Source organism: Scyliorhinus torazame, chromosome 5 (assembly GCF_047496885.1).
Source record: "Scyliorhinus torazame isolate Kashiwa2021f chromosome 5, sScyTor2.1, whole genome shotgun sequence".
NCBI classification, from domain to species: domain Eukaryota; kingdom Metazoa; phylum Chordata; class Chondrichthyes; order Carcharhiniformes; family Scyliorhinidae; genus Scyliorhinus; species Scyliorhinus torazame.
This window is the reverse complement of record NC_092711.1, coordinates 116,267,225-116,411,403: the sequence shown is the minus strand read 5'-3', so window position 1 is coordinate 116,411,403 and position 144,179 is coordinate 116,267,225. Positions and strand designations below refer to the sequence as shown.

General features: G+C 47.1%; 3 protein-coding genes, 3 non-coding genes and 1 pseudogene across 6 annotated transcripts; 5 read left to right on the top strand and 2 right to left on the bottom strand.

Moving 5' to 3' along the window:
- Positions 1-14,735: 14,735 nt before the first annotated feature.
- On the bottom strand, positions 14,736-17,332 carry LOC140417884 (probable G-protein coupled receptor 139). Its single transcript, XM_072501316.1, has 2 exons — positions 17,263-17,332; positions 14,736-15,649 (listed from the first exon to the last, which is right to left on the bottom strand). Exons 1-2 carry the CDS (start codon positions 17,330-17,332, stop codon positions 14,736-14,738), a joined length of 984 nt encoding a protein of 327 aa, XP_072357417.1.
- Positions 17,333-67,323: 49,991 nt separating this feature from the next.
- On the bottom strand, positions 67,324-80,622 carry LOC140417883 (uncharacterized; annotated as a pseudogene).
- An 865-nt stretch (positions 80,623-81,487) lies between these two features.
- On the top strand, positions 81,488-99,462 carry LOC140417882 (uncharacterized). Its single transcript, XM_072501314.1, has 4 exons — positions 81,488-81,503; positions 82,697-82,991; positions 83,750-83,829; positions 99,149-99,462. Exons 1-4 carry the CDS (start codon positions 81,488-81,490, stop codon positions 99,460-99,462), a joined length of 705 nt encoding a protein of 234 aa, XP_072357415.1.
- A 6,891-nt stretch (positions 99,463-106,353) lies between these two features.
- LOC140417881 (probable G-protein coupled receptor 139) lies at positions 106,354-107,331 on the top strand. The gene has a single exon (XM_072501313.1). The coding sequence runs from the start codon at positions 106,354-106,356 to the stop codon at positions 107,329-107,331; it is 978 nt and encodes a 325-aa protein (XP_072357414.1).
- Positions 107,332-111,729: 4,398 nt separating this feature from the next.
- Positions 111,730-111,802, top strand: trnav-aac (transfer RNA valine (anticodon AAC)). The gene has a single exon. It is a non-coding gene; the product is annotated as a tRNA-Val (tRNA).
- A 2,866-nt stretch (positions 111,803-114,668) lies between these two features.
- Positions 114,669-114,741, top strand: trnav-uac (transfer RNA valine (anticodon UAC)). The gene has a single exon. It is a non-coding gene; the product is annotated as a tRNA-Val (tRNA).
- Positions 114,742-114,826: 85 nt separating this feature from the next.
- trnar-acg (transfer RNA arginine (anticodon ACG)) lies at positions 114,827-114,899 on the top strand. The gene has a single exon. It is a non-coding gene; the product is annotated as a tRNA-Arg (tRNA).
- Positions 114,900-144,179: the final 29,280 nt, after the last annotated feature.

The window sequence follows — 144,179 nt, the reverse complement described above, 5'->3', positions numbered from 1 at the left end:
GAATTCCCCATTTTATTGACATTTATTGTACATTTTGTGCAGATCCCAATCCGCGGGAACCGTCCGTCTCTGTCCTCCTGCCCTCGGCTGAAGACGTCTCCGCTCAGAGATTCGTCTCCCTCAGCTGCTTAGTGAGAGGTTTCTCCCCCCGAGAGATCTTCGTCAAGTGGACCGTCAATGACAAGCCGGTGAATCCCGGGAACTACAAGAACACCGAGGTGATGGCGGAGAACGGCAATAGCTCCTTCTTCATGTACAGCCTGTTATCCATTGCAGCGGAGGAGTGGGCCAGCGGCGCTTCTTACTCCTGTGTGGTGGGCCATGAAGCCATCCCCTTGAAGATCATCAACAGGACGGTTGATAAATCCAGCGGTAAACCTGGTTTTGTGAACATTTCCCTCGATCCGATGGATACCGTTCATTCATGTCAATGACCATCTATTACTAACATTTCAATCTGCAAGAAAAATAATAACGTTTTTTTTCTCCAAATGTGATTTAAATACACAACCGCTTAATTAATGGAGCTTCCACTTTGCTCGATTAGGCCTATTTAATAAGACACGGAGTTGGACAGGTCTTGGACCAAGAATTGTAAAACCAGTGCTCGCAGCTCTGAAAAACCTTGGTGTGTGGCAGAATGAGACACATTAACTGCAGGATTCAGCAAAATATCTTCATTGACTTTCCTCCCACTGAGTAGCAATCGGACAATTCCCCATTTCAGACAATCAAGACGTCACATGTGGATCTCGGTGTTCCTGCTTCGCTCATTGTCCATCCCTTTAAAATTGATGTCAGCTTTAAATTGCTGCACCACCCCCACTGGGAACTGAATTCAGGGTCAAAGATGGGGAAAGACACATTGTTAACCCACTGTACCCTCACTACACCAAAAAGAGAGGAGGAGGGCCACTAACTAATCCTACTTACCTCCCAAACAAAGAGCGTGAGCGGAATTAGTGAACCCACACTACCGAAATTACTCGAAGAAAGAGAGAGGAGCGTTAAAGAATATACTGTCCCCCACTTCCTTAAAAAAAGAGGGTGAGTGGCCTGAGTGAACACAGTGTACCCCGGCCTTTCTCCCTGTGTCTGCGTGTGTTTCCTCCGGGTGCTCCGGTTTCCTCCCACAAGTCCTGAAAAACGTGCTTGTTCGGTGAATTGGACATAGTGAATTCTCCCTCTATGTACCCAAACAGGTGCCGGAGTGTGATAATAAAGATTATTATTATTACTTTAACCCCATTGCACAACGAAAGGGGAGGGGGGGGGGCATGAGTTAATGCAATGTCCCCCACTACCCCATGAAAGAGAGGGAGCGGAGCATTAATGAACCCACTGTACCTAATTTCCCAAACAAAGAGAGGGTCAGCGGAATTAGTGAATCTACTGCACCCTCACTTTCACAGCAAAGAGAGATGGCGGGGCATTACTTAATGCACTGTACCCCACTTCCCCAGCAAAGGGAGGGAGAGGGCATTACTTAATCCATTGTACCCCCACTTCCCAACACAGAGAGGGGACGTTGCGTTTGTGAATCCACTGTACCCGCACTTCCCAAAAATCGAGAGGGTGAGGGGCACTAGTGAACCCAACTCTGCCACCACTTTCCAAGCAAAGAGAGGAAGGGGGAAATAGTTAATCCAAATGCACTCCCACTTGCAAACAAAAAGAGAAAAAGAGAGCGTGGGGCATGAGTGAATCCCACTTTCCCAGCAAAGAGAGAGGGAGGAGCATTAGGTAAACCACTGTATCCGAATTCCCCAACTGAGAGAGGGGGGATTATTTAATCCACTGTACCCGCCCTATCCCAACAAAGATAGGGGAAGGGCATTATTTAATCAAAAGATAGAGGTAGGGGCATTAGCTCATCCACTGTGCCCCCACTTCCCCAACAAAGAGAGGGCGAGGGGCATAAGTGAATCAACTGTATCCCCACTTCCCAAACAAATAGAGGGAGGGGCATGGGTGAACCCAATGTACATCCCCAGCAAAGAGAGTGGGGGCGTGAGTTGATCCACTGTACCCCCACTTTCCCAGCAAAGGGGAGGGAGGGGCGTTAGCTAATCCACTGTACCCCCTTTTTCCCAGCGAAGAGAAAGGAGAGAGCATTAATTCATGCACTATACTCACTTTCCCAGCAAAGAGAGGAATGGGGGCATTAGTTAATCTACTGTACCCCCACTTCCAAACAGAAAGAGGCTGAGTGGCATGAGTGAACCCACGGCACCCCAACGTTCCCAACAAAGAAAGAGGGAGGAGCATTACTTAAACCACTGAGGAGAAAGAGGACATGCTGGAAATCTCAGCAGGTCTGGCAGCATCTTAAGGGAGGGAAAGAGCTCACATTCCGAGTCCAATGACTGTTTGTCACTTAAACCACTGTACTAGTTTTCCCCAACTAAGAGAGGGGGAGGGATATTTGTTCATCAACTGTACTCCAACTGTCCCAACAAAGATAGGGGAAGGGCATTATTTAATCCAAATTATACCCACTTCCCCAACAAAGAGAGGGAGTGGGGCACTAGTTGATCCATTTTATGTCCACTCCCCAGTAAAGAGAAGGGGTTATTAGTTAACCCACTATACCCCTATACTACCCAAAAAAGTGAGCGTTGGAGCAATAGATAATCTACTGCACTTCCACTTCACAAACAAAGGGGGATTATTAGTTAGCCCACTGTGCCGCCCACAACCCCAGGAAAGATAAAGGAGTGGAATTGGTTAATCCATTGTTCCCCCACTGCTCAATCAAAGAGAGGGAAGGCGCATTAGTTAATCCACCGAACCCCCACTTCCCGAACAAAGATGTGGAGGGCATTACTTAATCTACTTTAATCCCACTTACTCAACAACGAGAGGGAAGGGGAATCAGTTAATCCATTGTATCCCCACTGCCCCGACAAAGAGAGGGAGGGGCATTAGATAATCCAAAATCCCCCACTTCCCTAACAGAGAGAGTGGGAGGAGCATTAGCTAACCCGTTGTATCCCCATTAACCCAGGAAAGAGAGGGAGGGAATTAATTCATCCAACGTACCCCCATTACCACGCCAAAGTTAGACCAGGGGCAATAGTTCATCCACTGTACTCCCACCTCACCAAAAAAGATAGTGGGCAATTAGTTAATCCACTATACCCCCACTACCCCAACAGAGAGGGGGGATCATTAGTTAATCCAGCCCCCCCCCCACATCCCCTGAAAAGAGAGAGGGAGTAGCATTCGCTAATCTACTGCACCCCCCACTCCCCAAAAATGAGAGAGGGTGGTGCATTAGGTAATCCACTGCACAGCCACTTTCCCAACAGAGAAAGTGGAAATGAAATGAAATGAAAATCGCTTATTGTCACAAATAGGCTTCAAATGAAGTCACTGTGAAAAGCCCCGAGTCGCCACATTCCGGCGCCTGTTCGGGGAGGCTGGTACGGGAAGTAGTTACGCGCGATTTTATCTCTACTTTTCCAATAAAATCAAGAGGAAGGCCATTAATGAACTTTCTGCATCTCCACCTCCTCAGCAGGTAGACCCCACCGGGAATTTGCTAAGCTGACCAGAGAAATGAGACGATTAGCCCACTATCCTCCCAGTGTCTAAGCAGGGTTTTGGGCAGCGGACGGGTCTCTACTCTAAGGACTCAGTTACTGACATTACAAGACTGATTATAGCTTACTGGCCGAAGATTTGACCAGACCATCATGTGAAAAATGTTCTCAAAATACCTACTTATGCAAATGAATGTTAATGTTTTTGGCACTCTTTTTCCTCTTATCCGTATGTTAAGACTATTTCCCCGTAATACAAATCCAGACTGGTGATTGGATTCTCCCTGGGTTTTCACTGTTCTCTCCTGAGGCTCCTCCTTGTATTTTTGCAAACGGTCACATGATATCACCTTGAATCTGACAGAAAACACATTTAATGAAAAAAGTAATGAAAATCGCTTATTGTCACAAGTAGGCTTCAAATGAAGTTACTGTGAAAAGCCCCTAGTCGCCATATTCCGGCGTCTATTCGGGGATACTGGTACGGGAATAGAACCGTGCTGCTGGCCTGCATTGGGCTGCTTTAAAAGCCAGCTCTTTAGCCCTGTGCTAAACCATGCAAAATGTTTGCACCGTCAGGATCAGACTCGGTTATTTACACCCGGTGAAATAGCAAAAATATTTCAAATGACAAAGCTATAGATAGCAGATATAAATGCCCTGGCACACACAGATAAACAGGCACAAACACTACACATACACACTCACGTACACCCACCCACAAGCAAACACATGGACAGAGATACAAATACACACGCACATGGAAGCACACACATGAACATACACCCAGGCAGATCGAAACACAGATATTGAAACAAAAACACGCTCAACAATGTACCAACAGACGCACAAACACAAAAAACACACGCACATACATGCCCAAATGCACACAGGCACACAAGTGTGCACAAATATGTACACACAGATACACAAAGATGGAAACGCAAACATATAAAACCAGTCAAGATTGACACAATGACATAATACACAAGTGTAACCAACAATATCCACATCAGCGCAACTTCACAATTACAGAAATTAGGCAGTAAGACAAACACAATCATCCATATCAGGACAATTACGGGCAAACATATTAGCATATATGAACACACAAGCGCGTGCATATACGAACAGTAACACTTTCAATGATGCACAAGTAGACATGAACATTATCACACGTATACACAGGCTAACACAAACACACATTAGCACACATGGAGACATCAATACACATCAATAAATAGTTATAATCAACCATCAATGCGTAAATACACACATTAACAAACACATAGAAACGCACTGATGCAGACACAAAGATTACGACACTGACATGTATGTAGCAGCTTGTGACTAGTGGTGTGCATCAGGGGTCTGTGCTGGGACCACAACTTTTCACAATATACATTAATGATCTGGAAAAGGGAACTGTAGTCACTGTTGCTAAGTTTGCAGATGATACAGAGATCTGCAGAGGGACGGGTAGTATTGAGGAAGTACGAGGGCTGCAGAAGGATTTGGACAAGCTAGGAGAGTGGGCAATGAAGTAGCAAATGAAATACAATGTGGAAAAGAGCGAGGTTATGCACTTTGGAAGGAACAATGGAGGCATAGACTATTTTGAAAATGGGGAAATGCTTAGGAAATATGAAGCACAAAGGGGCTTGGGAATCATTGTTCACGATTCTCTTAAGGTTAACATGTAGGTTCAGTTGGCGGTTTGGAAGGCAAATGCAATGTTAGCATTCATGTCGAGAGGGCTAGAATACAAGACCAGTTATTTACTTCCGAGGCTGTATAAGGCTCTGGTCAGACCCCATTTGGAGTATAGTGAGCATTTCTGGGCCCCATATCGAAGGAAGGATGTGCTGGCCTTGGAAAGGGTCCAGAGGAGGTCCACAAGAATGATCCTTGGAATGAAGAACGGTTGAGTACTCTGGGTCTGTACTCGTTGGAGATTAGAAGGATGAAGTGGCATCTTCTTGAAACTCACAGGATACTGCGAGACCTGGATAGAGTGGACGTGGAGAAGATGTTTCTACTTGTAGAAAAACTAGAAACAGATGACACAATCTCCTTTAAAACAGAGATGAGGGGAAATTTCTTCAGCCAGAGTGTGGTGAATCTTTGGAACTCTTTGTCGCAGAAGGTTGTGGAGGCCAAATTACAGAGTGTATTTAACACAGAAATAGATAAGTTCTTGATTAATAAGGGGAACAAGGTTTAGGGAAGAAGGCAGGAGAATGGGGTGAGAAACATATCAGCCATGATTTAATTGCGTAGCAGACTCGCTGGACCAAGTGGCCTAATTCTGCTCCTATGTCTTATGGTCATATTGTCTTATGGAACGCAAATATACACATGAACATATATAGATACAGGATACTGCGAAGTCTGGATAGAGTGGACATGGGACTATGTTTCCACTTGTAGGAAAAACTAGAACCAGTGCACACAATCTCAGACTAAAGGGACGATCCATTAAAACAGAGATGAGGAGGAATTTCTTCAGCCAGAGGGCGGTGAATCTGTGGAATTCTTTGCCGCAGAAGGCTGTGGAGGCCAAATCACTGAGTATCTCTAAAACAGAGATAGATAGGTTTTTGATTAATAAGGGGATCAGAGGTTATGGGGAGAAGGACGGAGAAAGGGGAAGAGAGAAATATCAGCCATGATTGAATGGCGGAGCAGATTCGATGGCCCGAGTGGCCTAATTCTGCTTCTGTGTCTTATAGTCTTAAATATTACTAGGCAGGAAAGCAGAAACACATATTAACACAGATATTAATATATAAACATAGACTTCAAAACACAGCCATACATATAGATACAAAAGCGAAACTAAGCACACACAGCCGCTGACACACAAATGTACAGATCAATACTCATTGAAACATGAACACACACAATAATTTTACACAGACATCTGGAAACACAAAAGAAGAGTAAAGCAAAACGCGAGATCCGCATCCACACAGACACAAATGCTAAAGAACAAACACAAACACCAGGCATTGATCAAAGTATAATTCAAGCCTACGATTTACTGGACATTCCCTACAACAATTGTCCCTATTACATAATGATCAGGCAAACACAATGAAACAACGTTCTTATTGAGAAAGTGATTGAAGTCAATGACGTGCCAAGTGCTTCCTTCATAAGTAAGCTAACAAGATGGGAACTCACATCCTAGCTCTTCAACAACTAAATTCACAGTTTACAAATAAGTAACTCAGTGAAAATCCTTCAGTATCCATCATAATCAACCCATCAGGGGCTGGTGTAGCACACTGAGCTAAATCGCTGGCTTGTAAGGCAGGCCAGCAGTACGGTTCAATTTCCGTACCAGCCTCCCCGAACAGGCGCTGGAGTGTGGCGACTAGGGGCTTTTCGCAGTAACTTCATTGAAGCCTACTTGTGACAATAAGCGATTTTCATTTTCATTTCATTTTTCGTTCATAATATTCTCCAATCACAGATCGTATGAAATTATTCAAAAATCAACTTATTCGGAAGAAAAGTTGCCATCCTTTCAGACAAAGACTGAATGAGGAATGTAAAGGAAGAACAACTGTTGGGATAGTTACAGAGATCGGTTGCTGAGTGTCACAAACTCAACAGTAGATATGCAAAGAAAAATGTATTAGAGATAGAATTATCAGCTCAACAAAGAGAAACGAGATTGTTAAAAATATATCCTGGATTAATAAACAATCTGATTATATTTATTTGGCTCTATCCCAGTAGATACCACAGACCACATCTGGACTGAAGGCTATTCGGATGATAACGGGAACATCTGGACAAGCGCTTCCACATTCATCACCCTGATCTCCCTGAGCATTTCCTACAGCGCTGCAGTCACTCTGGTGAAGGTGGGAAGATTCAATCCACTCACACTTCAAACTGACAGAAGCCGTTTAAAAAAAAACTCTGAATGTTTGATTGATTAAAAGCTCTAACATCAATGTCCCCGATCATAAACATCTGCTTCATAATTTTCTCTCTCTTTTACAGATCAAGTGATGGCTTGACTTTCAGACGCTATAGATTATCCTGAGCTGTTTATTACGATCTGTGTGTGACATAAATACAATATATCCTCTTGGTGACTCTAACAGTAAAATTCACTCAGTTTATTATTCTGCATCTGTATCTGAGATAATTGTTCTGTATTTTCTGTCTTCAGTTTGAAATGTACAAGATTATTATGGCTCTAATGTAATTGTCGCTAATAGTAATTCCCCTAAATGTAATGTATAAATAATTAACTTATTTCGTTCCTTATTCACAACTGTTGCCTTCCCTTTATGTTGAGCACCTGTTCTCTCTTTCTTGTGTTTGTTACAGTTGTACATATATGTGACTGCTCAGAGGGCATGTGTTCTGTTCTCAATGTGACTCTCAATCGTTATGTTCACTTTTGTTCAGTTCAGGATAAACGTTTTTGCAATATTTTCCCTGAGATTTTAATAAACAATGAATGAAAAATTAAGAGAATAAGACTTTACTGAACTCCTTTAACCCAACCCCATCGGCACCGCTCCATTATCCCATCATAGTTTTATCCCCTTTCCCAGACACATATTTCTCACCAGTCCTGTGTGGGATGTGTCTGAACTCAAGGCCCCTCAGCAAGCCACTACGCCACCCACCAGTCCATTCGTGTAAAGCCACCTTCACCACTGCCTTCTAATGGTAAACTCCAGATTCAGAATGATTGTCCAGCGCGGAAAACCTTGGTATAACCACTTATACTCTGGTCGGTCACAATCACATGTCAGGTACATAAGAACATAAGAACTAGGAGCAGGAGTAGGCCACCTGGCCCCTCGAGCCTGCTCCACCATTCAATGAGATCATGGCTGATCTTTTGTGGACTCAGCTCCACTTTCCGGCCCGAACACCATAACCCTTAATCGCTTTATTCTTCAAAAAACTATCAATCTTTATCTTAAAAACATTTCATGAAGGAGCCTCAACTGCTTCACTGGGCAAGGACTTCCATAGATTCACAACCCTTTGGGTGAAGATGTTCCTCCTAATCTCAGTCCTAAATCTACTTCCCCTTATTTCGAGGCTATGCCCCCTGGTTCTGCTTTCACCTGCCAGTGGAAACAACCTGCCCGAATCTATCCTATCTATTCCAAACAGCAGAGGTGCTGCTTCATCAGAGGCTGCAACATGGAGTGTCTGAAGGACGAAAGTTTCCTTTACACTGCCCTGTCTAATGCTCCAAGGGTCATCGCAGATAGTGTTAAATGCAGAGAAAATATTTATTATCCCTTTATTCTTTCATTGGATGCGGGTATGGCTGGAAGGGCCATCCCTCATTTCCCTTGAACGGTTTGTATTTGTCGTCCATTTGAGAGGCGGTTAACTGTCAACCACATTTCTGTGGGTGTGGAGTCACATGTAAGCGAGGCCGCGTAAGAATGGCAAATTTCCTCCCCTTGAAGACATTAGTGAAGGCGATGGTTTCTACGACAATCTATAATAGTTGTCATGATCACCATGACTGAACCCGGAGTTCAATTCCAGATTTTGATAATTGAATTCAAATTCCACCAACTCCTATATTGGGGTTTGATTCAGAGTCCACAGAATTTTAGCCTGGTTTATCTCTATCTTGACCAATTAAACTCTTACAAGGCAGACACGTCACCATCCAGCTTCTCGATGACAATTAGGGATGGACAATAAACTGGATGCCCGCATTGCATGAAAGAATAATGAACAAATGAATATACCACGGAGACAGAACAGTTAACACAAACCATGGGACAATTCCTCGAGACTGGGGTCGATCTGACACCGACACACAATCGAGTTGTAATCCTACAAATTACTTCCACAATTTGGGATTAACCAGGAACACAATGGAGCACACATCGTGGAAATTCCCGTGCACCACAGACTGTCTGACGGAACAAAAGAGCATAAATAATGGGAGCTGTTCCCAGAGAATGGGGCGTGGCACACAGACGCCAGCTTTAATTATTCCGTTAAACAGACAAGCATAAACTTTCTCCCCCTGTTCTGAAGATACAAACGCTCAGTTTACTGCTATGGCCATAGTGACTGTCTGTTCCCACCTTTTCAGTTAAAGACATTAACTATGTCTCTCTGTCTCCTGTTTCGCTGCTTAACATCTCCCTGATCAGCACCATTCCCTCTGATACAATCCCCCTGAACTCACAGAGCAACACCCCAGGGATCCTCTCTCCCTGCTCCATTCCCTCTGACACCATCCCCCTGCACTCACTGGACATCACCCCAGGGATCCTCTCTCCCTGCTCCATTCCCTCTGACACCATCCCCCTCAACTCACTGAGAATCACCCCAGGGATCCTCTCTCCTGCTCCATTCTCTCTGACACTATCCCACTGAACTCACTGAGAATCTCCCCAGGGATCCTCTCTCCTGCTCCATTCTCTCTGACACTATCCCACTGAACTCACTGAGAATCTCCCCAGGGATCCTCTCTCCCTGCTCCATTCTCTCTGACACCATCCCCCTGAACTCACTGAACATCGCCCCAGGGATCCTCTCTCCCTGCTCCATTCCCTCTGATACCATACCCCCGAACTCACTGGACATCACCCCAGGGATCCTCCCTCCCTGATCCATTCCCTCTGATACCATTCCCCTGAACTCACTGGACATCACCCCAGGGATCCTCTCTCCCTGCTCCATTCCCTCTGACACCATACCCCCGAACTCACTGGACATCACCCCAGGGATCCTCTCTCCCTGCTCCATTCCCTCTGACACCATCCCCCTGCACTCACTGGACATCACCCCAGGGACCCTCTCTCTCTGCTCCATTCCCTCTGACACCATCCCCCTGAACTCACTGAAAATCACCCCAGTGATCCTTTCTCCCGGCTCTATTCCCTCTGACAGCTTCTCCCTGCACTCAATCCACGGTGTCGCTCTTGATGCTCTATTCCCTCCGATCAACAGTAACAAAAGTTCCCAAGGACCATGGCTGCTCTTGCCTTTTTGCGGGAGAGCTGACTCGTGGTGATTTTAGATGAGAGTCACTGCACCTCAGCTGAGGGACAAGGTTGAAAAGGCATGGATCACACCAGCCGGTACATGAATTGAACTCACGCTGTCTGCTTCACTACTAGCCAGCCAGCCAACTGAAATATCGACTCCTTCACTCTAGTACCATCTCCATGAACTTACGAACTTACTGGACATCATTCCAGGGATGCTCTCTGCCGGATCAATTCCCTCTGATACCATCTCCCTAAAGTAACTGAACATCCACGGGTTCTGTCTTGTTTCCATCTGCTCACTGACCGTTGGGGACTTCTAAACAGAGGGCAGGCTGGCGACCTTAGAGGAACTGACAGAGAGGCTGCAGCTGCCAACGGGAACAAACTCTGGAACATAGAATGTACAGTGCAGAAGGAGGACATTCGGCCAATCGAGTCTGCACCAACCCACTTAAGCCCTCACTTCCACCCTATCCCCGTAACCCTATAACCCCTCCTAACCTTTGTCGTCACTAAGGGCAATTTATCATGGCCAATCCACCTAACCTGCACGTCTTTGGTTTGTGGGAGGAAACTGGAGCACCCGGAGGAAACCCACGCAGACACGGGAAGAACGTGCAGACTCCACACAGACAGTGACCCAGCGGGGAATCGAACCTGGGACCCTGGCGCTGTGAAGTCACAGTGCTAGCCACATGTGCCACCGTCTTAACATACAGGTTCTGAACTTTCCAGGTAAGGAGACTGCAAGATACCCACGGACCCTAGATGCACAATGCCCGAAGGAGTACAGGTAACCTGGGAGGGAGGAACTGCGGGGAGTTGTACGGATTACTATTAGAAAAGGTACAGTCCCCACTGGACGAAACACGGGAAAAATGTAACGTACCAGTTGGGATGGAAATAGGTTGGGGACTCTGGTCAGAACCCCTGAACAGGGCCATGAAGCTTTAGGCCATTACGCAAAGCTAAGCTTCATGCAACTGAAAGTATTGCACAGAGTGCACCTGACAAGAACCACAATAAGGAGGTGGAGGACAAATGGTAATGGTGTCAGGGAGGCCAAGCCAACCACACCCGCATGTTCTGGATATGCCCCTTACTTGACGGATTTTGGACAGCCTTCATTGAGGCAATGTCCAAGGTTGTGAGGGTGGACCCGTGCCCGCGGAATGGCAGTATTCGGGGTATCGAACCAGCCAAAACTATTCATGGGGAAAGGGGTCGACCCTCTTGCCTTTGCTTCCCTAATCGCCCACCGAGGAATCCTGCTCAGCTGACGATCAGCAGCATGACTCACAACAGCAGACTGGCTGGCAGACGTGTCGCAATTTCTCCACCTGGAGTAAATAAAATTTGCCATTTGAGGGTCGGAGGAGGGCTTCCAAAACACGAGGAGAGCATTCATCACGTGTTCCAACACCGTTCCGAAGCCAACAGCCAAAAGAGCGAGGGGAGGGTAAGTTTGTGTACGAACAAGGAACAAAGAAAATTACAGCACAGGAACAGACCCTTCGGCCCTCCCATCCTGCAGGCTGTTTAACACAGGGCTAAATCGCTGGCTTTGAAAGCAGACCAAGGCAGCCAGCAGCACGGTTCAATTCCCGTACCAGCCTCCCCGAACAGGCGCTGGAATGTGTCGACTAGGGGCTTTTCACAGTAACTTAATTTGAAGCCTACTTGTGACAATAAGCGATTTTCATTTCATTCATTACCTAAACCTTTCGCCTATTTTCCAAGGATCGACTTCCCTCTGTTCCCCGCCCGTTCATATATCTGTCTCGGTGCATCTTAAATGATGCTATCGTGCCCGCTTCTAACACCTTCGCTGGCAAAGCGTTCCAGGCACCCACCATCCTCTGCGTAAAACACTTTCCACGCACATCTCCCTTAAACTTTCCCCCTCTCACCTTGAAATCGTGACCCCTTGTAATTGACACCCCCACTCTTGGAAAAAGCTTGTTGCTATCCACCCTGTCCATACCTCTCATAATTTTGTAGACCTCAATCAGATCCCCCTCAACCTCCGTCTTTTCAACGAAAACAATCCTAATCTACTCAACCTTTCTTCATAGCTAGCACCCGCCACACCAGGCAACATCCTGGAGAACCTCCTCTGCAACCTCTCTAAATCATCTACATCCTTCTGGTAATGTGGCGACCAGAACCGCACGCAGTATTCCAAATGTGGCCTAACCAAAGTCCTATATAACTGTAACATGACCTGCCGACACTTGTACTCAATACCCCGTCCGATGACGGCAAGCATGCTATATGCCTCCTTGACCACTCTATCGACCTGCGTTGCCACCTTCAGGGTACAATGGACCTGAACTCCCAGATCAATCTGTATATCAATTTTCCCCATGACTCTTCCATTGACCGTATAGTGCGCTCTTGAATTGGATCTTCCAAAATGCATCACCTCGCATTTGCCTGGATTGAACTTCATCATCCATTTCTTTGCCCAACTCTCCAATCGATCTATATTTTGCTGTATTCTCTGACAGTCCCCCTCGCTATTTGCAACTGCACCAATCTTAGGATCATCTGCAAACTTGCTAATGAGACCACCTATACCTTCCTCCAGATCATTTATGTATATCACAAACAACAGTAGTCCGAGCACGGATTCCTGTGGAACACCACGAGTCACCCTTCTCCATTTTGAGACACTCCCTCCCACCACTACTCTCTGTCTCCTGTTTCCCAGCCAGTTCTTTATCCATCTAGCTAGTACACCCTGAACCCCATCCGACTTCACTTTTCCCATCAACCTGCCATGGGAAATTTTATCAAACGCCTTACTGAAGTCCATGTATATGACATCTACAACCCTTCCCTCATCAATGAACTTGGTCACTTCCTCAAATAATTATATTAGGTTTGTAAGAGATTACCTTCCCTGCACAAAACCATCCTGCCTATCACTGATATGTCTATTTTCTTCCAAATGTGAATAGATCCTATCCCTCAGTATCTTCTCCAACAGTTTGCCTATCTCTCACGTCAAGCTCACAGGTCTATAATTCCCTGGATTATTCCTGCTACCCTTCTAAAACAAAGGGACAACATTAGCAATTCTCCAGTTCTCTGGGACCTCACTCGTGCTCAAGGATGCTGCAAAGATATCTGTTAAGGCCCCTGCTATTCCGTCCCTCGCTTCCCTCAATAACCTGGGATAGATCCCATCCAGACATGGGGACTTGACCACCTTAATGCCTTTTAGAATACCCAAATCTTCCCCCTTCCATATTCCGACTTGACCTAGAGTATTTAAACATCCATCCCTAACCTCAACATCCGTCATGTCCCTCTCCTTGGTGAATACCCATGCAAAGTACTCATTAAGAATCTTACCCATTTCCTCTGACTCCACGCATAAATTCCCTTTTGTCTTTGAGTTACCCTTTCTCTAGTTACCGTCTTGCTCCTTCTATACGAATAAAAGGCTTTGGGTTTGATATATGTGTGAGGGAGGGGGCAAACGGAGCGAACGAGACAGCAGAGAACAGATAGGGAGGGGACGAGATTTGGAGGAAGACGAGGGAGAGAGGAGGGGAGGCTGGAGCATCGCCAGATCGGATAATAGGAGGCCGAGAGCAAGGCCACAAAGAACAGAACTCCTAGAGAAACACCGGAAACTAGAGGAGGGATGGGGGCGTGGGGGTGGTAGGGGGATCGGGGCCATTCTACAAAGTGGGAGAAGAGAAGGTGAAGGGGAAAGAGCTGCATATCTGTAAATAGATGGCAATCACCATCGTATGATATCTGATCGAATAAATTATTTTAAAACAACAGAAACGGGGTGGGGGGTTGGGGTGAGGGGTGGGGCAGAGGTGGTCAATGAGTGGGTGGGAGTGGGAGCAAAGTTCTTGAATATTGTAATCGCTTCACATACCCTTGTTTATTGTACAATGTATGAAATCAAAAACTGCAATAAAAACATTTTTAAAAAATTGTTACATCTGCCATTGAGCGTGCAGTGTGGTTTGTTCGACCACTCTTTGCCTGCTATTTCATATGCACCTCATGTTAATTCCGAATGCTGGAGTATACAATTTGTCTTGTAAATAGTTTATTTTGTTCAGGACCACGAACTATTGTGGCTGTAACATCTTTGTAAACAAGCATGATTGCAGATTCTGCTTACTTCTAGATATATTAATAGTCCTTAACTTGATCATGAAGCACTGTTCAACCTAAAGCAACTCGTGATAATGGCGAAGGGAAAAACGAGCAGCTTCTTCAGCTCATTTCGGAACTTGGTCTGGGCTACTGCATAGATGAAGGTGTTGTTGCAGGAACTGAGTAACTGAAGCATGTTGGTAGTTTCTTGAAAGATGAAGTGTGGGTCGTTGAAATCCAGACCGGTGAAGTACCCCTCAGCTGTAACCCGAACGTATAGGAAATGTCCAACATATGTGACCCAGAGGAGGAGGAAGCTGAGCGAGATGGCGAAGAGCAGGACAATCGACTTCTTGCGATTGGCAATCTCTGGATCTCCGTCACTCTCGGAGCCCTTCAGCCTCCTGCGAGCTCTGCTGGCTTCTACAATGTGTCTTACAGTCAGGGCGTTGAGCAGCAGAATGAAGAAGAACGGGAGAAAGGGGGTTAATATGTGGTCGAGCCAGTCATAGGCTTGCCACGATGGGATAGTGTAATAGCTGGATTTAATATCACAGAACCAGGGCACCCCGTCCAATATGTACAAGGGCTGGTAGGTGAAGTAAAAGGGGACGTTCTTGACGTAGCTCAGGGTGATGACCATTCCTATGACCAGCAGTGCGGTTTTCTCGGTGCAGTATCTGGTCTTCAGTTTCTGATAGCAGATGGAGACAAAACGGTCGAAGGTAAAGGCCACGGTCAGCCAGACTGAACCATCACGGGTCGCATACACGAGCACGGTGCTGACAGCGCATCCGGGGGTGATCGATAGGACACTGTACCTAAAGTAAATGCCACCAATCCGGTTGAGGATAACAGCGGTGACCATGACAAGGAAGTCAGTCACTGCTATCGCTACTAGGTAGTAGGTGATGCACCGAGAGAGTCCGCACCTTCCTCGGGATAGGATGATGATCGCCACCAAGTTGGCTGTAATAGAGAAAAAAGAGGCGTCACTGAGCAGACTCCAAAGACCAGCGATTCCCTGATCCATTCCGCTGCTGAATCCCTCCTGACCTGCCCATTTCGCACCTCCAGATTTCAATTAATCCAAAGGCATTACTACTTGATGCTAATCCAATGCTGGAATAAACGTTTGTCAATTCACAGAATATCGCAATCAGTCCCTGCAACAAACTCCGCTCTCCACTGGGCCCATTCCCGTGGCTGGCCATCCACTGAAGGTAGAGACCATTTATAATATTCAAGTCCTGTTTGACCGTGGGCTGAACTTCCAAACGCCCAGATTCCCAAACCGACCATAAGGCCGGACACTGCAAACTTCTACATTTCTCCACAGCTCATTGAATCGCCCGTCTGAAAGTCTGCCTTAGCTTAAGAGCTACTCAAACCCTTATTTACCCCTTTCATATATCTACACTCACAATGATTGTAATAGTTTTTGTGTGTCCCCTCCCAATTTGCATCGCCAGTGAACTCAACTGAAAGGGGCGGCACGGTCGCATAGTGGTAGCACAGTTGCTTCACAGCTCGAGGGTCTCAGGTCCCATTCCGGGCTTGGGTCACTGTCTGTGCAGGGTCTGCACATTCTCCCCTTGTCTGCCTGGGTCTCCTCCGGGTGCTCCGGTTTCCTCCTACAATCCAAAGATGTGCAGGTGAGGTGGATTGGCCATGTTAAATTGCCCTTTAGTGTCCAGAAAGGTTGGGTGGGGCTACTGGGTTACGGGGATAAGGTGGAGGTGTGGGCTTGGTTGGGATGCTTTTTCAAAGGGCCGGTGCAGACTCGATGGGCCGAATGGCCTCCTTCTGCACTGTAAATGCTATGATTCAATGATCCAAAACGGTTGTTCCCAATGATTAACTCACACCACATCTCGTTCAGCCATTACAAATGTGGTGCCTTCGATCACAGCGCCAGGGCCCCCGGGTTCAATTCTGGCCTTGGGTCTCTGTCTGTGTGGAGTTTGTACTTTCTCCCTGTGTCTGTGTGGTTTCCTCTGGGTGCCTCCCGCAGCCCAAAGATATGCAGGTTAGGTGGATTGGCTATTCTAAATTGTCCCTTCGTGTCTAAAACAGATGTGTAGGTTAGGTCAGGCTCAGGGGTTATTGGGAAAGCGCAGGGGACGGAGCCTGGGCGCAGTACACTTTCAGAGGTTGGTGCAAGTTCGAATGGCCTCTATTTGCACTGATTCTATGATTGCCTAATAACGCCTCTATTTCAACATTCTCCCGATTGTTTCAATTGCCTCATTGCCTTATTAGACTAGTCCCTCCCCGTTCCTGTGCCACTCTGCAGCCCAATAACGATTTGTAGTAAATGGTTGCAATGCTTAACAATATAACGTCCGTGCAATGGTAAACATTATCACTCATATTTCTGCAGTCTAATAAACAGTTGTTCTATAAGTGTGACGGGTAATTTATTGACCGTTTATTGTTCTGCTCTGTAATCAAAAATTAGTCGATGCACTCTCATATATCACAATGCAATAACCCTTTCAGCACGATCCTTAAAGGGAAGAGACAAGATTTCTGGAGATTCAGAAGAAAAACAAATATTATAGTTGAGATTCCTCTCTTACCTGGGGCACCAATAATAGCGAGTGCTGGGTAATAAACGGCATAAAATGGTCCATTCGCTGGTCCATGCATCGTCTTTCAGAAACCAATTGAATTATGCAAGGTGTACATACTCGCTCTGCAAGACTTCCAAATGATCCCTCATTTATAACAGTGAGAGTCTCCAGAGGGGCAATTAACTTCCAACATGCACTTTAGTTACAGATTGGTGAACAAACAAATTAAGAAACGAGTCCATGCCTTTCATTTGTTCCCTTAGGAAGGGGAGTGAATTCATTGCCAATGTGGCAGCACGGTAGCATTGTGGATAGCACAATTGCTTCACAGCTCCAGGGTCCCAGGTTCGATTCTGGCTTGGGTCACTGTCTGTGTGGAGTCTGCACATCCTCCCTGTGTGTGCGTGGGTTTCCTCTGGGTGCTCCGGTTACCTCCCACAGTCCAAAGACGTGCAGGTTAGGTGGATTGGCCACGATAAATTGCCCTTAGGGTCCAAAATTGCCCTTAGTGTTGGGTGGGGTTACTGGGTTATGGGGATAGGGTGGAGGTTTGGACCTTGGGTAGGGTGCTCTTTCCACGAGCCGGTACAGACTCGATGGGCCGAATGGCCTCCTTCTGCACTGTAAATTCTATGAAACTGCTGACTGCAGCTTCTGCGGTCCCTCCTAGCCCCAAGATAGTTCTCTGCATCTCCATCAATCAGAATTCCTCTTGTTAACTCTGAGCTGAAGTTTGATCTCTGATAAAAACCTGTCTCTTTCAATCTCTGACATATTGTGCTTTTAGTTGACGGATACGTGGTTTGCGTATTTGTAAGTGTTCTGGTGTTTAGTGTTGCATTGATACACTAATATTGAAAGATATTTGCAACGAAAGAACTTGAAATAACTCATCGCTAACATGGGAGGGCGGATGAGGTCGAGCCGATCGCAGGCAAATGCTTTGTCCTAATAAACCGTACATACTGAAAGTGCCTTAAAATGGTTCAGTATGAATTTAAAGTTTTAGTGAAGGAACAATTGATACCTGGCTGGTGGAATATCAATTCCGATATCATTGGGGCAAGTAATTATCGAGACACGACTCAGAAGCAATAGCACCAAGTGCAGTGAAAATGGAGGCACGATCCATAAAATCTAGAAATGAACATTTTTCGGACAGTGGGCTGTGGTGGTAAAATTACTGAATATATTTAAGAAGGAAATAGATTTCTGAACACTAAATGTGTCAAGGTGTATGGGGAATGTGCTGGGGTATAGTTTTAATAGAGAACTATTGAAATGAAATGAAAATCGCTTATTGTCACAAGTAGGCTTCAATGAAGTTACTGTGAAAAGCCCCTAGTCGCCACGTTCCGGCGCCTGTTCGGGAAGGTTGTTACGGGAATTGAACCGTGCTGCTGGCTTGCTTTGTCTGCTTTCAAAGCCAGCGATTTAGCCCTGTGCTAAACAGCCACATTGTGATCATGTTGGATGGAGGAACAGGCTCCAAGCGCCGAATGGCCTACTCCTACTACTATCTAAAATGTTTTTATATTTCGATGATGCACGGTTCTGTGTGGTATTACCTGAGATTGTACCTCGTAAACTACAGAGGCATTGTCTAGCTTAGTGCATCATTTCATTATAGTATAAAAGCAAATTACTGCGGATGCTGGAATCTGAAACAAAAGAGAAAATACTGGAAAATCTCACCAGGTTTGGCAGCACCTGTAGGGAGAGAAAAGAGCTAACGTTTCGAGTCCGATGACTCTTTGTCAAAGCAGTCATTGGACTTGAAACGTTAGCTCTTTTCTCTCCATTCTGATGCTGTCAGACCTGCTGAGATTTTCCAGCATTTACTCTTTTATTTCATTATAGTAGGTGCAGTATCAGTTACTGCTGTAATACACCATGCCATTGCTCATATCGCACTTGATTTGGCCACTGTTTATACTACACTGTGTTATGTTGTTATTAAAACTCCACGTGACTTCCGGTTGCGGCGATGACCAGCTGAGTCGCACGTTTCGGCACCTCACGTTTTAACGGACTTTTGGGCTCTTATCGGGAAATTTTTCACTGCCAAACTCACTGTGAGGCTATAAAGGAAGGAGTCCCACCGGATGTGGATGGAAAGAAGCGATAGTAGTGGCCAGATTGCGGAGCATCCTCTGGAGCAGCGGCAGAGAAGAGAAGGGAGTAGCAAGATGGCGGCTGAGGGAGCCCAGATGGTATGGGGCCCGGAACAGCAGGAGTTCCTCCGGCGATGTGTGGAGGAGCTCAAGAAGGAGGTGCTGGCGCCGATGTTGCTGCCGATTGAGGGATTGAAGGAGACGCAAAAGACCCAGGAGATGGAGCTCCGTGGAGTGAAGGCAAAGACAGCCGAGAATGAAGACGAGATACAGGGTTTGGTGGTGAAGATGGAGACGCACGAGGCACTACATAAGAGGTGCCTAGAAAGGCTGGAAGCCCTGGAGAACAGCTCGAGGAGGAAGAATTTAAGGATTTTGGGTCTTCCCGAAGGGTCAGAGGGAGCGGATGTTGGGGCGTACGTGAATACGATGCTCCATACTTTTTTTTTTATAAATATTTTATTGAAAATTTTTGGTCAACCAACACAGTACATTGTGCATCCTTTACACAATATTATAACAACACAAATAACAATGACCTATTTTATAAACAAACAAAAAAAATGAATAAATAATAAATAACAAAAATGAAAACTAACCCTAATTGGCAACTGCCTTATCACAAGTAACACTCTCCAAAAATATAATTTAACAGTCCAATATATAATTATCTGTAGCAACGACCTATACATATTATACAGTATATATTAACAACCCTGAGAGTCCTTCTGGTTCCTCCTCCCCCGCCCTCCCCCCTCCCCCCCCCCCCCCCACCCCCACCCCCGATCCTGGGCTGCTGCTGCTGCCTTCTTTTTTCCATTCCATCTATCGTTCTGCGTGGTATTCGACGAACGGTTGCCACCGCCTGGTGAACCCTTGAGCCGACCCCCTTAGAACGAACTTAATCCGCTCTAGCTTTATAAACCCCGCCATGTCATTTATCCAGGTCTCCACCCCCGGGGGCTTGGCTTCTTTCGACATTAACAATATCCTGCGCCGGGCTACTAGGGACGCAAAGGCCAAAACATCGGCCTCTCTCGCCTCCTGCACTCCTGGCTCTTGTGCAACCCCAAATATAGCCAACCCCCAGCTTGGTTTGACCCGGACCCCCACTACTTTTGAAAGCACCTTTGTCACCCCCATCCAAAACCCCTGTAGTGCCGGGCATGACCAAAACATATGGGTATGATTCGCTGGGCTTCTCGAGCACCTCGCACACCTATCCTCCACCCCAAAAAATTTACAGAGCCTTGCTCCAGTCATATGCGCCCTGTGTAATACCTTAAACTGAATCAGGCTTAGCCTGGCACACGAGGACGACGAGTTAACCCTGCTTAGGGCATCTGCCCACAGCCCCTCCTCGATCTCCTCCCCCCAGCTCTTCTTCCCATTTCCCTTTTAGTTCATCTACCATAGTCTCCCCTTCGTCCCTCATTTCGCTATATATATCTGACACCTTACCATCCTCCACCCATGTCTTTGAGATCACTCTGTCCTGCACCTCTTGTGTCAGGAGCTGCGGGAATTCCCTCACCTGTTGCCTCGCAAAAGCCCTCAGTTGCATATACCTGAATGCATTCCCTTGGGGCAACCCATATTTCTCGGTCAGCGCTCCCAGACTCGCGAACTTCCCATCCACAAACAGATCTTTCAGTTGCGTTATTCCTGTTCTTTGTCACATTCCATATCCCCCATCCATTCCCCCCGGGGCAAACCTATGGTTGTTTCTTATCGGGGACCCCCCCAAGGCTCCAGTCTTTCCCCTATGCCGTCTCCACTGTCCCCAAATCTTCAGTGTAGCCACCACCACCGGGCTTGTGGTGTAGTTCCTCGGTGAGAACGGCAATGGGGCTGTCACCATAGCCTGTAGGCTAGTCCCCCTACAGTACGCCCTCTCCAATCTCTTCCACGCCGCTCCCTCCTCCTCTCCCATCCACCTACTCACCATTGAAATATTAGCGGCCCAATAATACTCACTTAGGCTCGGTAGTGCCAGCCCCCCCCTATCCCTGCTACGCTGTAAGAATCCCTTCCTCACTCTCGGGGTCTTCCCGGCCCACACAAAACCCATGATGCTCTTTTCAATCCTTTTAAAAAAAGCCTTCGTGATCACCACCGGGAGGCACTGAAACACAAAGAGGAATCTCGGGAGGACCACCATCTTAACCGCCTGCACCCTCCCTGCCAGTGACAGGGATACCATATCCCATCTCTTGAAATCCTCCTCCATTTGTTCCACCAACCGCGTTAAATTTAACCTATGCCATGTGCCCCAATTCTTGGCTATCTGGATCCCCAGGTAACGAAAGTCCCTTGTTACCTTCCTCAACGGTAGGTCCTCTATTTCTCTACTCTGCTCCCCTGGATGCACCACAAACAACTCACTTTTCCCCATGTTCAATTTATACCCTGAAAAATCCCCAAACTCCCCAAGTATCCGCATTATTTCTGGCATCCCCTCCGCCGGGTCTGCCACGTATAGTAGCAAATCGTCCGCATACAAAGATACCCGGTGTTCTTCTCCTCCTCTAAGTACTCCCCTCCACTTCTTGGAACCCCTCAACGCTATCGCCAGGGGCTCAATCGCCAGTGCAAACAATAATGGGGACAGAGGGCATCCCTGCTTTGTCCCTCTATGGAGCCGAAAATATGCAGATCCCCGTCCATTCGTGACCACGCTCGCCATCGGGGCCCTATACAACAGCTGCACCCATCTAACATACCCCTCTCCAAAACCAAATCTCCTCAACACCTCCCACAAATAATCCCACTCCACTCTATCAAATGCTTTCTCGGCATCCATCGCCACTACTATCTCCGTTTCCCCCTCTGGTGGGGCCATCATCGTTACCCCTAACAGCCTCCGTATATTCGTGTTCAGCTGTCTCCCCTTCACAAACCCAGTTTGGTCCTCGTGGACCACCCCCGGGACACATTCCTCTATTCTCATTGCCATTACCTTGGCCAGGATCTTGGCATCTACATTTAGGAGGGAAATAGGTCTATAGGACCCGCATTGTAGCGGGTCCTTTTCCTTCTTTAAGAGAAGCGATATTGTTGCTTCAGGCATAGTCCGGGGCAGTTGTCCTCTTTCCTTTGCCTCATTAAAGGTCCTCGTCAATACCGGGGCGAGCAAGTCCACATATTTTCTAAAGAATTCGACTGGGAATCCATCCGGTCCCGGGGCCTTTCCCGCCTGCATGCTCCTAATTCCTTTCACCACTTCTTCTACCTCGATCTGTGCTCCCAGCCCCACCCTTTCCTGCTCTTCCACCTTGGGAAATTCCAGCCCATCATTCTCTCCCTCCCATCCGGGGGTTGAGCTTCATATAATTTTTTATAAAATGTCGTGAACACTCCATTCACTCTCTCCGCTCCCCGCTCCATCTCTCCTTCCTCATCCCTCACTCCCCCTATTTCCCTCGCTGCTCCCCTTTTCCTCAATTGGTGTGCCAGCAACCTGTTCGCCTTCTCCCCATATTCGTACTGTACACCCTGTGCCTTCCTCCATTGTGCCTCTTCAGTGCCCGTAGTCAGCAAGTCAAACTCTGCATGTAGCCTTTGCCTTTCCCTGTACAGTCCCTCCTCCGGTGCTTCCGCATATTGTCTGTCCACCCTCAAAAGTTCTTGCAGCAACCGCTCCCGTTCCTTACTCTCCTGCTTCCCTTTATGTGCCCTTATTGATATCAGCTCCCCTCTAACCACCGCCTTCAACGCCTCCCAGACCACTCCCACCTGGACCTCCCCATTATCATTGAGTTCCAAGTACTTTTCAATGCACCCCCTCACCCTTAGACACACCCCCTCATCTGCCATTAGTCCCATGTCCATTCTCCAGGGTGGGCACCCTCCTGTTTCCTCCCCTATCTCCAAGTCTACCCAGTGTGGAGCGTGATCCGAAATGGCTATAGCCGTATACTCCGTTCCCCTCACCTTCAGGATCAACGCCCTTCCCAGCACAAAAAAGTCTATTCGCAAGTAGACTTTATGGACATAGGAGAAAAACGAGAACTCCTTACTCCTAGGTCTGCTAAATCTCCACGGGTCTACACCTCCCATCTGCTCCATAAAATCTTTAAGTACCTTGGCTGCTGCCGGCCTCCTTCCAGTCCTGGACTTCGACCTATCCAGCCCTGGTTCCAACACCGTATTAAAATCTCCCCCCATTATCAACTTTCCCATCTCTAGGTCCGGAATGCGTCCTAGCATCCGCCTCATAAAATTGGCATCATCCCAGTTCGGGGCATATACGTTTACCAAAACCACCGTCTCCCCCTGTAGTTTGCCACTCACCATCACGTATCTGCCCCCGTTATCCGCCACTATAGTCTTTGCCTCGAACATTACCCGCTTCCCCACTAATATAGCCACCCCCCTGTTTTTCGCATCTAGCCCCGAATGGAACACCTGCCCCACCCATCCTTTGCGTAGCCTCACCTGGTCTATCAGTTTCAGGTGCGTTTCCTGTAACATAACCACATCTGCCTTAAGTTTCTTAAGGTGTGCGAGTACCCGTGCCCTCTTTATCGGCCCGTTCAGCCCTCTCACGTTCCACGTGATCAGCCGGGTTGGGGGGCTTCCTACCCCACCCCCTTGTCGATTAGCCATCCCCTTTTTCCAGCTCCTCATCCGGTTCCCACGCAGCTGTATCTCCCCCAGGCGGTGCCCCCCTACCCATCCCCTCCCATACCAGCTCCCCCCTCTCCCCAGCAGCAGCAACCCAGTAATTCCCCCCTCCCCCCCCCCGCTAGATCCCCCGCTAGCATAATTACTCCCCCCATGTTGCTCCCAGAAGTCAGCAAACTCTGGCCGACCTCGGCTTCCCCCCGTGACCTCGGCTCGCACCGTGCAACGCCCCCTCCTTCCTGCTTCTCTATTCCTGCCATGATTATCATAGCGCGGGAACCAAGCCCGTGCTTCTCCCTTGGCCCCGCCCCCAATGGCCAACACCCCATCTCCTCCACCTCCCCTCCTCCCCCCATCACCACCTGTGGAAGAGAGAAAAGTTACCACATCGCAGGATTAGTACATAAAACCCCTCTTTCCCCCCTTTTTAATCCCCCTCTTCGCCCCCCACATTCGCCCCACCACTTTGTTCAAACGTTCTTTTTAATAGCCCGCTCATTCCAGTTTTTCTTCCACAATAAAAGTCCACGCTTCATCCGCCGTCTCAAAGTAGTGGTGTCTCCCTCGATATGTGACCCACAGTCTTGCTGGTTGCAGCATTCCAAATGTTATCTTCTTTTTATGAAGCACCGCCTTGGCCCGATTAAAGCTCGCCCTCCTTCTCGCCACCTCCGCACTCCAGTCTTGATAAACGCGGATAACCGCGTTCTCCCATTTACTGCTCCGAGTTTTCTTCGCCCATCTGAGGACCATTTCTCTATCCTTAAAATGGAGGAATCTCACCACTATGGCTCTGGGAATTTCTCCTGCTCTCGGTCCTCGCGCCATCACTCGGTATGCTCCCTCCACCTCCAACGGACCCGTCGGGGCCTCCGCTCCCATTAACGAGTGCAGCATCGTGCTCACATATGCCCCGACGTCCGCTCCCTCCGCACCTTCAGGAAGACCAAGAATCCTCAGGTTGTTCCTCCTTGCGTTGTTCTCCAGTGACTCCAACCTTTCCACACATCGTTTCTGATGTGCCTCATGTGTCTCCGTCTTCACCACCAGGCCCTGTATGTCGTCCTCATTCTCGGCTGCCTTTGCCTTCACGACCCGAAGCTCCCGCTACTGGGTCTTTTGTTCCTCCTTTAGCCCTTCGATCTCCTGTAGTATCGGGGCCAACAGCTCTTTCTTCATTTCCTTTTTGAGCTCTTCCAAACAGCATTTCAAGAACTCTTGTTGTTCAGGGCCCCATGTTAAACTGCCACCTTCCGACGCCATCTTGGTTTTTGCTTGCCTTCCTTGCCGCTGTTCTAAAGGATCCACTGCAATCCGGCCACTTTCTCCTCCTTTTTTCATCCGTATCCAGGGGGGATTCCCTTCTGGTTTACCGCACAGTGTTTTTAGCCATCAAAATTGTCGTTGGGGCTCCTATCAAGAGCCCAAAAGTCCGTTTCACCGGGAGCTGCCGAAACGTGCGACTCAGCTGGTCATCGCCGCACCCGGAAGTCGATGCTCCATACTTTAATGGGAGCTGAGGCCCCGACGGGTCCCCTGGAAGTGGAGGGAGCATACCGGGTCCTCGTGAGAAGACCGAAGGCAGGGGAAATACCGCGAGCAATAGTGGTGAGGTTCCACCGCTACAAAGACAGAGAGATGGTCCTGAGATGGGCTAAGAAGACACGGAGTAGCAGGTGGGAGAACGCGGTGATCCGCGTGTATCAAGATTGGAGTGCGGAGGTGGCGAGAAGGAGGGTGAGTTTCAATCGGGCCAAGGCGGTGCTCCACAGGAAAGAAGTGAAATTTGGAATGTTGCAGCCGGCAAGACTGTGGGTTACGCACCAGGGCAAACACCACTACTTTGAGACAGCGGAGGAGGCGTGGGCATTTATTCAAGAAGAGAAGTTGGACTAGATTGAGGAATGGATGTTTGGAAAGAAGTAGCGAGGTGGTGGCAAGGAATTGTAAAGGGGGAGAGGGGGAGGGCTTATCTGTAAAAATGTTGGACGGGAGAATTTTTTCTCCCCCACCCCCAGAGGGGGGGACATGAAGAAATGTGGGCGCCGGTGGGGAAGGGGACAGGGAAGGGGAGAGGGAACTGTGCCATTAGGGGCAGGGCCGAGAGGGACGGGCTTTTCTCCCGCACTACGGAAATTGTGGCGGGAAAAGTGGGCGCAGGAAGGAAGGGGGTCCCACACACAGGGAGGCCAAGGGTAAACGGGGGAAGCCGAGGTCAGCCAGAGTTTGCTGACTCCCGGAAGCAATATGGGGGGAGCAATCAATCTAGAACGGAATCTAGCGGGGGGGGGGGGGGGGGGGCGGGGGATTAACTGGGTTGCTGCTGCTGAGGGTAAGGGGGAGCTGATATGGGATGGGATGGTCGGGGCGGGAGGGCGCCGTCTGGGGGACAAACGGGTGCGTGGGACCCGGGTGAGGAGATGGTTTAAAAAAGGGGATGGCTAGTCGACGATGGGGGGTGGTAAAGGGCCCCCCAACCCAGTTGATCGGGTGGAACGTGAGAGGGTTGAATGGGCCGATTAAGAGGGCAAGGGTATTTGCGCACCTAAAGAGGCTGAAGGCGGATGTGGTTATGCTTCAAGAGACGCACCTGAAAGTGGCGGACCAGGTCAGATTAAGGAAAGGATGGGTGGGACAGATTTTCCACTCAGGATTAGATGCGAAGAATAGAGGGGTGGCAATACTGGTGGGGAAACGGGTACTGTTTGAGGCGGACAGTGGGGCCAGGTACGTGATGGTGAGTGGCAGATTGCAAGGTGAGGCGGTGGTGCTGGTGAACGTATATGCCCCGAACTGGGATGACGTGGGTTTTATGAAGCGTATGTTGGGGCGCATCCCGGACCTAGAGATGGGAAATTTGGTATTGGGGAGGGACATCAACACAGTGCTGGACCGGTCCAGATCAAGGACCGGGAGGAGGCAGGCAGCGGCCAAGGTGCTTAAGGGGTTTATGGAGCAGATGGGAGGAGTCGATCCCTGGAGATTTGCTAGGCCGAGGAGTAAGGAGTTTTCCGTCTTCTCCCACGTCCATAAAGTATACTCCCGGATAGACTTTTTTGTCCTGGGAATGGCGCTGATCCCGAAAGTAGCAGGAACGGAATATTCGGCTATCGCCGTTTCAGATCACACCCCACACTGGGTGGATCTGGATCTAGGAGAGGAGAAGGAGCAGCGCCCACTTTGGAGATTAGACATGGGACTGTTGGCAGATGAGGAGGTATGTGGAAGGGTGAGGGGATGTATTGAAAGGTACCTAGAGGTCAACGATGATGGAGAGGTCCAGGTGGGAGTAGTATGGGAGGCGCTGAAAGCGGTGGTTAGGGGGGAGCTGCTTTCCATAAGAGCCCACAAGGGGAAAGAAGAGGGTATAGAAAGGGAGAGACTGATCGGGGAGATTCTGAGGGTGGGTAGGCAATATGCGGAGGCCCCAGATGAAGGGTTATACAGGGAAAGACGGAGACTACAGACGGAGTTTGACCTGCTGACCACGGGTAAGGCAGAGACGCAGTGGAGGAAGGCACAGGGAATACAATACGAGTATGGGGAAAAGGCGAGCCGACTGCTGGCCCAACAACGTAGGAAGAGGGGGACGGCGAGAGAGATCGGAGGAATTAGGGACGGGGACGGAAGGATGGAACAGAGGGCGGAGAGGGTGAACGGGGTGTTTAAGTCATTCTATGAAAGGCTGGATAAGTCCCAACCCCCGGAGGGGAAAGAGGGAATGATGCACTTTTTGGACCAGTTGGAGATCCCGAGGGTTGAGGAGCAGGAGATGACAGGTCTGGGAGCGCAGATTGAGGTGGAGCAGGTGGTAAAAGGAATCGGGAACATGCAGGCAGGAAAGGCCCCGGGACAAGATGGGTTCCCGGTGGAATTTTACAGGAAATATGTGGACCTACTGGCCCCACTCCTGGCGAGAACCTTCAATGAGGCTAAGGAAAGGGGGACACTACCCCCGCGATGTCGGAGGTGACGCTATCGTTGATCCTGAAACGAGACAAAGACCCGCTGCAGTGCGGGTCATACAGGCCCATCTCCCTCCTAAATGTAGACGCCAAGTTACTGGCCAAGGTGATGGCGACTAGGATAGAGGACTGTGTCCCAGGGGTGGTATATGACGACCAGGCAGGGTTTGTTAAAGGGAGGCAATTGAATGCCAACATACGAAGGTTGCTGGGGTAATGATGATGCCCCCACCGGAGGGGGAGGCGGAGATAGTGGTGGCGATGGATGCAGAGAAGGCATTCGATAGAATTGAGTGGGACTACCTGTGGGAGGTACTGAAGAGATTTGGATTTGGAGGGGGGGTTCATTAGATGGGTTCAGCTCCTGTACGGGGCCCCGGTGGCAAGCGTGGTTACAAACAGGAAATGATCCGACTATTTCCGATTACATAGGGGCACAAGACAGGGGTGTCCTTTGTCCCCGTTACTGTTCACGTTGGCAATCGAGCCATTGGCTATAGCGCTGAGGGGCTCTAAGAAGTGGAGAGGGGTGCTTAGAGGAGGAGAGGAACATCGGGTGTCATTATATGCGGATGATCTGCTGCTACATGTGGCGGACCCAGTGGAGGGGATGCCTGAGATAATGCAGACACTCAGGGAGTTTTGAGAGTTCTTGGGATACAAATTGAACATGGGAAAGAGTGAACCATTTGTGATGCACCCCGGGGAACAGGGCAGGGGAATAGATGATCTGCCGCTGAGGAGAGTAGCAAGGGACTTTCGATATCTAGGGATCCAGCTGGCTAGGAACTGGGGAACCTTGCATAAACTTAACTTGACATGACAGGTAGAGCAGATGGAGGAGGATTTTAAAAGGTGGGACATGGTGCCCCTGTCATTTGCGGGTAGGGTACAGGCGGTCAAAATAGTGGTCCTCCCGAGGTTTCTTTTTGTGTTTCAGTGCCTCCCCATACTGATTACAAAGGCCTTCTTCAAGAAAGTGGACAGGAGTATTATGAACTTTGTCTGGGCTGGAAAGACACCGAGGGTAAAGAGGGGGTTCCTGCAGCGTAGGAGGGACAGAGGGGAACTGGCACTGCCGAGCCTGAGTGATTATTATTGGGCCGCCAACGTGTCTATGATATGTAAGTGGATGAGGGAAGAAGAAGGGGTGGCGTGGAAAAGGCTGGAGATGGCGTCCTGTAGGGGAACAAGTTTAAAAGCACTGGCGACGGCGCCATTACCGTTTTCCCCGAAAGAATACACCACAAACCCAGTGGTGGTGGCGACTTTGAAGATTTGGGGGCAGTGGAGACGACATAGGGGGATGACGGGTGCCTCGGTGTGGTCCCCGATAAGGAACAATCACAGGTTCGTCCCGGGGAGGATAGATGGGGGATTCCAATCTTGGCAACGAGCAGGAATTGTGAAATTGAAGGACTTGTTCTTGGACAGGACGTTCGCGAGTCTGGGAGCACTGGTAGAAAAATACGAGTTGCCACCTGGGGATGCCTTCCGATATATGCAAGTGAGGGCATTTGCAAGGCAACAGGTGAGGAAATTCCCGCAGCTCCCGGCGCAGGGGATCCAGGACAGAGTGATCTCAGGGGCATGGGTCGGTGATGGTAAAGTGTCCGATATATACAGGGAAATGAGAGACAAGGGGGAGACGATGGTAGAGGAGCTAAAGTGTAAATGGGAGGAGGAGCTGGGGGAAGAGATTGAGGAGGGGCTGTGGGCAGATGCCCTAAGTAGGGTAAATTCCTCGTCCTCATGTGCCAGGCTCAGCCTGATCCAATTCAAGGTTCTACACAGGGCGCATATGACGGGAGCAAGGCTGAGTAGATTTTTTGGAGTGGAGGATAGGTGCGGGAGGTGCGCGGGAAGCCCGGCGAACCACACCCAGATGTTTGGGTCATGTCCGGTACTGCATGGGTTCTGGGTGGGTGTGGCAAGAGTGATCTCAAAGGTGGTGGGGGTCCGGGTCGAACCAAGCTGGGGGTTAGCTATATTTGGGGTTGCGGATGAGCCGGGAGTGCAGGAGGCGAGAGAGGCCGATGTTTTGGCCTTTGCGTCCCTAGTAGCCCGGCGAAGGATTCTACTTATGTGGAAAGAAGCTAAACCCCTGGGCGTGGAGGCCTGGATAAATGACATGGCAGGGTTTATAAAATTGGAGCGAATAAAGTACGCACTAAGAGGTTCGGCTCAGGGGTTCACCAGGCGGTGGCAACCGTTCCTTGACTATCTCGCAGAGCGATAAGAGAAAACAGGAAAGACAGCAGCAGCAACCCAGGGGGGAGGGGGGGGGAGGGGGGGGAGGGTACATGTGGGTCCTTGTTTTTTTTTTGTTCTTTTCCATGCTAGTTGTTTAAAATTATATTTATTTTTTCACTGTTACTATTTATTTTTCTGCACTTGTTATTAGTTAATATATTGTTTAAATAACGGTCAATGTACATTTTGTTACAAAGTTGTAAAAATGGAAAATTCTTTTTGATCGTAAAACTTTAATAAAATATATTTCAAAAATAAAAATAAAAATTAATACTCCACGTGGGAGGCATGGTGGTGACAAGATCTAATGCAATATAAAAGTACATATGGTCTTGTGGACTTTATTTTTAATTTTTCCAATTAAGTGGTAATTTAGCATGGCCAATTCACCTTTCCTGCACATGTTTGGGTTGTGGGGATCAGATCCACGCAGTCACGGGGAGATTGTGCAAACTCTATACGGGCAGTGGCCCCAGCGGTTCGAACCCAGGTCCTCGGCGCCGTGTGGTAGCAGTGCTAACCACTGCGCCAGCGTGCCACTCTCGTGGAGTATCAATAACAACTGTCCCACCATGACACCCAGGTCTCGTTGCACTTCCCATTTTCCTAAACTTCCACCATTCAGCGAATAATCTGCCTTCTTGTTTCTGCCACCAAGGAGGGTAACCTCACATGTACAGTCCTTGAAGGTTGGCATGCAGGTACAACAGGCGACGAGGAAAGCCAATGGTATGCTGGCCATCAGATAGAGAAGGTTTGAGCATAGGAGATGGCTTGCTTTCTACAGTTATACGGAGCCTTGGTGAGGCCACACCTTGAGTACTGTGTGTAGTTTTAGTCTTCTAGTTTGAGGAAGGACATTCTTGAGGGTGTCCAGCGAAAGTTCACCAGACTAATTCCCGGGATGGCAAGACTGACATATGAAGAAAGACTGGATCGGCTGGGCTTGTGCTCACTGGAGTTTAGAAGAATGAGAGGGGATCTCATAGAAACATATACAATCCTGATGGGACTGCACGGGCTAGATGCGGGACGAATGTTCCCGATGTTGGGACTAGGGGGTCACAGCCTAAGAATAAAGAATGAGTCATTCAGGACTGAGATGAGGACGAACTTCTTCTCTTAGAGAGTTGTCAACTTGAGGAACTCCCTACCACAGAAAGCCGTTGGGGCCAGTTCGTTGGATATATTCAAGAGGGAACTGCTCGTGCCCCTTGCGGCTGAAGAGAGCAAGGGAATGGAGAGAAAGTGGGAGTGTGAGACGGAATTTGCATTATCAGCCATGACCATTTGAATGGTGATGCAGGCTCGAAGAACCGAATGGCCTACTCCTGCACCGGTTTTCTATGTTTCTATGTTGATATATATCAGTAACCGAACAAATGCAGGTATGAAGTAGAAGAAATTTAAACACAGGGTTGTGAGAATATGGACCCTGTTGCCACATGGAGCTTGGAGCAGAGAGTATTGATACATTTATGGGAAGACTTGGAAATACTGGAAAGAGAACAGAATAGACCGACACACGGACTGGATGGGAATGGTCAATTAGATGTCGCGCGGGAGGGGACAGTCTGGTCTGGAGTTTATGCGCAAATACAATTTAGTTGGGCCGAATGGTCTATTCCTCTTCCGCAATTTCTATACTATGTAAACCGCAGATAATACTGCGCACAGAGAACCATGGAGAGAATCAGTCAATGGGCGGAAAGAATTGTAATTGTCAGAGAGCCGGAAGAGGCGGTTCCCAGTGAGGAGCAGTGAAACCCACTGCGGTAACTGAGCAGACTGAACCCAACCGACAACTGTGAGATTGGACAAGTTCCCACGATTACGAGAAACACAAACAGCACAAAGTAAATTTAGAAACAAATCGAAACTAACAGTAAATACATAAATTTAAAGAGAAACGGAAGAAAAAAATTATTGATAGAAGAAAATTGTCAAATCGATGAAAAGGCAATCAGAAACTCCGGGAAATGTTAAACCGCAGTCAGGGATTGACCGCTGACCACCGGTGTTCAACATCAGTTGCGCCCCACTGTTGCTGTTGATTCGCAATAAATTAGGTTGGATCTTGCTGTGCCTGGTGATAAAGACCGCTTGGGTTACTGTCCGCCCAGTTATTTTAGGAACAGATTGGCTCACGGATGAAAAAATGATCCCTTGGGTTTGTCTCTCAGCAAGGAAAAAAGGAACTGAGTAGTGATATCCATGGTAGAATCAAACAGAAATAAGGATGACATTCGCTACCTCGGGTGAATGTCTTTCCTTCATGAATGAAATACTATTCGACCATGATTTTCCCATAGCCCTGTTATTATCCTTTTCCCGTATTTGACCTTTACCCGTTTGTAAATCACTGTTCAATCAGCTCCCACCTCCCATTCTGACAGTGCATTCCAGATCGTTAGAGCTTACTGGCTGGAATAAAATATCACCTCAGTCCCGAGTGGTTTGCATTGTAAGAATTGTATTGTAACAGTGAATACAATTCAAATGCAATTAAAGTGATAACATTGCCACACAAACTGAGCAATTCACACGATTGGCAAAGACCCCAGGTTAATCAGTGGTTAAACCATTTTTCTTGATCCATGCTCAAATTTTTGTACAGCTCTCCCCGTGTTCTGTATCACCGTGTGGGTAATCCTCACCGTGTACAGGTTTCTGTCCAGCTCTCTCCGTGCTCTGTATCACTGTGTGTGTATTCCTCACCATGTTCAGGTTTCTGTCCAGCTCTCTCCGTGCTCTGTATCACTGTGTGTAATCCTCACCATGTTCAGGTTTCTGTACAGCTCTCTCCGTGCTCTGTATCACTGTGTATGTAATGCTCACCATGTTCAGGTTTCTGTACAGCTCTCCGTGCTCTGTGTCACTGTGTGTGTAACCCTCACCATGTTCAGGTTTATGTACAGCTCTCTCTGTGCTCTGTATCACTGTGTGTGCAATCCTCACCATGTTCAGGTTTCTGTACAGCTCTCTCCGTGCTCTGTATCATTGTGTGGGTAATCCTCACCACGTTCAGGTTTCTGTACAGCTCTCTCCGTGTTCTGTGTCACTGTGTGTGTAATCCTCACCATGTTCAGGTTTCTGTACAGCTCTCTCCGTGCTCTGTATCACTGTGTGTGTAACGCTCACCATGTTCAGGTTTCTGTACAGCTCTCTCCGTGTTCTGTATCACTGTGTATGTAATCCTCACCATGTTCAGGTTTCTGTACAGCTCTCTCCGTGTTCTGTATCACTGTGTATGTAATCCTCACCATGTTCAGGTTTTTGTACAGCTCTTTCCGTGCTCTGTATCACTGTGTGTGTAATCCTCACCATGTTCAGGTTTCTGTACAGCTCTCTCCGTGCTCTGCATCACTGTGTGTGCAATCCTCACCATGTTCAGGTTTCTGTACAGCTCTCTCCGTGCTCTGCATCACTGTGTGTGCAATCCTCACCATGTTCAGGTTTTTGTACAGCTCTTTCCGTGCTCTGTATCACTGTGTGTGTAATCCTCACCATGTTCAGGTTTTTGTACAGCTCTTTCCGTGCTCTGTATCACTGTGCTGCGCGGCGGCTCAGTGCACAGTAATACACAGCAGAGTCGCTCTGTTGAAGTTTGGAGATCTTTAACCGGCTGAGTCTCTTGGCAGTATCAATAGAAGCAGAAATTCTCCCATTGGCAGCGTTTTCTTTATTCTCCTGTCCTGAAGTGTGTCTCTGAAGCAAGTATTCCGGAGCCTGTCCTGAGGACTGACGGTACCAGTGTGCTGTGTACTGACAGAACCCTGAATATTCCCAGTTTAAAGTAACTGTGTCACCGGGAGCAGAGGTTTGGAGAGGCGGGTTCTTGGACACCAAGGGACAGGAATCTGGCGGATGAAAAAAAAGACGTTTGTTTTATTCGGAGAGCCATTATTTGTCAATCACGTGAATAGCTCAGTTGTTTATGGCATTGTTTTTATTTTAATTCTGCTTGAACTGTATGAACTTTTATGTCAACACGAACCAGTGAGGGATGAGTGGTTATTATCTTTCCCGCCACAAGCTCGAAAGTTCCGCCATGCACTGACGGAATGAGTGGTGGGAGCTGATTCCACAAAGGTTTATAATCTGGCAATGGTCAATGACCGGGATAGGAAAATGCAGATTTATGGGAAGAATTGTATTTCATTGTCAAAAGGGCAGCATCTGCCCGTGGGGCCTACTGCAATCCTTACTTCTGTATGGTTTTACCGTGTGTGTGACATTTCTGCTCCTATTTTCCTTGCTGAGGGACAGACGCGAGGGAACATTGTCATATCAGTGAGACAATCTGTTTCCTGATATAACTGGCCGAGTGTAACCGAACTACATTTATCACTTAGCGCAGCAAGATCCAACAGAAAATGATTGCGATTCATTGGCTATGGATACAAACCGACGTTGGACATCCGTAGTTATATGTCAATCATTGACTGCAATTTATCATTTCCCGGAGTTTCTGATTGCCTTTTACTCTATTTGTCTATTTTCTTCAATCAATAATATTTTTCTCCGTTTCCCTTGAAATTGAACCATTTACTGTTAGCTTCATTTTATTTCTACATTTACTTTGCGCTGTCTGTGCTTTTCGTGATCGTGGGAACTTGTCCCAAAGTCTCTCAGTTGTCGGCTGGGTTCAGTCTGTTCAGTTTCCGCAGTGGGTTTACTGTTACTCACTGGCAACTGCCTCTTCCGGCTCTCTGACAATTACAATTCTTTCTGTTTATTAACTGATTCTTTTCCGGGTTCTCTGAGCGGACTTTTCTGTAAGTTTTACGTTGCGTATAATTTACTGCAGAGGAATGAACGATTTGGCCCAACTGATTTATGTCTATGCATACTCCAGGTCAGCCTAACCCGCCCGAAATCGAGTTGGCCATTTCCATCCAGCACCTTGTTTCGCTCCATTCTGTTTCCCCTCCTTTATTTTCAATCCTACCCATTTCTGAACCAATAGTCTCTGCGCCAACCACTCAATGTGGCAGCGAATTGTATATCCTGCTGTCTCTGAGTTGAAATATCTGTTTTCAATTTGTGTCTGTTTTCTGTTAATGACTATTACATGTTCACCGTCCCTTCCTCTGGAAAAACGCACAAACCGCCATTGAGATTTATGTTCATAATTTAATTTATGTATCAATCCTCCTCGTAATTCTCCATCCTTCGGTGAAAATGGACCCAACATGTTGAATCTTTCCAGAGAGATTTGCATTGTTTCTGATTTCCGTCCTCAGAACTGCAAGATTCAAAAGATAATTTCTAACGGGTAGAAGCAATACCGACGAGACCTCCTTTCAAAGTTGACCCGCAATTCATTTATATCGTCGCTGATCCCCTACCTCAACAACCAGTCCCCCCATTGTCGCCATTACCTTTGATACTTTTATATCTAATCATCTATTGAACACTTCTATGAATAAACTCACATCTGAGAATCCAGAACTCTCCGAGGAACAGAAATCAAAGATTCACAAGAATTGATTAACTAAAGAAATGTATCCTCTTCTTTACTCTACTGCCGAAACACATATTCTGAAACTGGGATCCCAAGTTATAACCTAAACAGCGTGGATACACTTACCCAGTATCTGCTCTGCCAAGCCCCTTGAACACATTGTATGTTCTGATGAAGTTACATCTCAGAGCTCTACATTACATGGAATCTCGGTCCAAAGAACTCAATTTCAACTCACAGTATTTTATCTCAGGAATATTTGTTACATTTCCTCCCAAGCATGGAGATAGTTTCTGAACTGAAGAGACTGAAGACTATGCAGCATTCCAGACCGTAGTCCATTCCAGTCCTTTCCTCTCCAAACCTCATAATGCACCCGTGTATCTGGTTGTACTCAGAGATCATCCACTCCTTCTTTCCCCTCCATTAATTATATATTGCCGGTTCTAAATTAACATTCTCCCAGCTGATAATTGTCCCCAATGTTACCGTTCTCCTTTATTATTTTAAGACATGATCCTCATTCTCTCACTGCACTGTCACTGTTTCATTTAACATTAATCAGGGATATTGATAATTACAGCAATCCCACCTTTCAAGCATCTGCATTCAAAATAGGAAGTGTCTGCATTCCCAAACTATCACATTTACATCTGATGGCAGAAAACAAGGAGCAAAGTTAATCTGAAATGAAGGCAATTGAAATAAATGACTGGTACAACGTAACTAATTTCAGTGACTTATTGTCCATTAATAAAATTCCACCTGGAGTTACACTAATCTTTTTCTGAAGTATGCTGTGTCACGCTCCTGCTGTCTAGGGGCAGGTATTGGACGAGCCGCTGCAGGTTTCTAACCTGGCTGCAGTCGGGTTACACCATAAGATAATAAGAAGTAGGAGCAGATGGGCCATTCGGCCCATCGAGCCTGTTCCTCCATTCAATGAGGTCATGGCCGATCTAATATAAACAAAATAACACTGAAACGTAGAGCACAGGAACAGCCCCTTCGGCCCTCCAAGCCGGCCATGCTGACCGTCTATACTAAGATCGTCTACACTTCTGGGGTCCGTATCCCTCTATTCCCATCCTATTCAAAAATTTGTCAAGATTCCCCTTAAACATCACTATCATCCCTGCTTCCACCACCTCCTCCGGCAGCGAGTTCCAGGAACCCACTACCCTCTCTGTAAAAATCGTGCCTCGTACATCTCCTCTAAACCTTGCCCCTCGCACCTTAAACCTAGGCCCCACTAGTAATTGACCCCTCTATCCTGGGAAAAAGCCTCTGACTATCCACTCGTCTATGCCCCTCATAATTCTGTAGCCCTCTATCAGGTCGCCCCTCAAACAGCGTTGTTCCAGTGAGAACAAACCGAATTTATTCAACCGCTCCTCCTAACCTATGCCCCCCATTCCAGGCTAAAACCTGGTAAATCTCTTCTACACTCTCTCGAAAGCCTCCACACCCTTCTGGTAGTGTGGCAACCAGAATTGAATACTATTCTCCAAGTGTGGCCTCACTAATGTTCTATACAGCTGCAACATGACTTGCCAATTCTTATACTCAATGCCCCGGCCAATGAAGGCAAGCATGCCGTATGGACCTGTACACCGAGATCTCTCTGACTGTCAATACTCTTTAGGGTTCTACCATTCACTGTATATTCCCTACCTGTATTAGACCTTCCAAAATGCATTACCTCACATTTGTCCGGATTAAACTCCATCTGTCATCTCTCCGCGCAAGTCTCCAAACTATCTAAATCCTGCTGTATCCTCTGACAGTCCTCATTGTTATCCGCAATTCCACCAACCTTTGTGTCATCCGCAAACTTACTAATCAGACCAGCTACATTTTCCTCCAAATCATTTATATATACTACGAACAGCAAAGGTCCCAGCACAGATCCACTGCGGAACACCACTAGTCACAGCCCTCCAATCAGCAAACCACCGTTCCATTGCTACTCTCTGCCTTCTGTGACCTAGCCAGTTCTGTATCCTTCTTGCAAGCACACCACTGATCCCGTGTGACTTCACCTTTTGTACCAGTCTGCCATGAAGGACCTTGTTAAAGGCCTTACTGAAGTCCATACAGCCAACATCCACCGCCCTACCTGCAGCAACCATCTTTGTGGCCTCCTTGAAAAACTCTATTAAGTTAGTGAGACACGACCTCCCCTTCGCAAAACCATGCTGCCTTTCGCACATACGTCTACTTAATAATAATAATCGCTTATTGTCACAAGTAGGCTTCAATGAAGTTACTGTGAAAAGCCCCTAGTCGCCACATTCCGGCGCCTGTTCGGGGAGGCCGGTACGGGAATTGAACCCGCGCTGCTGGCATTGCTTTGCATTATAAGCCAGCTCCTTTGCCCGCTGTGCTAAACCAGCCCCATCTACTTGCTTCCAAATGGGAGTAGATCATGTCTCGAAGAATTCTCTCCAGCAATTTCCCTACCACCGATGTAAGGCTCACCGGCCTGTAGTTCCCTGGATTATCCTTGCTACTCTTCTTAAACAATGGAACAACATTGGCTATTCGCCAGTCCTCCAGGACATCACCTGAAGACAGTGAGGATCCGAAGATTTCTGTCAAGGCCTCAGCAATTTCCTCTCTTGTCTTCTTCAGTATTATGGGGCAGATCCCATCAGGCCCTTATCCACCTTAATATTTTTCATGACGATAATTCTCAACTCTACTGTCCCAACTAATACCCCTAATGCTCGATCCCCTCACTGATTAAATATCTGTCTCTCTCAGCCTTGAACATGCTTAGCGCCAGTATTCCACAGATTCACGGCTCTCTGAGAGAAGAAATTCCTCCTAATCTCTGTTTTACCTGGCGCGCCTTGACTCAGAGTTTATGCCCTCTGGTTCGACACACTCACACAAGAGGAAATCCTCTCAGCATCCAGCCTGTCAAGCCCCCAGAGTATCCTATATGCCTCAATAAGGCCAAGTCTCATTCTTCGAAGATCCTTTATAGAAATTACCTCCAAAGACGGGGTCAACCTCGTGAATTTTCTCCAGACTGTTTCAAATGTCGGTATATACATGTCCTCAAATGTTGAATTTATTCACAGGGTGCATCAATCACATTGCGCAGTTCGGAGAACGAACGGCTGCCGTAGAGAGAGCTCTAAGACCCGATGTGGACATCACGGGGAGCAGCAGGGTAGCACAAGTGGGTAGAACTGTGGCTGCACAGCGCCAGGATCCCAGGTTCGATTCCCCGCTGGGTCACTGTCTGTGCGGAGTCTGCACGTTCTCCCCGTGTCTGCGTGGGTTTCCTCCGGGTGCTCCGGTTTCCTCCCACAGTCCAAAGACGTGCAGGTTAGTTGGATTGGCCATGATCAATTGCCCTTCATGACCAAAAATGTTAGGAGGGGTTATTTGGTTACGGGGATAGGGTGGAAGTGAGGGCTTAAGTGGTTCGGTGCAGTCTCGATGGGCCGAATTGCCTCCTTCTGCACTGTATGTTCTATGTCCTTGGTGCCCAAATGCACAACACAGACCCCCCCTCCCCCTCACAGACCAACCCCGACAGCGGAGTTTGGACTGTCGGCAATCTGCTTTCATTAAAAACAGTAAGGAATGAGAGAGCCTGTGATGTTGAGCATGGACCTGATGTGCCATTAAACCAAGTAATGGTCAACATACTGTCAACCGCCGCCAACACCACCCAACCACAATTACCACTACCCCTATCCCTCTAACCTCCTGCTCCATATACAGTTTCCACAGGAACGACCTGGACCCAACTCCAGAATCATATTCTGCTCTGAAATCAAAATCTGCAGCCAAGAATATTACTTAGAAAGCAGGTTAGCTCCCGTTTCAATCAGTTTTAAGAAATACAGATCATAATTATAAATTGAGGCCGAACATTCACCGACACAGTCTGTAACACAGCGGGGTTTGGAGACACTTACCGGCTGTGACAGTCACCACCGTCCCGGATCCCTCTGCAGAAGCATCGTACCAGTAACCACACAGTGTCACGGCTCTCAGTCTCCCCGGTACAATAACCACTGAGACCTCAGCCAGCCGGAAAATCATCACCAGTCATTCGAAGCTCGCCAATTGTTCGGGGGATTAAAATAAATAAACAACATCCAATGCTTCAAAATCTCTGTTTCTTCAAGCTGTTCTCTTGTGAAGCCCTGAGCTCTGACGAAATGGTACGAGGCAGGAAATATTCGCTTCATATAATCCGAGAAAAATGGGAAAGAAAGATGGAAATGGTGGAAATTACAATGAAACGTAACCAGGTTACAGTCACAGTAACTTCAGCCCGAAAATTCGCTACCAGGCGGGCGAATTGGTATTTGCTTTGTACGGAGGAAATTGTCCAGATCTCTGTCACTGTGAATGTCCCAAAGTAGCACCGTATGGCAAGTCAATATAAAAACCCCGGCTATATGGTGAACGTGGGGACATAACTTCAACAGTGGGGACTGCGGTTCCCAATTCCAGCTGTTGGAACAGGATCCGGCTGGTCTGAGGGTCTGTCACTGGGATCAGTTATTCCCAATCTCCATTCACTGACCCTAATTCCGGGAAAAGCATCAACATCCACACACACTCAGAGTTTATAAAACTCAAGATATCACCGGTAATGATCCAGTCTCATTATAAACCAGAGCATGGAATAGACAGTGTGAGGCGGAACTGTGGAGGTTTCAGGGCAGATTAACCCCGCTTTTACGTTTATTTATGTGATAATCCGCAGTGAGGGATTTTGTATCGCGGGAAGCCGAGAACCATCACTGTGTGCTCCTGTATTGGTACTGAGCTTTACAGTAATCGGTGGCGCTGTCTTCAACTCTCACATCCCGGATTTCCAGCCAAAATGTCTTTTCTGCTTCATTCACCGACACAACAAACCTCCCTCCGCTGGAGATCCGCTCCCGCTGTGTGCCGGGCTGGGTTTGTCTGAAGAAATGCCCGCTTTTCAATTTAACAACATAGACTCCACGATATAAAACACAGGTGATGGTGAGGGACTGACACTCCTCCCTGGTCACCGCTGCCGGGCTCTGTGTCACTGACTGACTCAAACATCCTGGAAATTAAACAGAGACAGTTTAATGGACCATCATAGCCAGAAACACACATCAGGGCTAAAACCCCAGACAGGGTCTGTAATTAGAATGGATTCGGGCAGCTTTATATTAAATCCACACAATGTGGGTTAGTTTGATCGGTACTCACCGGGTAAACAGACACACAGGGTGAAAACAAGGAGGCTTCCCATCGTTCTGCTGCCTGGAGCTGATAGTTTAGATGACGGGAATCTGGAGACTGCAGACCTGGACTGCTCTGGAGCACTGCTCCTCAGAGCTGAATTGAAATAAAATTACGCCCTCATATCGGCAAATTAGGCCACGCCCACAGTCCACCTCACAACAGAACTTGAGTATTTAAGGGGGACAGCCGGTTGTGAACACTCAGTCGAAGATCCACAGCTCCCGCTCCCAGGGAGCCTCCAGTTACCTGTCGCTTCATTGGATTTGTGAGCTGCGGTTGAAACGGAGCTCAAACTGGGCGCCAAGGTAGCACAGTGGTTAGCACTGTTGCTTCACAGCGCCAGGGTCCAGGGGTCGATTTGTGACTTGGGTCACTGTCTGTGCAGGGACTGCACGTTCTCCCCGTGTCTGTGTGGGTTTCCTCCGGGTGCTCCGGTTTCCTCCCACAAGTCCCGAAAGACGTGCTGTTAGATGAATTGGACATTCTGAATTCTCCCCCTGTGTACCCGAACAGGCGACGGAATGTGGCGACTAGGGGATTTTCACAGTAACTTCATTGCAGTGTTAATGTAAGCCTACTTGCGACAATAATAAAGATTATTATGATTATTATAAAAATCCCCTCCCACCTCAGTCTATTGAACAGGGGGGGGGGGGGGGGGGTTGAGGACGTGTTGTTTTGTCACTGGAGGCTCCCGCCCCCTATCCCTTAGTGCAGTGAGTTGGGAGATCGGTCCATGTGATTTTGTTGGGTGGTCGTATTTCCACTATTATTGCAATGGTGCCGGTTAATACCTTTAACAAACCCTGAACGGGTTCACGGAGCCTCGGTTAAGTATCTGATCAGAATGCCGGAGCCTCAGAACCAGCAGCTTCCTTCAATCCAGAAACTGATGATCAGGTTACAATATGATACAGACCACTGATAATATCCAGGTAGATATTTATAATATACATGATGATTACTGCACCATCGCCGTCTATGTTTTATAATACCAACAATGCTTCAATTTAGTAATGATTACTTTCCAGTTCTGTCATATTCAGAATGCTCATTTGTAGTGACAGAGAATGGACAAATATTCAGAAGGGCAATGCACACTGTGGGATCGGTTTAGGGGCTTGGAAGAATGAGGACAGACAATATAAAGTGAATGCTGCAAGTTGTTAGGCACTGTAGAAAGAGCGAGAGAGGTGATGTGACGGGAGGAAAGGTTGAGACTTCTGTTAAATGCATTTTAGGTTATTGGCTTGATCAATAGGAAGCGTGTATCGAAGGTGAAACTGTTGAAGGTAACTATGCATTTGTATACCGTTGATAATATCTCGGCTAGATTAATGTTCAAATCTGGCTACACATCTGAGAATGATTTGAGGGTCTCAGAAAGGGTGCGGGTCAGAATCATTAAAATGGAACTAATGACGAAATGCTTCCGCTTTGTGCAAAGATTGGGGAATGTGATCCTGTTCTCTGTAAAACAGGGAAGTCTGGGCGAATATCTGGTTGATATTAGACCACAAGACCATAAGACATAGGAGCTGAATTAGGTCACTCGGCCCATCGAGTCTGCTCTGCTGTCAACAATTCCGGTTGAATAAATAAGGAAATATTGCCTCTAGTGGCAGAAGGTTCAGTCACCAGAGGACTTTCATTTGAAGGATTGGCATCTGCCAAAGAACCAGACAAGTTGCGCATGTATTTCTTTTGCAATGTGAGTGTTTCTGACGTGTTCACTGACTAAAAGGCTGGTGGAAGCAGATTTAAAAGTAAAAAAAGGAATAGGATAGCGTCCTGAAATTGAACCTTTAGCAAGGCAGCGGAACGGAGCAGTGGAGTGAGAGTAATTTAGTAGTTCTGCTCAGAGATCAGATAGGCACCTTGTGCTGAATGATCTGATTGTGGGAATGAATGATGCGGGAATGGAACAGGAAGTTCTTGATGATTCCAGTATCCAAATATTTACCTATTTCCTGTGCAGTTACTTTTCGAAGGTTTGTGTTAATCTATTGCAATTGAGCAACATATGGCGTGAGTAACATATTTGGAGAAAGAAGGCATGACTTTACCGAGTTCATACTCCAGAGACAACCACCAAGATCTGGCACTGTCCAAGGACGGAGGAGGCTGTGTTTTAATCAGATGAGTTCTGAAGGAGAAGCAGAGAAAGCAATTTTCTTTAACACACCGAGTACCTGATCGTTTGCGTGAAACATACAGATAAAGCAGAGAGTTGGGCGCACATTGCTTAAAGACCATAAGACCATAGGGGCTGGTTTACCACACGGGGGCTAAACAGCTGACTTGTAATACAGAACAAGGCCGGCAGCACGGGTTCAATTCCCGTACCGGGCTCCCAAACAGTCGCCGGAATGTGGCGACTAGGGGCTTTTCACAGGAACTTCATTGAAACCTACTTGTGACAATAAGCGATTATTATTATCATCATAAGACATAGAAGCAGAATTAGGCCACTCGACCCATTCAATCATGGCTGATATTTTTCTCATCACCATTCTCCTGCCTAGTCCCCATAACCCCTGATACCCTTTTTAATCAAGAACCTATCTATCTCTGTCTTAAAGACACACAGTGATTTGGCCTCTACAGCTGTCTGCGACAAAGTATACCATAGATTCACCACTCTCTGGCTGACGAAATTCCTCCTCATCTCTGTTTTAAAGGATCGTCCCTTTAGTCGGAGATTGTGTCCACTGATTCTAGTTTTTCCTACAAGTGGAAACATCCTCTCCATATCCACTCTATCCAGGCTTCATAGTATCCTGTAAGTTTCAATAAGATTCCCCCCTCATCCTTCTAAACTCCAACGAGTACAGACCAGGATTCTCAACCGTTTCTCATACGACAAGCTTTTCACTTCAGGAATCCTTCTTGTGAACCTCCTCTGGACCCTTTCCAAGGCCATCACACCTGTCCTTAGGTACGGGGCCCAACACTGCCTAAAATACTCCAATTTGAGTCTGACCAGAGCCTTATCCAGCCTCAGAAGTACATCCCTGGTCTTCGATTCTATAAGGTGGGCGAGTGGGCCGAGGACTCCAGTTCTTTCGCAGGGTGGGTACGAACTCGATGGACTGAATGGTCTCCTTCTGCATTGTCGGGATTCTATGGATATTGACAGCATCTTTGTGCTTGACCTGACATTGCTGACGATGACTGTAATGATCAACATCATCGGCCTCTCTAGCAATACTACCGGCTAAAGGGACATTTGTTTACCTTAACAGTGCTATACAGGACTCGTTTTTCGCGTGGCAGCTAAGAGGATAAACAGTTTCATGCTATTTTTTGTTCGGCCTGCCAGGTTTGCGAAAATACATTCAAGAATACCATTCAAAATCTGAAAAAAATTGGATAAACATTTAATGTGCAAAGCTTATGTATGAAGTAAAACATTGTCTGTGTGTATTCGTTATTCCCGTGCACCAGATGAGGTTTCTGTCTTTGACTGGACATTCGGGCTCAGGGGCAACCCATACCGAACTGCTCTGAGGTCGATTAAACCGTCGACCCACTTTTTGTGGTGTTGGCCAGTTCATGTCTGCGTGACTTACAGTTAACAAACTGGTGTGAAGTCCCGAAATCCTCAAGTTTGTTTTTAAAATTATCTTCTCTCCTTTCCATGCCACTTTAGATTGTTGATCAGGCCTATTTCTATCTTTCCCGGATATTGGCAATGCAAGGCGCGTGTCTACTGCTAGAACACGATCCTCAGGCGTTGGACTCAGGGAAGTTGTCAGGTCTAAGGCCTTTGGATCAAAGGTTGAACTGAAACCTCAACAGCCCATTTAGAGAGATGTTTAATCATTTTCGGCAAAGTCAGCTCTGAAAGGAGCCAGACAGACACGAAACGTTGACTCTATTTATTTATTCGCAGATTCTATCTGGCCTGCTGAGATTAATTATCCAGCATTTTTTGTTGTAAATACAATTGCAAGGTGAGATTCTGCCATATCCCACCCTCAAAACATGCCGCTTGCTAAACAGACAAAGGCGCACCGACAGATTATTACTGTGGGGCAATGAGGGAGGCAGGCATTATCAACAGAAACAACTGAAAAACCCTCACCAACCTGGTAGGCCACTGAACAACACACAAATAAGCTGACTTCACGCCAGACTTCCAGACTCGGCGGAACAACACGAGACCGCAGGTCCCTTTCTCAGCCTGTCACTTATTCAAAGAACGCACACTCAGAGAGAAACAGGGCACCCTGTGACCCATCGGGGATACGCGTCACACCGTCATTTGCAAACCAGCACTACCCCCTAAAGTATTTCAGTCCAGCTCTGAGGCCCACTCTCCCAGAGCAGTCTCCATCTCCTCGTCATATAGACCATCAGCTCCAAGCAGCAGAGCGATGGAAATCCTCCTTGTTTTCATCCTGTGTGTCGTCTTACCCCGTGAATACGATAAGACTGTCCCATGTTTTGTGGATTTAATCTAAAGCTGCCCGAGTCCATCCCAATTACAGACACTGTCTCGGGTTTCATCCCCGTTGTGGTTGGGCTTTGATGGGCCATTAAACTGTCTCTGTTTAATTTCCAGGATGCCTGAGTCAGTCAGTGACACAGAGCCCGGTGGTGGTGACCAGGGAGGAGTGCCAGTCTCTCACCATAAACTGTGTTTTCAGTGCTGGTTATCGGGATTTTTTCAAATCTGGGAATTTCTTTCGACAATCTCGGACCGGGACATGTTGGACGCCGATCTGGAGTGGAGGGAGATTTGTTGTCAGGACTCAAAAAGCAAAACAGTCATTTTCGCTGGAAGTTCTGGATGTGAGAGTTGAAGACAGCGCCACCGACTACTGCAACGCTCATCACTGGTACTGCACACATGTTGGATGGAACTGTCACCGTGGAAGGGCCCTGAGCAATTACCGCCACAATGTGAGGGGGGGCAATGTGAGGGGGGGCAATGTGAGGGGGGGCAATGTGAGTGGGGGCAATGTGAGGGGGGGCAATGTGAGGGGGGCAATGTGAGGGGGGGCAATGTGAGGGGGGCAATGTGAGGGGGGCAATGTGAGGGGGGCGAATTTGAAGGGGGGCGAATTTGAACGGGGGGCGAATTTGAAGGGGGGGCGAATTTGAAGGGGGGGCGAATTTGAGGGGGGGGAATAAAATTGGCGGGGGGGGGGACTGAGGGGGGGGGAATAAAATTGGCGGGGGGGGGGATAAAATTGGCGGGGGGGAATAAAATTGGCGGGGGGGGGCAGAACGCAGCGGGGGGGGGGGGGGGAGGGGGGTGGCAGATGGGAAAGGCCGTGAAGACGATTATAATGAATAATCTGAGCGGGTCCAGGAACTGACCCGTAAAGTTGTGCATCACGAACCAGCCGTCCAACCAACTGAACTAATCTGGCCCCCGACAACGCCGCCTGGCGTGGTGGTGGAGGAAGTGTACCTGGAAATTATTGTAACTTACTACACAAGTTACTACACAAGTAACTTACTACACAGTCCAAAGATGTGCAGGTTAGGTGGATTGGCCATGATAAATTGCCCTTAGTGTTCAAAATTGCCCTTAGTGTTGGGTGGGGTTACTGGGTTATGGGGATAGAGTGGTGTGGGCTTGGGTAGGGTGCTCGTTCCAAGAGCCGGTGCAGACTCGATGGGCCGAATGGCCTCCTTCTGCACTGTAAATTCTATGAATTCTATGAATTCTATGAAGTTAACGTATGGCTCTGATCTTTTATGCTGTTGTCTGATGGTGGACAAATGGAACCAAGGCGAAGGCGAGTGAAAGCAACATATAACATAGTGCAGTGCTCAATTTCAAGTTGCTCTAGTTTCACACTATTGTCTCATATTATTATTAATGGTGATTGGCAGGATATAGTCCATTTGCGGGATCTGTCTATGGTTTGCTGAGCTCATGTCATTGCTCGGCTGACATTTTCCCATTCCTTTTCCTTTCCCTTATGATTGAGATCACAATTGCAATGATCAGGCAAAAGATGAGGACAAGTCACATCTTGGGTCTTTGAAATGAGATTGAAATAAGAGGAGAGGGTGAAGAGAGGACGATGGGACACTCTCGAAGAATGCTAACAATGACAATATGTTTTATAGTTGAAACAGGGACATTCCCTCACCCTGCGTGCTTTAATAACTGTTTATTGGACGATTGACCAACCGGGACAGCAGAAATCCACGTTTCGGATACTGAGTGAATAAAGTCGTGTCATTACACTCAACTATTGTCTTTCTTTCTTTTCGTTATTGATAATATTGTAAATATGCTTCGAACACTGACGACCTCGATTTCACATCTTCATATACATATTGTCACAGAAGGAATCCCCGGGGTGATGCTGACTGTGTGGGTTCGAGGTTTCAGAGGCATGGAGCAAGGAGAGAGAGTCTCTCGGGTGATGCTCAGTGAGTTCAGGGGAATTGTATCAGAGGGAATGGAGCAGCAAGAGAGGATACCTGGAGTGATTTGCAGTGAGTTCAGGGTGGTGGTATCAGAGGGGATAGTGCAGGGAGAGAGGATCCCTGGGGTGATTATTTGCCAACATAACGTAATGCTAGCATATAATTCATGTCCAGGACGTAGACAGAGTCATAGATGTTTACAGCATGGAACCAGGCCCTTCGGCCCAACATGTCCATGCTACCCAGTTTTTACAACTAAGCTGCTCCCAATTACCTGCATTTGGCCCATCCCATATCCCGTTATATCCACCTTACCAATAATATCTTTTATTGTTGTCACAAGCAGGCTTATATTAACACTTCTTATGGGCCAGGATTTAGAGAACCCCAAACTGTATCATGGAGTTCACCTGACCCACAACTTTTAATAGATTGTGGTATGGGGAGCACACGGCCCACTCTGCAGGTGTGGTACAGCAGAAATGGAAAAGCATTTTTAAAAGCAAAACAATGTTTATTCTATAAACAATGTTTATGAACTCAAGTTAACCTTTTAAAAACATACAGTGAACATCTTTGCAACCATCAATTCACATATAACCCCCAAATAATACAACACTAAGTAAATGTGAGGTAATGCATTTTGGAAGGGCTAATGCAGGTAGGGAATATACAGTGAATGGTAGAACCCTCAAGAGTATTGAAAGTCAAAGAGATCTAGGAGTACAGGTCCACAGGTCATTGAAAGGGGCAACACAGGTGGAGAAGGTAGTCAAGAAGGCATACGGCATGCTTGCCTTCATTGGCCGGGGCATTGAGTATAAGAATTGGCAAGTCATGTTGCAGCTGTATAGAACCTTAGTTAGGCCACACTTGGAGTATAGTGTTCAATTCTGGTCGCCACACTACCAGAAGGATGTGGAGGCTTTAGAGAGGGTGCAGAAGAGATTTACCAGAATGTTGCCTTGTATGGAGGGCATAAGCTATGAGGAGCGATTGAATAAACTCGGTTTGTTCTCACTGGAACGAAGGAGGTTGAGGGGCGACCTGATAGAGGTATACAAAATTATGAGGGGCATAGACAGAGTGGATAGTCAGAGGCTTTTCCCCAGGGTAGAGGGGTCAATTACTAGGGGGCATAGGTTTAAGGTGAGAGGGGCAAGGTTTAGAATAGATGTACGAGGCAAGTTTTTTACGCAGAAGGTAGTGGGTGCCTGGAACTCACTACCGGAGGAGGTAGTGGAAGCAGGGACGATAGGGACATTTAAGGGGCATCTTGACACATATATGAATAGGATGGGAATAGAAGGATACGGACCCAGGAAGTGTAGAAGATTGTAGTTTAGTCGGGCAGTATGGTCGGCACGGGCTTGGAGGGCCGAAGGGCCTGTTCCTGTGCTGTACATTTCTTTGTTCTTTGTTCTTTGTTAATCCTTCAGCTGTCCTTTTAACATCCATAAGACTTTTTTAAAAAACCGTTAAACAGAAGCACATCAGGTTAAAGTCACTACTGAGAGCAGTTATTAGTTTTAAATCACCAAAGGGTCGATTTACAGTCTTTACATTACAGAGAGAGAGACTCATACACCTTCTGGCTGTGACTGCAGCTATCCAGCTCTGAAAACGAAACTAAAACACACCCTGCAGCAAACAGCCTAAAACGAAAGTAAAAAGCTGACAGACAGCCCAGCTCCACCCACATTCTGACATCACTGATAAACACCCATTTCTTAAAGGTACATTTCCTAAACACCCATTCCTTAAAGGTACTCTCACATGATACACCAGAATCAAGTTACTTTGAAAGTACCCCAGTCGCCAAACTCCAGCGCCCGTTCAGTTGCACTGAGGGAGATTTCAGAATGTCCAATTCACCTAACAAGCACGTCTTTCGGGACATGTGGAGGTAACCGGAGCAGCCGGAGGAAATCAACCCTGTCACAGGGATAATGTGGAGATTCCGCACAGACAGTCATCCAAGAGAGAATCGAAACGGGGTCCCTGGCGCTGTGAAGCAACAGTGCTAACCACTGTGCTACCATTCTGCCAAACCAACGTGTACCCGCCTGTGGAATCTCGTTCCAGACATTCACCACGCTGTGTGTGAAAAAAGTGCCCCTCTGGACGCTTTTGCATTTCTTCCCTCACACATTAAACCTATGACCTCTAGTTTTAGACTCCCCTACTTTTGGGGAAAGATATTGCCTATCTACCTTGTCTATGCCCCTCATTATTTTACAGACCCCTTTAAGATCATCCAAAAGCCACCTACGCTCCAGGGAGAAAAAGACCCACTCTATCCAACCTCTACTTATAACTCAAACTATCAAAGTCCCGGTAGCATCCGAGTAAATCTTTTCTGCACTTTCTAGGTAATAATAATAATCACTTATTGTCACAAGTAGGCTTCAATGAAGTTACTGTGAAAAGCCCCTAGTCGCCACATTCCGGCGCCTGTTCGGGGAGGCTGGTACGGGATTTGAACCCGCGCTGCTGCCTTGTTCTGCATTACAAGTCAGCTATTTAGCCCACTGTGCTAAACCAGTTAATAATATCCTGTCTATAATAGAGTGACCATACTGTACACGATGATCCAAATGTGGCCTTACTATTATCCTGCAAATTTCAACAAGATGTCCCAACTCCTGAATTCAGTGTTCTGACCAATGAAGCTAATCATGCCTTCTTCACCACCCTGACCTCCGTGACTCCACTTTCAATGAGCTATGAACCTGTACTCCTAGATATATTCGTTCTATAGCTCTCCCCAACTCCCTACCTCTGCGTGAGTAACTCCTGCCTCGATTCGATCTACCTCATATTCAACTAAATTAAACACCATCTGTCATTCATCGGCCCACCAGCCAATTGATCAAGGTCCCGTTGCAATCCGAGATAACCTTCTTCCTTGGTCGTGTAGTCTGCAGTCTCTCTCCAAGTTATTCTGATTTTCCGTTCACACCAGTAATTTGGACAATTTCACTTTCTCCCCCGTTTGTCTTAGGGACAAAAGTCAAGGTAACCTTGTTATTGGTGGTAAACAATGTTTCCTAAAGTTCAGTACTGGGACTACTGTTTTGTATTATACAAATTCCATGTTATGCATTGATTGAAATTTCCAAATTTTCCGATGCTGCTAAAGTTGCTGCTCAAAGCTTTGAAACAGAGTCATCCAGACTCGAAACGTTAGCTCCCTTCTCTCTACAGAGACGCTGTCAGACCTGCTGAGGTTGTCCAGTATTTTGTGATTGAAATGTGAACTCAAATCAGATGTGCGTTCTGGACAGAATGTGTGAGTGTTTAGAAGAGTAAGAAGCGAGTTGACTTAAATGTTGAAGATCCTGAGGGGTTTGACATGGTCCGTTTCTTCGTGTAGGCATTGGATTGGATTTGTTTATTGCTACGTGTACAGAGGAACTGTGAAAAATATTTTTCTGCGTGCAACTCAAACAAATCATTGAGTACATGAAAAGAAAATACGTAACAAGGCAACACAAGGTACACAATGCAAATACACAGACAAAGGCATCCATTGAAGCATACAGGCCTGTGGATTTAATTGATGTGCGAAATGATTTCTCACAGGTATCAGCATCTTTGCTTAAATTGTTCAATGGCTCATTGAGGGTAAATCGTCAAATAATATATTCTACTTCTTTATTTTAATATTTCACTTACAACCTCTAATGAATGAAAATCTACCAGGACACTAATACTATCTTTTTGTATCCGGAGGAGAAAGCCTGGCGAGAGACCGGCTGAAGATTCCCTGGAATGGGTCGATAGCTCGAGATTCAAGAGCATGGGAAACGTTCTAATTGAAATGTTATTAAATCTCTTGGAACCTAACAGCATTCTTATTGAGAAGCTGTTTCTCCGTCTAAATAGTGTTAAAGTAAAGATTGGATTTTCTGGAGAAGGGATTGAGGCTAGAATTATGAAAAATCGCTGCATTCACACAGTTACAAAATTTGGATTTCCCAATGTCATTTGGCTTTGGTTGTACCGTTATCCGTCATATTCAAGGTTGATATTGATGGATTTTGAGGCACTGTGTGACTTGAAGAAAAAAGGGACAGAGCAGAATCGTGGATTCCATCTGGAAGTTCAGTCCCGATCGCACTAAATGGCAAAGCAGAATCTCACATTTCTTATGTTCCGAAGGGAAAATCTCTGAAGAAGGGTTGAGACAGAATTGAAAGGCCTGGCCACACAAACCTGGTAATTAGGACCCAGCCGTCTACTCTACATCTGGTTCAATTTTCGTAACTTGGCAAGTTAGTGGAGAGAAGGGAAAACTGGAGGCAGGTTCCTAATGGCTGCCGAAGACCAATTTCACCCCATAATTCAAGAGCACAAATTCTGGGACTACAAGATATATTTTGATTTATAATTTAAACCAACACCTTTGGCTTTGCTACTTGACTACGTTTACTATGAGATTCGCAAGATATTTTGCCGCATTCTTCAACTCTTCTCTGAATTTTCTCTGCGTCACTGCATAAATGCACGTGTTGGTGCAACAGCTCAGCAGCTGAAGCATGTTTCCACTTTCTTGGCGAATAAATCTGGGGTCATTGAAATTGGATCCTCCGAAATAAGGTTCATTTGTAATTTTCACGTACAGGAAATCGACAACATACGTCATCCATAACAGAACGAAGCTTCCGGAGATGGCGAAGAGTAAGACAATAGACTTCCTCCTGTTCAGCATCTCTGGATCACTCTGATTCTCTCCACTGCAGTTAGCCCGGAGTCTCCGGCGGGATCTATTGGCCCCCAGAATGTGCCTGACGGTCAAAGCATTGATTAGCAAAATCAGGAGGAAGGGCAGACCTGGATTTAACACACGTGCAAACCAATCATAGGCTGTCCATGCAAGTGAGGTGTAGAAGCTTGATTTTATGTTACAAAACCACGGCACATTGTTCATTAGATAGAGTGGTTCATACATAAAGTACCAGGGAACGCTTTTGAAACAGCTCAACAAACAAACGGTTCCTATCACCACAGCTGCTGTTTTCTCGGTGCAATAGTTTGTCTTCAGTTTCTGGGAACAAATGGCTATATAACGATCAAAGGTGAAAGCTACGGTTAACCAGACAGAACTCTCTGTGGCCGCATAGATTATCACGGTACTCAGAGTGCATGACGGAGTCAATGACATAAAGCTAACTGGAAAATAAATGCCAATAATCCGATTGAATATGACAGCGGTGACAACGACTAGGAGATCGGTCACTGCCATAGACACCAGATACCGAGTGATGCATTTGGAGAGACCACACCTTCCCCTGGAGAGGACCACAATCGCCACCAAGTTAACTGAGAGATACAAGAAAATTAAAATTGTAAAGTTATTAAACATATTCTAACCATGCACACGGCATAATTGTGACTTTTTCCAGTTCATCTTCGTTATGGAGGACACCTAATTCAGTTATTCTTGGATTTTCAATGTCAATTCTGTTTCAAAAACAGCTGCAAGGGCATCCTAAATTTATGCAACATCTTTAAAGCTAATGGTGTCTCAAGCCGCTTCAGAGAAGATTGAGACAGCAAAATGTGACACCTCACTACATGAGAGGGTATTGTGTCAGATGTCGGATAATTGGACAAGCAGGTAAGTTTAAGAAAAGCATTGCAGAGGCTGATTGAGGAAGAGAGTAAATGCGATTCAAGGCGGCCATTTCATAGCGAAGGACCTAACGATTAAAGATCTGAAGGTCACGTTGGCATTCCAGTTTTGGATCATGTATCAGGTAAACGGGAAAAGCCTGTTAACACAGCTGACATATTAGTTACATTTGTATTTTTAAAATGTAAAATAAGATGAGGGCGGCACGATGACACAAGGGAGGCACGGTAGCACAATGTTTAGCACTGCTGCATCACAGCTCCAGTGTCCCAGGTTCAATTTCGGCCTCGGGTGACTCCCTTGTGAAGTTTACACGTTCTCCCCGTGTCTGCGTGGGTTTCCTCTGGGTGCTCCGGTTTCCTCCCACAGTTCAAAGATGTGCAGGTTAGGTGGATTGGTCTTGTTGCCTAATTTGCCCCTTACTGTCCAAAAAGGTTAGGTGGGGTTACTGTGTTACGGGGATCGGGTAAAGGCGTGGGCTTAAGTAGGCTGCTCTTGCCAAGAGAAGATGCAGACTTGATGAGCCAAATGGCAGTAAATGCACTGCAAATTCTGTTTTAAAAAAGTATATAAGGAAATATTCTAAACAAATCGGATGTGTCAGTTTAATACAACTGAAGAAACATCGAATGGTCCGCGTCTCCAAAACCTCTGGCTTGGTAGCTAGTTTCCATTCTGATGAGAAATGATGTTCTTTGTTCTACGACGGAGGCGAAAGATATTCGGTTTATTGTCTCAAATGTCGAAGAGGCAATCTCGTTGAAACAAATAACATTCTCAAAGGTCGTCACAGGATCTATAGAGAGAGGTCATAGCCGCAAATTCTGGATTCATAGGGAACCATTTTAAGAAAAAGGAAAGATTATTTCGGACTGAGACGAGCACGAATCTATTCACAAAAATGGATGTGTTGTTTTATAATTCTCTGCCAAGATGGCTCTGGACCTCTTTAATTTTAAATATATGTATTGCTGGCTGAGAGAACCAAGTCATATATGGTGCGGGCAAAATGGAATTTAATCCATTGGGCTTGGGAACCTGAATTGTAGCTCCAGTATACAGGAGGTTGAGAGTAGTGAGGTCAGGAGTAAGGTTTCAAAGTTGCAGGAGTGTACCGGCAGGCAGGAAGGTGGTTTAAAGTGTGTCTTCTTCAATGCCAGGAGCATCCAGAATAAGGTGGGTGAACTTGCGGCATGGGTTGGTACCTGGGGCTTCGATGTTATGGCCATTTTGGAGACATGGATAGAGCAGAGACAGGAATGGTTGTTGCAGGTGCCGGGGTTTAGATATTTCAGTAAGCTGAGGAAAGGAGGTAAAAGAGGGGGAGGGGGTGGCATTGTTAGTCAAGGACAGTATTACGGTGGCAGGCAGGACGTTTGATGAGGACTCGCCTATTGAGGTAGTATGGGCTGAGGGTAGAAACAGGAAAGGAGAGGTCACCCTGTTAGGGGTTTTCTATAGGCCGCCGAAAGGTTCCAGAGATGTAGAGGAAAGGATTGCAAAGATGATTCTGGGTAGGAGCGAAAGCAACAGGGTAGTTCTTATGGGGGACTTTAACTTTCCAATTATTGACTGGGAACGCAATAGTTCGAGTACTTTAGATGGGTCCGTTTTTGTCCAATGTGTGCAGGAGGGTTTCCTGATACAGTATGTAGATAGGCCAACGAGAGGCGAGGCCATATTCGATTTGGTACTGGGTAATGAACCAGGACAGGTGTTAGATTTGGAGGTAGGTCAGCACTTTGGTGATAGTGACCACAGTTCGATTACGTTTACTTTAGTGATGGAAAGGGATAGGTATATACCGCAGGGCAAGAGTTATATCTGGGGGAAAGGCAATAAGGTTGCGATGAGGCAAGACTTAGGATGCATCGGATGGAGAGGAAAACTGCAGGGGATGGGCACAATGGAAATGTGGAGCTTCTTCAAGGAACAGCTACTGCGTGTCCTTGATAAGTATGTACCTGTCAGGCAGGGAGGAAGTGGTCGAGCAAGGGAACCGTGGTTTACTAAAGCAGTCTAAACACTTGTCAAGAGGAAGAAGGAGCCTTATGTAAAGGTGAGACATGAAGGTTCAGTTAGGGCGCTCGAGAGTTACAAGTTAGATAGAAAGGACCTAAAGAGAGAGCTAAGAAGAGCCAGGAGGGGACATGAGAAGTCTTTGGCAGGTAGGATCAAGGGTAACCCTAAAGTTTTCTATATATATGTCAGGAATAAACGAACGACTAGGGTAAGAGTAGGGCCAGTCAAGGGCAGTCGTGGGAAGTTGTGCTTGGAGTCCGAGTGATGTGGAGATGCCGGCGTTGGACTGGGGTGAGCACAGTACGAAGTCTTACAACACCAGGTTAAAGTCCAACAGGTTTGGACTTTAACCTGGTGTTGTAAGACTTCGTACTTGGAGTCCGAGGACATTGGCGAGGTGCTAAATGAATATTTTTCGTCAGTATTCATACAGGAAAAAGGCAATGTTGTCGAGGAGAATACTGAGATTCGGGCTACTAGAGTAGAAAGGCTTGTGGCTCATAAGGAGGAGGTGTTAGCATTTCTGGAAAGTGTGAAAATAGATAAGTCCCCTGGGCGGATGGGTTTTATCCTAGGATTCTCTGGGAAGCGAGGGAAGAGATTGCTGAGCCTTTGGCTTTGATCTTTAAGTCATCTTTGTCTGCAGGAAAAGTGCCAGAAGACTGGAGGATGGCAAATATTGTCCCCTTGTTCAAGAAGGGGAGTAGATACAATCCCGGTAACTATAGACCAGTGAGCCTTACTTCTGTTGTGGGCAAAATCTTCGAAAGGTTTATAAGAGATAGGATGGATAATCACCTGGAAAGTAATGATTTGATTAGAGATAGTCACCACTGTTTTATGAAGGGTAGGTCGTGCCTCACAAACCTTATTGAGTTCTTTCAGAAGGTGTCAAAACAGGTGGATGAGGGTAAAGCAGTTGATGTGGTGTATATGGATTTCAGTAAAGCGTTTGATAAGGTTCCCCACGGTAGGCTACTGCAGAAAATACGGAGGCATGGGATTCAGGGTTATTTAGCAGTTTGGATCAGAAATTGGCTAGCTGGAAGAAGAGAAAGGGTGGTGGTTGATGGGAAATGTTCAGACTGGAGTCCCGTTACTAGTGGTGTACCACAAGGATCTATTTTGGGGCTACTGCTGTTTGTCATTTTTATAAATGACCTGGAGGAGGGCGTAGAAGGACGGGTGAGTAAACTTGCAGATGACACTGAAGTCGGTGGAGTTGTGGACAGTGCGGAAGGATGTTACAAGTTACAGAGGGACATAAATAAGCTGCAGCGCTGGGCTGAGAGGTGGCAAATGGAGTTTAATGCAGAAAGGTGTGAGGTGATTCATTTTGGAAGGAATAACAGGACGACAGAGTACTGTGCTAATGATAAGATTCTTGGCAGTGTGGATGAGCAGAGCGATCTCGGTGTCCATGTACATAGATCCCTGAAAGTTGCCACCCAGGTTGAGAGGGTTGTTAAGAATGCGTAAGGTTTATTAGCTTTTCTTGGTAGAGGGATTCAGATTCGGAGCCATGAGGTCATGTTGCAGCTGTACAAAACTCTGGTGCGGCCGCATTTGGAGAATTGCGTGCAATTCTGGTCGCCGCATTATAGGAAGAATGTGGAAGCATTGGAAAGGGTGCAAAGAAGATGTACCAGAATGTTGCCTGATATGGAGGGAAGGTCTTATGAGGGAAGGCTGAGGGATTTGAGGATGTTTTCGTTAGAGAGAAGAAGGTTAAGAGGTGACTTAATTGAGGCATCCAAGATGATCAGAGGATTGGACAGGGTGGACAGTGAGAGCCTTTTTCCTCAGATGGTGATGTCTAGCACGAGGGGACATAGCTTTAAATTGAGGGGAGATAGATATAGGACAGATGCCAGAGGTAGGTTCTTTACTCAGAGAGTAGTAAGGGCGTGGAATGCCCTGCCTGCAACAGTAGTGGACTCGCCAACACTCAGGGCATTCAAATGGTAATTGGATAGACACATGGACGATAAGGGAATAGTGTAGATGGGCTGTAGAGTGGTTTCACAGGCGCAACTTCGAGGGCCGAAGGGCCTGTACTGCGCTGTAATGTTCTATGTTCTATGAATATCAGTCACGAGTTTATTGAATGGAACAACAGGCGCCACCTGCTGCATGCTGCACTCCGCCTTATGTTGATGTACGCAGGTTAAAGGCTCGGAATCCTACGGTGATTACTTCACCCTTTGACAGCAATCTCCCTGCCACCCCCCCCCCCCCCCCCCCCCCGCCATTCGCCCCGCGCCAAACCTGCCCACCATCTACAAGGCACAAGCCAGGAACGGAATGGAATACTTGCTTAGAATAGTGCAGCTCCAATAATGCTCAGTAAGCTCAATATCATCCAGGACAAATCAGTCCACTTGATTGACACCCATTCCACCGACATTAATTCCCTCCACAACGGATGCATCGTAGCATCAGTGTGTACAATTTAGAAGATTCATTGCAAGAACTCAGTTACTTTCCTTCAGCAACACACCTTCGAAACCCACGACTGCTACCACCGAGAAGGAGAAAAACAGCAGATACCTACCATTGTGAGGTTCTCCTACAATTCACTCACCATCCTGACTTGGAAATATATTCCTGTCCCTTCACTGTCGCTGGATAAAAATCGTGGAACATCCTCCCTAACAGCACATTAGGTGTGTCTACACTACAGGGACTGCAGTGCTCAAGAAGGCAGATCACTACCAGCACATTCTCAAGAGCAATTAAGGATGGGAAACAATTGCTGGCCTAACTAGCGACGGCCACATCCTTTAAAAATGACCTTTTTATAAAACGGCAGATCATTTTAAGTTGTTCATTCAATTGATTTGGCGTCTTAGAAGAACCATCATTTATTGCATTTATTGTCCATCGATTCTAACCATTGAAAGGCTATTGGTGAGTCACGACATACCGACTGAGTGGTTTCATGAGTCATTTCAGAGAATTGTTAATGTTCAATTATATCACTGTGAATCTGGAATTATGTATCTGCTAGTGTTGATGTTCTTCAATAAAGGACGTTATGGAACCTGGTGAACTTTCTGCAGTCACTGATAGTTTCAAAACCACCATTAATGATAATATCAGTTCATTCCATATTTATTTATTCTCTGAATTTAAATTAAATTCTGCGTTTTGATCTCGTATCTCTGGATAATTAATCCAGGAGCATAACCGCAATCTCCCCTTCACTGAACATTACATTATTCCCACCAAATATCTATGATTCGTCTGTAATATCCTTTGCTCAACCTCAACAATGGGTTTGTAAAGCAGTTATTGAAGAGCACAGTAAGAGTACTCGCAACCGCACAGGGAAGATGAATGAAGTGGCTGTGTCACTAGTCTAGTAATGCAGTCGCTGGACGAATGTTTCAGGGAAATAGCGAATAAATTAGCTGGTTTTACGCTCGGCCCGGTTTTCTTCTCCTGTGATATCAATGCGACAGAAAAGCAGATCAAGTGCAAAACTGGACGCCAGTGAACATTACAACGCAATAGCAATTTCAATCCCCCATCTATTTTACCAGGTGAATCTTCATTTTAAGCGAAAGGATGAAATAGCTGACAGTGAATCTGCAGCTCGTTCCGCACCCCCCAGAATGTAGTTCACCCTCAAAGCAATGCTATCGCAATTCATCAATTGTATTACATGGTAATAATTTGCTACTGCTTGATTGAGACTTACATACGAATTCAAAATCTACCTAAAGGTTACATTCTTAAGTTACATACCTGTAGATCAGGTACTATTGATTTCGAAAAGGTGACCAAATATTATTAATTTTGTCCAGGCAACTGACATTGGCAGCCGAGCCTCGATATGGCAAGGAATAGTCCCAGATCCACTGATGTGTCAGAAACTAATGATTAAGGTCGAGTTTTTAAAAATGAAGACATAATTAAATGAGGATGATCTAAGCTTCCTTTTCTCAAATAAGGTTTAAAAACACGTGGGGACGATTATATCATGCTGTTAGTTACAATGGGTTGAAGCAACTTCATAAAACAGTGATTCTTCAAGTCAATGACCAACGCCGGCGTCTCCACATCAAGTCAATGAGTTAGTGCAGCGACTTACCCGGAACTCCAATGGCAGCAAGAATTGGGTAGTAAATGGCATAAACTACACCAGTTATTTGGCCGTGCATTCTGCAGTCAGTCACACAGATTCTTTATGAGAAAGTCAAAAAGTCCGCCTTTATACAGTCTGAAATCTACAGGGAGGCAATTAGTATCTAAAATTATTTACAGTTGCGTGAACAAACAGTTTCAGCAGTTATTTTCATTTTCATATTTGGAGGAGTTAGAATTTTGGGAGAACCCAGGAAGATGACAACCAGTCTTTGTGTGTTGGGCAGCCCAGTATATTCCTGAATGATAATAATTGGGCAAATATATGACCGCTTACTCACGTCGAATGGTCATTTTTGTCAGACAACAAATAAATATTATAACCACGAGACCGAAGCCAGCTTAGCTCAGTGACATTAGAGCAGGAAACAATCAGAATGACAGTCACAGTCACGTGCTGTCGAATGTGCTCGCATAATGGAAGTTAGACTTACATTCAAGATATCGGCTTCCAAGTAATCCAAATTAAACACACATAATATAAATTATCCGGCACGCCCCAACGACTATACTGACCATACAAACTCTTCTCAGAACTTGAATTTACACCATGAAACGCCATGAGTTTAACGCCATGAAACAACAAAATGTGTCTCACGTGGGAGACTAAATTGAGACTGAATCACTTCAGAAAATCTAAGGATATTTTTGTATGTATCCTAGGCCGCTTGATTATTATAATTGGCTGTTTCACTGTTAATGCATAGCCGGATCAACATTATTGCATTGCACTGTATCATTCTGGATCAACATTATTGCATTACACTGTATCTCTGTAGGTTTGAATGCGCTAAGTATTGATTTTTGGACCCTGGGTCCTATATTAATACAACGGGCTCTGTCTATATTATTGCTCCTCCATTTACTGATTATAATTGCATCCTAAACCTTACGCTTTGGTCTGTACCGATACATGGATAAACAAAATCGAGATTATCTGTATTGTTGTTTCTCGAGGAATTAAGGGCTATGGAGAGAGAGCGGGTAAATGGAGTTGAAATCAGCCATGATTGAATGGTGGAGTGGACTCGATGGGCCGAATGGCCTTACTTCCGCTCCTATGTCTTATGGTCTTATGGTCTTATTAACATGTAATGACATGTAATCCTTGAAAAACACTGATTCCGCTTTACATGAAATAATTTGTATGAAATCATTTATATTTAGCGAAAATAAACATTTGATATTCAGTCATGTCCCCGAATAAACATATTTACAATATCGTTTTCTTCTCAATCGTATTCCAAACAACCTTAGCTCCCCTCAAATTCTAAATAGAAACAGCTCGAGTTATGCAGGCCTCTTCTAATGTCCTGACCTAACCCCTTCCTTTAAGGTCTGGATCAAGATTAACAGGGTTTGAAAACTGGGTGTTCTAATGCTGAGCGCAGTCTGTAGATACGCCGTGATCTCCTGACCCCGAATAAATGGGAGACACAGGCAGTTACCATGAACCTCACAAGCTGGCAGGACATTGCTATCTAACATTGAAGGAAAATGGCAGACGTATTTCTATGACGTATAGTGGGCCATGTTTCTGTGATTTTGTAAGCTCCGACATCTACCATCCAAATGGGCAAGAAGACTATTAATTGAATGCGTGTAAAACTAAACAGCAAGAAATTGCGGGCAGCGAGATGGATAGAAAACTGGTTGGCAGATAGGAAACAAACAGAAGGAATTAACGGGTGGTTTCAAATTGACAGGCAGTGACCAGTGGGGTACCTGTGATCGGTGCTACGACCCCAGCTATTCACAATATATGTTGCCGATTTAGATGAGGGAACAAAATGTTAAATCTCCAAATTTGCAGATGGCATCAAGTTGGGTGGGAGGGTGAAGAAGATGCAGATATCTTTCAGTGTGATTTCGACAAGTTGAGTGAGTGGGCAAATGAAATGACAGTATAATATGAATAAATGCGAAGGTACGCACTTTGGTAGAAAAAAAAGAAGGCAGACTATTATCTGGTTGGACATAGATTAGGAGAGGGGAACATGCAAAAATACCTGGTCACTGAAGGTAACCATGCAGGTACAGCAGGTGGTAAAGAAGACAAATGTTCTGCTGGCCTTCATGACGAAGGATTCGAGTACAGGAGCAGGGATAACTTGCTGCAATTATACAGGGCTATGGCAAGGCCATACCTGGAATATTGTGTGCAGTTTTGGTCTCCTTATCTGAGGAAGAGTGTTCTATCTATGGAGGGAGTGCAGCGAAGGTTTACCAGACTGATTCCTGGGATGGCAGTACTGACATACGAGGATAGATTGAATTGGTTAGACTTGTATTCGCTGGAGTTCAGATGAATGCGGGGGAATCTCTTAGAAACCTGTAAAATTCTAACAGGACAGGGCATATGGATGTTCTCGATGGTGGGTGTGTCCAGAACCAGGGGTCACAGTCTGAGGATACGGTGTAGACAATTTAGGACAGAGACGAGGAGAAATGCCTTCACCCAGAGAGTGGTGAGCCTGTGGAATTCGTTACCATAGACAGTAGTTGAGCCCAAAACATTGTATGTTTTCAAGAAGCAGTTAGACATAGCACTTAGGGTGAAGGCGATCAAAGGATATGGGGGGAACTGGGATTAGGCTATTGAGTTGGATGATCAACCATGCTCACAATGAATGGCAGAGCGCGATTGAAGAGCCGAATGGCCTCTTCCTGCTCCTATTTTGTCTACGCTACAGATGTTTCGAAGACTCATTCTCGTCAACGTCTGGGTACACTTTCTAAAGAGTTAATACGGAACCGGAAGTGTGATTTCCGGAACCGCGCCCAATTTTCCATTTCAGGGAGACCAGTTGTTTATCAATGGTCAGCAGCAATTCCTCTCTTTTATATCATGCGCATGTGTTCTGAAGCCCACCAAACCGTATGTTTTAATAATCACTTGAACAGCTACAATCAACGAATTTTGCCCAAATAGTTCAGGTCACATTGTTCTTTCATGCAGTTTAAACTTTAAGTGATTTAATTATTTTGTGAGGACAGAGAGAAGCATATTGACAGTTTCAATGAACAAGAAGGAATGTGAAAACTTGACGAGTGTAACAAATTTGTTTTCTGCTCTAAATATGCAAAGTTAATTATAAATACATTCGGCGAGATTCAATGCATTTTCTTTGTGTCTATGTGTGGGAGTGCTTGTCTGTTCCTTTCTCCTGTCTCCAATCCCCGAAATGGTGAAGACCTCAGACTGTCCCCGTGCTCTGTATCACTGTTAAACATTAGAACATAAGAACATTAGAACTATGAGCAGGAGGAGGCCATCTGACCTTTCGAGCCTGCTCCGCCATTCAGAGAGAGCATGGCTGACCTTTTATGAACTCAGCTCCACTTTCCCGCCCGAACACCATAACCCTTTATTCCTTTATTCTTCAAAAAACTAACTGTCTTTATCTTAAAAACATTTGATGATGGGGCCTCAACTGTTTCATTGGGCAGGGAATTCCATCGATTCATGGCCCTTTGGGTGAAGAGGTTCTTCCTAACCTCCGTCCTAAATCCACTTTTACCCAATAGCAGCAGAGAGATAGAGGGACAGATTGGGCGGCAGATCTTGGAAAAATGCAGAAGTAACAGAGTTGTTGTCATGGGTGACTTCAACTTCCCTAATATTGACTGGAACCTCCTTATAGTGCAAATGGTTTGGATGGAGCAGATTTTGTCAAGTGTGTACAGGAAGGATTCCTGACTCAATATGTAGATAGGCCGACGAGGGGGAGGCCATATTGGACTTTGTGCTCGGCAACGAACCAGGCCAGGTGTCAGATGTCTCGGTGGGAGAGCATTTCGGTGACTGTTACCACAACTCCTTGACCTTTACCATAGTCATGGAGAGGGATAGGAACACACAGTATGGGAAGGTATTTAATTGGGGGAGGGGAGATTATACTGCTATTAGACAAGAGCTGAGGAGCATAAAGTGGGAACAATTGTTCTTGGGGAAATGCACAACAGTAATGTGGGGATTGTTTAAGGAGCACATGCTGCGAGTGCTGGATAGTTTTGTCCCACTGAGACGAGGAAGGAATGGTAAGGTGAAGGGGCCTTGGATGGCAAGAGAAGTGGAGTTTCTAGTCAGGAGCAAGCTTATGTAAGTTTGAGGAAGCAAGTATCTGACTCGGCTCTAGAGGGTTAGAAGGTAGCCAGGAAGGAAAGCAAAAACGGACTGAGGAGAGATAGAAGGGGGCATGAAAAAGCCCTGGTGGGAACGATTAGGGAAAACCCCAAGGCGTTCGACACTTATGTGAGAAATAAGAGGATGATCAGAGTGAGAATGGGGCCGTTCAGGGGTAGTGGAGGGAACTTGTGCCTAGAGTCGGAAGAGATGGGGGAGGCCCTAAATGAATACTTTGCCTCAGTATTCACGAGAGAGGGACCTTGTTGCCGATGAGAACAAAGTGAAGCAGGTTAATAGACTCGAACAGATTGATATTAAGAAGAAGGATGTGTTGGAAATTTTGAAAAGCACCAGGATAGATAGGTCCCCTGGGCCTGACGGGATATACCCAAGGTTACTACGGGAAGCGAGGGAGGAGATTGCTGCGCCGTTGGCGATAATCTTTGTGCCCTGACTTTCCACTTGGGTTGTACCGCATGACTGGAGGGAGGCGAATGTTGTTCCACTATTCAAGAAAGGGAATAGGGAAATCCCTGGGAATTACAGACCCATCAGTCTTACGTCTGTGGTGAGCAAATTATTGGAAAGGATCCTGAGAGATAGGATTTATGGTTATTTAGAAAAAACAGTTTGATTAAAGATAGTCAGTAAGGCTTTGTGAGGGGCAGCTCATGCCTCACAAACCTCATTACATTATTTGAGGATGTGACGAGACACTTTGATGAAGATCGGGCACTGGATGTGGTGTGTATGGATTTCACTAAGGCATTTGATAAGTTTCCCCATGGTACGCTCATTCAGAAAGTTAGGGGGCATGGGATACAGGGAAATTTGGCTGTCTGGATACATTATTGGCTGGCCGAAAGAAGCCAGTGAGTGGTAGTGGATGGAAATTATTCTGCCTGGAGATCGGTAACCAGTGGTGTACAGCTGTCTTCGTGCTCTGTATCACTGTGTGTGTAATTCTCACCATGTTCAGGTTTCTGTACAGCTGTCTCCGTGCTCTGTATCACTGTGTGTGTAATCCTCACCATGTTCAGGTTTCTGTACAGCTCTCTCCGTGCTCTGTATCACTGTGTGTGTAATCCTCACCATGTTCAGGTTTCTGTACAGCTCTCTCCGTGCTCTGTGTCACTGTGTGTAATCCTCACCATGTTCAGGGTTTTCTAATGTTCTCTCCGTGCTCTGTATCACTGTGTGTGTAATCCTCACCATGTTCAGGTTTCTGTACAGCACTCTCCGTGCTCTGTATCACTGTGTGTGTAATCCACACCATGTTCAGGTTTCTGTATAGCTCTCTCCGTGCTCTGTGTCACTGTGTGTGTAATCCTCACCATGTTCAGGGTTTTCTAATGTTCTCTCCGTGTCCTGTATCACTGTGTGTGTTATCCTCACCATGTTCAGGTTTCTGTACAGCTCTCTCCGTGCTCTGGGTCACTGTGTGTGTAATCCTCACCATGTTCAGGTTTCTGTACAGCTCTCTCCGTGTTCTGTGTCACTGTGTGTGTAATCCTCACCATGTTCAGGTTTCTGTACAGCTCTCTCCGTGATCTATATCACTGTGTCTGTAATCCTCACCATGTTCAGGGTTTTCTAATGTTCTCTCCGTGTCCTGTATCACTGTGTGTGTAATCCTCACCATGTTCAGGTTTCTGTACAGCTCGCTCCGTGCTCTGTATCACTGTGTGTGTAATCCTCACCCTGTTCAGGTTTCTGTACAGCTCGCTCCGTGCTCTGTATCACTGTGTGTGTAATCCTCACCATGTTCAGGTTTCTGTACAGCTCCCTCCGTGCTCTGTGTCACTGTGTGTGTAATCCTCACCATGTTTAGGTTTGTGAACAGCTCTCTCCGTGCTCTGTATCACTGTGTGTGTAATCCTCACCATGTTCAGGTTTGTGAACAGGTCTCTCCGTGCTCTGTATCACTGTGTGTGTAATCCTCAGCATGTTCAGGTTTCTGTACAGCTCTCCCCGTGCTCTGTGTCACTGTGTGTGTAATCCTCACCATGTTCAGGGTTTTCTAAAGTTCTCTCCGTGCTCTGTGTCACTGTGTGTGTAATCCTCACCATGCTCAGGTTTCTGTACAGCTCTGTCCGTGCTCTGTATCACTGTGTGTGTAATGCTCGCCATGTTCAGGTTTCTGTACAGCTCTCCCCGTGCTCTGTGTCACTGTGTGTGTAATCCTCACCATGTTCAGGTTTCTGTAGAGCTCTCTCCGTGCTCTGTATCACTGTGTGTGTAATCCTCACCATGTTCAGGTTTCTGTACAGCTCTCTCCGTGCTCTGTATCACTGTGTGTGTAATCCTCAACATGTTCAGGTTTCTGTACAGCTCTCTCCGTGCTCAGTATCACTGTGCGTGTAATCCTCACCATGTTCAGGTTTCTGTACAGCTCTCTCCGTGTTCTGTGTCACTGTGTGTGTAATCCTCACCATGTTCAGGTTTCTGTACAGCACTCTCCGTGCTCTGTATCACTGTGTGGGTAATCCTCATCATGTTCAGGGTTTTCTAAAGTTCTCTCCGTGCTCTGTGTCACTGTGTGTGTAATCCTCACCATGTTCAGGTTTCTGTACAGCTCTGTCCGTGCTCTGTATCACTGTGTGTGTAATGCTCGCCATGTTCAGGTTTCTGTACAGCTCTGCCCGTGCTCTGTGTCACTGTGTGTGTAATCCTCACCATGTTCAGGTTTCTGTAGAGCTCTCTCCGTGCTCTGTATCACTGTGTGTGCAATCCTCACCATGTTCAGGTTTCTGTACAGCTCTCTCCGTGCTCTGTATCACTGTGTGTGTAATCCTCAACATGTTCAGGTTGCTGTACAGCTCGCTCCGTGCTCTGTATCACTGTGTGTGTAATACTCATCATGTTCAGGGTTTTCTAAAATTCTCTCCGTGCTCTGTGTCACTGTGTGTGTAATCCTCACCATGTTCAGGTTTCTGTACAGCACTCTCCGTGCTCTGTATCACTGTGTATGTAATCCTCACCATGTTCAGGGTTTTCTAAAGTTCTCTCCGTGCTCTGTGTCACTGTGTGTGTAATTCTCACCGTGTTCAGGTTTCTGTACAGCTCTCTCCGTGCTCTGTGTCACCGTGTGTGTAATCCTCACCATGTTCAGGGTTTTCTAAAGTTCTCTCCGTGCTCTGTGTCACTGTGTGTGTAATCCTCACCATGTACAGGTTTCTGTCCAGCTCTCTCCGTGCTCTGTATCACCGTGTGTGCAATCCTCACCATGTTCAGGTTTCTGTACAGCTCTCTCCGTGCTCTGTATCACTGTGTGTTTAATCCTCACCATGTTTAGGTTTCTGTACAGCTCTCTCCGTGCTCTGTATCACTGTGTGTGTAATCCTCACCATGTTCAGGTTTCTGTACAGCTCTCTCCGTGCTCTGTATCACTGTGTGTGTAATCCTCACCATGTACAGGTTTCTGTCCAGCTCTCTCCGTGCTCTGTATCACTGTGTGTGTAATCCTCACCATGTTCAGGTTTCTGTGCAGCTCTCTCCGTGCTCTGTATCACTGTGTGTGTAATCCTCACCATGTTCAGGTTTCTGTACAGCTCTCTCCGTGCTCTGTGTCACTGTGTGTAATCCTCACCATGTTCAGGTTTTTGCCTAACTCTCTCCGTGCTCTGTATCACTGTGTGTATAAACCTCACCATGTTCAGGTTTCTGTACAGTTCTCTCCGTGCTCTGTATCACTGTGTGTGTAATCCTCACCATGTTTAGGTTTCTGGACAGCTCTCTCCGAGCTCTGTACCACTGTGTGTGTAATTCTCACCATGTTTAGGTTTCTGTACAGCTCTCTCGTGTTCTGTATCACTGTGTGTGTAATCCTCACTATGTTCAGGTTTCTGTACAGCTCTCTCCGTGCTCTGTGTCACTGTGTGTATTCCTCACCATGTTTAGGTTTCTGTACAGCTCTCTCCGTGCTCTGTATCACTGTGTGTGTACTCCTCACCATGTTCAGGTTTCTGTCCTGCTCTCTCCGTGCTCTGTATCACTGTGTGTGTAATCCTCACCATGGTCAGGTTTTTGCCTAGCTCTCTCCGTGCTCTGTATCACTGTGCTGTGTGCCGGCTCAATGCAGCGTAATACACAGCGGAGTCGCTTAGTTGAAGTTCAGAGATGTTTAACCGGCTGATTTTCTTGGCAGTATCGACAGAAGCGGAAATTCTTCCTCCGGCAGCGGTTTCTTTATTCTCCTCTCCTGAAGTGTGTCTCTGAAGCAGGTATTCCAGAGCCTGTCCTGGGGACTGGCGGTACCAGTGTGCTGTGTCCTGTCAGAACCCTGAATATTCCCAGTTTAAAGTAACTGTGTCACCGGCAGCAGAGGTTTGGAAAGGCGTGGTCTTGGACACCAGGGAATTGGAATCTGCAGGATAAAAATAAACATTATTTGTTCGTATATCCGCTGCTTTCCGGGTGTTTGTGAAGTGCATCCCACTGGTGTCTTTGTCTGAATTTGCAGCCGGTTCGAACAGTTTATGCTTTTTCGAAATATAAAATATGTTTAAATGGTTAATAAGTGATATTTTATTTTACACACGATTTCTTCCGATCTGGAATGCAATGGCAGACAGCGTGTCGGGGTCACATTTAGCAGTAACTTTCAAACTGAAAATCAACCTATGCTCGACCTGTAAAAAATGCAGAGCAACCTTGAAATTTTGGGTTAGTTGGAGCAATTTGATTGCATTGAAAGAGGATAAGCATCTACGCAAAGGGCCGAATGTAATCCTGCCGCACTCGATTCTATGATGTATATTACATTTTAGTTTTTAGTTTCCTTGGAGAGAGACAAACCGAGGGAAAATGTTACTTTCACAGGCAATCTGTTTCCAAAACGGTTGTCTGATACGAAGCCAACTGTATTGCGTCAATCCGTACAGCGAAATTATTGCGATTCATCAGCACCAATTGGGTCTAACCTAAGTTAAACTTTGATGACCACAAATTTATTGCAGTTCAACATCTCTCCGACGTTTCGATCTGCTTTTCCATCTATTTGTCGGTCTGTCAGCTTTCTTCTATTAACATCATTTTTCCGTATATCACTTCAATGTGAAATATTTCCGATAAGTTTCATTTTATTTCTACATTTACTTTGTACTTCTTGCCTTTTTTGCAATGGTGCAAACGTGTCCCAAAATCTCTCAGGTGTCGGTTGGATTCAGTCTGTTCAGTTTCCTCGGTGGGGTTTCCTGTTACCCACTGGGAACTGCCTCTTCGGGCTCTCTGACAATAACAATTCTTTCCGTCATGAACTGATTCTCTCCTGGGTCTTTTTTCCCCTAACTTTTACATTATGCAAAATCGGCAGAGCATAAAGAGGCCATTCACTCCAACTGATTTATATTGTGAGTATTCTGCAGGCAAAGAAAAAAGAATAAAGAACAAGGAACACTACAGAACAGGAACAGACACTTCGGCCCTCCAAGCCTGTACAAGTCATGATACCAACCTTTGCTAAAACCCTCAGCACTTCCTTGTGCCGTATCCCTCTATATCCATCCTATCTATGTGTTTGCAAAGATGCCTTATGAACGACATTAATGTATCTGCTTCCACAACCTCCCCTGGCAACGCGTTCCAGGCACTCACCACCCACTGTGTAAAAACCTGCCTCGCACATCTCCTCTAAACGTTACCACACGGACCATAAGCCTATGCCCCTTGCTGACTGACCCCTCCACGCTGGGAAAGCGTGCCTGCCCGTCCACTCTATACATGCCCCTCATAATCTTGTGGACGTATATCAGGACACCCCACGGCCTACGTCTTTCTAATTAAAACAGTCCAAGTCTATTCAGCCTCTCCACATAGCTAACACCTTCCAGACAAGGCAACATCCTGGTAAACCTCCTCTGCACCCTCTCCAAAGCCTCCACATCCTGCTGGTAGTGTGGTGACCAAAGTTGTGCGCAATATTCCAAGTGCGGCCTTACAAAGTTTCTATACAACTGTAGAATGACTTGCCAGGTGTTATACTCGATGCCCCGTCAAATGAAGGCAAGCATTCTGTATGCTTTCTTGACCACCTTGTCCACTTCTGTTGCCATCTTCAAAGATATTTGGACATGCACGCCCAGATCTCTCTGACTTTCTATATTCCGAAGAGTTTTGCCATTTACTGTATATTTCCCCTCTATGTTCAATCTAGCAAAATGCATTACCTCACAGTTGTCCGGATTAAACTCCACCTGCCATTTCTCTGCCCAAGTCGCCAAACTATCTGTGTCCTGCTGCATTATCTGACAATCCTCAACACTATCTGCCACTCCACCAACCTTGGTGTCATCCGCGAACTTACGAATCAGACTGGCTACATATTCCTCCAAATTGTTTATGTACACCACAAACAACAGAGGCCCCAGCACTGTGGAACGCCACTAGTCACAACCTTCCATTCAGAAACACCCTTTGCTACCCTTTGCCTTCTGTGACCGAACCAGTTCTGTATCCATCTTGCCACCTCACCTCAGACCATAATCCCAGATGACCAAAGACCGTTTTCCCCTTTGAAGGGGAGAGTTGACTGGTGATGATTTAACGTGATCACCGCACCTCAGGCGAGGGAAACGTTAAGAAGGCGGGGTCTTTATTAATAACATCAGAACATCAGTCGGTACGAGAATTGAAACTACGCTGTTGGCCTTGCTCTGTATCACGAACCAGTTGGCTGTTTAGCTAAACCGCCCCCCTGCATAATTCCCTATTTACCTGGATCAGTCAGGAAAATTATTTGCACCACCACCATCTCATTATACTCTTCAAATTATTGGAGATTTATCTCAATTCTCCTCAAGGATCTCTGTCTGCAGAGAATGATGGCACAACTTGTTCACCTTTTCCTGTGAGATATATATTGCTGCTGATCTCTTTCCTCAGAAATTTAATAAATTGCAACATAGAATCGAACAAATCGGCAGGGGCTTCCATTTAACTTTGAGCCCATCTCGGCCTTTCAGAAATAACCCGCTGATCTCAAGCCTGAACTACATTTTCCCGTAGTTTCTCTACGTCCCTTGATTCCTTTAGGTTCTATAACTCTATCCAACACTGCCTTGAATATATTCAACCACGGAGTACTCACCGCTTCTGAGATATGGAATTCAGAAATTCACAACAATGAATTTGACTGAAGAAAATTCTCCTCTTTTCAGTTTTAATATTTGAACCTGTATTCTCAAACTGACCCCGAGTTATACTTCGCAGCCTGAGGAAGAAGCAACCCAGAATCTGTCCCATCAAGCCGCATAAAAATGTTATATTTTCTAAAGCGATCAACCCTCATTCCTCTAAACGTCTGTTTTCGCTTCATACTCTCTTTCGGAGGACAATCCTTTTATCTCTGGAAATAGATGGATGTTTCTTTCCTCACTTCCTTCAAAGCATGTCGATCCTTTCTCAAGTAGGAGCCCAAATCTTTTACATAGAATTCTAGACTGGGATTCATTTCGGTCACTGCCACAATCAATGCTTCTTTCAATTGTGTTCAACAGGTTCATCAGCTGAGGTGGCGAGTGAGGTGTATATATTGCAAAGGCGAGCAGCTCAAGCATAAATCTTCCTCATAGTTACCAAAGAGACAACTTGCATTTATAGCAGAGTTAACACAATGACAAGCCCATGCAGCTGCTAGTGCCATAGTATTTCCGAGCGGTCTGTTCAAATTTCACTCTTTAGACTTTGCAACGGTTTGATAAAACTAAATGGTTTGCGAGGTCCTCATTGTTTTGGGCATTAAAGAGTAAACTACATTGCTTTGTGTCTGCCGTCCAATACCGAGTAGTTCAGACAAGAACGACATATTTCCTTCCATAAAGAGAGGTACTGAACCAGATGGCTTGCAATAATCGACAATGGTTGCACGATCACCATACCAAGACTAGCTTTTACTTCCATTTGTTTCATTTATTGAATTTAAATTCCACACGTTGTTGTGCTGAAATCTGAACCCATGTTACCGGAGTATTGGCATGGTTTCTGGATTACTGGCCCAATTACATTATCACTAGTTCTCCACATCCAACCTTTATAGTCTGTAATACGGTTTGGTTTGGAATCACTTACCGGGAGTGACCATCACAACCGTTCCGGATCCATCTGCATCACCATCTTTCAAAACGTATCACAGTGACACGGCTCTCAGTCTCACCAGTACAAGAACCGCCTTTGCGTCAACCTGTCCGAAAATCATCACTGGACAGTTTGAATTGCAAAATTATTCAGGAGTTTTAGATAAATAAACAATAATCAATGTTTCAAGCTACCTGTCGGTTCAAAGGATTCTGTGTGAGGCCTTGGGCCCTTATATCATCGCCCCAAGAACATTGCCCGGAGATGTGATCTTCATATCAACTGAGGACAATCCGAACTGACATAAAAAAGATTGTTGTCCTCCGGAAAGACAACTGAATGGCGAAAATAAATAAAATCACAGTGGAATACAATGATAATAAGACCAACCGGATAATTCACTCTCCGTGCTCTTGAAAATATATTTCAATTGTGGCGGTAATTGCTCAGGGCCCTTCCACGGTGACAGTTCCATCCAACATGTGTGTAGTACCAGTGATGAGCTTTGCAGTAGTAGGTGGCGCTGTCTTCAACTCTCACATCCAGAACTTCCAGCGAAAATGACTGTTTTGCTTTTTGAGTCCTGACAACAAATCTCCCTCCACTCCAGATCGGCGCCCAACTTGTCCCGATCCGAGATTGTCGAAAGAAATTCCCAGATTTGAAAAAAGCCCGATAACCAGCACTGAAAACACAGTTTATGGTGAGTGACTGGCACTCCTCCCTGGTCACCGCTACCGGGCTCTGTGTCACTCACTGACTCAGGCATCCTGGAAATTAAACAGAGACAGTATAATGGCCCATCAAAGCCCAACCACAACGGGGCTGAAACCCGAGACAGTGTCTGTAATTGGGACGGACTCGGGCAGCTTTACATTAAATCCACAGAACATGGGACAGTCTTATCGTATTCACGGGGTAGGACGACACACAGAATAAAAACAAGGAGGCTTTCCATCGCTCTGCTGCTTGGAGCTGATGGTCTCTATGACGGGGAGATGGAGACTGCTCTGGGAGAGTGGGCCTCAGAGCGGGACTGAAATACTTTCGGGGGTAGTGCTTGTTTGCAAATGACGGTGTGACGCGTATCCCCGATGGGTCACAGGGTGCCCTGTTTCTCTCTGAGTGTGCGTTCTGTGAATAAGTGACAGGCTTATAAAGGGACCTGCGTCTCGTGTTGTTCCGCCGAGTCTGGAAGCCTTGCGTGAAGTCAGTTTATTTTTGTGTTCCGTGGCCTACCGGGTTGGTGAGGGATTTTCAGTTGTTTCTGTTGATAATGCCTGCCTCCCTCATTGCCCCACAGTAATAATCTGTCGGTCCGCCTTTATGTGTTTAGCAAGCGGCATGTTTTGAGGGTGGGGTATGGCAGAATCTCACCTTGCAATTGTATTTACAACAAAAAATGCTGGATAATTAATCTCAGCTGGCCAGATAGAATCGGCGAATAAATAAATAGAGTTAACGTTTCGTGTCTGTCTGGCTCCTTTCAGAGCTGACTTTGCCGGAAATGATTAAACATCTCTCTAAATGGGCTGGTCAGATTTCAGTTCAACCTTTGATCCAAAGGCTTAGACCTGACAACTTCCCCGAGTCCAGCGCCTGAGGGTCGAGTTATAGCAGTAGACACGCCCCTTGCATTGCCAATATCCGGGAAAGATAGAAATAGGCCTGCTCAACAATCCAAAGAGACATGGAAAGGAGAGAAGATAATTTTAAAAACGAACTTGAGGATTGCGGGACTTCACACCAGTTTGTTAACTGTAAGTCACGCAGACATGAACTGGCCAACACCACAAAAGGTGGGTCGACGGTTTAATCGACCTCAGAGCAGTTCCGTATGGGTTGCCCCTGAGCCCGAATGTCTAGTCAAAGACAGAAATCTCATCTGGTGCACCGGGAATAACGAATGCACACACACAATGTTTTACTTCATACATAAGCTTTGCACATTAAATGTTTATCCAATTTTTTTCAGATTTTGAATGGTATTCTTGAATGTATTTTCGTTAACCTGACAGGCCGAACAACAAATAGCATGAAACTGTTTATCCTCTTAGCGACCAGGGGTAAAACGTGTCCTGTATAGCACTGTTATAGAATCATAGAATCATAGAAGTTTACAGCATGAAAACAGGCCCTTCGGCCCAACCAGTCCATGCCGCCCAGTTTTTACCATTAAGCTAGTCCCAGTTGCCCGCACTTGGCCCATAACCCTCTATACCCATCTTACCCATGTAACTATCTAAATGCTTTTTAAAAGACACAATTGTACCCGCCTCTACTACTACCTCTGGCAGCACATTCCAGACACTCACTACCATCTGAGTGAAGAAATTGCCCCTCTGGGCCCTTCTGAATCTCTCCCCTCTCACCTTAAACCCATGCCCTCTAGTTTTAGACTCCCCTATCTTTGGGAAAAGATGTTGACTATCTACCTTATCTATGCCCCTCATTATTTTATAGACCTCTATAAGATCACCCCTAAGCCTCCTACGCTCCAGGGAAAAAAGTCCCAGTCTATCCAGCCTCTCCTTATAACTCAACCCATCAAGTCCCTGTAACATCCTAGTAAATCTTTTCTGCACTCTTTCTAGTTTAATAATATCCTTTCTATAATAGGGTGACCAGAACTGCACACAGTATTCCAAGTGTGGCCGTACCAATGTCTTGTACAACTTCAACAAGACGTCCCAACTCCTGTATTCAATGTTCTGACCAATGAAACCAAGCATGCCGAATGCCTTCTTCACCACCCTGTCCACCTGCGACTCCACCTTCAAGGAGCTATGAACCTGTACTCCTAGATCTCTTTGTTCTATAACTCTCCCCAACGCCATACCATTAACTGAGTAGGTCCTGGCCTGATTCGATCTGCCACAATGCATCACCTCACATTTACCTAAATTAAACTCCACCTGCCATTCGTCGGCCCACTGGCCTAATTGATCAAGATCCCGTTGCAATCCTAGATAACCTTCTTCACGATCCACTGTGCCACCAATCTTGGTGTCAACTGCAAACTTACTAACCATGCCTCCTAAATTCTCATCCAAATCATTAATATAAATCACAAATAACAGTGGACCCAGCACCGATCCCTGAGGCACACCACTGGTCACAGGCCTCTAGTTTGAAAAACAACCCTCTACAACCACCCTCTGTCTTCTGTCGTCCAGCCAATTTTGAATCCAATTGGCAACCACACCCTGGATTCCGTGAGCTTTAACCTTCTGCAACAACCTACCATGTGGTACCTTGTCAAAGGCTTTGCTAAAGTCCATATAGACAACGTCTACTGCACTGTCCTCATCTACCTTCTTGGTCACCCCCTCAAAAAACTCAATCAAATTTGTGAGACATGATTTTCCACGCACAAAGCAATGCTGACTGCCCCGAATCAGTCCTTGCCTCTCTAAATGCTTGTAGATCCTGTCTCTCAGAATACCTTCTAGCAACTTACCTACTACAGACGTTAGGCTCACCGGTCTGTAGTTCCCAGGCTTTTCCCTGCTGCCCTTCTTAAACAAGGGCACAACATTCGGTACTCTCCAATCTTCAGGCACCTCGCCTGTGGCTGCCGATGATTCAAATATCTCTGTTAGGGGACCCGCAATTTCCTCCCTAGCGTCCCACAACATCCTGGGATACATTTCATCAGGTCCCGGGGATTTATCTACCTTGACGCGCTGTAAAACTTCCTCCTCCTCTGTAATATTCTCACTTCTCAAGACATCACTATTTATTTCCCTTAGTTTCCTAACATCCATGCCTTTCTCCACCGTGAATACCGATGAGAAATATTCATTCAGGATCTCACCCAACTCTTGTGGCTCTGCACATAGATGTCCTTGTTGATCCTTAAGAGGCCCTACTCTGTCCCTAGTTACTCTTTCTCCCTTTATGGATCTGTAGAAGCTCTTTGGATTCTCCTTTGCATTATTTGCCAAAGCAATTTCATGTCCCCTTTTTGCCCTCCTGATTTCCCTCTTAACTCTATTTCGTCAATCTCTATATTCTTCAAGGGATCCACTTGATCCCAGTTGTTTATGTACGTCATATGCCTCCTTCTTCTTTTTGACCAGAGTCTCAATATCTCGAGTCATCCAGGGTTCCCTACTTCTACCAGCCTTGCCCTTCACTCTAAAGGGAATGTGCTTACCCTGAACCCTGGTTAACACATTTTTAAAAGCCTCCCATTTACCAGCCGTCCCTTTGTCTGCCAACAGTCTCCCCCAATCTACCTCTGAAAGTTCCTGTCTGATCCCATCAAAATTGGCCTTGCCCCAATTAAGAATTTTAATTTTTGGGCCAGACCTATCATTCTCCATAGCTATTTTAAAACTAATGGAGTTATGGTCACTTGTCCCAAAGTGATCCCTCACTAACACTTCTGTCACTTGCCCTTCCTTATTTCCCAAGACGAGGTCAGGTTTTGCCCCCTCTCTAGTCGGTCCATCCACATACTGAATGAGAAATTCCTCCTGAATACACTAAACAAATTTCCCTCCATCCAAGCCCCTAAGCTATGGCTGTCCCAGTCAATGTTGGGAAAGTTAAAGTCCCCTACTATTACCACCCTATTTTTCTTGCAGCTATCTGTAATCTCCTTACATATTTGCTCCTCAATTTCCCGCTGACTATTTGGGGGCCTGTAGTACAGTCCTATCAAGGTGATCTCTCCCTTCTTATTTTTCAGTTCCACCCATATAGACTCAGTGGGCGAACCCTCGGATACATCCCCTCTAAGTACTGCAGTGATGTTCTCCCTAATCAAAAACGCCACTCCCCCTCCTCTCTTGCCTCCTGTTCTATCCTTTCTATAGGATCTGTACCCCGGAACATTGAGCTGCCAGTCCTGCCCCTCCCTTAGCCATGTTTCAGTCGTAGCTATAATACCCCAGTCCCATGTGCCCATCCATACCCTGAGATTACCCTCTTTGCCCGTCAGGCCCCTTGCATTGAAATAAATGCAGTTTAATGTAGACTTTCCTTGCTCTCTGCCCTGCTTTCTCTGGTCATGCTTCACACACTTTCCCTTCCTGCCTTTTGTTTCGATCCCCACTGACTTCCTACATCGGTTCCCATCCCCCTGCCACATTAGTGTAAACCCTCCCCAACTGCACTAGCAAACACACCCCCGAGAACATTTGTTCCGGTCCCACTCAGATGCAGACGTCCGATCTGTACAGGTCCCACCTCCCCCAGAACCGGTCCCAATGTCCCAGGAATTTGAAACCCTCCCTCTTGCACCATCTCTCAATTCATCCTAGCTATCCTGTCATTCCTACTCTGACTATCACGTGGCACTGGTAGCAATCCTGAGATTACTACCTTTGAGGTCCTACTTTTTAGTTTAGCTCCTAACTCCCTAAATTCAGCTTGTAGGACCTCATCCCGTTTTTTACCTATATCGTTGGTGCCGATATGAACCACGACAGCTGGCTGTTCACCCTCTCCCACCAGAATGCCCTGCAGCTGCTCCAAGACATCCTTGACCCTTGCACCAGGGAGGCAACATACCAACCTGTATTCTCGTTTGCGTCCGCAGAAACGCCTGTCTATTCCCCTTACAATTGAATCCCCTATCACTATAGCTCTGCCACTCTTTTTCCCGCCTAAGAGAAAGTCAAAGAGAGAAAAGAAAAATCACTTACCAGTCACAAGCCAATCACTTACCTGCTGGCTGTGATGTAATTGCTCACGAGACTCCCTCACAGGTCTGCTTCTCTGCACCTCCTTGAGATGAGCACCAAATTCCCTTAACTAGTTAATTAATTTACTTAATCAATTGGGTTGGTTTTTGGGGAAATTCAACCCCAAACACCAAACTCCAAAAAAAAACACAGCCCTCACTCACCTCTTACCCGAACTCAGCCTTACCCAAACTCAGATACACTCTGTTTGCTTCCAGAACTCCTTTTCTAAAGGCACTTCAGCCACACCTTTTGTATTCTTCCTGATTTACAGTCAGCCAATAGGCCTGCTCCCGGAACTGATCTCCCGAATCTAACAGCTGACCTGCAAGGTAAGGAAGTTTTTAAACAGTGCTTACCTCTCCCAGCAGCACTTGCTCCCTGTGGCCGCTCCCGAAACTGATCTCCCGAAACACTGTTAAGGTAAACAAATATCCCTTTAGCCGGTAGTATTGCTAGAGAGGCCGATGATGTTGATCATTACAGTCATCGTCAGCAATGTCAGGTCAAGCACAAAGATGCTGTCAATATCCATAGAATCCCTACAATGCAGAAGGAGACCATTCAGTCCATCGAGTTCGTACCCACCCTGCGAAAGAACTGGAGTCCTCGGCCCACTCGCCCACCTTATAATCATAACCTCGCGCATTGATCATGGCTAATCCAGTTAATCTGCACATTTCTGGGCTGTGCGAAAAACAGGAGCACCCGAGGAGATCCACGCAGAAACCGGGAAAACGTGCAAATAATATTCAGATTACAGCACAGTCTAACATCAATACACCTCAAATCTTTACAAATATTCTGAAAGAGTAATAATAATTGAATGTTTCTCAATTAAGATTTTAAGGTGAACTCAAGCACATGATTAGGGTATAGACTTTTTACGAGCGGTATCATGCATTGATAAACAATTCTCCTAATTTTCTGAGTTACAACGTAACGTCGCAGTGGTCATTCTATTACAAAGTTGAACTTGCAATTCCTGGGTTTCCAGGTGAAAATGCAAATAAATCAGATCGAATATAAGGAGCAGCAATCAACCAGACGCTGCTTTGTTAGCAAGGCCTCATCTCACCATCACAGGAAGTTTCTGACATATATCTCGAGTATGTGATGACTTATGGAAGTGATGGAAAATTGCAGTAGACCCTATACTTGACTTGACGATAATAAAATTCTATTTTCTTAACTTACTATTTCATAACTTACATTAGATAGATTGCCGAAATTTCGGAGAAGTTCTAACTCCCGAAACGGAACGAACTTCGATAGCTGCAGCAGCGGGTGTTTCTCCACAAAGAGACCCCAGCTACCCGGACACACCCTACTGGACAGGATGCTAAAACGTGTTAAGATAGGAGGAGGCACATGTGGTGAAAGATATGGACGACCTTTGCAAGAGGTCAGGATGCCACTGGATAAAACGCAGCATAAATGGGGGGAGGAAATAGTCATGGAGATAGGGGGAGGATTCGGATCGAAGTGCTGCACAGGATCAATTCCACCTTCTCTTCTGCAGGCTCTGGGTCACTGTCCGTGTGGATTTTGCACATTCTCCCCGTGTTTGCGTGGGGTTATCCCCACAACACAAAGATGTTCAGGGTAAGTGGACTGAACACGCTAAAATTGCCCCTTAATTGGAAAAAATGAATTTGGCACTCTAAATTTATTTTAAAAACTTTTTAAAAAGGGAGGGAGGCAGAAGACGGGAAATTATATGCCGGTTAGCCTGACTTTAGTCGTTGGTAAGATTTTAGAGTTTGTTATTGAAGATGAGATCACCGAGTACTTGTAAGTGCATGGTAAAATAGGAATGAGTCAAAGGGTGGTCATGTCTGACAAATCTGTGGGAGATCTTTGAGGAGGTAACAAGGAACTGCAGCAAAGGAGAACCAGTGGACGTGATTTCTTTAGATTTCAGAAGGCCTTTAACAAGGTGCCGCATAGGAGATTGTTCAAAATGTTAAGAGTCCATGGTGTTAAGGTAAAGACATTGGCATGGATAGAGGATTGGCTGACTGGCAGAAGGCAGAGAGTGGGGATAAAGGGGTCTTTTTCAGAATGGCAGCTGGTGACTAGTGGTGTGCATCAGGGGTCTGTGCTGGAATCAGAATATACATTAATGATCTGGAAGAAGGAACTGAAGGCACTGTTGGTCGGTGTGCAGATGATACAACGATAGTATTGAGAAAGCAAGTGGGCTGCAGATGAATTTGGAACGGCTAGGAGAGAGGGCAATGAAGTGGCAGATGAAATGCAATTTGGAAACGTGTGAGGTTATGCAGTTTGGAAGGAGGAATTTAGACATAGAATATTTTCTAAATGGGGAAATGCTTCTGAAACCAGAAGCACAAAGGGACTTGGATGTCCTTGTTCATGATTCTCTCAAGGTCAGCGTGCATGTTCAGTCGGCAGTTAGGAAGCCAAATACAATGCTGCATTCGTGCCAAGAGGGTTAGAATCAAAGACCAGGGATGTACTTCTGAGGCTGTATAAGGCTCTGGTCAGACTCAAATTGGAGTATTTTAGACAGTGTTGGGCCCCGTACCTAAGGACAGGTGTGATGGCCTTGGAAAGGGTCCAGAGGAGGTTCACAAGAAGGATTCCTGAAGTGAAAAGCTTGTCGTATGAGAAACGGTTGAGAATCCTGGTCTGTACTCGTTGGAGTTTAGAAGGATGAGGGGGGAATCTTATTGAAACTTACAGGATACTATGAAGCCTGGATAGAGTGGACATGGAGAGGATGTTTCCACTTGTAGGAAAAACTAGAATCAGTGGACACAATCTCCGACTAAAGGGACGATCCTTTAAAACAGAGATGAGGAGGAATTTCGTCAGCCAGAGAATGGTGAATCTATGGGATACTTTGTCGCAGACAGCTGTAGAGGCCAAATCGCTGTGTGTCTTTAAGACAGAGATAGATAGGTTCTTGATTAAAAAGGGTATCAGGGGTTATGGGGACTAGGCAGGAGAATGGTGATGAGAAAAATATCAGCCATGATTGAATGGGTCGAGTGGCCTAATTCTGCTTCTATGTCTTATGATGATAATAATAATCGCTTATTGTCACAAGTAGGTTTCAATGAAGTTCCTGTGAAAAGCCCCTAGTCGCCACATTCCGGCGACTGTTTGGGAGCCCGGTACGGGAATTGAACCCGTGCTGCCGGCCTTGTTCTGTATTACAAGTCAGCTGTTTAGCCCACGTGTGGTAAACCAGCCCCTATGGTCTTATGGTCTTTAAGCAATGTGCGCCCAACTCTCTGCTTTATCTGTATGTTTCACTCAAACGATCAGGTACTCGGTGTGTTAAAGAAAATTGCTTTCTCTGCTTCTCCTTCAGAACTCATCTGATTAAAACACAGCCTCCTCCGTCCTTGGACAGTGCCAGATCTTGGTGGTTGTCTCTGGAGTACGAACTCGGTAAAGTCATGCCTTCTTTCTCCAAATATGTTACTCACGCCATATGTTGCTCAATTGCATTAGATTAACACAAACCTTCGAAAAGTAACTGCACAGGAAATAGGTAAATATTTGGATACTGGAATCATCAAGAACTTCCTGTTCCATTCCCGCATCATTCATTCCTGCAATCAGATCATTCAGCACAAGGTGCCTATCTGATCTCTGAGCAGAACTACTAAATTACTCTCACTCCACTGCTCCGTTCCGCTGCCTTGCTAAAGGTTCAATTTCAGGACGTTATCCTATTCCTTTTTTTACTTTTAAATCCGCTTCCACCAGCCTTTTAGTCAGTGAACACGTCAGAAACACTCACATTGCAAAAGACATACATGCGCAACTTGTCTTTGGTTCTTTGGCAGATGCCAATCCTTCAAATGAAAGTCCCCTGGTGACTGAACCTTCTGCCACTAGAGGCAATATTTCCTTATTTATTCAACCGGAATTGTTGACAGCAGAGCAGACTCGATGGGCCGAGTGGCCTAATTCTGCTCCTATGTCTTATGGTCTTATGGTCTAATATCAACCAGATATTCGCTCAGACTTCCCTGTTTTACAGAGAACAGGATCACATTCCCCAATCTTTGCACAAAGCGGAAGCATTTCTTCATTAGTTCCATTTGAATGATTCTGACCCGCACCCTTCCTGAACCCTCAAATCATTCTCAGATGTGTAGCCAGATTTGAACATTAATCTAGCCGAGATATTATCAACGGTATACAAATGCATAGTTACCTTCAACAGTTTCACCTTCGATACACGCTTCCTGTTGATCAAGCCAATAACCTAAAATGCATTTAACAGAAGTCTCAACCTTTCCTCCCGTCACATCACCTCTCTCGCTCTTTCCACAGTGCCTTACAACTTGCAGCATTCACTTTATATTGTCTGTCCTCATTCTTCCAAGCCCCTAACCCGATCCCACAGTGTGCATTGCCCTTCTGAATATTTGTCCATTCTCTGTCACTACAAATGAGCATTCTGAATATGACAGAACTGGAAAGTAATCGTTACTAAATTGAAGCATTGTTGGTATTATAAAACATAGACGGCGATGGTGCAGTAATCATCATGTATATTATAAATATCTACCTGGATATTATCAGTGGTCTGTGTCATATTGTAACCTGATCATCAGTTTCTGGATTGAAGGAAGCTGCTGGTTCTGAGGCTCCGGCATTCTGATCAGTCACTTAACCGAGGCTCCGTGAATCCGTTCAGGGTTTGTTAAAGGTATTACCGGCACCATTGCAATAATAGTGGAAATACGACCACCCAACAAAATCACATGGACCGATCTCCCAACTCACTGCACTAAGGGATAGGGGCGGGAGCCTCCAGTGACAAAACAACACGTCCTCAACCCCCCTGTTCAATAGAAATAGACTGAGGTGGGGGGGGGATTTTTATAATAATCATAATAATCTTTATTATTGTCGCAAGTAGGCTTACATTAACACTGCAATGAAGTTACTGTGAAAATCCCCTAGTCGCCACATTCCGTCGCCTGTTCGGGTACACAGAGGGAGAATTCAGAATGTCCAATTCATCTAACAGCACGTCTTTCGGGACTTGTGGGAGGAAACCGGAGCACCCGGAGGAAACCCACACAGACACGGGGAGAACGTGCAGACTCCGCACAGACAGTGACCCAAGTCACAAATCGACCCCTGGACCCTGGCGCTGTGAAGCAACCACTGTGCTACCTTGGCGCCCAGTTTGAGCTCCGTTTCAACCGCAGCTGACAAATCCAATGAAGCGACAGGTAACTGGAGGCTCCCTGGTAGCAGGAGCTGTGGATCTTCGGCTGAGTGTTCACAACAGGCTGTCCCCCTTAAATACTCAAGTTCTGTTGTGAGGTGGACTGTGGGCGTGGCCTAATTTGCCGATATGAGGGCGTAATTTAATTTCAATTCAGCTCTGAGGAACAGTGCTCCAGAGCAGTCCAGGTCTGCAGTCTCCAGATCCCCGTCATCTAAACTATCAGCTCCAGGCAGCAGAACGATGGGAAGCCTCCTTGTTTTCACCCTGTGTGTCTGTTTACCCGGTGAGTACCGATCAAACTAACCCACATTGTGTGGATTTAATATAAAGCTGCCCGAATCCATTCTAATTACAGACCCTGTCTGGGGTTTTAGCCCTGATGTGTGTTTCTGGCTATGATGGTCCATTAAACTGTCTCTGTTTAATTTCCAGGATGTTTGAGTCAGTCAGTGACACAGAGCCCGGCAGCGGTGACCAGGGAGGAGTGCCAGTCTCTCACCATCTCCTGTGTTTTATATGGTGGAGGCTATACTGTTAAATTGAAGAGCGGGGATTTCTTCAGACAAACCCAGCCCGGCACACAGCGGGAGCGGGTCTCCAGCGGAGGGAGGTTTGTTGTGTCGGTGAATGAAGCAGCAAGGACATTTTGGCTGGAAATTCGGGATGTGAGAGTTGAAGACAGCGCCACCTATTACTGTAAAGCTCAGTACGAATACTGGAACACACAGTGATGGTTCTCGGCTTCCCGCGATACAAAATCCCTCACTGCGGATTATCACATAAATAAACGTAAAAGCGGAGTTAATCTGCCCTGAAACCCCCACAGTTCCACCTCACACTGTCTATCCCATGCTCTGGTTTATAATGAGACTGGATCATTACCGGTGACATCTTGAGTTTTATAAACGCTGAGTGTGTGCGGATGTTGATGCTTTTCCCGGAATTAGGGTCAGTGAATGGAGATTGGGAATAACTGATCTCAGTGACAGACCCTCAGACCAGACGGATCCTGTTCCAACAGCTGGAACCGGGAACCGCAGTCCCCACTGCTGAAGTTATGTCCCGACGTTCACCATATAGCCGGGGTTTTTATATTGACTTGCCATACGGTGCTACTTTGGGATATTCACAGTGACAGAGATCTGGACAATTTCCTCCGTACAAAGCAAATAACAATTCGCCCGGCCTGGCAGCGAATTTTCGGGCTGATGTTATTGTGGCTGTAACCTGGTTACGTTTCATTGTAATTTCCACCATTTTCATCTTTCTTTTCCATTTTTCTTGGTTTATATGAAGCGAATATTTCCTGCCTCGTACAATTTAGTCATAGCTCAGGGCCTTACAGAGAACGGTTTAAATCAACAAAGTCTTTGAAACGTTGGGTGTTGTTTATGTATTTCAAACCTCCGAATAATTGGGCAGCTTCGAATGACTGGTGATCATTTTCCTGCGGGTTGAGGTGTCAGTGGTTATTGTACCGGGGAGTCTGAGAACCGCGTCACTGTGTAATATATGGTACGATGCTTCTGCAGAGGGATCTGGGACGGTGGTGACTGTCACAGCCGGTAAGTGTCTCCAAACCCCGCTGTGTTACAGAGTGTGTCGGTGAATGTTCAATTTATAATTATGATCTGTATTTCTTAAAACCGATTGAAACTGGAGCTCATCTGCGTTATAAGTAATATTATTGGCTGCAGATCATCCGCGATGCTGAGGAATCCTGGAGCATCCGCGATGCTGAGGAAGTTGTGGACAGCACATCCAGTGAGTTGGTCACACCGCAGATTAAAATTACTGAGGCAGATAGGGAATGGGTGACCAACAGACAGAGGAAGAGTAGGAAGGCCGTGCAGATTTACCGTTTTGGAAACTGTTGGGGGAGATGGCTCACCAGGGGAAGGTGGCAGCAGCCAGGTTCATGGCACCGTGGCTGGCTCTGCTGCACAGAAGGGCGGGAAAAAGAGTGGCAGAGCTATAGTGATAGGGGATTCAATTGTAAGGGGAATAGACAGGCGTTTCTGTGGTCGCAAACGAGAATCCAGGTTGGTATGTTGCCTCCCTGGTGCAAGGGTCAAGGATGTCTCGGAGTGGCTGCAGGGCATTCTGGAGGGGGAGGGTGAACAGCCAGCTGTCGTGGTGCATATAGGCACCAACGATATAGGTAAAAAACGGGATGAGGTCCTACAAGCTGAATTTAGGGAGTTAGGAGTTAAACTAAAAAGTAGGACCTCAAAGGTAGTAATCTCAGGATTGCTACCAGTGCCACGTGATAGTCAGAGTAGGAATGACAGGATAACTAGGATGAATACGTGGCTTGAGAGATGGTGCAAGAGGGAGGGTTTCAAATTCCTGGGACATTGGGACCGGTTCTGGGGGAGGTGGGACCTGTACAAATCGGACGGTCTGCATCTGGGTGGGACCGGAACCAATGTTCTCGGGTGTGTGTTTGCTAGTGCAGTTGGGGAGGGTTTAAACTAATGTGGCAGGGGGATGGGAACCGATGTAGGAAGTCAGTGGGGACGGAAACAAAAGGCAGGAAGGGAGAATGTGTAAAGCATGACCAGAGAAAGCAGGGCAGAGAGCAAGGAAGGTCTACATTAAACTGCATTTATTTCAATGCAAGGGGCCTGACGGGCAAAGCGGATGAACTCAGGGCATGGATGGGCACATGGGACTGGGATATTATAGCTATGACTGAAACATGGCTAAGGGTGGGGCAGGACTGGCAGCTCAATGTTCCGGGGTACAGATGCTATAGAAAGGATAGAACAGGAGGTAAGAGAGGAGGGGGAGTGGCGTTTTTGATTAGGGAGAACATCACGGCAGTACTTAGAGGGGATATATCCGAGGGTTCGCCCACTGAGTCTATATGGGTGGAACTGAAAAATAAGAAGGGAGAGATCACCTTGATAGGACTGTTCTACAGGCCCCCAAATAGTCAGCGGGAAATTGAGGAGCAAATATGTAAGGAGATTACAGATAGCTGCAAGAAAAATAGGGTGGTAGTAGTAGGGGACTTTAACTTTCCCAACATTGACTGGGACAGCCATAGCATTAGGGGCTTGGATCGAGGGAAATTTGTTGAGTGTATTCAGGAGGAATTTCTCATTCAGTATGTGGATGGACCGACTAGAGAGGGGGCAAAACTTGACCTCGTCATGGGAAATAAGGAAGGGCAAGTGACAGAAGTGTTAGTGAGGGATCACTTTGGGACAAGTGACCATAACTCCATTAGTTTTAAGATAGCTATGGAGAATGATAGGTCTGGCCCAAGAGTTAAAATTCCACGTCCACTGTCCCTGGCTCCTTCACGTGCAGGAAGTGTGTCCAGTTGCAGCTCCTGTTAGACCGCTTGATGGCTCTGGAGCTGCGGATGGACTCCCTTTGGAGCGTCCGCGATGCTGAGGACGTCGTGAATAGCACATTTAGCGAGTTGGTCACACCGCAGGTGAAAGGTACTGAGGGAGGTAGTAAATGGGTGACCAAAAGACAGCAAGTGTAGGAAGGCAGTGCAGGTGTCCTCTGCGGTCATCTCCCTGCAAAACAGATATACCGCTTTGGATACTGTTGAGGGAGATGGCTCACCAGGGGAAGGCGTAAGCAGCCGGGTTCATGGCACCGTGGCTGGCTCTGCTGCGCAGCTGGGCAGGAAGAAGAATGGCACGGCTATAGTGATAGGGGACTCAATTGTAAGGGGAATAGACAGGCGGTTCTGCGGACAAAATAGAGACTCCAGGATGGTATGTTGCCTCCCTGGTGCAAGGGTCAAGGATGTCTCGGAGCGGCTGCAGGACATTCTGGGGGGGAGCGTGAACAGCCAGCTGTCGTGGTGCACGTAGGCACCAACGATATAGGTAAAAAAACGGGACGAGGTCCTACAAGCTGAATTTAGGGAGCTAGGAGTTAAACTAAAAAGTAGGACCTCAAAGGTAGTAATCTCAGGATTACTACCAGTGCCACGAGCTAGTCAGAGTAGGAATGTCAGGATAGAGAGGATGAATACGTGGCTCGAGAGATGGTGCAAGAGGGGGGGATTCAAACTCCTGGGACATTGGAACCGATTCTGGGGGAGGTGGGACCAGTACAAACCGGACGGTCTGCACCTGGGCAGGACTGGAACCGATGTCCTAGGGGTGTGTTTGCTAGAGCTGTTGGGGAGAGTTTAAACTAATGTGGCAGGGGGATGGGAACCGATGCAGGAAGTTGGAAGGTAGTAAAACAGGGACAGAAATAAAAGGCAGTAAGGGGGAAAGTGTAAGGCAGAGAAGCCATAGTCAAAAATCAAAAAGGGCGACAGTCCAAGGTACAGTGACTGAGGGGAGCTCAGTGAATAGGACCAGGAATACTAAAAGAAATAAAACGGGAAGTGAAAACATAAATGGTAAGCGATGCGGCAGGTTGTTACAGGAAGATGTGGGTTCGACGACAAGGAAAATTAGGAGAAAAGTTAAGAGTAAATATAACTTAGGAGAGGTTACTGATCGAGGTGTTAAGATTCAGAACAGAGGTAAAAAAGCCAACATAAGTGTACTTTACCTGAATGCTCGTAGTATTCGGAATAAGGTAAATGAGTTGATGGCGCAAATCATCGTGAATGACTATGATTTAGTGGCCATGACTGAAACATGGTTAAAGGATGGTCACGACTGGGAGTTAAATATCCGAGGGTATCAAACTTTTCGGAAAGACAGAGTGGATGGTAAGGGAGGTGGTGTAGCTCTGTTATTTAAGGATGACATCCGGGCAACAGTAAGGGATGACATCGGTGCTATGGAGGATAAGGTTGAATCCATTTGGGTGGAAATCAGGAATAGTAAGGCGAAAAAGTCACTGATAGGAGTAATCTATAGACCAAATAGTAACATTATGGTGGGGCAGGCAATAAACAAAGAAATAACAGATGCATGTAGAAATGGTACAGCAGTTATCATGGGGGATTTTAATCTACATGTTGATTGGTTTAACCAGGTCGGTCAAGGCAGCCTTGAGGAGGAGTTTATAGAATGTATCCGCGATAGTTTCCTCGAACAGTATGTAATGGAACCTATGAGGGAACAAGCGGTTCTAGATCTGGTCCTGTGTAATGAGACAGGATTGATTCAGGATCTCATAGTTAGGGATCCTCTCGGAAGGAGCGATCACAATATGGTGGAATTTAAAATACAGATGGAGGGTGAGAAGGTAAAATCAAGCACTAGTGTTTTGTGCTTAAAAAAAGGAGATTACAATGGGATGAGAGAAGAACTAGCTAAGGTAGACTGGGAGCAAAGACTTTATGGTGAAACAGTTGAGGAACAGTGGAGAACCTTCCAAGTGATTTTTCACAGTGCCCAGCAAAGGTTTATATCAACAAAAAGGAAGGACGGTAAAAAGAGGGACAATCGACCGTGGATATCTAAGGAAATAAGGGAGAGTATCAAATTGAAGGAAAAAACATACAAAGTAGCAAAGATCAGTGGGAGACTAGAGGACTGGGAAATCTTTAGGGGGCAACAGAAAGCTACTAAAAAAGCTATAAAGAAGAGTAAGATAGATTATGAGAGTAAACTTGCTCAGAATATAAAAACAGATAGTAAAAGTTTCTACAAATACATAAAACAAAAAAGAGTGGCTAAGGTAAAGATTGGTCCTTTAGAGGATGAGAAGGGAGATTTAATAATGGGAGATGAGGAAATGGCTGAGGAACTGAACAGGTTTTTTGGGTCGGTCTTCACAGTGGAAGACACAAATAACATGCCAGTGACTGATGGAAATGAGGCTATGACAGGTGAGGACCTTGAGAGGATTGATATCACCAAGGAGGTAGTGATGGGCAAGCTAATGGGGCTAAAGGTAGACAAGTCTCCTGGCCCTGATGGAATGCATCCCAGAGTGCTAAAAGAGATGGCTAGGGAAATTGCAAATGCACTAGTGATAATTTACCAAAATTCACTAGACTCTGGGGTGGTCCCGGCGGATTGGAAATTAGCAAACGTGACACCACTGTTTAAAAAAGGAGGTAGGCAGAAAGTGGGTAATTATAGGCCAGTGAGCTTAACTTCGGTAGTAGGGAAGATGCTGGAATCTATCATCAAGGAAGAAATAGCGAGGCATCTGGATGGAAATTGTCCCATTGGACAGACGCAGCATGGGTTCATAAAGGGCAGGTCGTGCCTATCTAATTTAGTGGAATTTTTTGAGGACATTAACAGTGCGGTAGATAACGGGGAGCCAATGGATGTGGTATATCTGGATTTCCAGAAAGCCTTTGACAAGGTGCCACACAAAAGGTTGTTGCATAAGATAAAGATGCATGGCATTAAGGGTAAAGTAGGAGCATGGATAGAGGATTGGTTAATTAATAGAAAGCAAAGAGTGGGGATTAATGGGTGTTTCTCTGGTTGGCAATCAGTAGCTAGTGGTGTCCCTCAGGGATCAGTGTTGGGCCCACAACTGTTCACAATTTACATAGATGATTTGGAGTTGGGGACCAAGGGCAATGTGTCCAAGTTTGCAGACGACACTAAGAGAAGTGGTAAAGCAAAAAGTGCAGAGGATACTGGAAGTCTGCAGAGGGATTTGGACAGGCTAAGTGAATGGGCTAGGGTCTGGCAGATGGAATACAATGTTGACAAATGTGAGGTTATCCATTTTGGTAAGAATAACGGCAAAAGGGATTATTATTTAAATGATAAAATATTAAAACATGCTGCTGTGCAGAGAGACCTGGGTGTGCTCGTGCATGAGTCGCAGAAAGTTGGTTTTCAGGTGCAACAGGTGATTAAGAAGGCAAATGGAATTTTGTCCTTCATTGCTAGAGGGATGGAGTTTAAGACTAGGGAGGTTATGCTGCAATTGTATAAGGTGTTAGTGAGGCCACACCTGGAGTATTGTGTTCAGTTTTGGTCTCCTTACTTGAGAAAGGACGTACTGGCACTGGAGGGTGTGCAGAGGAGATTCACTAGGTTAATCCCAGAGTTGAAGGGGCTGGATTACGAGGAGAGGTTGAGTAGACTGGGACTGTACTCGTTGGAATTTAGAAGGATGAGGGGGGATCTTATAGAAACATATAAGATTATGAAGGGAATAGATAGGATAGATGCGGGCAGGTTGTTTCCACTGGCGGGTGAAAGCAGAACTAGGGGACATGGCCTCAAAATAAGGGGAAGTAGATTTAGGACTGAGTTTAGGAGGAACTTCTTCACCCAAAGGGTTGTGAATCTATGGAATTCCTTGCCCAGTGAAGCAGTAGAGGCTCCTTCATTAAATGTTTTTAAGATAAAGATAGATAGTTTTTTGAAGAATAAAGGGATTAAGGGTTATGGTGTTTGGGCCGGAAAGTGGAGCTGAGTCCACAAAAGATCAGCCATGATCTCATTGAATGGCGGAGCAGGCTCGAGGGGCCAGATGGCCTACTCCTGCTCCTAGTTCTTATGTTAATTGGGGCAAGGCAAATTTTGATGGTATCAGACAGGAACTTTCAGAGGTAGATTGGGGGAGACTGTTGGCAGACAAAGGGACGGCTGGTAAATGGGAGGCTTTTAAAAATGTGTTAACCAGGGTGCAGGGTAAGCACATTCCTTTTAGAGTGCTGGGCAAGGCTGGTAGAAGTAGGGAACCCTGGATGACTCGGGATATTGAGACTCTGGTCAAAAAAAGAAGGAGGCATATGACGTACATAAACAACTGGGATCAAGTGGATCCCTTGAAGAGTATAGAGATTGACGAAATAGAGTTAAGAGGGAAATCAGGAGGGCAAAAAAGGGACATGAAATTGCTTTGGCAAATAATGCAAAGGAGAATCCAAAGAGATTCTACAGATACATAAAGGGGAAAAGAGTAACTAGGGACAGAGTAGGGCCTCTTAAGGATCAACAAGGACATCTATGTGCAGAGCCACAAGAGTTGGGTGAGATCCTGAATGAATATTTCTCATCGGTATTCACGGTGGAGAAAGGCATGGATGTTAGGAAACTAAGGGAAATAAATAGTGATGTCTTGAGAAGTGTGCATATTACAGAGGATGACGTGCTAGAAGTCTTAAAGCGCATCAAGGTAGATAAATCCCCGGGACCTGATGAAATGTATCCCAGGATGTTGTGGGAGGCTAGGGAGGAAATTGCGGTCCCCTAACAGAGATATTTGCATCATCGGCAGCCACAGCTGAGGTGCCTGAAGATTGGAGAGTGGCGAATGTTGTGCCCTTGTTTAAGAAGGGCAGCAGTGAAAAGCCTGGGAACTACAGACCGGTGAGCCTAACGTCTGTAGTAGGTAAGTTGCTGGAAGATATTCTGAGAGACAGGATCTACAAGCATTTAGAGAGACAAGGACTGATTCGGGGCAGTCAGCATAGCTTTGTGCATGGAAAATCATGTCTCACAAATTTGATTGAGTTTTTTGAGGGGGTGACCAAGAAGGTAGATGAGGGCAGTGCAGTAGACGTTGTCTACATGGACTTTAGCAAAGCTTTTGACAAGGTACCGCATGGTAGGTTGTTGCAGAAGGTTAAAGCTCACGGGATCCAGGGTGAGGTTGCCAATTGGATTCAAAATTGGCTGGACGACAGAAGACAGAGGGTGGTTGTAGAGGGTTGTTTTTCAAACTGGAGGCCTGTGACCAGTGGATCGGTGCTGGGTCCACTGTTATTTGTGATTTATATTAATGATTTGGATGAGAATTTAGGAGGCATGGTTAGTAAGTTTGCAGATGACACCAAGATTGGTGGCACAGTGGAGAGTGAAGAAGGTTATCTAGGATTGCAACGGGATCTTGATCAATTAGGCCAGTGGGCCGACGAATGGCAGATGGAGTTTAATTTAGATAAATGTGAGGTGATGCATTTTGGCAGATCGAATCAGGCCAGGACCTACTCAGTTAATGGTATGGCGTTGGGGAGAGCTATAGAACAAAAAGATCTAGGAGTACAGGTTCATAGCTCCTTGAAGGTGGAGTCGCAGGTGGACAGGGTGGTGAAGAAGGCATTCGGCATGCTTGGTTTCATTGGTCAGAACATTGAATACAGGAGTTGGGACGTCTTGTTGAAGTTGTACAAGACATTGGTACGGCCACACTTGGAATACTGTGTGCAGTTCTGGTCGCCCTATTATAGAAAGGATATTATTAAACTAGAAAGAGTGCAGAAAAGATTTACTAGGATGTTGCCGGGACTTGATGGTTTGAGTTATAAGGAGAGGCTGGATAGACTGGGACTTTTTCCCCTGGAGCGTAGGAGGCTTAGGGGTGATCTTATAGAGGTCTATAAAATAATGAGGGGCATAGATAAGGTAGATAGTCAACATCTTTTCCCAAAGGTAGGGGAGTCTAAAACTAGAGGGCATAGGTTTAAGGTGAGAGGGGAGAGTTTCAGAAGGGCCCAGAGGGGCAATTTATTCACTCAGAGGGTAGTGAGTGTCTGGAATGGGCTGCCAGAGGTAGTAGTAGAGGCGGGTACAATTGTGTCTTTTAAAAAGCATTTAGATAGTTATATGGGTAAGATGGGTATAGAGGGTTATGGGCCAAGTGCGGGCAACTGGGACTAGCTTATTGGTAAAAACTGGGCGGCATGGACTGGTTGGGCCGAAGGGCCTGTTTCCATGCTGAAAAAAAAAAGATTTTGATTTCAGAGCAGAATATGATTCTGGAGTTGGGTTCAGGTCTTTCCTGTGGAAACTGTATGTGGAGCAGGAGGTTAGAGGGATAGGGGTAGTGGTAATTGTGGTTGGGTGGTGTTGGCGGCGGTTGACAGTATGTGGACCATTACTCGGTTTAATGGCACATCAGGTGCATGCTCAACATCACAGGCTCTCTCATTCCTAACTGTTTTTAATGAAAGCAGATTGTCGATCGTCAATAGTGCGGACTCCGCTGTCGGAGTTGGACTGTAAGGGGGGGTCTCTGTCTGTCCATTTGGGCACCAAGAACATAGAACATACAGTGCAGAAGGAGGCCATTCGGCCCATTGAGTCTGCACCGACACACTTAAGCCCACATTCCCACCCTATTCCGTAACCCAATAACCCCTCCTAATCTTTTTGGTCACTAAAGGCAATTTAGCATGGCTACTACCGGAGCACCCGGAGGAATCCCACGCAGACACGGGGAGAACGTGCAGACTCCGCACAGACAGTGACCCAGCAGGGAATCGAACCTGGGACCCTGGCGCTGTGCAGCCACAGTTCTACCCACTTGTGCTACCATGCTGCCCCCCGTGCTGACCAAGTCGGGTCTTAGAGCTCTCTTCACGGCAGCCGTTCGTTCTCCAAACTGCGCAATGTGATTGATGCACCGTGTGAATAAACTCAACATTTCAGGAAATGTATATACCGACATTTGAAACAGTCCGGAGAAAAATCACGAGGTTGATCCCGTCTTTGGAGGTAATTTCTATGAAGGAGTTTCAAAGAAAGAGACGTAACCTTATTGAGACATATAGGATACTCTGGGGGCTTGACAGGCTGGATGCTGAGAGGATTTCCTCTTGTGTCTCGAGTGTCTCGAACCAGAGAGCATGATATCTGAGTCAAAGCACGCCAGATAAAACAGAGATCAGGAGGAATCTGTTCTCTCAGAGAGCCGTGAATCTGTGGAATACTGGCGCTAAGCATGTTCAAGGCTGAGAGAGGCAGATATTTAATCAATGAGGGGATCGAGCGCTAGGGGTATAAGGTGGGACAGTAGAGTTGAGGATTATCGTCATGAAAAAGATTAAGGTGGATAAGGCCCCAGGGCATGATGGGATCTGCCCCAGAATACTGAAGGAGGCAAGAGAGAAAACTGCTGAGGTCTTGACAGAAATCGTTGGACCCTCATTGTCTTCCGGTGATGTCCCGGAGGACTGGATAATAGCCAATGTTGTTCCATTGTTTAAGAAGGGTAGCAAGGATAATCCGGGGGACTACAGGCCGGTGACCCTTACGTCACTGGTAGGGAAATTACCGGACAGAATTCTTCGAGACAGGATCTACTACTATTTGGAAGCAAGTAGACATATGAGCGAAAGACAGCACGGTTTTGTGAAGGGGATGTCGTGTCTCGCTAACTTGACTTTTTCGAGGCGGTCACAAAGATGGTTGCTGCAGGTAGGGCAGTGTATGTTGTCTATATGGATACAGAACTTGCTAGGTCATAGAAGGCAGAGAGTAGCAATGGAAGGGTGCTTTTCTGATTGGAGGGCTGTGACTAGTGGTGTTTCGCAGGGATCAGTGCTGGGACCTTTGCTGTTCGTAGTATATACAAATGATTTGGAGGAAAATGTAGCGCGTCTGATTAGTCAGTTTGCGGACGACACAAAGGTTGGTGGAATTGTGGATAGAGATTAGGACTGTCAGGGGATACAGCAGGATTTATTTCCTTTGGAGACTTGGGCTGAGAGATGGCAGATGGAGTTTAATCCGGACAAATGTGATGTAATGCATTTTGGAAGGTCTAATACAGGTAGAAAATATACAGTGAATGGTAGAACCCTAAAGAGTATTGACAGTCAGAGAGATCTTGGGTACAGGTCCACAGGTCACTAAAAGTGGCAACATAGGCAGAGAAGGTAGTCAAGAGGCATACGGCATGCTTGCCTTCATTGGCCGGGGCATTGAGTATAAAAATAGCCACGTCATGTTGCAGCTATATAGAACCTTTGTTAGGCCACACTTGGAGTATAGTGTTCAATTTTGGTCGCCACACTACCAGAAGGATGTGGAGGCTTTAGAGAGGGTGCAGAAGAGATTTACCAGGATGTTTCCTGGTATGGAGGGCATTAGCTATTCAGATAGGTTGAATAAACTCCGTTTGTTCTCACTGGAACGATGGAGTTTGAGGGGACGTAATAGAGGTCTACAGAATTATGAGGGACAGAGACAGAGTGGATAGCCAGATACTTTTTTTCCAGGTAGAGGGGTCAATTACTAGCGGGCATAGGATTAAGGTGCGCGGGGGGGGGGGGGGGGGGGGGGGGGACGGGGTGGTGGGGGGAACGGGGGTGACGGGGGGGACGGTTTAGAGGAGATGTACGAGGCACGTTTTTTACACAGAGGTTAGTGGGTGCCTGGAACTCGTTGCCCGAGGAGGTGGTGAAAGCAGGAAGGATAGTGACCTTTAAGGGGCATCTTGACAAATATATGAATAGGATGGGAATAGAGAGATACGGACCCCCAGAAGTGTAGACGATTTTAGTTTAGACGGGCAGCATGGTCGGCTTGGAGGGCCGAAGGGGCTGTTCCTGTGCTCTACTTTTCTTTGTTCTTTTGATTATATTAGATTAGCCATGACCTCATTGAATGCAGGAACAGGCTCGATAGACCGAGTGGCCAACTTCAGCTCCTACTTCTTATTGTCTTAACATAGAACATAGAACATAGAAAATACAGCACAGAACAGGCCCTTCGGCCCACGATGTTGTGCCGAACCTTTGTCCTAGATTAATCATAGATTATCATTGAATTTACAGTGCAGAAGGAGGCCATTCGGCCCCCTGAGTCTGCACTTGCTCTTGGAAAGAACACCCTACCCAAACTCAACACCTCCACCCAACACCAAGGGCAATTTTGGACACTAAGGGCAATTTATCATGGCCAATCCACCTACCCTGCACATCTTTGGACTGTGGGAGGAAACCGGAGCACCCGGAGGAAACCCACGCAGACACGGGGAGGACGTGCAGACTCCGCACAGACAGTGACCCAAGCCGGAATCGAACCTGGGACCCTGGAGCTGTGAAGCAATTGTTCTATCCACAATGCTACCATGCTGCCCTTAAGAACAAATAAATCTACACTATATTATTTTACGGTAATCCATGTACCTATCCAATAGCTGCTTGAAGGTCCCTAATGTTTCCGAGTCAACTGCTTCCACAGGCAGTGCATTCCATGCCCCCGCTACTCTCTGGGTAAAGAACCTACTTCTGATATCCATCCTATATCTTCCACCTTTCACCTTAAATTTATGTCCCCTTGTAATGGTTTGTTCCGCCCGGGGAAAAAGTCTCTGACTGTCTACTCTATCTATTCCCCTGATCATCTAATAAACCTCTATCAAGTCGCCCTTTGTCCTTCTCCGTTCTAATGAGAAAAGGCCTAGCACCCTCAACCTTTCCTTGTAAGACCTCCACTCCATTCCAGGTAACATCCTGGTAAATCTTCTTTGCACCTTTTCCAAAGCTTCCACATCCTTCCACTGTACACAGTACTCCAAATGTGGCCTTACCAAAGTTTTGTACAGCTGCATCATCACCTCACGGCTCTTAAATTCAATCCCTCTGTTAATGAACGCGAGCACACAGTAGGCCTTCTTCGCAGCTCTATCCACTTGAGTGGCAACTTTCAAAGATGTATGAACATAGACCCCACGATCTCTCTGCTCCTCCACATTGCCAAGAACTCTACCGTTAACCCTGTATTCCGCATTCATATTTGTCCTACCAAAATGGACAACCTCACACTTTTCAGGGTTAAACTCCATCTGCCACTTCTCAGCCCAGCTCTGCATCCTAGCTATGTCTCTTTGCAGCCGACAACAGCCCTCCTCCAATCTGGCCACAACTCCACCAATCTTCGTACCGTCTGCAAATTTACTGACCCACCCTTCAACTCCCTCATGCAAGTCATTAATGAAAATCACAAACAGCAGAGGACCCAGAACTGATCCCTGCGGTACGCCACTGGTAACTGGGATCCAGGCTGAATATTTGCCATCCACCACCACTCTCTGACTTCCAGCGATTAGCCAGTTCGTTATCCAACTGGCCAAATTTCCCACTATCCCATGCCTCCTTACTTTCTGCAGAAGCCTACCATGGGGAACCTTATCAAATGCCTTACTAAAATCCATGTACACTACTTCCACTGCTTTACCTTCATCCACATGCTTGGTCACCTCCTCAAAGAATTCAGTAAGATTTGTAAGGCAAGACCTACCGCTCACAAATCCGTGCTGACTATCCCTAATCAAGCAGTGTCTTTCCAGATGCTCAGAAATCCTATCCTTCAGTACCCTTTCCATTACTTTGCCTACCACCGAGGTAAGACTAACTGGCCTGTAATTCCCAGGGTTATCCCTAGTCCCTTTTTTGAACAGGGGCACGACATTCGCCTCTCTCCAATCCCCTGGTACCACCCCTGTTGACAGTGAGGACGAAAAGATCATTGCCAACGGCTCTGCAATTTCATCTCTTGCTTCCCATAGAATCCTTGGGTATATCCCGTCAGGCCCGGGGGACTTGTCTATCCTCAGGTTTTTCAAAATGCCCAACACATCTTCCTTCCTAACAAGTATTTCCTCGAGCTTACCAGTCTGTTTCACACTGTCCTCTCCAACAATATCGCCCCTCTCATTTGTAAATACAGAAGAAAAGTACTCGTTCAAGACCTCTCCTATCTCTTCAGACTCAATACACAATCTCCCGCTACTGTCCTTAATCGGACCTACCCTCGCTCTAGTCATTCTCATATTTATGGTCTTATGGTGTAATAGGACTACAGCCAGGTTAGAGACCTGCAGCGGCTCGTCCAATAACTGCCCCTAGACAGCAGGAGCGTGACACAGCATACTTCAGAAAAAGATTATTGCAGCTCCAGATGGAATTTTATTAATGTGCAATACGTCACTGAAATTAGTTACGTTGTACCAGCCATTTATTTCATTTGCCTTCATATAAGATTCACTTTGCTCCTTGTTTTCCGCCATCAGATGTAAATGTGATAGTTTGGGAATGCAGACACTTCCTATTTTGAATGCAGATGCTTGAAAGGTGGGAATGCTGTAATTATCAATATCCCTGATTATTGTTAAATGAAACAGTGACAGTGCAGTGAGAGAATGAGGATCATGTCTTAAAATAATAAAGGAGAACGGTAACATAGAGGACAATTATAAGCTGGGGGAATGTTAATTTAGAACCAGCAATATATAATTAATGGAGGGGAAAGAAAGATTGGATGATCTCTGAATACAGCCAGATACACGGGTGCATTATCGGGTTTGGAGATTAAAGGACTGAAATGGACTACGGTCTGGAATGCTGCGTAGGATTCAGTCTCCTCAGTTCAGAAACGATCTCCATGCTTGGGAGGAAATTTAACAAATATTCCTGAGATACATTACTGTGAGTTGAAATTAAGTTCTTTAGACCGAGATTCCATGTAATGTAGAGCTCGGAGATGTAACTTCGCCAGAACATACAATGTGTTCAAGGGTCTTGGCAGAGCAGATACTGGGTAAGTGTATCCACGCTGTTTAGGTTATAACTTGGGATCCCAGTTTCAGAATATGTGTTTCGGCAGTAGAGTAAAGAAGAGGATACATTTCTTTAGTTAATCAATTCTTGTGAATCTTTGATTTCTGTTCCTCCGAGAGTTCTGGATTCTCAGATGTGAGTTTATTCATAGAAGTGTTCAATAGATGATTAGATACAAAAGTATCAAAGGTAATGGCGACAATGGGGGACTAGTTGTTGAGGTAGGGGATCGGCGATGATATAAATGAATTGCGGGTCAACTTTGAAAGGAGATCTCGTTTGAATCTTGCAGTTCTGAGGACGGAAATCAGCAACAATGCAAATCTCTCTGGAAAGATTCAACATGTTGGGTCCATTTTCACCGAAGGATGGAGAATCACGAGGAGGATTGATACATAAATTAAATTATGAACATAAATCTCAATGGCGGTTTGTGCGTTCTTCCAGAGGAAGGGACGGTGAACATGTAATAGTCATTAACAGAAAACAGACACAAATTGAAAACAGATATTTCAACTCAGAGACAGCAGGATATACAATTCGCTGCCACATTGAGTGGTTGGCGCAGAGACTATTGGTTCAGAAATGGGTAGGATTGAAAATAAAGGAAGGGAAACAGAATGGAGCGAAACAAGGCGCTGGATGGAAATGGCCAACTCGATTTCGGGCGGGTTAGGCTGACCTGGAGTATGCACAGACATAAATCAATTGGGCCAAATCGTTCATTCCTCTGCAGTAAATTATACACAATGTAAAACTTACAGAAAAGTCCGCTCAGAGAACCCGGGAAAGAATCAGTTAATAAACAGAAAGAATTGTAATTGTCAGAGAGCCGGAAGAGGCAGTTGCCAGTGAGTAACAGTAAACCCACTGCGGAAACTGAACAGACTGAACCCAGCCGACAACTGAGAGACTTTGGGACAAGTTCCCACGATCACGAAAAGCAAAGACAGCGCAAAGTAAATGTAGAAATAAAATGAAACTAACAGTAAATGATTCAATTTAAAGAGAAACGGAGAAAAATATTATTGATTGAAGAAAATAGACAAATAGAGTAAAAGGCAATCATTGCAGTCAGTGATTGACATATAACTACGGATGTCCAACGTCGGTTTGTATCCATAGCCAATGAATCGCAATCAGTTTCTGTTGGATCTTGCTGCGCTAAGTGATAAATGCAGTTCGGTTACACTCGGCCAATTATATCAGGAAACAGATTGTCTCACTGATATGACAATGTTCCCTCGCGTCTGTCCCTCAGCAAGGAAAATAGGAGCAGAAATGTCACATCCACGGTAAAACCATACAGAAGTAAGGATTGCATTAGGCACCACGGGCAGATGCTGCCCTTTTGACAATGAAATACAATTCTTCCCATGAACCATTTAATTTTCCCATAAATCTGCATTTTCCTATCCCGGTCATTGACCATTGCCAGATTATAAACCTTTGTGGAATCAATTCCCACCACTCAGTCCGTCAGTGCATGGCGGAACTTTCGAGCTTGTGGCGGGAAAGATAATAACCACTCATCCCTCACTGGTTCGTGTTGACATAAAAGTTCATACAGTTCAAGCAGAATTAAAATAAAAACAATGCCATAAACAACTGAGCTATTCACGTGATTGACAAATAATGGCTCTCCGAATAAAACAAATGTCGTTTTTTTCATCCGCCAGATTCCTGTCCCTTGGTGTCCAAGAACCCGCCTCTCCAAACCTCTGCTCCCGGTGACACAGTTACTTTAAACTGGGAATATTCAGGGTTCTGTCAGTACACAGTACACTGGTACCGTCAGTCCTCAGGACAGGCTCCGGAATACTTGCTTCAGAGACACACTTCAGGACAGGAGAATAAAGAAAACGCTGCCGGTGGGAGAATTTCTGCTTCTATTGATACTGCCAAGAGAATCAGCCGGTTAAAGATCTCCAAACTTCAACAGAGCGACTCTGCTGTGTATTACTGTGAGCTGAGCCGCCGCGCAGCACAGTGATTCAGAGCACGGAAAGAGCTGTACAAAAACCTGAACATGGTGAGGATTACACACACAGTGACACAGAGCACGGAGAGAGTTGTACAGAAACCTGAACATGGTGAGGATTACACACAGAGTGATACAGAGCACGGAGTGAGCTGTACAGAAACCTGAACATGGTGAGGATTACACACACAGTGACACAGAGCACGGAGCGAGCTGTACAGAAACCTGAACATGGTGAGGATTACACACACAGTGACACAGAGCACGGAGAGAGCTGTACAGAAACCTGAACATGGTGAGGATTACACACACAGTGACACAGAGCACGGAGACAGCTGTACAGAAACCTGAACATGGTGAGGATTACACACACAGTGACACAGAGCACGGAGACAGCTGTACAGAAACCTGAACATGGTGAGGATTACACACACAGTGACACAGAGCACGGAGAGAGCTGTACAGAAACCTGAACATGGTGATGATTACCCACACGGTGACACAGAACACGGGGAGAGCTGTACATAAACCTGAACATGGTGAGGATTACACACACAGTGATACAGAGCACGGAGAGAGCTGTACAGAAACCTGAACATGCTGAGGATTACACACACAGTGATACAGAGCACGGAGAGAGCTGCACAGAAACCTGAACATGGTGAGGATTACAGACACAGTGATACAGAGCACGGAGAGAGCTGTACAAAAACCTGAACATGGTGAGGATTACACACGCAGTGACACAGAGCACGGAGAGAGCTGTACATAAACCTGAACATGGTGAGGATTACACACACAGTGACACAGAGCACGGAGGGAGCTGTACAGAAACCTGAACATGGTGAGGATTACACACACAGTGATACAGAGCACGGAGAGAGCTGTACAGAAACCTGAACATGGTGAGGATTACCCACACGGTGACACAGAGCACGGAGAGAGCTGTACAGAAACCTGAACATAGTGAGGATTACCCACACGGTGACACAGAACACGGGGAGAGCTGTACAAAAACGTGAGCATGGATCAAGAAAAATGGTTTAACCACTGATTAACCTGGGGTATTTGCCAATCGTGTGAATTGCTCAGTTTGTGTGGCAATGTTATCACTTTAATTGCATTTGAATTGTATTCACTGTTACAATACAATTCTTACAATGCAAACCACTGGGGACTGAGGTGATATTTTATTCCAGCCAGCAAGCTCTAACGATCTGGAATGCATTGTCAGAATGGGAGGTGGGAGCTGATTGAACAGTGATTTACAAACGGGTAAAGGTCAAATACGGGAAAAGGATAATAACAGGGCTATGGGAAAATCATGGTCGAATCGTATTTCATTCATGAAGGAAAGACATTCACCCGAGGTAGCGAATGTCATCCTTATTTCTGTTTGATTCTACCATGGATATCACTACTCAGTTCCTTTTTTCCTTGCTGAGAGACAAACCCAAGGGATCATTTTTTCATCCGTGAGCCAATCTGTTCCTAAAATAACTGGGCGGACAGTAACCCAAGCGGTCTTTATCACCAGGCACAGCAAGATCCAACATAATTTATCGCGAATCAACAGGAACTGTGGGGCGCAACTGATATTGAACACCGGTGGTCAGCGGTCAATCCCTGACTGCGGTTTAACATTTCCCGGAGTTTCTGATTGCCTTTTCATCGATTTGACAATTTTCTTCTATCAATAATTCTTTTTCTCCGTTTCTCTTTAGATTTATGTATTTACTGTTAGTTTCGATTTGTTTCTAAATTTACTTTGTGCTGTTTGTGTTTCTCGTCATCGTGGGAACTTGTCCAATCTCACAGTTGTCGGTTGGGTTCAGGGTGCTCAGTTACCGCAGTGGGTTTCACTGCTCCTCACTGGGAACCGCCTCTTCCGGCTCTCTGCCAATTACAATTCTTTCCGCCCATTGACTGATTCTCTCCATGGTTCTCTGTGCGCAGTATTATCTGCGGTTTGCATCGTATAGAAATTGCGGAAGAGGAATAGACCATTCGGCCCAACTAAATTGTATTTGCGCATATATTTGCGATCAGAGGGTTAGATAGGGTGGACAGTGAGAGCCTTCTCCCGCGGATGGAAATGGCTAGCACGAGGGGACATAGCCTTAAACTGAGGGGTAATAGATATAAGACAGAGGTCAGAGGTAGGTTCTTTACGCAAAGAGTAGTGAGGCCGTGGAGTGCCCTAACTGCTACAGTAGTGAACTCGCCAACATTGAGGGCATTTAAAAGTTTATTGGATAAACAAATGGATGATAATGGTATAGTGTAGGTTAGATGGCTTTTGTTTCGGTGCAACGTCGTGGGCCGAAGGGCCTGTACTGCGCTGTATTGTTCTATGTTCTATATGCTCCAGACCAGACTGTCCCCTCCTGCGCGACATCTAATTGACCATTCCCATCCAGTCCGTGTGTCGGTGTATTCTGTTCTCTTTCCAGTATTTCCAAGTCTTCCCATGAATGTATCAATACGCTCTGCTCCAAGCTCCGTGTGGCAACAGGGTCCATATTCTCACAACCCTGTGTTTAAATTTCTTCTACTTCATATCTGCATTTGTTCGGTTACTGATATTTATCAACATAGAAACATAGAAAACCGGTGCAGGAGTAGGCCATTCGGTTCTTCGAGCCTGCATCACCATTCAAATGGTCATGGCTGATAATGCAAATTCCGTCTCACACTCCCACTTTCTCTCCATTCCCTTGCTCCCTTCAGCCGCAAGGGCCACGAGCAGTTCCCTCTTGAATATATCCAACGAACTGGCCCCAACGGCAATTCCACAAGTTGACAACTCTCTAAGAGAAGAAGTTCGTCCTCGTCTCAGTCCTGAATGACTCATTCTTTATTCTTAGGCTGTGACCCCCTAGTCCCAACATCGGGAACATTCGTCCCGCATCTAGCCCGTGCAGTCCCATCAGGATTGTACATGTTTCTATGAGATCCCCTCTCATTCTTCTAAACTCCAGTGAGCACAAGCCCAGCCGATCCAGTCTTTCTTCATTTGTCAGTCTTGCCATCCCGGGAATTAGTCTGGTGAACTTTCGCTGGACACCCTCAAAAGCAAGAATGTCCTTCCTCAAACTAGAAGACTAAAACTACACACAATACTCAAGGTGTGGCCTCACCAAGGCTCCGTATAACTGTAGAAAGCCATGCAATCTCCTATGCTCAAACCTTCTCTATCTGATGGCCAGCATACCATTGGCTTTCCTCGTCGCCTGTTGTACCTGCATGCCAACCTTCAAGGACTGTACATGTGAGGTTACCCTCCTTGGTGGCAAAAACAAGAAGGCAGATTATTCGCTGAATGGAGTAAGTTTAGGAAAATGGGAAGTGCAACGAGACCTGGGTGTCGTGGTGGGACAGTTGTTATTGATACTCCACGAGAGTGGCACGCTGGCGCAGTGGTTAGCACTGCTACCTCACGGCGCCGAGGACCTGGGTTCGAACCGCCGGGGCCACTGCCCGTATAGAGTTTGCACATTCTCCCCATGTCTGCGTGGATCTGACCCCCACAATCCAAACATGTGCAGGAAAGGTGAATTGGCCATGCTAAATTACCACTTAATTGGAAAAATTAAAAATAAAGTCCACGAGACCATATGTACATTTATATTGCATTAGATCTTGTCACCAACATGCCTCCCACGTGGAGTATTAATAACAACATAACACAGTGTAGTATAAACAGTGGCCAAATCAAGTGCGATATGAGCAATGGCATGGTGTGTGCAGCAGTAACTGATACTGCACCTACTATAATGAAATAAAAGAGTAAATGCTGGAAAATCTCAGCAGGTCTGAAGAATCAGAATGGAGAGAAAAGAGCTAACGTTTCGAGTCCAATGACTGTCAAAGCTTTGACAAAGAGTCATCGGACTCGAAACGTTAGCTCTTTTCTCTCCCTACAGGTGCTGCCAAACCTGGTGAGATTTTCCAGTATTTTCTCTTTTGTTTCAGATTCCAGCATCCGCAGTAATTTGCTTTTATACTATAATGAAATGATGCACTGAGCTAGACAATGCCTCTGTAGTTTACAAGGTACAATCTCAGGTAATACCACACAGAACCGTGCATTATCGAAATATCAAAACATTTTAGATAGTAGTAGGAGTAGGCCATTTGGCGCTTGGAGCCTGTTCCTCCATCCAACATGATCACAATGTGGCTGTTTAGCACAGGACTAAATCGCTGGCTTTGAAAGCAGACAAAGCAAGCCAGCAGCACGGTTCAATTCCTGTAACAGTCTCCCCGAACAGGCACCGGAATGTGGCGACTAGGTGCTTTTCACAGTAACTTCATTGAAGCCGACTTATGACAATAAGCGATTTTCATTTCATTTCTAAAGTTCTCTATTAAAACTATACCCCAGCACATTCCCCATACACTTTGACACATTTAGTGTTCAGAAATCTATTTCCTTCTTAAATATATTCAGTAATTTTGCCACCACAGCCCACTGTCCGAAAAATGTTCATTTCTAGATTTTATGGATCGTGCCTCCATTTTCACTGCACTTGGTGCTATTGCTTCTGAGTCATGTCTCGATAATTACTTGCCCCAATGATATCGGAATTGATATTCCACCAGCCAGGTATCAATTGTTCCTTCACTAAAACTTTAAATTCATACTGAACCATTTTAAGGCACTTTCAGTATGTATGGGTTATTAGGACAAAGCATTTGCCTGCGATCGGCTCGACCTCATCCGCCCTCCCATGTTAGCGATGAGTTATTTCAAGTTCTTTCGTTGCAAATATCTTTCAATATTAGTGTATCAATGCAACACTAAACACCAGAACACTTACAAATACGCAAACCACGTATCCGTCAACTAAAAGCACAATATGTCAGAGATTGAAAGAGGCAGATTTTTATCAGAGACCAAACTTCAGCTCAGAGTTAACAAGAGGAATTCTGATTGATGGAGATGCAGAGAACTATCTTGGGGCTAGGAGGGACCGCAGAAGCTGCAGCCAGCAGTTCCATAGAATTTACAGTGCAGAAGGAAGCCATTCCGCCGATCGAGTCTGTACCGGCTCTTGGAAAGAGCACCCTACCCAAGGTCCACACCTCCACCCTATCCCCATAACCCAGTAACCCCACCCAACACTAAGGGCAATTTTGGACCCTAAGGGCAATTTATCATGGCCAATCCACCTAACCTGCTCGTCTTTGGACTGTGGGATGAAACCGGAGCACCCGGAGGAAACCCACACACACACAGAAAGGATGTGCAGACTCCACACAGACAGTGACCCAAGCCAGAATCGAACCTGGGACCCTGGAGCTGTGAAGCAATTGTGCTATCCACAATGCTACCGTGCTGCCAAGTTGGCAATGAATTCACTCCCCTTCCTAAGGGAACAAATGAAAGGCATGGACTCGTTTCTTAATTTGTTTGTTCACCGATCTGTAACTAAAGTGCATGTTGGAAGTTAATTGCCCCTCTGGAGACTCTCATTGTTATAAGTGAGGGACCCTTTGCACGCCTTGCAGAGCGAGTATGTACACCTCGCATAATTCAATTGGTTCCTGAAAGACGATGCATGGAGCAGCGAATGGACCATTTTATGTCATTTAATACCCAGCACTCGCTATTATTGGTGCCCCAGGTAAGAGAGGAATCTCAATTATAATATTTGTTTTTCTTCTGAATCTCCAGAAATCTTGTCTCTTCCTTTTAAGGATCGTGCTGAAAACGTTATTGCATTGTGGTATATTAGAGTGCATCAACTAATTTTTTATTACAGAGCAGGACAATAAATGGTCAATAAATTACCCGTCACACTTATAGAACAACTGTTTATTAGACTGCAGAAATATGAGTTATAATGGTTAGCATTGCACGGACGTTATATTGTTAAGCATTGCAACCATTTGCTACAAATCGTTATTGGGCTGCAGGGTGGCTCAGGAATGGGGAGGGACTAGTCTAATAAGGCAATGAGGCAATTGAAACAATCGGGAGAATGCTGAAAGAGAGGCGTTATTAGGCAATCATAGAATCAGTGCAAATGGAGGCCATTCGAACTTGCACCAACCTCTGAAATGTGTACTGCGCCCAGGCTCCGTCCCCTGCGCTTTCCCAATAACCCCTGAGCCTGACCTAACCTACACACCTGTTTTAGACACGAAGGGGCAATTTTGAATAGCCAATCCACCTAACCTGCATATCTTTGGGCTGTGGGAGGCACCCAGAGGAAACCACACAGACACAGGGAGCAAAGTACAAACTCCACACAGACAGAGACCGAAGGCCAGAATTCGGCCCATCGAGTCTGCATCGGCATTTGAAAAAGCACCCCACCCAAGACCACACCTCCACCGTATCCCCGTAACCCAGTAGCCCCACCCAACCTTTCTGGAGACTAAAGGGCAATTTAACATGGCCAATCCACCTAACCTGCATATCTTTGGACTGTAGGAAGAAACCGGAGCACCCGGAGGAGACCCACGCAGACACGAGGGGACACACAAAAACTATTACAATGATCGGGAGTGTAGATAAATGAAAGTGGTCAATAAGGGTTTGAGTAGCTCTTAAGCTAAGGCAGACTTTCAGACGGGCGATACAATGGGCTGTGGAGAAATGTAGAAGTTTGCAGTGTCCGGGCCTCTGGTCGGTTTGGGAATGTGGGCGTTTGGAAGTTCAGCCCACGGTCAAACAGGAATTGAATATTGTAAATGGTCTGTAACTTCAGTGGATGGCCAGCCACGGGAATGGGCCCAGTGGAGAGCGGAGTTTGTTGCAGGGACTGATTGCGATATTCTGTGAATTGACAAACGTTTAATCCAGCATTGGATTAGCATCAAGTAGTAATGCCTTTGGATTAATTGAAATCTGGAGGTGCGAAATGGGCAGGTCAGGAGGGATTCAGCAGCGGAATGGACCAGGGAGTAGCTGTTTTTTGGAATCTGCTCAGTGACGCTTGTCTTTTCTCTATTACAGCCAACTTGGTGGCGATCATCATCGTATCCCGAGGACGGTGCGGACTGTCTCGGTGCATCACCTACTACCTGGTAGCGATAGCAGTGACTAACTTCCTTGTCATGGTCACCTCTGTTATCTTGAACCGGATTGGTGGCATTTACTTCAGATACTGTGTCCTATCGATCACCCCCGGATGCGCTGTCAGCACCGTGCTCGTGTATGCGACCCGTAATGGTTCAGTCTGGCTGACCATGGCCTTCACCTTCGACCGTTTTGTCTCCATCTGCTATCAGAAACTGAAGACCAGATACTGCACCGAGAAAACCGCACTGCTGGTCATAGGAATGGCCATTACCCTGAGCTACGTCAAGAACGTCCCCTTTTACTTCACCTACCAGCCCCTGTACATATTGGACGGGGTGCCCTGGTTTTGTGATATTAAATCCAGCTATTACACTATCCCATCGTGGCAAGCCTATGACTGGCTCGACCACATATTAACCCCCTTTCTCCCGTTCTTCTTCATTCTGCTGCTCAACGCCCTGACTGTAAGTCACATTGTAGAGGCCAGCAGAGCCCGCAGAAGGCTGAAGGGCTCCGAGAGTGACGAAGATCCAGAGATAGCCAATCGCAAGAAGTCGATTGTCCTGCTCTTCGCCATCTCGCTCAGCTTCCTCCTCCTCTGGGTCACATATGTTGGACATTTCCTATACGTTCGGGTTACAGCTGAGGCGTACTTCACCGGTCTGGATTTCAACGACCCACACTTCATCTTTCAAGAAACGACCAACATGCTTCAGTTACTCAGTTCCTGCAACAACACCTTCACCTATGCAGTAGCCCAGACCAAGTTCCGAAATGAGCTGAAGAAGTTGCTCACTTTTCCCTCCGCCATTATCACGAGTTGCTTTAGGTTAAACAGTGCTTCATGATCAAGTTAAGGACTATTAATATATCCAGATTTAGGCAGAATCTGCAATCATGCTTGTTTACAAAGATGTTGCAGCCACAATATGTCATGGTCCTGAACAAAATAAACCATTTACAAGACAAAGTGTATACTCCAGCATTCGGAATTAACATGAGGTACAGATGAAATAGCAGGCAAAGAGTGGTCGAACAAACCACTTTTATTTACTGCACGCTCAATGGCAGATGTAACAATTTTTTAAAAATGTTTTTATTGCAGTTTTTTATTTCATACATTGTACAATAGACAAGGGTATGCGAAGCGATTACAATATTCAAGAACTTTACACCCACCCCACCCACTCATTGACCATCTCTGCCCCCCGTTTTTGTTGTTTAAAGATACTTTATTCGATCAGATATCATACAATAGGCGATTGTCATCTATTTACATATATGCAGCTCTTTCCCCTTCGCCTGCTCTTCTCCCACTTTGTAGATTGGCCGTGATCCCCTACAATCACCCCCCCCCCACCCCCTCCGCCCCCCACCCCTCGTCTCGTTTTCGGTGTTTCTTTAGGAGTTCTGGTCTTTGTGGCCTTGCTCTCGGCCCCCATTATCCGTTCTGGCGTTGCTCCAGCCTCCCCTCCTCTCTCCCGAGCCTCCCTCCAAATCTCGTCCCCTCCCTATCTGTTCTCTGCTGTCTCGTTCGTTCCGTCCCGTCGCCACCCCCCCCCCCACCAACCCTCACACACAGACCAATCCCAAAGCCTTTTATTCGTATATAAGGAGCAAGGGAGTAACTAGAGAAAGGATTGGTCCACTCAAAGACAAAAGGGGGAATTTATGCGTAGTCAGAGGAAATGGGTGAGAGTCTTAATGAGTACTTTGCATCGGTGTTCACCAAGGAGAGGGGCATGACGGATGTTGAGGTTAGGGATGGATGTTAAAATGCTCTAGGTCAAGTCGGCATATGGAAGGGGGAAGTTTTGGGTATTCTAAAAGGCATTAAGGTGGTCAAGTCCCCAGGTCCGGATGGGATCTATCCCAGGTTACTGAGGGAAGCGAGGGACGAAATAACTGGGGCCTTAACAGTTATCTTTGCAGAATCCTTGAGCACGAGTGAGGTCCCGGAGGACTGGAGAATTGCTAATGTTGTCCCTTTGTTTAAGAAGGGTAGCAGGGATAATCCAGGGAATTATAGACCTGTGAGCTTGACGTCAGTGGTAGGCAAACTGTTGGAGAAGATACTGAGGGATAGGATCTATTCACATTTGGAAGAAAATAGACTTATCAGTGATAGGCAGCATGGTTTTGTGCAGGGAAGGCCATGTCTTACAAACTTAGTAAAATTATTTGAGGAAGTGACCAAGGTAATTGATGAGGGAAGGGTTGTAGATGTCATATACATGGACTTCAGTAAGGCGTTTGATAAAGTTTCCCATGGCAGGTTAATGGAAAAAGCGAAGTCGAATGGGGTTCAGGGTGTACTAGCTAGATGGATAAAGAACTGGCTGGGCAACAGGAGACAGAGAGTAGTGGTGGAAGGGAGTGTCTCAAAATGGAGAAAGGTGACTAGTGGTGTTCCACAGGAATCCGTGCTCGGACTACTGTTGTTTGTGATATACATAAATGATCTGGACGAAGGTATAGGTGGTCTGATTAGCAAGTTTGCAGATGATACTAAGATTGGTGGAGTTGCAGATAGCGAGGGGGACTGTCAGAGAATACAGCAAAATATAGATCGATTGGAGAGTTGGGCAGAGAAATGGAAGATGGAGTTCAATCCAGACAAATGCGAAGTGATGCATTTTGGAAGATTCAATTCAAGACCGGTCAACGGAAGAGTCCTGGGGAAAATTGATCTTGGAGTTCAGGTCCATTGTACCCTGAAGGTGGCAACGCAGGTCGATAGAGTGGTCAAGGAGGCAGACAGCATGCTTGCCTTCATCGGAAGGGGTATTGAGTACAAGAGTCGGCAGGTCATGTTACAGTTGTTTAGGACTTTGGTTAGACCACATTTGGAATACTGCGTGCAGTTCTGGTCGACACATTACCAGAAGGATGTAGATGCTTTAGAGAGGGTACAGAGGAGGTTCTCCAGGATGTTGCCTGGTATGGAGGGTGCTAGCTATGAAGAAACGTTGGGTAGATTAGGATTGTTTTCGTTGGAAAGACGGAGGTTGAGGGGGGACCTGATTGAGGTCTACATAATTATGAGGGGTATGGACAGGGTGGATAGCAACAAGCTTTTTCCAAGAGTGGGGGTGTCAATTACAAGGGGTCACGATTTCTAGGTGAGAGGGGAAATGTTTAAGGGAGATGTGCCTGGAAAGGTTTTAATGCAGAGGGTGGTGGGTGCCTGGAGGTGGTAGATGCGGGCACGATAGCATCATTTACGATGCACCTGGACAGATATATGAATGGGCGGGGAACAGAGGGAAGTCGATCCTTGGAAAATAGGCGAAAGGTTTAGATAATGAATGAAATGAAAATCGCTTATTGTCATAAGACGGCATCAAATGAAGTTACTGTGAAAAGCCCCAGTCGCCACATTCCGGCGCCTGTTCGGGGAGGCTGGTACGGGAATAGAACCATGCTGCTGGCTGTCTTGCGTCTGCTTTCAAAGCCAGTGGTTTAGCACTGTGCTAAACAGACTGCAGAGTGAGAAGCCGAAGGGCCTGTTCCTGTGCTGTAATTTTCTGTGTTCTTTGTTCATACACAAACTTACCCTCCCCTCGCTCTTTTGGCTGTTGGCTTCGTAACGGTGTTGGAACGCGTGGTGAATTCTCTCCTCGCGTTTTGCAAGCCCTCCTCCGACCCTCAAATGGCAAATTTTATTTACTCCAGGTGGAGAAATTGCGACACGTCTGCCAGCCAGTCTGCTGTCGTGAGTCATGCTGCTGATCGTCAGCTGAACAGGATTCCTCGGTGGGCGATTAGGGAAGCAAAGGCAAGGGGGTCGACCCCTTTCCCCATGAATAGCATTGGCTGATTCGATACCCCGAATACTGCCATTCCGCGGGCACGGGTCCACCCTCACAACCTTGGACATTGCCTCAATGAAGGCTGCCCAAAATCCGTCAAGTATGGGGCATATCCAGAACATGCAGGTGTGGTTGGCTGCGCCTCCCTGACACCGTTACCATTTGTCCTCCACCTCCTTATTGTGCTTCTTGTCAGATGCACTCTGTGCAATACTGTCAGTTGCACTTGGCTTTCCGTACTCGAAGGTGGTTTTGGGCCTGTTGAGGGATTCGGTCCACACAACGACAAGCTTTTCGAAAATGTCCCGTTTTCTCGGGAACGTATTGATTCCCTGCAGCGTGAGCTCAGCTTCTCAAAGCAAACCCAATGTGAATGAATCCCGCCGTCTGCGCCGCAAACAAATGAAGAAAACATGTCGCTTGACCAACAAAAAACCTCACCAATGGGTTTGTCCGGAATTTGAACCCGGGACCTCTCGCAAGTTTTGACACCAAGACACCCAAAGCGGGAATCATACTCCTAGACCAACTAAGCCCTCGCAAGCAACGGAAGCATACTGTCATTGCCATCGAAAGTCCATCTAACATCTGAGGAGAAAGCGGAAAATACTGGAACAACTCAGGGAGTCAGGCGGCATTTGTCGACAGGACAACAAAGCTCTTCTTTCACCATCAACTTTCATTAAAACCGGGACAGGTTAGAAATGTCGGACGTTGTAACCAAGTGAAATCCCGGAGGGAGCAAACAGAACAACAGGAAAGGGCTCTGACCGGGTGCAAGTCAGGAGAGATTAAATGAGAAAAGGCTTTGGGCCCGAGGCCACAGGCTGAGGTTAGCATCGAATCAGAGAATAATTACACCGCAGAATGAGGCCATTCGGGTTGCTGTGTCCGTGCCAGCTCTCTGTTAGCGCAATGGAACAAACAAAGAAACAAAAGATGTGTGTGCATCTTTTCGAGCATCAATTCTATCCAAACGCACTCCAGCTCAGACACTCTCTCCCTCGAGCATCATCTGTGGGGAGAGAAACGACATAAACATCCCGAGACCTGAGGAATCTTTTTCAGAGTGGGCCAATGCAAACCAACCCCGCCGTCAGCATCGCAAACAATTCATAATGTCAGACCTGGAGTAAAGGGCTTGTCCTGGATTTAAACCCACGATCGCTCGCATGGGCATTGATTGAAAATCCTAAACGAGAACCATACCTCGAGACCAAAGAGCACAAATTTAAAACGGAGCTTAAGCAAAATATAACTTATGTCAAGATCGATATAATTTCTACATCTCATGGTTTTATATGTTGAAACATCTGTTTTTAAAAAAAAACAGCTGTCGTGTTGTAATAAGTGACCTGACCCCTCAGCCTCACCATGCGAATCTGCAGCAACACAGTGAGGTTGCACATTGTACACGTCAGTTGATCGCCAGCTGTTTCTGTAGTGTAGTGGTTATCACATTCGCTTAACACGCGAAAAGTCCCCGGTTCGAAACCAGGCAGAAACATCTCGTACTTCTAGTTTCGTCTGTTGCTGAATATTACCTCAATCTCGTAACTGGTCTTCATCAACGAGGAACAACCAAATGCATTCATCCGTACGAGCCAGTGGCCCAATGGTTTACGCGTCTGACTACGAGTTAGCCGATTCCAGGTTCGACTCCTGGATGTCTCGGACTTCTGAATTTTGGTGTGCGCTGAAACTCAGTGTGTGGGACAGCTGATTCTTGATGCAGAGCAAAGTGAGCAGAACATCTTCAATTCTCGTCTCGGTTGTGGTTATTTAGGAAAGCCCTGCCTTCTCAATTTAACTTCCACTTCAAGCAAAACATAACTTATCTTTAGGTCTGTAAAGTTTGATTCCTGATTGTTTTATAAGTTGAGACATCGGTTTTAAAGAAACGGCTGTCTTCATGTAATAAGTGACATGACCTCTCAGCCGAACCATGACAAGAGGCGGCAACACAGTGAGGTTGAACATTGCACAAGTCCATTGATTACTGCACCGCCAACGGTTTCTGTAATGTCGTGGTTAGCACATTCCCCTAACATGCGAAAGGTCCCGGGTCCATACCGGGTAGAAACATTAAGTGCTTCTCATGTTGTGGGAGGAATGTTTGCACAAAGTACTTTTGTTCCCCGTTCTCGTATGTTCGAGGATTATGAGGTTTAGTCTGTCATGAGCCACTAAAATAAATTCCACATTAAGTCACAAGTACTGAATTTTCGACAGGCAATGAGAAGAAAAGGATCTTCCTATTTTGGATATTCGGAGCTAGTACACCCACAACAGAATTTCATGCATTTACAAATGCAGATGAACATACTTATTCACCATCTCAAACATGTCTAAATGAACGACAAATGCAACTTACTGCGGATGCTTCATTCTGAAACAAAAACAGAAAATACTGGACAATCTCAGCAGGTCTGACAGCCTCCGTGGAGCGAGGTGGCAGTTGTCGTTCCGGGTCTGGGTGACTCTTTGTCAAAGCTGGAGAACTGGAAATGGGGTCAGATTCAGACTATTGTGGATGGGCGGGGGTGGGGTCCCGTATTGGGCCTCGATAGAGTGGTCAGCAATAGGTGGAAAATGACGTCAATGTCTCGGACAGAATGAAAAATGGAATGTAAATGACGCTAATCAAGGCTAACAAAGGTGCTGACAGTGGCGCCTCAAGAGATCAGAATGTGTTAATAGCAGAACAAAGTAAGCAGTGTGTCAGAGATCAATTCGCGACAGGGATCAGATTGCTCATATAGGATGGTATGGGCTGGGGGAGGGGGGCAATGCTGAGGGTAAAACATATCAATGGAAGGAATGAAAATAAGTTGATGGAAACAGATGGTGGAGGGGGAAGAGAGATTACACAGTCTGATGTTGTTGAACTGAATAAAATGAAACAGACAGAGAGCTGCCTGAATCCACTGGAATTAGTCAATAGAGGTAAGTGAATGTCTAATCCCAGACAAGCTTTTAGAAAATGTCTCGATTGTCTCGGGAACGTGTTGGTTCCCTGCTGTGTGAGCTGAGCTTCTCAAAGGAAACCCAATGTTAATGAATCCCGCCGAATGCGCCGCAAAGAAATGAAGAAAACATGTCGCTTGACCAACAGAAAACTTTATCAAAGGGCTCGTCCGGGATTTAAACCCGTGACCTCGCGCAACTTTCGAAACCGAGACACCCAAAGCGAGAATCATACCCCTAGATCAACGAGCCCTGGAAAAGTAACAGAAGCACGCTGTTATTGCCATCGAAAGTCGATCTAACATCTGCGGAAAATACTGGAACAACTCAGCGAGTCAGGCGGGATTTGTCGACAGGAGAACAAAGCTCGTCTTTCACCGTCACCTTTCATTAAAGCCGGGACCGGTTAGAAATGTCGGACGTTTTAACCAAGTGAAATCCCGGAGGGAGCAAACAGAACAACAGGAAAGGGCTCTGACAGGGTGCAAGTCAGGAGAGATTAAATGAGAAAAGCCCGAGGGTTCCCTGGCCACAGAGTGAGGTTAGCATCGAATGAGAGAATAATTACACCACAGTATGAGGCCATTCCAGCCGCTGTGTCTGTGCCAGCTCTCAACAACTACCGCCCGGATACAAAGAACAAGTGGAAACAAGATTCAAACCCAAATCTGCGATGGAAGTACACACAGAATGGGGGCAGCATTTACAGTGTGAGACTGTTGCACACACTCTGAGTGTGAAAGCTGTATTGAGCCCAGTGGAAAGATGCGCAGCTGTTCCTCGAGTGTTTGTTGAGCTTCTTTGGAACATTTCAGGAGGCCGAGGTCCGGGAGGTCAGCGTTAAGATGCAGCTCTCCAGTCAGTTCAATTCTCCACTTTGGCTCTGTGGATTAGATGGGTCACGTCCTTGTGAAGTTAACGCAGATCTGGAGCATCAATTCTATCCAAACGCACTCCAGCTCAGACACTGTCTCCCTCGAGCATCATCTGTGGGGAGAGAAACGACGTAAACATCCCGAGTCCTGAGAAACCTTTTTCAGAGTGGGCCAATGTAAATCAACCCCGCCGTCAGCCTCGCAAACAATTCATAATGTCTGACCTGGAGTAAAGGGCTTGTCCTGGATTTAAACCCAAGACCGCTCGCATTGATTAAAAATCCGTAAACGAGAACCATACCTCGAGACCACAGGGCACAAATTTAAGACCGAGCTAAGCAAAATAGAACTTATGTTCAGTTCGATATAATTTCTACATCTAATGGTTTTATATGTTGAAACATCTGTTTTTTTTTAATAAACAGCTGTCGTCTTGTAACAAGTGGCCTGGCCTGGACTCTCAGCCTCGCCATGCGAATCGGCAGCAACACAGTGAGGTTGAACATTGTACACGTCCGTTAATTGCCAGCTGTTTCTGTGGTGTAGCGGTTATCACATTCGCCTTACACGCGAAAAGTCCCCGGTTCGAAACCGGGCAGAAACATCTCGTACTTCCGGTTTAGTCTGTTGCAGACTATCTCGTAACTGGTCTTCATCAACGAGGAACAGCCAAATGCATGCACTCGAATGGGCCAGTGGTGCAATGGATAACGCGCCTGACTACGAATCAGGAGATTCCTGGTTCGACTCCTGGCTGGCTCGGACTTCTGAATTTTGGCCTGCGCTTTAACTCAGTGGGTGGGATAGCTGATTCTTGATGCAGAGCAAAGTGAGCAGGACATCTTCCATTCTCGTATCGGTTGTGGTTATTTACGAAAGCCCTGCCTTCTCAATTTAACTTCCACTTCAAGCAAAACATAACTTATCTTCAGGTCTGTAAAGTTCCATTCCTGATTGTTTATAAGTTGAGACATCGGTTTTAGAGAAACGGCTGTCTTCTTGTAATAAGTGACATGGCATCTCAGCCGAACCATGAGAAGAGGCGGCAACACAGTGAGGTTGAACATTGCACAAGTCCATTGATTACTGCACCGCCAGCGGTTTCGGTAGTGCAGTGGTTAGCACATTCCCCTAACATGCGAAAGGTCCCCGGGTCCATACCGGGTAGAAACATCAAGTGCTTCTCATTTTGTGTGAGGAATGTTTGCACAAAGTACTTTTGTTCCCCGATCTCGTATGTTCGAGGATTATGAGGTTTAGTCTCTCATGAGCCACTCAAATAAATTCCACATTAAGTCACAAGTACTGAATTTTCGACAGGCAATGAGAAGAAAAGGATCTTCCTATTTTGGATATTCGGAGCTAGTACACCCACAACATAATTTCATGCATTTACAAATGCAGATGAACATACTTATTCACCATCTCAAACATGTCTAAATGAACGACAAATGCAACTTACTGCGGATGCTTCATTCTGAAACAAAAACAGAAAATACTGGACAATCTCAGCAAGTCTGACAGCCTCTGTGGAGCGAGATGGCAGCTGTCGTTCCGCGTCTGGGTGACTCTTTGTCAAAGCTGGAGAACTGGAAATGGGGTCAGATTCAGCCTATTGTGGATGGGCGGGGGTGTGTGCCCTATTGGGCCTCAATAGAGTGGTCAGCAATCGGTGGAAAATGACGAAAATGTCTCGGACAGAAAGAAAAAGGAAATGTAAATGAGGCTAATCAAGGCTAAGAAAGGTGCTGATGGCGCATTAAGAGGTCACAATGTGTTAATGGGAGAACAAAGTAAGCACTGTGTCAGAGAACAATTGGCAACAGGGATCAGATTGCTCAAGCAGGATTTTATGGGCGGGGGGAGGGGAGCAATGGAAGGAATGAAAATAAGTTGATGGAAACAGATGGTGGAGGGGGAAGAGAGATTACACAGTCTGATGTTGTTGAACTGAATAAAATGAAACTGACAGAGAGCTGCCTGAATCCACTGGAATTAGTCAATAGAGATAAGTGAATGTCCACACATAGACAAGCTTTTCGAAAATGTCTCGATTTCCTCGGGAACGTACTGGCTCCCTGCAGTGTGAGCTCAGCTTCTCAAAGCGAACCCCATGTGAATGAATCCCGCCGTCTGCGCCGCAAAGAAATGAAGAAAACATGTCGCGTGACCAACAGAAAACAGCATCAAAGGGCTCATCCGAGATTTGAAGGCGGGATTTCTCGCAAATTTCGACACCGAGACACCCGAAGCGAGAATCACACTCCTAGACCAACGAGACCCTCAAAAATAACCTAAGCAGACTGTCATTGGCATCGAAATTCGATCTAACATCTGCGGAGAAAGCGGAAAATACTTGAACAACTCAGGGAGCCAGGCGGCATTTGTCGACAGGACAACAAAGCTCGTCTTTCACCATCACCTTTCATTTAAACTGGGACAGGTTAGAAATGTAGGATGTATTAACCAAGTGAAATCCCGGAGGGAGGAAACAGAACAACAGGAAAGAGCTCTGATAATGCGCAAGTCAGGAGAGATTAAATGAGAAAAGGCCTTGTGTTCCTGGCCACAGGGTGAGGTTAGAATCGAATCAGAGAATGATTACACCACAGAATGAGGCCATTCCGGCTGCCGTGTCTGTGCCAGCTCTCTGTTGGAGCAATGGAAGAAACAAAGAATGAAAAGATGTGTTTGGAGGAGCTGTCGGGGCAGATTGATCAACAGCTGCGTGAATGCAGCAAGTGTGAGGATCTGTAGGGACAGCACAAATTCACATCAGCGGCGCTTCAGGGTTTTTTTAACTGGTGGAGTCGACATAGCCCCTGGGATGTTGTTGCACTCACCTTGGGACCTGCCCCTCCGTCTCTCAGCAGGTGAAGTCTGCCCCTAACCTGGATGGCGCCTTATCATTGGGCAGAAATGGTCAACATCGATCAACATCGACCAAAAAATTTATATTTTTGTTGAAGGCTAAACTATACACCAAAACGTCACATGGTCCTGCACGAAAATAATAATCGTTTTGCTTTGTGATGCTCTATTGAAATGGTTATTGCGCATTTCAGACTTTCTCACATTTTTAGATTCATTACAGGATGGGATGGCCGAGACTCAGTGGCGTTTGGTCCACCTGAGTTAATTTCATAGAATTTCATAGAATTTACAGTGCAGAAGGAGGCCATTCGGCCCATCGAGTCTGCACCGGCTCTTGGAAAGAGCACCCTACCCAAGGTCAACACCGCCACCCTATCCCCATAACCCAGTAACCCCACCCAACACTAAGGGCAATTTTGGACACTAAGGGCAATTTATCATGGCCAATCCACCTAACCCGCACATCTTTGGACTGTGGGAGGAAACCGGAGCACCCGGAGGAAACCCACGCACACACGGGGAGGATGTGCAGACTCCGCACAGACAGTGACCCAAGCTGGAATCGAACCTGGGACCCTGGAGCTGTGAAGCAATTGTGCTATCCACAAGGCTACCGTGCTGCCTTAAGTTTTGGAAATATTATCCATAATTGTCGGTATTATTAGCTCCACATCAGATAGTTTTCACTACCTCTGCTAGTACGTGGGTCTTCCATGTTTAAATTTACTGTAGAAATCGCCGCATGGAGATGAGCCTTATGATTTACCAAACTGTCTCTGTGTTGACTTGTACAAGAACAGAGACAGCAATATAACTGCAATAGATAGACCTGACTGCTTTCGTGAAATTATTCCCGCAAGCAATGACACTAAATAAAGCTTGGCTGTCCAGTAAATACTCGCTAATGTTTTTCTACGGCGTGTTATGTTATATACAACGCTGTGCCTCATTGCACAGTAATAGACCGCCCCGTCCTCCATACTGAGGGCGCTTATATTGAGGTAACCGTTCTGTTCAGACTTGTCAGCAGTGCCAGATATCGTCTGAAACTGCATCTTTCTTCAGAGTTATTATATTGCGAATAATCCAGATTGATGGCTGTGCCGTTTGCTGCTGATACCATTGGGCGTAGCGAGTGCCCGGCTCTGAATATTGACAATGCAACTGCACCGAATCCCCTTCTGCCCCGGGTTTTGTCATCGGTGACTGAGTTACTGGATCTGCGTATTGTTAGCCTGCGATAGTGGCGGAATTAAATATCAAGAGTTTAAACATAAGATACCTAAATTTGTTTGCAAATGTGTGAGTTTGTGGAAGCTCTACTCTACCCATCAGATAGACATTTCTGATCATTAATTATTACAATCTATTATCAGCTAATCAGGCATGGTGAACATTATCCAGTACTTACCGCCCAACAGCGCCGCCAGTATTAGCCGAAACATGTCTGGCTGAATCTCTGTGAGTGAATGGGAATGGGATGAGGCAGAGATTGAGAGGAGAGAGGGAACCCGGGCTCTGTTCAGCTCATTGTTCCACCCACACACTGCAGGGGACCAGGCCCATTGTGACATCACCCAGGCTACCAAACCCATTATGACATCGCCTCGTCTCCCAAACCTATCGGCTTTGACAGTTCCGTCGCATGACGTCATCACGCCCCTGCTTGAACATGGCGCCCTCTGCTGCCGGATTTATCTCATTGCTGTTAGAATGCGGCCATTGAATGAACTCCGCGTGCACGGAAACACACAAGATACGAATGTTTCCCAGAAACGCAAATTGGAGCTTCTTACACTCAGCTTATAGTGCTGTTGATGTTTATGTCAGATGATTCTAAATGTGACGCGAAACCTGTTGAATTATTTGCTGACCGGCTCTGTCCAAAACCTGTGCAGGACAAAGTAGGAACAAAGGTTGGTATCATGACCGGCACAGGCTTGGAGGGCCGAAGGGCCCGTTTTTGTGCTGTATTGTTCTTTGTTCTTTATTGTTAAGGCGTCGGAGAAAGTGCGGGTTGTATATCAGAATAGGAGGCATGAGGCACATCTTTGCACAAGGCTAGAGATGCTTGCCTTCATTGTTTTTAACAAAGAAAGTAGAAGCGACACTCAAACGATGTTCTAAAATTATGTATTTTGGGTAGTATAGAACACAACTAATTGTTTCCAAAAGCAGCAGATATTTTATTTATTACGTTACGATATGGTACCGTCCGTAATTCCACGCATGAAATGGCGAAGGAAGAAGATTCAACGGCAACTTTCAAAAGAGAATTGTGAAGGGAAAGCAGCATGGGTAATATGGGGTGTGAAAGTCGATTGGGACAGCGTTTTCAAATAAACACAGGAAAACTGAACCCTCATTCCGTTCCCTAAATCTCTATGGTTCAGGGCCGTTCATATCACTCCCACACTTTGTTCTCAGTCACTTGAGCAGCGAGCAGGTGCAGGGTGGTCACAGACTTCCGGGGTGGTCGCTATTTCCGCTCCAGCACTTGTGACGGCAGCTGGTAACCGCCGCACAGTTTGCTCAGTTTAGAGACTGCGGTGTCCACCGCACAACTTCCGTTTGCTGCTCTCGATCTGAACCGATTGTGCTGGTGGAGACATCACTGCGTCTGGCCTCTTCCTATCATTGGTTCTGTAAACAATGCAATGGTGCAGGAATCTGTATGTCTGCTCCAGCATATCTTTTCCTGCATTAAATAACCACCAAACAACAGAGCTGATGATCTAAAGTACAACCATAAATGTTGTGTCTGTTTATATCATATACACACATAAAGTAGATAGAACGAGGAAGGAACTAAGAAGTAAATATAATTTGAATGAGTCAAAGAGGAGAAAGCATTCAGGGTTCGATGCAGAAATTTGACACGTTGCTGATGACGTTAAAGAGGTAAAGGATCCCGGTTTTATCAACAGCGTTGCAGATATTCGAACAGATACAGACACACATAAATATGTACAGATCACTGATGGAAATGCTGTTCAAACACGTGGATCGGTTCTGTGACTCTTCTTTCGTTTGGTATTAACTTCACAGACAGTGTGGGAGGGATTGGGAAAGGTGAAGAGACAATAATCCTGAGCAGAGACTTCAGCAACTGGAGCAAGTGCACGAGAAACAGGGCCGGGAACATAATCTATCCTCAGTTTAAGGAAGAAATATCTGACCAGTAAATAGAAATTTTAAAATGATGAAATATATGGAAACAATCATGATTAATCAGTGGATAACTCTTTATGCGAGACAGTACATATGTACTGAGCGAATGTCCTCTTTTTGGACTGTCAAACTCTATGATTCGAAGATAACGAACGGTTCTGTTCTGTTATAAAGACAACAGAGCACTGACTATATGAATCATGTTAACCTGCTGTTACACACAGGAAGCAGAGAGGGTTGGAATCAGTGACGATTCGCGTGGTCCATGAATTGAGAAACAACAAATCGCACAGTGGCACCGTGAGTAACGGCAGATAACGACATCCCATAATAGTCCAATCGGTGACAATATGGCCCATCAGTCTCACATTCAGGGGGAGAATGTAAAGCTCTCCCTCTCCTCACCCGCACAGCATTCAGTCCCGGACTCGGCAGCAAGTCCCAGTCTGGAAATCAGACCCGGATTCATCCGCCTTTTGTCCACCATCATCATCATGACCAGAAACCCCAGGAAAGAGCTGTTTCCAGCTGGAGCTCTGATGCTGCTGATGTTGGGTGAGTTCATTTTCTTATCTGATGCATTGTTTTAACAATCTCTTCATGCCGTGTGGTTTATGCGTGATTCTTGGTAGCCGTTCAGTGTGAGGATCAGAGCTCCCACCCTTAGCAGGAGTAGTCTCGGGCAGGGGATCGGGCTGAAATGAACTGTCGGCTCTCCATTGGTTATGGCTATTCCATAGTCTGGTACAGACAGACACTGACAGAGAGCTCCCACATTTATCGCCTCCATTTACCAGGGGAATCAGACCAAAGGACGCTACACCCTGTCCTTTAACAGAACAAAGAAGTCCAATACCATATCTATGGATGGCAGCGCGATCCAGGACTCCGGAATGTATCTCTGTGTGAAGCAGAGACAGTAAGACACAGAGCGGAGCCCGGTGGACAATATCTATAGATGAGAGCGCGGCCCAGGACTCCGGAATGTATCTCTGTGTGAAGCAGACACAGTGAGACACAGAGCGGATCCGGTAATGCAATGAAAAATCTATCAGATGCTGTGATAAAATAATCAAAGTGATAAAACCCGTGATAATCTGTCGCAATAAAAATCCCCCCATATTCGAGGATAAATTTAGAATCGATGTTTCACAGACAACACTCCACTGGATGGCGCGCTAATACTGTATCTGTGTTCAAAACTTACAGAGGCGTCAGTTCACCGCCGTTACAACTGACAGCTGAGGAGCACAGGAAATATCTGTGCTTCGCGCCATTTCATGTATTTAGGGCAAGAACCTATGTATGACTTACAGAAGCTCTCGCACAGAGCTCGTTTCTGGTCCTGAGGCTCTGAAATCCAGTCCCACTTCAGGACTTTCTGGTTCGTAGCCTGGTTAAACCGACTGATGATCAGCTTGTAAACTCTTCCATTATGCTCAATGACAGGTCGTAAGAGCTGGAGAGTTTTCTCGTCAACCAAACTGCAGGAGGCAATTGAAACCACTGCAGTCAAACATAATCATGGGTCAATCTAATGGAAGCCCGTGGTCAACCAGCGATGATGGTACCTGGAGGGTGTGAAGGGTGGCAGTGGAGACTGAGACAGTGAACATAATAAATAGTTTTATTCCAATATCACTGGGTGGTCTGACTAAGATTTAGCAGGTTTCTAATCAATGTGATTCCTCAATATATCAGAGAGAAAGAGAAAGAGAAAGGGATGTCCACCAATTCGTTACAGAATGTTCTGGTTACTATTTGCGACAAGGTAACCAGGGAAATGCCTAGACTCTCAAATCCCTTTGCTCAAGCATTAGGGTGACAACACTTTCTGTCGGAGAATTAAACATTCCCAAAGCCCTCTGTGTTAATAATATCTCCGACATCACGACACCGACTGCAGTGGAAATGAAGTTCCTGAGGTTTGAACATGCTTTCGGCCATCCAGAGTGGGTAACAGGGGCGACATCAGTAAAAGTCTTACTTTCGCTTGCCAAGTCATATTTTACTCCAGGGGTTAAATTAATTCTCCTCCTTTTCCCATGGGGATCATTAATTTGCTATTAATTTCCCTTTCTTTATTCCAGTCTCCTTTTCCCGGATTGGATAAATGAGTGGTCACCACCTCCTGGGATTTTCCAGGATTCTGTCTCCAGTCTGTTCAGAGGTTCTTCCCGCTCAACAGGACACGGGCAGTCCGTCCGGAACAACAATCCTGGAATTTATCGAGGAGACGGTGCATTCCTCAGGGAATGCTGCACTCTCAGAGTTTCTGGCCTCTGGATGATATGTTAAATTGAGGACACTGCCTTCCTCCGGAATGTATCTCTGTGCGAAGCAGACACAGTGAAACACATACCAATGGAGGTATTTACATCGCATGGCCACCATTTCCAAAAAAAGAGCAGGAGAGACGCCCTGTCCAATATCCATCCACCAATCACAATTACTGTAACAGCAAGACGATTAAACATTACTGTATGGGATGATATGCTGAGTCCAATTGTCTGCTGGGTTTCCTACATTGTGTTGTAACAGTGACGGTGAAACACTTTGGAACCTGAAGCTCTATAAATATTCTAATTTTCATTCTCCAAACTGCCCCCTTCCATTGCTTTATTTTGGCAATAAATTTATTAGTGCTAAAAGTGTATGTTAGAATTGAAAAGTTGAGATATCACCTCGATTTCAGGCTCCATTTCAGACTCGCCGCTCATCACAGTGTTTGCCTAACGCTCTGTTATGCTGAGTGGTGACAGTTTTTGTACACGTTCAGCCCAGCTCTGTGTCTCTGTGGGTCTCAGCGCGCAGTAATACACCGCGGAGTCTGTCAGCTCTGTATTAGTCACGCTCAGCCGGACGGTGCGGATTGTATAATTGAGCTCCGCTGAAAAACGGTCCCCTGGGGATCTCTCTGTGTTCCCGGTGTATTTACTAATCTGCAGCAGGTACTCCATGGATCCGCTGGGATACTTGCGGTACCAAAATAGGTAATAAGTGTTCGTGCTTGTAGCTGTATAATTACAGAACAACTGAACATCATCTCCTTCACTCACTGTGACTGCAGCCGGTGTCTGTGAAACGGAATCTCCTCGACAATGTCCTGTAAGAACCAAGAGTGATTTTAAATTAAACAATGCGAATTCACTGAGTCTATACCGCAGATTCGTCCCGTCATCCTGACTAATAACCTCAGAGAGTGATCAGACAAGACAATAGAAATATATTTTCCACAGCTCAGTGGTTGTAACGGGAAAATGTTTGGACGGATTAAATAAATCTTCTAACACAAAGATTCCGTTCTTTCTAACGAGATCCGGTCGTCACCTTCAGTCACTGCAACTGGAAGCGCAAAGTCCGAACGGTCTGTGGGTTTGACAGTCTGCTGTTTGTCAAGATTATTCACTGACACCAGAGGAGCTTCAATCTCAGCCCAACTCTTCCGCTCTCATTCCCTCGGGAAATGTGCCGACTTCCAGCAGTGTTCCGTGCTGGGACCAGCGAAATTCGGATGACCTTTCGAAGTTGGGGTCAATCTATTTGTCCGACCACCCACACCACCCTCTTGTATTGAGCGCACTGCCTGACAGAATGTCATGTGCGGAAAAGCTGTGACATAAAGAGTTGAGTAAACGGTGAACTTACCGGTTAAAAGCGAGACCGCTGTGAGGAATAAATACAAAGTAACAGGTGACATGTTTGCAGAGAGATCGTGGCAGATTTCAGCAGAACTGGTTGAGGCTGAAATTGTTTTCGTCAAGAGTTGAGAAGAGGTTGAGTCACATCCGAGTGCCTGCTGATTGGTACATTGCTCACAACGTCATCGAGTCACATCCAATTGCCTGTAAGCTCCTTTTCTCTTCAATTGAATCAATGTTCTCACAGGGCATTGGATCTCCAGTTCATCCTGTTGGCGCAGATCGAAAGCGACAACGTGAATTTGTTCATCCCCATGCTAATCTTTAAATAGTAAGAAGTCGTACAACCCCAGGTTAAAGTCCAACAGGTTTGTTTCGATATCACTAGCTTTCGGAGCGCTGCTCCTTCCTCAGGAGCAATCTTTAAATAGGTTGACAGGATTAGCTTATTTATAATGTGAGGTAGGCAGTTCTTTCGCCCAGAGCTGGAACAAATGAAATTCTAATGAATTTGGTGGGCATTGTTGTAAACAATGGGTGTTTGGATGAGAACTCTGTATTTTGCATGAACATTAGGCCTTGCGAATATGATGATATACTGAGCCGTTGTTGCTCTCTTTGTTTGGCTCTTAATTTGGCTCTGTTTAGTTATGTTTACTCAAGAGTCGCCAGGTACATTTTGACACCGCCACAAGGTTCAGAACCGAATACTGATCAATGACTCGATACACCAGTTAGTAAGTTCAAAAGCAATGCTCATTTAGTTACACACAGTCAAATCTACTCATGCATAAACTCTACAAACTAGACAACCACTATTACTAAAGCCTATACTTAGCTTTGGGTGCCCACTCAGTCAGAGGAACAATGGCCGTTGCTCGGTTCTGAGGCTGATGGGTTGAGCTGTTTACAGTGTAGCCACTAGGAGCGTCTATCTCGTAGCGTGCGTTAACTTGGAACTTACTTGGTCTGGTGCAGCTGCTGGGCAGGTCTCTCTCTTCGGTGAGAGCCAAAGCCAAAGAAGAAAGATTCTTCCTTGGGGAATATCTTTTATACTGAAAAGGGCTTCGCGCACTTTTGGGTGGGCCTTGAACTTGACCTCAATTAATTGGGACTTTCTCAATCAGTTGCATCGATTTTCCTCCAATAGAGGGGTGGTTCCCTGATCGCTGGGCGTGTCCTGGTGACTGTCAGTCTGCTTTGTCTTAGCCTCTTCTGGTGCCGGGGAGCCTGCCTTAACATTCTGTATCTAAATGTTTCCCTTTTGTCCCCGGAGATGGCTCATTAGTATATAGATTGATTGGTAGTTTCTGTCCTGTCTGAGAGTTTAAGGTTCTAATCAACAGACAGAGCTTGCACCTGCTTGTTTCTTAGCATTGTCCAATTTTTCCTGCATTCTTTGCAAGTGTCCATTTTGTAATCGGGACATGGGCATCCCAGAGGCTACACCGTCAGCAACATCGATGTGCAGGATAAGTGGATTAGCCATGCAAAAATTGTCCCTTAATGTCCAAGGATGTGCAGGTTAAGTGGGGTTGCAGGGTTAGGGCTGGGGAGTGGGCCGAGGTAGGATGCTCTTTCAGAGGGACGGTGCAGACTGGATGGACCAAATGCCTGACACCCCTCCCCCCCCCCACTCCAGTCCAGCCTGACCATCACACTCCAGCCCAGCCTGACCCTCCCACTCCAGTCCAGCCTGATCCTCCCACTCCAGTCCATCCTGAACCCCCCCCCCCACTCCAGTCCAGCCTGACCCTCCCACTCCAGTCCAGCCAGACCCTCCCGCTCCAGTCCAACCTGACCCTCCCACTCCAGTCCTGACCCTCCCACTCCAGTCCAGCCTGACCCTCCCACTCCAGTCCAGCCAGACATTCCCACTCCAGTCCATCCTGACACCCCCCCCACTCCAGTCCAGCCTGACCCTCCCACTCCAGTCCAGCCTGACCCTCCCACTCCAGTCCAGCATGACCCTCCCACTCCAGTCCAGCATGACCCTCCCATTCCAGTCCAGCCTGACCCTCCCACTCCAGTCCAGCCTGACCCTCCCACTCCAGTCCAGCCTGACCCTCCCACTCCAGTCCAGCATGACCCTCCCACTCCAGTCCAGCATGACCCTCCCACTCCAGTCCAGCCTGACCCTCCCACTCCAGTCCAGCCTGACCCTCCCACTCCAGTCCAGCCTCACCCTCCCACTCCAGTCCAGCCTGACCCTCCCACTCCAGTCCAGCCTGACCCTCCCACTCCAGTCCAGCCTGACCCCACCAAACCAGTCCATCCTGACCCTCCCACTCCAGTCCAGCCTGACCCTCCCACTCCAGTCCAGTCTGACCCTCCCACTCCAGTCCAGTCTGACCCTCCCACTCCAGTCCAGCCTGACCCTCCCACTCCAATCCAGACTGACCCTCCCACTCCAGTCCAGCCTGACCCTCCCACTCCAATCCAGACTGACCCTCCCACTCCAGTCCAGTCTGACCCTCCCACTCCAGTCCAGCCTGACCCTCCCACTCCTATCCATCCTGACCCTCCCACTCCAGTCCAGCCTGACCCTCCCACTCCAGTTCAACCTGACCCTCCCACTCCAATCCAGACTGACCCTCCCACTCCAGTCCAGTCTGACCCTCCCACTCCAGTCCAGCCTGACCCTCCCACTCCAGTCCAGCCTGACCCTCCCACTCCAGTCCAGCCTGACCCTCCCACTCCAGTCCAGCCTGACCCTCCCACTCCAGTCCAGCCTGACCCTCCCACTCCAGTCCAGCCTGACCCTCCCACTCCAGTCCAGCCTGACCCCACCAAACCAGTCCATCCTGACCCTCCCACTCCAGTCCAGCCTGACCCTCCCACTCCAGTCCAGTCTGACCCTCCCACTCCAGTCCAGTCTGACCCTCCCACTCCAGTCCAGCCTGACCCTCCCACTCCAATCCAGACTGACCCTCCCACTCCAGTCCAGTCTGACCCTCCCACTCCAGTCCAGCCTGACCCTCCCACTCCAATCCAGACTGACCCTCCCACTCCAGTCCAGTCTGACCCTCCCACTCCAGTCCAGTCTGACCCTCCCACTCCAGTCCAGCCTGACCCTCCCACTCCAGTCCATCCTGACCCTCCCACTCCAGTCCAGCCTGACCCTCCCACTCCAGTCCTGACCCTCCCACTCTTGTCCAGCCTGACCCCACCAAACCAGTCCAGCCTGACCCTCCCACTCCAGTCCTGACCTTCCCACTCCAGTCCAGCCTGACCCCACCAAACCAGTCCAGCCTGACCCTCCCACTCCAGTCCAGCCTGACCCTCCCACTCCAGTCCAGTCTGACCCTCCCACTCCAGTCCAGCCTGACCCTCCCACTCCAGTCCAGCCTGACCCTCCCACTCCAGTCCAGTCTGACCCTCCCACTCCAGTCCAGCCTGACCCTCCCACTCCAGTCCAGCCTGACCCTCCCACTCCAGTCCAGCCTGACCCTCCCACTCCAGTCCAGCCTGACCCTCCCACTCCAGTCCATCCTGAGCCTCCCACTCCAGTCCATCCTGACCCTCCCACTCCAGTCCAACCTGACCCTCCCACTCCAGTCCAGCCTGACCCTCCCACTCCAGTCCAGCCTGACCCTCCCACTCCAGTCCAGCCTGACCCTCCCACTCCAGTCCAGACTGACCCTCCCACTCCAGTCCAATCTGACCCTCCCACTCCAGTCCTGACCCTCCCACTCCAGTCCAGCCTGACCCCACCAAACCAGTCCAGCCTGACCCTCCCACTCCAGTCCAGCCTGACCCTCCCACTCCAGTCCAGCCTGACCCTCCCACTCCAGTCCATCCTGACCCTCCCACTCCAGTCCAGCCTGACCCTCCCACTCCAGTCCATCCTGACCCTCCCACTCCAGTCCAGCCTGACCCTCCCACTCCAGTCCAGCCTGACCCTCCCACTCCAGTTCAGCCTGACCCCTCAACTCCAGTCCATCCTGACCCTCCCACTCCAGTCCAGCCTGACCCTCCCACTCCAGTCCAGTCCTGACCCTCCCACTCCAGTCCATCCTGACCCTCCCACTCCAGTCCATCCTGACCCCCACCAATCCAGTCCAGGCTGACCCTCCCACTCCAGTCCAGCCTGACCCTCACACCCCAGTCCAGCCTGACCCTCCCACTCCAGTCCAGCCTGACCATCCCACTCCAGTCCTGCCTGACCCTCCCACTCCAGTCCATCCTGACCCTCCCACTCCAGTCCATCCTGACCCTCCCACTCCAGTCCAGCCTGACCCTCCCACTCCAGTCCATCCTGACCCCCACCAATCCAGTCCAGCCTGACCCTCCCACTCCAGTCCAGCCTGACCCTCCCACTCCAGTCCAGCCTGACCCTCCCACTCCAGTCCAGCCTGACCCTCCCACTCCAGTCCAGCCTGACCCTCCCACTCCAGTCCATCCTGACCCTCCCACTCCAGTCCAGCCTGACCCTCCCACTCCAGTCCATCCTGACCCTCCCACTCCAGTCCAGCCTGACCCTCCCACTCCAGTCCAGCCTGACCCTCCCACTCCAGTCCAGTCCGACCCTCCCACTCCAGTCCAACCTGACCCTCCCACTCCAGTCCTGACCCTCCCACTCCAGTCCATCCTGACCCTCCCACTCCAGTCCAGCCTGACCCTCCCACTCCAGTCCATCCTGACCCACCCACTCCAGTCCAGACTGACCCTCCCACTCCAGTCCAGCCTGACCCTCCCACTCCAGTCCAGTCCGACCCTCCCACTCCAGTCCAGCCTGACCCTCCCACTCCGGTCCAGTCCGACCCTCCCACTCCAGTCCAACCTGACCCTCCCACTCCAGTCCAGCCTGACCCTCCCACTCCAGTCCAGTCCGACCCTCCCACTCCAGTCCAGCCTGACCCTCCCACTCCAGTCCTGCCTGACCCTCCCACTCCAGTCCAGTCCGACCCTCCCACTCCAGTCCAGTCCGACCCTCCCACTCCAGTCCAGTCCGACCCTCCCACTCCAGTCCAGCCTGACCCTCCCACTCCAGTCCAGCCTGACCCTCCCACTCCAGTCCAGCCTGACCCTCCCACTCCAGTCCAGCCTGACCCTCCCACTCCAGTCCTGCCTGACCCTCCCACTCCAGTCCAGTCCGACCCTCCCACTCCAGTCCAACCTGACCCTCCCACTCCAGTCCTGACCCTCCCACTCCAGTCCATCCTGACCCTCCCACTCCAGTCCAGCCTGACCCTCCCACTCCAGTCCAACCTGACCCTCCCACTCCAGTCCAGCCTGACCCTCCCACTCCAGTCCAGACTGACCCTCCCACTCCAGTCCAGCCTGACCATCCCACTCCAGTCCAGCCTGACCCTCCCACTCCAGTCCAGCCTGACCCTCCCACTCCAGTCCAGCCTGACCCTCTCACTCCAGTCCAGCCTGACTCTCCCACTCCAGTCCAGCCTGATCCTCCCACTCCAGTCCAGCCTGACCCTCCCACTCCAGTCCAGCCTGACCCTCCCACTCCAGTCCAGTCCGACCCTCCCACTCCAATCCAACCTGACCCTCCCACTCCAGTCCAGCCTGACCCTCCCAACTCCAGTCCAGCCTGACCCTCCCACTCCAGTCCAGCCTGACCCTCCCACTCCAGTCCAACCTGACCCTCCCACTCCAGTCCAGCCTGACCCTCCCACTCCAGTCCAGCCTGACCCTCCCACTCCTATCCATCCTGACCCTCCCACTCCAGTCCAGCCTGACCCTCCCACTCCAGTCCATCCTGACCCTCCCACTCCAGTCCAGCCTGACCCTCCCACTCCAGTCCAGCCTGACCCTCCCACTCCAGTCCATCCTGACCCTCCCACTCCAGTCCAGCCTGACCCTCCCACTCCAGTCCATCCTGACCCTCCCACTCCAGTCCAATCTGACCATCTCACTCCAGTCCAGCCTGACCCTCCCACTCCAGTCCATCCTGACCCTCCCACTCCAGTCCAATCTGACCATCTCACTCCAGTCCAGCCTGACCCTCCCACTCCAGTCCAGCCTGACACTCCCACTCCAGTCCATCCTGACCCTCCCACTCCAGTCCAGCCTGACCCTCCCACTCCAGTCCTGACCCTCCCACTCCAGTCCATCCTGACCCCCACCAAACCAGTCCAGCCTGACCCTCCCACTCCAGTCCAGCCTGACCCTCCCACTCCAGTCCAGCCTGACCCTCCCACTCCAGTCCATCCTGACCCCCCCCCACACTCCAGTCCAGCCTGACCCTCCCACTCCAGTCCAGCCTGACCCTCCCACTCCAGTCCAGCCTGACCCTCCCACTCCAGTCCAGCCTGACCCTCCCACTCCAGTCCAGCCAGACCCTCCCAGTCCAGTCCTGACCCTCCCACTCCAGTCCTGCCTGACCCTCCCACTCCAGTCCATCCTGACCCTCCCACTCCAGTCCATCCTGACCCTCCCACTCCAGTCCAGCCTGACCTTCCCACTCCAGTCCATCCTGACCCCCACCAATCCAGTCCAGCCTGACCCTCCCACTCCAGTCCAGCCTGACCCTCCCACTCCAGTCCAACCTGACCCTCCCACTCCAGTCCGACCCTCCCACTCCAGTCCATCCTGACCCTCCCACTCCAGTCCAGACTGACCCTCCCACTCCAGTCCAGACTGACCCTCCCACTCCAGTCCAGCCTGACCCTCCCACTCCAGTCCATCCTGACCCTCCCACTCCAGTCCAGCCTGACCCTCCCACTCCAGTCCATCCTGACACTCCCACTCCAGTCCAGCCTGACCCTCCCACTCCAGTCCATCCTGACCCTCCCACTCCAGTCCAGCCTGACCCTCCCACTCCAGTCCAGCCTGACACTCCCACTCCAGTCCAGTCCGACCCTCCCACTCCAGTCCAACCTGACCCTCCCACTCCAGTCCTGACCCTCCCACTCCTATCCATCCTGACCCTCCCACTCCAGTCCAGCCTGACCCTCCCACTCCTATCCATCCTGACCCTCCCACTCCAGTCCAGCCTGACCCTCCCACTCCAGTCCATCCTGACCCTCCCACTCCAGTCCAGCCTGACCCTCCCACTCCAGTCCAGCCTGACCCTCCCACTCCAGTCCAGTCTGACCCTCCCACTCCAGTCCATCCTGACCCTCCCACTCCAGTCCAGTCCGACCCTCCCACTCCAGTCCAACCTGACCCTCCCACTCCAGTCCTGACCCTCCCACTCCAGTCCATCCTGACCCTCCCACTCCAGTCCAGCCTGACCCTCCCACTCCAGTCCAGTCCGACCCTCCCACTCCAGTCCAACCTGACCCTCCCACTCCAGTCCTGACCCTCCCACTCCAGTCCAGCCTGACCCTCCCACTCCTATCCATCCTGACCCTCCCACTCCAGTCCAGCCTGACCCTCCCACTCCAGTCCATCCTGACCCTCCCACTCCAGTCCAGCCTGACCCTCCCACTCCAGTCCAGCCTGACCCTCCCACTCCAGTCCAGTCTGACCCTCCCACTCCAGTCCATCCTGACCCTCCCACTCCAGTCCAGCCTGACCCTCCCACTCCAGTCCAGCCTGACCCTCCCACTCCAGTAGAGTCTGACCCTCCCACTCCAGTCCATCCTGACCCTCCCACTCCAGTCCAGCCTGACCCTCCCACTCCAGTCCATCCTGACCCTCCCACTCCAGTCCAGCCTGACCCTCCCACTCCAGTCCATCCTGACCCTCCCACTCCAGTCCAGCCTGACCCTCCCACTCCAGTCCATCCTGACCCTCCCACTCCAGTCCAGACTGACCCTCCCACTCCAGTCCAGCCTGACCCTCCCACTCCAGTCCATCCTGACCCTCCCACTCCAGTCCAGACTGACCCTCCCACTCCAGTCCAGCCTGACCCTCCCACTCCAGTCCATCCTGACCCTCCCACTCCAGTCCAGCCTGACCCTCCCACTCCAGTCCATCCTGACCCTCCCACTCCAGTCCAGCCTGACCCTCCCACTCCAGTCCAGCCTGACCCTCCCACTCCAGTCCTGACCCTCCCACTCCAGTCCAGCCTGACCCTCCCACTCCAGTCCAGCCTCACACTCCCACTCCAGTCCGGCCCGACCCTCAACTCCAGTCCAGCCTGACCCTCCCACTCCAATCCAGACTGGCCCTCCCACTCCAGTCCAGTCCTGACCCTCCCACTCCAGTCCAGCCTGACCCTCCCATTCCAGTCCAGCCTGACCCTCCCACTCCAGTCCGGCCCGACCCTCAACTCCAGTCCAGCCTGACCCTCCCACTCCAGTCCAGCCTGACCCTCCTCCCTCCGATCCGACTCGACTCCTGCGCCTCCCATACCCTCTGCTTTGTTCCTTCGTAGGCCCTCTGGTCTGACCCGACCCCACCTTGTGATCAGACACACATCCGGTCTGAGCAGACCTCCTCCCTTGCTGTTCGATCACCGTGCCCCCCACCCCATTGTACCCCCCCCCCCCCCCCGTCCGAAGTGTCTGTCACACTTACCTTTTTAATTGTCCTTTTAAACACTTCTCTTCCGGCAGATAGTGCCGCAAGAAATAGGTGCTTCTTACCTTGCTGCGCCTCAGCTGCCCCACGCCAGAGAGCGATAGATCGGTTCTTGATTAATAAGGGTATCAGGGTTATACGGAGAAGGCAGGAGACTGGGGATTAGAAACACATCAGCTGTGATTGACCGGCGGAGCAAACCTGTTGGGCCAAATGGCCTCATTCTGCTCCTATGTCTTATGGCCTTATGTTCCAGAAATGGGACAGGTATTTTGAAGCGCACATTGTGATGATTGTCCCTGCCACCAGAGGGCACAGTACGAAGTCTTACAACACCAGGTTAAAGTCCAACAGATTTGTTTCGATGTCACTAGCTTTCGGAGCGCTGCTCCTTCCTCAGGTGAATGAAGAGGTCTGTTCCAGAAACACATATATAGACAGATTCAAAGATGCCAGACAATGCTTGGAATGTGACCATTAGCAGGTGATTAAATCCTTACAGATCCAGAGATGGGGTAACCCCAGGTTAAAGAGGTGTGAATTGTGTCAAGCCAGGACAGTTGGTAGGATTTTGCAGGCCAGATGGTGGGGGATGAATGTAATGCGACATGAATCCCAGGTCCCGGTTGAGGCCGCACTCATATGTGCGGAACTTGGCTATAAGTTTCTGCTCGGCGATTCTGCATTGTCGCGGGTCCAGAAGGCCGCCTTGGAGAACGCTTACCCGGAGATCAGAGGCTGAATGCCCTTGACTGCTGAAGTGTACCCCGACTGGAAGGGAACATTCCTGCCTGGTGATTGTTGCGCGATGTCCGTTCATTCGTTGTCGCAGCGTCTGCATGGTCTCGCCAATGTACCACGCTTCGGGACATCCTTTCCTGCAGCGTATGAGGTAGACAACATTGGCCGAGTCGCACGAGTATGTACCGCGTACCTGGTGGGTGGTGTTCTCACGTGTAATAGTGGTATCCATGTCGATGATCTGGCACGTCTTGCAGAGATTGCCATGGCAGGGTTGTGTGGTGTCGTGGTCACTGTTCTGAAGACTGGATAGTTTGCTGCAAACAATGGTTCGTTTGAGGTTGCGCGGTTGTTTGAAGGCGAGTAGTGGGGGTGTGGGGATGACCTTGGCAAGATGTTCATCATCATCAATGACGTGTTGAAGGCTGTGAAGAAGATGACGTAGTTTCTCCGCTCCGGGGAAGTACTGGACGACGAAGGGTATTCTGTCGATTGTGTCCCATGTTTGTCTTCTGAGGAGGTCGGTCCGGTTTTTCGCTGTGGCGCGTTGGAACTGTCTATCGATGAGTCGAGTGCCATATCCCATTCGTACGAGGGCATCTTTCAACGTCTGTAGATGTCTGTTACGCTCCTCCTCGTCTGAGCAGATCCTGTGTATATGGAGCGCTTGTCCATAGGGGATGGCTTCTTTAATGTGTTTAGGGTGGAAGCTGGAGAAGTGGAGCATCATGAGGTTATCCGTGGGTTTGCGGTAAAGCGAAGTGCTGAGGTGACCGTCCTTGATGGAGACGAGTGTGTCCAATAATGCAACTGATTTTGGAGAGTAGTCCATGGTGAGTCTGATGGTTGGATGGAACTTATTAATGTCATCATGCAGTCGTTTCAGTGATTCTTCGCCGTGGGTCCAAAGGAAAAAAATGTCATCGATGTATCTGGTGTATAACGTCGGTTGAAGGTCCTGTGCGGTGAGTAGGTCCTGTTCAAACTTGTGCATGAAGATGTTGGCGTATTGGGGTGCGAATTTGGTCCCCATGGCTGTTCCGTACGTCTGGATGAAGAACTTGTTGTCGAAGGTGAAGACGTTGTGATCCAGAATGAAGCGGATGAGTTGCAGAATTGCGTCTGGAGATTGGCAGTTGTCGGTGTTGAGTACTGAGGCTGTTGCAGCAATACCATCGTCATGGGGGATGCTGGTGTAGAGTGCCGAGACGTCCATTGTGACGAGGAATGTTCCTGGTTCAACTTGTCCATGGGTGCTGAGTTTCTGTAGGAAGTCCGTCGTGTCGCGACAGAAGCTGGGTGTACCTTGTACGATGGGTTTCAAGATGCCCTCGATGTAGCCAGAGAGGTTCTCACACAGGGTCCCATTGCCTGAAACGATAGGGCGGCCTGGTGTGTTGGCCTTATGTATTTTCGGGAGGCAATAGAGATCTCCAATGCGGGGAGTACGTGGGATGAGAGCACGTAGGGTGCTCTGAAGATCTGGATCCAAGGTCTTGATCAGTCTGTTAAGTTGGCGGATGTGTTCCTTGGTCGGATCTGCGGGTAACTGTCTGTATTGTTCTTGGTTGTTCAGTTGTCTGTATACTTCTTTGCAGTAGTCCGTTCTGTTCAGCACCCCCTTTGTCTGCTGGTTTGATGACGATGCTGCGGTTGGTCTTGAGAGCGCGGATGGCATTGCGTTGTGCTTGGGTGACGTTCGGGGCTGTCTTTTGAATGCGACTGATGAATCTGGCATTGACGCGACTCCTGACGGCTTCAGCATACATGTCGAGTCTAAGGCAATGGCCTTCCGGACGGGTCCAATTCGACTCTTTCCTCTTCGGTTGCCGCACCGCAGATCTCTCGGTCTGCTGTTTCGGTTCATTGGTAGTCTGCTTGGGTTCGCTGTTGGCCTCTTGGGGTCTGTGGAAGAATTCCCGGAGCCTCATTCACCTGATGAATTCCTCCGTGTCTGCCGCGAGACTGATGGGGTCCATTTTGGTGGTGGTGCAGAAATTGAGCCCTCTGCTGAGGACTTCGATTTCGTCTGGTTAAAAGAGGGCAGTGAGAGACTGGGTGAGTATATAGAGTGAAGAAAATGTGATGGAAGGAGCCAATATGGAAACAGAAGCATTATTTTAACACTGATATGAAACTTGAAATTTTATAAAAGTTATTTATTATCGTGTGTTTTCACTGTTGCTATTACTGTTGGGATGTTACAAATGTCCGATAGATAGACGAGTTCGCATTTGACTGGTTCAAATTACAAAATGATATAAGGACCTTCATCAGGATCTTCTTGTCAAACCGAGTGGTCAGATTTGCAGGAAGAGTGAGTGAGCAAAAGGCACCGCAATCGCTGGACAGCAGACATGAAGGAGAGATTTAGTCTCTCCCTCAATAAAGTAGCTATAACAGGAAGGAGGGAATACCTTTTCTCATTCGTTACTGTGCAACTTGTCGGCAGTTCAAGTGAATAATTGCACCGTGCACTTACCAGTATACACCGCCAGAGAGCAGTGTGATGTATGAAAAGTATTTAACGTGGGAGGTCAGCTGTGTGCTCACAGTGCGAGCTGGTGTCAGCGTGTAACGTGGAGAATGGGTGGATAAAACGGAAGGAATGATCAGCTCATTTAGTTAGTTTAACAGAAACACGTCACTGAGTGAACCCGAAGTAAGTGTTTGGCACCCCGTTAATTTTTCAGAATATAGTATTCATCTCTTGGCTCTGAGCCGAGCTCGGTATTGCGTGTTAACTGATAATGCTTCGGGTTCACACTGGCATTTTGCTGTGTTTCATTCTGATCTGCACGGAGGTGAGCGGAAAAGCGGAGGTGTTGCAGCTCCCTGGGTGGATGGTTGTTAGTGAAGCGGGTAATGTATCCATGAACTGCACCATCAGCATTGCATTTAACCTCGTAAGCTGGTACAGACAGTACCCGAACCAGTCACCCCAGCATCTGGTGATGGCCACAAGAGGAACCGACCAACACGGGAGGATTTCAGCTTCAATCAGTGGAGAGAAGCTCAGTATCCTGACTGTGAGAGACGCGCGAGTTACAGACACCGCCACCTATCTCTGCGCTGTGAGCCACAGTGTAACTAACAGAGGGAGACCCCATACAAAAACCTGCACCGTCTTACAAAGCCGCTTTGCTGTGTCTGCTATATCGGCGTTTCATGAGGCTGGATGTGGAATTCCATGGAAAGGGGGAATGAGAGCAAAACGTAGCGAGAAGAGGAAGATTTAAAGAGGGTGAAACATGAAGAGAATTGGAAATACAGTCGAAGGGGAAGCGTTAACATGCAAACCGGAATGAGTGAAAGAAGAATGCGTAAAGATACGTAAAGATACGCACGTTCTGAAACAATGAAAAGAGAAATGAAAAAAAGTGAGAAATAACGGCTGTGATGCACAGAGTGAAGGATCAGGTAAAATCATAAATGAAGCGACTCAGAAATAATGTAAAACGGCCTTTGTTTTAACATCATTCAATCTTCCTTGATAATTCGACATGTCATGGCTTGAAAAACGGCTTTTGAAGAACTGCTATTGGATATTGCTCCATACGTAAATCTACACCCTTTCCACAGTTCTGACCATGTAAATTCCTCCCACTGGGAAACGCGCCAGAGGGCGAGGTGGTCCCAAATTATTTCCTGTTATTAACATAAAATATCGACAAAGAACTGGCGGTAACGCTGCGAGCTGCCGTCCCGATAACAGCTTGTTCAAAGTCTGATACACATTTTCTGCCCTGTGATCGTGGAGGTCTTTCCCAGTTTGTTATTGCCTCAGCAGGAATCCCGGGATCTGTAATTCTGTAACCTTTTCCTGCAATCCACAATGAACATCAAACTGATTTGTTTTTTAGTTTGTCAGGATGTGGTTAGTGCTGGGTTTCGAACGTTTACAATTTAGATAAATGACTTGGACGGTATAGTTGCTAAATCTGCTCACCAGAGAGAGATGTAGGAAAGTAAATGTTGAAGAGGACCTTAGGGGCCTATAAAAGGGCATGGACAGGATAATTGAATGGACACATGTCTGGCAAACAGAATATAATGTGGAAAATATTAAATTGTAAATTTTGCGAAGCAGACACACAGAGAAGCTAATTATCTGAGGAATTGCAGTGGACTGAGATTCAGAGGGATCTGGGTGTCCGAGTGCGTGAATCACAAACGTCAGTTTCCAGGTGCAGCAAATAATGAGAATATTGTTATTTATTGTGAGGTGAATGAATTCATCACAAAAACATGGAGGTTATGCTTCAATTATTGAGGGTATGCGTGGGATCACATCTGGAATATTGTGAAGTAGGGTGCGATTTGTTGCAAGTTTCTAATGGTCCCTGACTGTAACTCTCACTGTGGAGGCTGGATTATTGTTTCTTTGCTGAGCACTAACTGGGACTCTGACTGTTGGGTTTTCGTACGGGACCCGCTATATCTGTAGCAGTGTGGGCTGCAAGGCACAGAGATACAGTGCGCTATCAGACATCAGCGTGTTGCCTATCATTAGCTCGCTAAGTTTCGCAGTTTTGTTTAAGGTTGCTGAAACGCGATTGGCGATGTCAGGGTGTCTGTAAAGGTTCTTTCCTAGAACACGAAGCATGTAATGTGGAGACTTCCCAGGACTCTGACTGTACCAGTACACATACGGGTTAGCAGTGCTTGTCTTCAAGTTGCAGGTTAGTGTGACATTACTTTCCTCTTCAATCTTTATTTCTGCATCCGGCTGCTCCACTGTATCCTGGTGGCTCCAATCTGACATAAAAAATAGATTAAGAACAACAATCAGTATCACCCCCAAATTGATCAACTTAATCTTCACCATCACTATTATTTTTACCAACAATAACATCGGGGTTACAGCAGCCAGGAGGAGAATGGAGTTTTACTGGGAAGGAAATGCTTACTGAGAAGTGAGATAATGATGAGCATCTGAGCGAGCCGGTTCCCCATGATCCTTCCTGAGTCTGCAACTCTGCAGTGAGAGGAATCCTCTGTCAAGGCAGAAATACAGATCCCCGGCCCACAGCACTGCTTATCGACCAATGGCAGAGGCAGCAGTTTCTCCAATGACACAATTGCGTCAGAGCGAGGGCAGCAACCGAAAGCTGTGGGCGGGATACCGCAGTCTCAATATTGAGTGTGTGGTAACTCTCAGCTGCGCTCGGAGCGGAAAAAACGAAGGGATGAATCTGCAGAAGACTGTGACCATCCTGCACCTGCTCACGCTCCAGCCACTGAGAAATAAAATCGAGCGGGAGGGACATAAAGCAACCGAGGCCCCTTTAAACACGGCTTCTGACACTAGACACTGCGTCACTGGATCTGCAAATAGTCTGCCTGTCAATGTCGACCATCAAAAGAGCAGAAGGATAAACAAACTTGCCAATGTTTGTTCTCCATTGGCCTGGATGAAATTAACCCGGCTGATGGAGGTAAACCTCTATTAACTGTATGGGTCTGTGTAAATTCCCATCAATCTGTTAAACTGTACTGATGAGTATAATCTAGTACTTAATGTGCAAGAGCACCGCCGAGAAACGTGTCTGATTGAATCGCTCAGTGAATGAACATAGAACATAACAGCGCAGTACAGGCCCTTCGGCCCTCGATGTTGCGCCGACCTGTGAAACCTCTCTAAAGCCCATCTACACAATTCCCTTATCATCTATATGCCTATCCAATGACCATTTGAATGCCCTTAGTGTTGGCGAGTCCACTACTGTTGCAGGCAGGGCATTCCACACCCCTACTACTCTCTAAGTAAAGAATCTACCTCTGACATCTGTCCTATATGTATCTCCTCTCAATTTAAAGCTATGTCCCCTCGTGCTAGACGTCACCATCCGAGGAAAAAGGCTCTCACTGTCCACCCTATCTCATCCTCTGATTATCTTGTATGCCTCAGTTAAGTCACCTCTTAACCTTCTTCTCTCTACCGAAAACAGTCTCAAGTCCCTCAGCCTTCCCTCATACGGGCTTCCCTCCATACCAGACAACATCCTGGTAAATCTCCTCTGCACGCTTTCCAATGTTTCCACGTCCTTCCTGTAATGCGGCGACCAGAATTGCATGCAATACTCCAAATGCGGCCGCACCAGAGTTCTGTACAGCTGCAACATGACTTCATGGCTCCGAAACTCAATCCCTCTATCAATAAAAGCTAACACACTGTATGCCTTTTTAACAACCCGCTCAACCTGGGTGGCAACTTTCAGGGATCTATGTACATGGACACAGAGATCTCTCTGCTCATCCACACTACCAAGAATCTTACCATTAGCCCGTACTGTGTCTTCCTGTTATTCCTTCCAAAATGGATCACCTCACACTTTTCTGCATTAAACTCCATTTGCCACCTCTCAGCCCAGCTCTGCAGCTTATCCATGTCCCTCTGTAACTTGTAACATCCTTCCGCACTGTCCACAACTCCACCAACCTCAGTGTCATCTGCAAATGTACTCACCCATCCTTCTACTCCCTCCTCCAGGTCATTTATAAAAATGACCATCAGCAGTGGCCCCAAAACAGATCCTTGTGGTACACCACTAGTAACTGGACTCCAGGCTGAACATTTCCCATCAACCACCACCCATTGTCTTCTTCCAGCTAGCCAATTTCTGATCCAAAATGCTAAATCACCCTGAATCCCATGCCTCCGTATTTTCTGCAATAGCCTACCGTGGGGAACCTTATCAAATGCTTTACTAAAATCCATATACACCACATCAACTGCTTTACCCACGTCCACCTGTTTGGTCACCTTCTCAAAAAACTCAATAAGGTTTGTGAGGCACGACCTACCCTTCACAAAACCGTGTTGATCTAAAGATGTGCGGGTTAGGTGAATTGGCCAATGATAAATTGCCCTTAATGTCCAAATTGCCCTTGGTTTTGGGTGGAGGTGTTGAGTTTGGGTAGGGTGCTCTTTCCAAGAGCTGGTGCAGACTCAAAGGGCCGAATGGCCTCCTTCTGCACTGTAAATTCAATGATAATCTATGATTAATCTAGGACAAAGGTTCGGCACAACATCGTGGGCCGAAGGGCCTGTTCTGTGCTGTATTTTCTATGTTTTCTATGGTGACTATCTCTAATCAAATTATTCCTTTCCAGATGATTATACATCCTATCTCTTGTAAACCTTTCCAAGACTGTTCCCATAACAGAAGTTAGGCTCACTGGTCTATAGTTACCGGGGTTGTCTCTACTCCCCTTCTTGAACAAGGGGACAACATTTGCTATCTTCTCGTCTTCTGGCACTATTCCTGTAGACAATGATGACATAAAGTTCAAAGCCAAAAGCTCAGCAAACTCCTCCCTAGCTTCCCAGAGAATCCTAGGATAAATGCCATCCAACCCAGGGGACTTATCTATGGGAATGAAATGAGTCAGAGTTTTAGAAGGAGAGAGGGACCCGGGCTCTGTCCAGCTCATTGTTCCACCGAGACACAGCAGGGGGGCAGGCCTATTGTGACATCACTGAGGATACTTCTGCTGTTGATTTCATGTGACTTTCCAATTATCATGTTTGGGCTTTTCTCCCTCTGATGGTGAATTATGTTCAATCCGGTTCAGAATGAGGGTTACTGAATGGACTTAAGGTTTATAATATAGTAATCTTTATTGTCACAAGTAGGCTTATATTAACACTGTAATTATTGATTTGTATGTCAAAACATCAATGTCAGGAATGAGAATTGACTATTTAAATCTGGATTCTGCTCATTATATCTTTCTCTTGTCCAGGTCCAATATATTGCACTGGAGGTCCGGTCCCAACTATCCCAGAGCTGGAACAGGAATCCAGTGCTTTCTGGCTTTCCAGTCCCCTGAACCATCCCCAATCGTCGTTCGCAGACAACATGAAAATGGGCGGTGTGCTAAATAGCGAGGAGGAAAGGTTGAGATTGCAGCATGATATAGACGGACGGGCAAGATGGGCAGAACAGCGGCAAATTGAATTTAACCCTGAAAAGGGTGAGATGATGCATTTTGGGAGGACTAACAATGCAAGAAAATACACAATGAACGGCAGGACGCCAAGAAGTATAGAGGCAAGAGGAACCTTGGGGTTCATGTCCGTAGATCCCCGAAGTCAACAGGAAAGGTAGATAGGTGGTTCAGGAGACATAGGGTGTACTTGCCTTTCTTAGCCCAGGCATGGAATATAAGAGTAGGGAGGTTATTATGGAGCTGTATAGAACGCTGGTTAGCCCGCAGTTGGAGTATTTTGTGCACATCTAGTCGCCACATTATGCGAAGGATGCGATTGCACCAGAGAGGGTGCAGACGAGATTAATGAGACTACGTATATTTAAGAAAATCATTGGATATGTACTAAGTGCTTGGAGGTGATTCTGAGAGATGCGAAAAGGTCATGATATATGAATATAGTTTTTTTTCCTTTCTATTAGTGTTATTTTAGCAGTGTCATGATAAAATATATCAACCTATAGCGCGATTTAATGGGAAACAAGTGTCGTTTTGGGCGCAATTGGCAGGATGTTTCTCAAAGGACGCATTGGCGAAATCGCAGCCCGTAATTAAGGACACTTAGTGTTGGAAAGTAGCCCCCATGAGCTTCTCACCATTACTGGCTGCCACGCCGTCAGATTCGCTGGATCCGCACCTCATCTAAGGAGGAGGGGGGGGGGGTGCTGCTCTTAAATGCTCCCTCACCATTCACTGCAGTCAACATACAAGCATGGCAATATCTAGAGCTGCCCCTCGCTTTGGCGATGCCGACCTGGCCAAGTTCCTTGATGCTGTGGATGCATGAGAAGGGACATACTGTTCTCCCGGGGGGGGGGGGGGGGGGGGGAGGCGGGTCAGAGGGCCGGCAGCAGAGGCACCAATACCACCTGGGAGGCAGTGACAACGACTGTCAGTGTGGGATCATGGCAAGGGGGACCGTCGTCCAATGTAGGAAAAAGACCAATGACCCCCAGTGACCTGCAAGGGTAAGTTACTACCTCTCCCTTGGCCTCAGGTCCGCCTGCCCCCCCCCCCTCAAATCCAACGCCCCCCCCCCCCCCAACACATGGCTGGCTGCCACCTTGCACGTGCTGGTCTTTGTACTTGCTCCTCAGAGCTTACTGGCACCTAGCACCACAACCCCTTGATGTCCAGGTGAGGTGCCCACACATACCAACTGCTATAGAACTCCCCTCCCAGTCCCCAGGCATTGAGTAGAAGAGTAGGGAGGTTATTATGAAGCTGCATAGAATGCTGGTTAGACCGCAGCTGGAGTATGTTCTGCACATCTGGTCACCACATTATGGGAAGAATGTAATTGCACCAGAGCGGGTGCAGAGGAGATTAATCAGGAAGTTTTCTGGGCAGGAATGTTTCAATTGTGAAGAGAGGCTGGATAGGTTGGGATTATTGCCCTTAAAGCAGAGAATGCTGCGGAGGGTCTAATCGAGGTGTTCTAAATTCTGAGGAACATAGATAGGAAGAAACTTTGCCCCTTAGTAGAGGCGTCAACAACCGGGGGGCATAGATTTAAGATAAGGAGTAGGAATTTGGAGGGAATTTGAGCGTAGTGAGAACGTGGAACACACTGTCTGTGTTCCAGAGGCGGAAACACTCGCAACACTTTAAAAAATATATATTTTATTGAAAAATTTTCGATCACAATTTTTTCCCCTTACACATCAAACATAAGAAAAAGAAAATTTAACAGTACATGTAACACAGTAACCACAGTCTAATAACAAGTAACTAACCAACATGGTAAACTAATCATTTAACATAAAATAAAACTTCCCCCCCCCCCCCTCCCCCCTGGGTTGCTGCTGCTGGTCATCTATCTTCCCTCTAGCGTTCCCCTAGGTAGTCGAGGAATGGCTGCCACCGCCTGGTGAACCCTTGAGCCGATCCTCTCAGCGCAAACTTCATCTGCTCCAGTTTTATGAACCCCGCCATATCGTTTATCCAGGCCTCCAGTCCGGGGGGCTTCGCTTCCTTCCACATGAGTAAAATCCTACGCCGGGTTACTAGGGACGCAAAGGCCATGGCATCGGCCTCTTTCACCTCCTGCACTCCCCGCTCATCCGCAACTCCAAATAAAGCTAGCCCCCAGCCTGGTTTGACCCGGGCCTTCAAAACCTTCGAAATCACTCCCGTCACTCCCCTCCAATACCCCTCCAGTGCCGGGCACAACCAAAACATATGTGTGTGGTTTGCCGGGCTTCCGCCGCACCTCCCACACTTGTCCTCCACTCCTAAGAACCTGCTCAACCTTTCTCCCGTTATGTGTGCTCTATGTAGCACCTTAAATTGAATCAGGCTAAGCCTGGCGCACGAGAAAGAGGAATTTACCCTGCTTAGGGCATCAGCCCACATACCCTCCTCTATCTCCTCCCCGAGCTTTTCTTCCCACTTTCCTTTTAGTTCGCCCACCAGCTCCTCCCCCTCTTCTCTCATCTCGGTATATTTCTGACACCTTGCCCTCCCGACCCACACCCCCGAGAGCATTCTATCCTGGATCCCCTGTGTCGGGAGCAATGGAAATTCCATCACCTGTTGTCTTGTGAATGCCCTCACCTGCATATACCTAAAAAAGTTTCCCCGGGGCAGCTTATACTTTCCTCCAACGCTCCCAATCTCGCAAACGTCCTGTCTATAAATAAATCTCCCACCCTCCTAATTCCCAACTGGTGCCAGCTCTGGAATCCTCCATCCATCCTCCCTGGGGCAAACCTATGGTTGTTCCTGATTGGGGACCCCACCAGGGCTCCCAGTACACCTCTCTGTCGCCTCCTTTGTCCCCAGATATTTAATGTTGCCGCCACCACTGGGTTCGTGGTAAATGTTTTTGGTGAGAGCGGTAGCGGCGCCGTCTCCAGCGCCTCTAGACTCGTCCCTTTACAGGACTTTCTCTCCAGTCTTTTCCACGCCGCTCCCTCTCCCTCTATCATCCATTTACAGATCATCGCCACATTGGCGGCCCAATAGTAGTCGCCCAAATTCGGCAGCGCCAGTTCCCCTCTGTCTCTGCTACGTTGTAGGAACCCCCTCCTTACCCTCGGGACTTTCCCTGCCCACATGAAGCTCGTGATGCTCCTGTCTATTTTTTTAAAGAAGGCCTTAGTAATTAGTATAGGGAGACATTGGAATACAAACAGGAACCTCGGGAGGACCATCATCTTAATTGCCTGCACTCTGCCCGCCAACGACAGTG

What these genes read in the sequence shown, in the direction of transcription:
- LOC140417882 (XM_072501314.1), top strand. An exon ending in TACGAATACTGGAACACACA is followed by an intron (nt 82,992 to 83,749) that starts GTGATGGTTCTC and finishes TGTACCGGGGAG; the next exon opens with TCTGAGAACCGCGTCACTGT. An exon ending in GGTGGTGACTGTCACAGCCG is followed by an intron (nt 83,830 to 99,148) that starts GTAAGTGTCTCC and finishes TTCATCCGCCAG; the next exon opens with ATTCCTGTCCCTTGGTGTCC.
- LOC140417884 (XM_072501316.1), bottom strand. Translation starts at nt 17,332, where the DNA reads ATGCATGGACCAGCGAATGGACCATTTTATGCCGTTTATTACCCAGCA. An exon ending in CGCTATTATTGGTGCCCCAG is followed by an intron (nt 15,650 to 17,262) that starts GTAAGAGAGGAA and finishes TCTCTATTACAG; the next exon opens with CCAACTTGGTGGCGATCATC.
- LOC140417881 (XM_072501313.1), top strand. Translation starts at nt 106,354, where the DNA reads ATGGACCAGGGAGTAGCTGTTTTTTGGAATCTGCTCAGTGACGCTTGT.